Source organism: Haliotis rufescens, unplaced genomic scaffold (genome assembly GCF_023055435.1).
Source record: "Haliotis rufescens isolate VD_foot unplaced genomic scaffold, xgHalRufe1.0.p SCAF_66, whole genome shotgun sequence".
NCBI lineage: Eukaryota > Metazoa > Mollusca > Gastropoda > Lepetellida > Haliotidae > Haliotis > Haliotis rufescens.
This window is the reverse complement of record NW_025964357.1, coordinates 1,888,253-2,031,668: the sequence shown is the minus strand read 5'-3', so window position 1 is coordinate 2,031,668 and position 143,416 is coordinate 1,888,253. Positions and strand designations below refer to the sequence as shown.

At 40.9% G+C, this 143,416-nt stretch overlaps 2 protein-coding genes across 3 annotated transcripts; one reads left to right on the top strand and one right to left on the bottom strand.

Moving 5' to 3' along the window:
• Nucleotides 1–73,131: 73,131 nt before the first annotated feature.
• LOC124113710 (maternal embryonic leucine zipper kinase-like) lies at nucleotides 73,132–114,705 on the bottom strand. 2 transcript variants are annotated; one of them, XM_048387117.1, is made up of 17 exons: nucleotides 114,570–114,705; nucleotides 108,376–108,507; nucleotides 106,933–107,018; nucleotides 105,063–105,179; nucleotides 100,915–101,058; nucleotides 99,934–100,002; nucleotides 98,875–98,967; nucleotides 94,910–95,008; nucleotides 91,952–92,119; nucleotides 90,441–90,524; nucleotides 87,903–88,022; nucleotides 86,035–86,479; nucleotides 81,659–81,791; nucleotides 81,263–81,425; nucleotides 80,836–80,939; nucleotides 79,898–80,079; nucleotides 73,132–76,116 (listed from the first exon to the last, which is right to left on the bottom strand). In XM_048387117.1, the coding sequence occupies exons 2-16, from the start codon at nucleotides 108,434–108,436 to the stop codon at nucleotides 79,902–79,904; spliced, it is 2,064 nt and encodes a 687-aa protein (XP_048243074.1). In that variant the 5' UTR covers nucleotides 108,437–108,507; nucleotides 114,570–114,705; the 3' UTR covers nucleotides 73,132–76,116; nucleotides 79,898–79,901. The 2 variants fall into 2 exon arrangements, with proteins under 2 accessions (XP_048243074.1, XP_048243075.1); XM_048387118.1 differs by having other exon boundaries at nucleotides 86,143–86,479.
• Nucleotides 114,706–114,863: 158 nt separating this feature from the next.
• LOC124113709 (peptidyl-prolyl cis-trans isomerase G-like) lies at nucleotides 114,864–135,436 on the top strand. The gene is made up of 6 exons (XM_046474197.2): nucleotides 114,864–114,908; nucleotides 119,007–119,057; nucleotides 120,291–120,386; nucleotides 127,956–128,577; nucleotides 129,126–131,117; nucleotides 133,744–135,436. The coding sequence occupies exons 1-6, from the start codon at nucleotides 114,891–114,893 to the stop codon at nucleotides 133,848–133,850; spliced, it is 2,886 nt and encodes a 961-aa protein (XP_046330153.1). The 5' UTR covers nucleotides 114,864–114,890; the 3' UTR covers nucleotides 133,851–135,436.
• The last annotated feature ends 7,980 nt before the right edge of the window (nucleotides 135,437–143,416 follow it).

The window sequence follows — 143,416 nt, the reverse complement described above, 5'->3', positions numbered from 1 at the left end:
TTTCAACAGTCTGCGTCATAACAATGTGTATGTGATTCTTTTTGTCAAATGCATGTCACACAAAAAAACATTACATATTAACTAATTAAATTGACAAATGCCTGCCCCGCACGTGACACATTCGCCTTCGAGGACGTGATATATAAAGTCACTTCATCTCACACGAGCTTGTCGATTACGCCTGTCTAAAATTATTTAATAATATCTGAAAATGTTAGATTTTCAATTCAATGCAATGCTTAAAACGTTGACAGTCTACAGTAAAATAATCAATGTTTAAAAAGCCTTGACAGGGAGAAAATAACGCTAACATAATTTAGATCGATCGCTCATGTCATTCGATTGTTTAGCTGTTTTAGCGAAGCTCATTTTTTTCTATTCTGACAAATCATACAGGGTACAAATATGTAGCCTCATCGCGGTCCCGTGCAATATGTTGCACAACTACGACATCGGTAATTACAGTTGCTATTTCAGGAAGTCAATAATATTATTTTTAAAATTGCTATGTGCACATACCTTCCGTGTTCAACGTTTCTCTCTCTTTTTTCAATTATCATGTTACATTTAAATCAGATATATTTGTGTCATAGACTCTGAAGGACGTAGGTTTTAAATAAACCAGTTGTTCATTACTCAGCCATCAATGTCTATTTCAATACCGCAGTTGTCAATAACAAAAAGGCGCATTTCAATATGGTAATCTAGGAGTTAGCGAAGCAAGCTGATGCACCTGACGGGCCATACCTATCACATGTAAGCTCCATTAACAGCTACAATTCCTACATAAACATTTACGTTTTGCTTGGGCGCTGAAATAAGAAAGCTCGATGGCTGTAAGTTTAGCTACTGCTTTGTTCACGAAGTCGCTATGACTAACAACACTGACGCCGCCATCCCCAACAGAAGTCAATCATTTGTGTTGACACGGCCAGTGTACACAATAATACTTATGACAACTACGTACTATCTTAAACGATATCGTTTTTATTGGATGCAAGTTGTCACAGTGATAAACTAACTGTACGTCAGGTGTATTATTTTGTGTACACTATGAAGGGAATTGTATCAATATGAGATCGCATTATTTTCATGCGAGAATGTATTTGATGCTTCTCCATTGGGAGATATGATGTTGGTATTAATGTATATGACGTTTAGTAATAGCTGCATTTACTAACGTGCATGTGCTGCTCGATCGGCTCATACAAGGATCACAGAGTGGGTAGTCCACTGTAAAGGCTCTTCCGGTGCTGATAACACGCTTCCACTACTGTTATTACACACCACCCATTCTTCTTTACACATTGTACATTGGTAGTTGTAATTTAAGGACATGGAAGCTCGGGAACCGATTTGATTATACAGTGTCAGCGACATGGAACTATGTAGTGACTGTCCATGGGACATCCAATACCCGTATACTGCTCGACGACCTCCTGTAAACCTACAAACACATCAATGGTGTATTGGTCCACGCGTTCCTACTCTAGACGTTATGTAGATTCAGGGAAAACACGTGCATTACAAATTGTTTGTTTCCCTTTGATCCGTTCAGGCAGAGCGGAACTGATGAAATATGAAAATGAAAAGAACAAAGCAATATTGACCCTGTGTTTAGTACATGCTATTATGGAAAGCGTCAAGTTTGATTTTTTCTTCTAAATCCTCGATTTTTCTACGAGTTGCTTGAATATATATTTACAACCCAGCTGAAATAGTAATTACTGTGTATGCTGAAGATGCAAGAACTTGAAAATGACATCGACTGTACGTGCCTTTATTAATCTGCTTTGTTGTAGCAGGCTCCTGCCGTGGTGTCATCGCCGCAGAAACACGTGTCTTCAATAACGCGGGTGTATTGAAAACACTTTGTTGACATGTAAATCAGTGGATCATGCATGACGACCTCAGTGGTATCAATGTTTTATGTAAACCTCTGCAGCGGAAGAAATTTCCGTAAAATAGCAATATACCCGACATCACAAGTGGCATGTACACTTCTGAAATAGATACCATTGAGTGATTGACACATGATGCTGATATAGACACGACTGGACCGCAGTTAACATAATCTGCGTTATAAATACGACAGTTAACCGACGAGTAAAGAGTCGTGTTATAAGAAATACCTCTATTCAAACTCCCCCTCAAACTCCATTAGAACACGATTTAGCTTGTGGCGGACCGTTTTATCTACCTATTAAATTCTTTGTTTCAGAATAGTGAAATGCAATGCTACAATAAACATTGTTTGAGATTGGCAATATAAGATCTGACAACAGTTGACAATGTATTGCTTCATTGCTGCATTGCCATGATAATCTTTTATTGAAATGGTATTTGACGTAAACAGTTTTTTACAAGATACACGTATTTTCATATTATGTTAAATTCTCACTCTGTATTTTTTTACATTCTTGAACTTAGTAAACACATATTTTTCGAAAATAACTGAAAATAAGTTAAAATATATTTTCTTGCATACCTTTTAGAAACGTATGCTTTTTGACATTCATGTTGCATTGAATGTTCTGAATGTATGCCCGATATCATGACTTAAGTTAAAGACATAAGCAATGCCTGCGACAAATGCAATATAGGGTGGAGTCACTTACACATTGAACTATTTATTGTCAAGACATTGCTTTTATTCTTTAGTCAATGTTTATATCAAGAAAATTAAAGGGAAAAACAAAGACCAAATGATTATATTATAGGTGTTATGCTTAAATTCTTCATCAGTTAAGCATTCCGAATGATTTCATTTTTCGTGACAGAGTTGCATGAACAAACAAGAGGACAGAGTTGCATGAACACATAAGAGAGAAAGTCAACCAGATCAAATCGAGAAACACGAAATTGTCGTAGGGATTTTACATACGCTTCCGTCACTAAAGTGCGACTCGAGCGTTGTTTTCTTAATCAGCAGCGGAGAACAGATAGTTTAAGCAGTGCTCCACACAGTCTCATGCCGTTAGACACCAGGCGAATGTCGCAAATGTGCAAATGTTTTCACTTCTTTTATTGAAGCACGCAAACGTTTGAGAAAGTGTTGATCAGTAACAGCCCGGCCAGACGAGGCAAGGAGGCTGAGTCGACCCTGAACGGGAGCAAGCTACACGGTCGACTTGGGTAGTTGGTTATCAGATTAGATTATAAGACTAATTCGCATATAATTCTTTTCTTTATTATGTTGATTGTGTTTATTGTTGATACTAATTGATACACATCATTTCAGAAGTTCAGCCACTATAGTTTATTAAGTTTTGACAATTTGAGTGTTGGTGGTTGTGAAGGTCTTCGGGGATACATCTGTACACATCAACAAACACATTGCACGACGTTAGTCTTCGGTATACACAAATCAACACTCTGCACGACGTTAGTCTTCGGTATACACAAATCCACACTCTGCACGACGTTAGTCTTCGGTATACACAAATCAACACTCTGCACGACGTTAGTCTTCGGTATACATCAATCCACACTCTGCACGACGTTAGTCTTCGGTATACATCAATCCACACTCTGCACGACGTAAGTCTTCGGTATACATCAATCCACACTCTGCACGACGTTAGTCTTCGGTATACATCAATCCACACTCTGCACGACGTTAGTCTTCGGTATACATTAATCCACACTCTGCATGACGTAAGTCTTCGGTATACATCAATCCACACTCTGCACGACGTAAGTCTTCGGTATACATCAATCCACACTCTGCATGACGTAAGTCTTCGGTATACATCAATCCACAATCTGCATGACGCTTGTCGTCAGTGATGCGCATTTACATTGTAAGATTGTTGATCGCAAGATGTTATGTTGTTCATATTGCTGTATGTTTATGGAAAGGTGCTCGAATATTCAGACACAGTACTCGATCAGATCTAAGGAGAGAATTTAAACGGGTTGGCAACTTTGTAAATTGCCATGGAGGTGACACGATGATGTCCATACATGTTATCGGTCAATGTATTATAAAATCACGTAACGTAGAAACGTAACGCGTGTTCATTTTTGTCAGAATCGTGGTATCAAATTCCCAGGCGAGCTGAACTGATGTACTCTGTGGACAATTAAAATGCTGAAAAAACATCGGGGAGCGTGTAGTTTTATGCGTTTTACAAAAAAAATCAGAAGTATACAAAATTAAGGTTTTCTTCTTCAAATTGACAATAATCTGCCTTCTGTGTCATTTGATATTCTTTATGTGAATCAATGACTCGTGAAATTGATAATAATCCATTTTCCTGGGAGGAAATATACAAAATCAATCAAGAATTGTTTTATAACTTACTAATGCTGAAGCGCTGGGATCTGAAGGGCGAAGCATGGCACGGATGATTAACATTGAATTATCGTTTAAGCTTACTGCAAATCAATTTAAAGAAATAACAATTACAATTACAACGTTGCAACATAATCGCTACTGTATCATCCTAACGATTACTTTGAAGAACGAACAAATAATATAAACACATTTGGTTTTCAGTAGAAGCGACGCGTGACGTATGTACATCTTAGACGGATACTTAACTTGGCAAATTGCTGCAACCTTTCCTACAAGCTAGCATAAAACACAACAAATGGGCTTTTTGCCGTTAACTGTCATCTTTGACGGAAAAAATACAGATCATTGACAGTGCAAAATTTCGGGGGTTCTAGAAGTTGAATTGTTTGACGAATGCTTTCATATAACAAAAATCACATATGATAGGTGGATCGTTTAACTTGTCGGTGACGTCTCCAAGTTCTATCTATGTGTGCTGGAGAAGTGTTGTCGTTTACACCATTGCCTCACTACCAGCAACAGGGCGATGTGTGTTGGAGAAGTGTTGTGGTTTACATCATTGCCTCACTACCTGCAAAAGGGCTATGTGTGTTGGTGAAGTGTGTGGTTTACACCATTGCCTCACTACCAGCAACAGGGCGATGTGTGTTGCAGAAGTGTTGTGGTTTACACCATTGCCTCACAACCAGCAACAGAGCGATGTGTGCTGGAGAAGTGTTGTGGTTTACACCATTGCCTCACTACCAGCAACAGGGCGATGTGTGTTGGAGAAATGTTGTGGTTTACACCATTGGCTCACTACCAGCAACAGAGCGATGTGTGCTGGAGAAGTGTTGTGGTTTACATCATTGCCTCACTACCTGCAAAAGGGCTATGTGTGTTGGTGAAGTGTTGTGGTTTACACCATTGCCTCACTACCAGCAACAGGGCGATGTGTGTTGGAGAAGTGTTGTGGTTTACACCATTGCCTCACAACCAGCAACAGGGCGATGTGTGCTGGAGAAGTGTTGTGGTTTACACCATTGCCTCACTACCAGCAACAGAGCGATGTGTGTTGGAGAAGTGTTGTGGTTTACATCATTGCCTCATTACCTGCAAAAGGGCTATGTGTGTTGGTGAAGTGTGTGGTTTACACCATTGCCTCACTACCAGCAACAGGGCGATGTGTGTTGGAGAAGTGTTGTGGTTTACACCATTGCCTCACTACCAGCAACAGAGCGATGTGTGCTGGAGAAGTGTTGTGGTTTACACCATTGCCTCACAACCAGCAACAGAGCGATGTGTGCTGGAGAAGTGTTGTGGTTTACATCATTGCCTCACTACCAGCAACAGAGCGATATGTGTTGGAGAAGTGTTGTGGTTTACACCATTGCCTCACTACCAGCAACAGGGCGATGTGTGTTGGAGAAGTGTTGTGGTTTACACCATTGCCTCACTACTAGCAACAGAGCGATGTGTGCTGGAGAAGTGTTGTGATTTACACCATTGCCTCACAGCCAGCAACAGGGCGATGTGATGTGTGCTGGAGAAGTGTTGTGGTTTGCACCATTGCCTCACTACCAGCAGCAGGGCGATGTGTGCTGGAGAAGTGTTGTGGTTTACACCATTGCATCACTACCAGCATCAGAGCGATGTGTGCTGGAGAAGTGTTGTGGTTTACACCATTGCCTCACAACCAGCAACAGAGCGATGTGTGCTGGAGAAGTGTTGTGGTTTACACCATTGCCTCACTACCAGCAACAGAGCGATGTGTGCTGGAGAAGTGTTGTGGTTTACACCATTGCCTCACTACCAGCAACAGAGCGATATGTGCTGGAAAAGTGTTGTGATTTACACCATTGCCTCACAACCAGCAACAGGGCGATGTGATGTGTGCTGGAGAAGTGTTGTGGTTTGCACCATTGCCTCACTACCAGCAACAGGGCGATGTGATGTGTGCTGGAGAAGTGTTGTGATTTACACCATTGCCTCACTACCAGCAGCAGGGCGATGTGTGCTGGAGAAGTGTTGTGGTTTACACCATTGCCTCACTACCAGCAACAGAGCGATGTGTGCTTGAGAAGTGTTGTGATTTACACCATTGCCTCACAACCAGCAACAGGGCGATGCGATGTGTGCTGGAGAAGTGTTGTGGTTTACACCATTGCCTCACTACCAACAGCAGGGCGATGTGTGCTGGAGAAGTGTTGTGGTTTACATCATTGCCTCACTACCAGCAACAGAGCGATGTGTGCTGGAGAAGTGTTGTGATTTACACCATTGCCTCACAACCAGCAACAGAGCGATGCGATGTGTGCTGGAGAAGTGTTGTGGTTTACACCATTGCCTCACTACCAGCAACAGAGCGATGTGTGCTGGAGAAGTGTTGTGGTTTACACCATGACCTCACAACCAGCAACAGGGCGATGTGATGTGTGCTGGAGAAGTGTTGTGGTTTGCACCATTGCCTCACTACCAGCAGCAGAGCGATGTGTGCTGGAGAAGTGTTGTGGTTTACACCATTGCCTCACTACCAGCAACAGAGCGATGTGTGCTGGAGAAGTGTTGTGATTTACACCATTGCCTCACAACCAGCAACAGGGCGATGCGATGTGTGCTGGAGAAGTGTTGTGGTTTACACCATTGCCTCACTACCAGCAGCAGGGCGATGTGTGCTGGAGAAGTGTTGTGGTTTACACCATTGCCTCACTACCAGCAACAGAGCGATGTGTGTTGGTGAAGTGTTGTGTTTTACAACCTTGTACCGTACATTGTAAAGAACCTTGTACCGTGCATTATAAAGAACCTTGTACCGTGCATAGTAAAGAACCTTGTACCATGCATTATAAAGATCCTTGTACCGTGCATTATAAAGAACCTTGTACCGTGCATTATAAAGAACCTTGTACCGTGCATTATAAAGAATTTTGTACCGTTCATAGTAAAGAACCTTGTACCGTACATTGTAAAGAACCTTGTACCGTGCATAGTAAAGAACCTTGTACCGTACATTGTAAAGAACCTTGTACCGTACATTATAAAGAACCTTGTACCGTGCTTTATAAAGAACCTTGTACCGTGCATTGTAAAGAACCTTGTACCGTGCATTAGAAAGAATTTTGTACCGTGCATTGTAAAGAAACTTGTACCGTGCATTGTAAAGAACCTTGTACCGTGCATTCTAAAGAACCTTGTACCGTGCATTGTAAAGAAACTTGTACCGTGCATTGTAAAGAACCTTGTACCGTGCATTGTAAAGATCAGCTGTCGACGCAGCTTGTTCCACGTGCAAACTCTGCAGAGAAACAAAGTTTACATGAATCACGGAAAGACGACTCACACAGTTTAAAAAACAGACACCAAAGATATTTGGTTTATTTTTCAAAATATTATCCACAAATGAATGTGTTGTCAAAGGAATACATTACAAGTTAAAGAACATACCTGCGAGGCTCAGTTACGCGCACGTTCTCCTTAACATAAACAATGTGTAGCAGGGTGTGGCGTCATCCCCCAGATGACATCCCTACCTTGTCACATTGCTGACGGGGTTAACCTCTTTGGTCATGTGGACAAGGGCTCCGATCAGAAGCCCAATGGTTTGAATTCCCACACTGGGATACAAGCGCATTTCGTAATTAACGTAAAGAAATGTTGTCTAGCATGTGTTGGAACATTTGAATTGGATGTCACCAAGGTAGGTGTACCCGTGAAGACCCGGGTCTTCAGCAACCCATGCCTTGTCGCAAGGGGCAAATATGCTTGTCGTAAGAGGCCTAACGGGATCGGGTGGCTAGGCTCGCTGACTTGGTTGATGCATGTCATCGTATCCCTATTGCGTTGATCGATGCTCATGATATTAATCACTGTATTGTCTGGTCCAGACTCGATTATTTACAGACGGCCGTCATATAGCTGGGATATTGCTGAGTGCGGCGTTAAACAACAACCAAACAAACAAACAAACAACAAACTCAATGTATATGATATTTTTCGTAGAGATAAACCCGCCTCATACGTGCAGCACGCTTCTGCACTAACCACCACAGGCGGTATATCTGTAGAGTTCTGCACTGAGAGTTACAGGTGGTATATCAGTTGTCTTCAGCACTGACAGTCACAGGCGATATGTCCGTAGCCCTCTGCACTAACCCAAACAGGCGGTATATCAGTAGCCCTCTGCACTAACCCAAACAGGCGGTATATCAGTAGCCCTCTGCACTAACCCAAACAGGCGGTATATCAGTAGCCCTTTGCACTAACCTCAACGGGCGGTATATCAGTAGCCCTCTCTACTGACAGTCACAGGCGATGTGTCCGTAGCCCTCTGCACTAACCCCAACAGGCGGCATACTAGTAGCTCTCTGCACTAACCCCAACTGGCGGTATATTAGTAGCCCTCTGCACTAACCCCAACAGGCGTTATATCAGTAGTCCTCTGCACTAACCTCAACAGGCGTTATATCAGTAGCCCTTTGCACTATCCTCAACAGGCGGTATATCAGTAGTCCTCTGCACTAACCTCAACAGGCGGTATATCAGTAGCCCTCTGCACTAACCCCAACAGGCGGTATATCAGTAGCCCTCTGCACTAACCCAAACAGGCGGTATATCAGTAGTGTTCTGCACTAACCTCAACAGGCGGTACACCAGTAGCCCTCTCTACTGACATTCACAGACAGGCGGTATGTCAGTAGCCCTCTGCACTGATAGTCACAGGCGATATGTCCGTAGCCCTCTGCACTAATTCCAACAATCGGTATATCATTAGCCCTCTGCACTAACCCCAACAATCGATATATCAGTAGTCCTCTGCACTAACCCCAACAGGCGGTATATCAATAGTCCTCTGCACTAACCTCAACGGGCGGTATATCAGTAGCCCTCTGCACTAGCCCCAACAGGCGCTATATCAGTAGCCCTCTGCACTGACAGTCACAGGCGATATGTCCGTAGCCCTCTGCACTATCCTCAACAGGCGGTATATCAGTAGCTCTCTGCACTAGCCCCAACAGGCGCTATATCAGTAGCCCTCTGCACTGACAGTCACAGGCGATATGTCCGTAGCCCTCTGCACTACCCCAACAGGCGGTATATCAATAGTCCTCTGCACTAACCCCAACAGGCGTATATCAGTAGCCCTCTGCACTAACCCCAACAGGCGGTATATCAGTAGCCCTCTGCACTGACAGTCACAGGCGATATGTCCGTAGCCCTCTGCACTACCCCAACAGGCGGTATATCAATAGTCCTCTGCACTAACCCCAACAGGCGTATATCAGTAGCCCTCTGCACTAACCCCAACAGGCGGTATATCAGTAGCCCTCTGCACTAACCCCAACAGGCGGTATATCAGTGGCCCTCTGCACTAACCCCAACAGGCGGTATATCAGTAGCCCTCTGCACTAGCCCCAACAGGGGGTATATCAGTAGCCCTCTGCACTAACCCCAACAGGCGGTATATCAGTGGCCCTCTGCACTAACCCCAACAGGTGGTATATCAGTAGCCCTCTGCACTAGCCCCAACAGGGGCTATATCAGTAGCCCTCTGCACTAACCCCAACAGGCGGTATATCAGTAGCTCTCTGCACTAGCCCCAACAGGCGCTATATCAGCAGCCCTCTGCACTGACAGTCACAGGCGATATGTCCGTAGCCCTCTGCACTAACCCCAACAGGCGGTATGTCAGTGGCCCTTTGCACTAACCCCAACAGGCGGTATATCAGTAGCCCTCTGCACTAGCCCCAACAGGGGGTATATCAGTAGCCCTCTGCACTAACCCCAACAGGCGGTATATCAGTGGCCCTCTGCACTAACCCCAACAGGCGGTATGTCAGTGGCCCTTTGCACTGACTGTCACAGGCGGTATATCAGTAGCCATTTGCACTAACCCCAACAGGCGGTATGTCAGTAGCCCTCTGCATTTACAGCCACATGCGGTATATCAGTAGCCTTCTGCACTAAAAGTCACATGCGGTATATCAGTAGCCCTTTGCAATAACAGTCTCGGGCGGTCGATCAGTAGCCCTCTGCATTAGCAGTCACTCCAAGGAGCGGGTTCCACACACATAAAGGCGATGCTTTGCCCCGACATGCAACGAGGAATGCTGACAAAGGTTTTCCCCCGTTATGTCCATTTAGTTACAATCAGCCAGGTTCACATGAATTTCCCGTTACATCTATATAATGAAGTAGACACCAGACATGCGAAACTACAAAAACGATTCACGAGTAATTCAGATATGAAAATATTTCATTTTAACCCTTAGATCAAGAGTATCTCTGACAAATTGTTACATAAATCCTAATGTTATCAAATAGATGTGTTACGCATGTGTCAGATTACCTTATCATGCGTTGTGGAACATTAATGAGTTGGAGCCACTACATCAAATGATGATTCACATTTGACCACAAAATACTCAATTACTAAAGGGATATTACAAACAAGAACATCAACTTGAGTGCAAAGATTATTTTGATAAAACAGTCGGAGTAAACGTGACGGTCAAATATAATTGTTGCTCCCTAAAGAGTTAAAGAGTCCCCTACAGTATAAACTCCCTGTGCTAGCACTATACTTCCCGGAGTTACCTCACTCACCCACTCATCCAATCTACTCACATTTTCTATCTATCACGGTACTGGTTCATCGGGAGACAGTGACCAACTCATCAAACTGACATTACAACTGAATTTAGACCCGATGTCAATTTTACTGTCAGTTGAATACAAAGCGAATCTCTCAAACACCAGCCACAGTTGTAAGTCCAGACAAATTTCCCGACCTCTTACACACAAGGGTCTCCGCGAGCAGTTTACTATGAAATCATGTGTTTTATAAACGCCAGCCTGCAGCGTCTTATATGTCGTATTAAAATCCAAAGACATAAATTGTCACGGGATAGTTCTCCGTCAATGGCGCACGACCTTGTTCCCGATGGTGACCAAAGCGAGGTCTTTGAAGCCAGAAGCTGCACATCCACCATCCACGGAACTTCCAAATGGCCGGCCGTGTTACGTCATAGGGGGTTCCGTGTCGCCCGCCATTTTCTAGTCGCTGAGCGCTTTATACCGACTCATCACGAACTGAACCGTGTCTCTTAATTCAATTTTCCCTCTCTGACGTCGACTGGAATTGATTTCTGATGTCGAAAAGCAGCCGTTATTTGAACATTTCCAACATTACATGTCCACGAGGAATCCGCGGGACCCAGCCTCCCACTTTGATGTTTCCGAATACGCCGCTACACAATTACATCAACTATATTAATAATGGTGCCTGTGGACTCGGAGGCTGTAAAACCGGTGTAAAATACATGTTGCGATATTTTGTTTACATTTATGGGGTCAGTTGGGCACAAGGATCGTAGACAGCGGCTCGTTATCGCACGAGAACTTGGTACGGCACACGTGGAAAGCTAGTGTGAAAACTTCCATGAAGTATTAATATTGTTAATACATTAAGTCCTGAGTAATCGAATCACCATCTAGTCCCATCATAGGCCCCTTGTCCCGCAACAATGCCGGCCGACAGCCAGAGACCACGCGGCTCTATGATTTACAACTGTTGTGCAGGAGATGCGCATGTTTAACATGGAAGCGTTTTGCATATCACAACATAACTAAAGAGACGTTTTTTTCAATAACGTAAAACTAAAACAAACAGCTTGCACATGTTCCTTGTACTGACGGAACAAAAAGATTTTAGCAGTATACAGCGGAAACAAATATACTGATGTGTTCAACGTCATTAGATTGGTGCACAAGATGCCGAGAAATGACATTGTTTGGTGTGTCGTTACATTGGTGCACAAAATGTCGAGAAATGACACTGTTTGATGTGTCGTTACATTGGTACACAAAATGCCGAGAAATGACATTGTTTGGTGTGTCGTTACATTGGTACACAAGATGTCGAGAAATGACACTGTTTGATGTGTCGTTACATTGGTGCACAAGATGAGGAGAAATGACATCGTTAGGTGAGTCATTACATTGGTACACAAGATGCCGAGAAATGACATTGTTTGGTGTGTCGTTACATTGGTGCACAAGATCCCTAGAAATGACATTGTTTGTCCTGTCGTTACATTGGTACACAAGATGCCGAGAAATGACATTGTTTGGTGTGTCGTTACATTGGTGCACAAGATCCCGAGAAATGACATTGTTTGTCCTGTCGTTACATTGGTACACAAGATGCCGAGAAATGACATTGTTTGGTGCGTCATTACTTTGGTGCACAAGATGCCGAGAAATGACATTGTTTGGTGTGTCGTTACATTGGTGCACAAGATGCCGAGAAATGACATTGTTTGGTGTGTCGTTACATTGGTACACAAGATGCCGAGAAATGACATTGTTTGGTGCGTCATTACTTTGGTGCACAAGGTGCCGAGAAATGACATTGTTTGGTGTGTCGTTACATTGGTGCACAAGATTTCGAGAAATGACACTGTTTGGTGTGTCGTTACATTGGTGCACAAGATGTCGAGAAATGACATCGTTAGGTGTGTCATTACATTGGTACACAAGATGCCGAGAAAGGACATTGTTTGGTGTGTCGTTACGTTGGTGCACAAGATGCCGAGAAATGACATTGTTTGTCCTGTCGTTACATTGGTACACAAGATGCCGAGAAATGACATTTTTTGGTGCGTCATTACTTTGGTGCACAAGGTGCCGAGAAATGACATTGTTTGGTGTGTCGTTACATTGGTGCACAAGATTTCGAGAAATGACACTGTTTGGTGTGTCGTTACATTGGTACACAAGATGCCGAGAAATGACATTGTTTGGTGTGTCGTTACATTGGTACACAAGATGCCGAGAAATGACATTGTTTGGTGTTTCGTTACATTGGTGCACAAGATGTCGAGAAATGACATAGTTTGGTGTGTCGTTACATTGGTGCACTAGACGCGAAAAATGTCATTATTTGGTCTGTCATTACATTGGTGCACAAGATGTCGAGAAATGACATTGTTTGGTGTGTCGTTTTATTGGTCTGTCATTACATTGGTGCACAAGATGTCGAGAAATGACATTGTTTGGTGTGTCGTTACATTGATGCACAAGATGAGGAGAAATGACATTGTTTGGTGTGTCATTACATTGCTGCACAAGATGCCGAGAAATGACATTGTTTGATGTCTCGTTACATTGGTACACAAGATGAGGAGAAATGACATTGTTTGGTGTGTCGTTACACTGGTGCACAAGATGCCGAGAAATGACATTGTTTGGTGTTTCGTTACATTGGTGCACAAGATATCGAGAAATGACATTGTTTGATGTGTCGTTACATTGGTGCTTTAGACGCGAAAAATGTCGTTATTTGGTCTGTCATTACATTGGTGCACAAGATGTCGAGAAATGACATTGTTTGGTGTGTCGTTACATTGGTACACAAGATGCCGAGAAATGACTTTGTTTGGTGTGTCGTTACATTGGTGCACAAGATTTCGAGAAATGACATTGTTTGGTGTGTCGTTACATTGGTGCACAAGATGCCGATAAATGACATTGTTTGTCCTGTCGTTACATTGGTGCACAAGATTTCGAGAAATGACATTGTTTGGTGTGTCGTTACATTGGTGCACAAGATGCCGAGAAATGACATTCTTTGGTGTGTCGTTACATTGGTGCACAAGATGTCGAGAAATGACATTGTTTGGTGTGTCGTTACATTGGTGCACTAGACGCGAAAAATGTCGTTATTTGGTCTGTCATTACATTGGTGCAGAAGATGTCGAGAAATGACATTGTTTGGTGTTTCGTTACATTGGTGCACAAGATATCGAGAAATGACATTGTTTGATGTGTCGTTACATTGGTGCTTTAGACGCGAAAAATGTCGTTATTTGGTCTGTCATTACATTGGTGCACAAGATGTCGAGAAATGACATTGTTTGGTGTGTCGTTACATTGGTACACAAGATGCCGAGAAATGACTTTGTTTGGTGTGTCGTTACATTGGTGCACAAGATTTCGAGAAATGACATTGTTTGGTGTGTCGTTACATTGGTGCACAAGATGCCGATAAATGACATTGTTTGTCCTGTCGTTACATTGGTGCACAAGATTTCGAGAAATGACATTGTTTGGTGTGTCGTTACATTGGTGCACAAGATGCCGAGAAATGACATTCTTTGGTGTGTCGTTACATTGGTGCACAAGATGTCGAGAAATGACATTGTTTGGTGTGTCGTTACATTGGTGCACTAGACGCGAAAAATGTCGTTATTTGGTCTGTCATTACATTGGTGCAGAAGATGTCGAGAAATGACATTGTTTGGTGTGTCGTTACATTGGTACACAAGATGCCGAGAAATGACATTGTTTGGTGTGTCATTACATTGGTGCACAAGATGCCGAGAAATGACATTGTTTGGTGTGTCGTTACATTGGTGCACAAGATGACGAGAAATGACATTGTTTGGTGTGTCGTTACATTGGTGCACTAGACACGAAACATGTCATTATTTGGTGTGTCGTTACATTGGTACACAAGGTGCCGAGAAATGACATTGTTTGTCCTGTCATTAGATTAGTGCACAAGATGCCGAGAAAGGACATTGTTTGTCCTGTCGTTACATTGATGCACAAGATGACGAGAAATGACATTGTTTGGTGTGTCGTTACATTGGTGCACAAGGTACCGAAATATGACATTGTTTTGTGTTTCATTACATTGGTGCACAAGATGTCGAGAAATGACATCGTTAGGTGAGTCATTACATTGGTACACAAGATGCCGAGAAATGACATTGTTTGGTGTGTCGTTACATTGGTGCACAAGATGCCGAGAAATGACATTGTTTGTCCTGTCGTTACATTGGTACACAAGATGCCGAGAAATGACATTGTTTGGTGTGTCGTTACATTGGTGCACAAGATCCCTAGAAATGACATTGTTTGTCCTGTCGTTACATTGGTACACAAGATGCCGAGAAATGACATTGTTTGGTGCGTCATTACTTTGGTGCACAAGGTGCCGATAAATGACATTGTTTGGTGTGTCGTTACATTGGTGCACAAGATGCCGAGAAATGACATTGTTTGGTGTGTCGTTACATTGGTACACAAGATGCCGAGAAATGACATTGTTTGGTGCGTCATTACTTTGGTGCACAAGGTGCCGAGAAATGACATTGTTTGGTGTGTCGTTACATTGGTACACAAGATGCCGAGAAATGACATTGTTTGGTGTTTCGTTACATTGGTGCACAAGATGTCGAGAAATGACATTGTTTGGTGTGTCGTTACATTGGTGCACTAGACGCGAAAAATGTCATTATTTGGTCTGTCATTACATTGGTGCACAAGATGTCGAGAAATGACATTGTTTGGTGTGTCGTTTCATTGGTCTGTCATTACATTGGTGCACAAGATGTCGAGAAATGACATTGTTTGGTGTGTCGTTACATTGATGCACAAGATGAGGAGAAATGACATTGTTTGGTGTGTCATTACATTGGTGCACAAGATGCCGAGAAATGACATTGTTTGATGTCTCGTTACATTGGTACACAAGATGAGGAGAAATGACATTGTTTGGTGTGTCGTTACACTGGTGCACAAGATGCTGAGAAATGACATTGTTTGGTGTGTCGTTACATTGGTGCACAAGATATCGAGAAATGACATTGTTTGATGTGTCGTTACATTGGTGCTTTAGACGCGAAAAATGTCGTTATTTGGTCTGTCATTACATTGGTGCAGAAGATGTCGAGAAATGACATTGTTTGGTGTGTCGTTACATTGGTACACAAGATGCCGAGAAATGACATTGTTTGGTGTGTCGTTACATTGGTGCACAAGATTTCGAGAAATGACATTGTTTGGTGTGTCGTTACATTGGTGCACAAGATGCCGATAAATGACATTGTTTGTCCTGTCGTTACATTGGTGCACAAGATTTCGAGAAATGACATTGTTTGGTGTGTCGTTACATTGGTGCAGAAGATGCCGAGAAATGACATTGTTTGGTGTGTCGTTACATTGGTGCACAAGATGCCGAGAAATGACATTGTTTGGTGTGTCGTTACATTGGTACACAAGATGCCGAGAAATGACATTGTTTGGTGCGTCATTACTTTGGTGCACTAGGTGCCGAGAAATGACATTGTTTGGTGTGTCGTTACATTGGTGCACAAGGTGTCGAGAAATGACACTGTTTGGTGTGTCGTTACATTGGTGCACAAGATGTCGAGAAATGACATCGTTAGGTGTGTCATTACATTGGTACACAAGATGCCGAGAAATGACATTGTTTGGTGTGTCGTTACGTTGGTGCACAAGATGCCGAGAAATGACATTGTTTGTCCTGTCGTTACATTGGTACACAAGATGCTGAGAAATGACATTTTTTGGTGCGTCATTACTTTGGTGCACAAGGTGCCGAGAAATGACATTGTTTGGTGTGTCGTTACATTGGTGCACAAGATTTCGAGAAATGACACTGTTTGGTGTGTCGTTACATTGGTACACAAGATGCCGAGAAATAACATTGTTTGGTGTGTCGTTACATTGGTACACAAGATGCCGAGAAATGACATTGTTTGTTGTTTCGTTACATTGGTGCACAAGATGTCGAGAAATGACATAGTTTGGTGTGTCGTTACATTGGTGCACAAGATATCGAGAAATGACATTGTTTGATGTGTCGTTACATTGCTGCTTTAGACGCGAAAAATGTCGTTATTTGGTCTGTCATTACATTGGTGCAGAAGATGTCGAGAAATGACATTGTTTGGTGTGTCGTTACATTGGTGCACAAGATTTCGAGAAATGACATTGTTTGGTGTGTCGTTACATTGGTGCACAAGATGCCGATAAATGACATTGTTTGTCCTGTCGTTACATTGGTGCACAAGATGACGAGAAATGACATTGTTTGGTGTGTCGTTACATTGGTGCACTAGACGCGAAACATGTCATTATTTGGTGTGTCGTTACATTGGTACACAAGGTGCCGAGAAATGACATTGTTTGTCCTGTCATTAGATTAGTGCACAAGATGCCGAGAAAGGACATTGTTTGTCCTGTCGTTACATTGATGCACAAGATGACGAGAAATGACATTGTTTGGTGTGTCGTTACATTGGTGCACAAGGTACCGAAATATGACATTGTTTGGTGTTTCATTACATTGGTGCACAATATATCGAGAAATGACATTGTTTGACCTGTCATTACATTGGTACACAAGGTGCCGAGAAATGACATTGTTTGTTGTGTCATTACTTTGGTACACAAGATGCCGAGAAATGACACTGTTTGGTGTGTCGTTACATTGGTACACAAGATGCCGAGAAATGACATTGTTTGGTGTGTCGTTACATTGGTACACAAGATGCCGAGAAATGACATTGTTTGGTGTGTCGTTACACTGGTGCACAAGATGCCGAGAAATGACATTGTTTGGTGTGTCGTTACATTGGTACACAAGATGCCGAGAAATGACATTGTTTGGTGTGTCATTACTTTGGTACACAAGATGACGAGAAATGACATTGTTTGATGTGTCGTTACATTGGTACACAAGATGCCGAGAAATGACATTGTTTGGTGTGTCATTACTTTGGTACACAAGATGCCGAGAAATGACATTGTTTGGTGTGTCATTACATTGGTGCACAAGGTGCCGAGAAATGACATTGTTTGGTGTGTCGTTACATTGATGCACAAGATGCCGAGAAATGACATTGTTTGGTGTGTCATTACATTGGTGCACAAGGTGCCGAGAAATGACATTGTTTGGTGTGTCATTACATTGGTGCACAAGGTGCCGAGAAATGACATTGTTTGGTGTGTCGTTACATTGGTACACAAGATGCCGAGAAATGACATTGTTTGGTGTGTCATTACATTGGTGCACAAGGTGCCGAGAAATGACATTGTTTGGTGTGTCGTTACATTGGTGCACAAGATATCGAGAAATGACATTGTTTGGTGTGTCATTACATTGGTGCACAAGGTGCCGAGAAATGACATTGTTTGATGTGTCATTAGATTGATGCACAAGGTGCCGAGAAATGACATTGTTTGGTCTGTCATTAGATTGGTGCACAATATATCGAGAAATGACATTGTTTGGTGTGTCGTTACATTGGTGCACAAGGTGCCGAGAAATGACATTGTTTGGTGTGTCATTACATTGGTGCACAAGATGTCGAGAAATGACATTGTTTGGTGTGTCGTTACATTGGTGCACAAGGTGCCGAGAAATGACATTGTTTGGTGTGTCGTTACATTGGTGCACAATATGCCGAGAAATGACATTGTTTGTCCTGTTGTTACATTGATGCACAATATGCCGAGAAATGACATTGTTTAGCCTGTTGTTACATTGATGCACAATATGCCGAGAAATGACATTGTTTGTCCTGTTGTTACATTGATGCACAATATGCCGAGAAATGACATTGTTTAGCCTGTTGTTACATTGATGCACAATATGCCGAGAAATGACATTGTTTAGCCTGTTGTTACATTGATGCACAATATACCGAGAAATGACATTGTTTGTCCTGTTGTTACATTGATGCACAATATGCCGAGAAATGACATTGTTTAGCCTGTTGTTACATTGATGCACAATATGCCGAGAAATGACATTGTTTGGTGTGTCATTAGATTGGTGCACAATATATCGAGAAATGACATTGTTTGGCCTGTCATTGCATGGGCTCACAATATACAAGATGCTGCGAAATGTCTTTTTTTTATGCGTCATTGCGTTGCCAAAAAGCTAACAGTCATCTTCGGGAAAGCTACGGAATCTCCCAACTATTTTCGGCAGATGTTTCTTGTTCTGTCCACTAGTACCGACCATTGCAATATCAAATGATCCCATGCTATCCTTGTTAAAACTATATGACTTTGTAAAGTGCACGGAATTCTTAAATTCAGTAAGGTGCGTGAGTAGGGTTTTACGCCACTTTCATCACTATTCACAATCAATAGTCATGATGACGGAGGACACTGGAGAGAAGGCATCATCCACTGGTCCACCCCAGTTCAAAGTAACAATGACGAGTAGAATTGACGAGTATCAAAGTAGCAAACAATCAGCATTGGCAATACGACTAACGTACAGCACCGACCACACACAGACATGCATTTCATGTCATGAGAATTGGATTGCAAATTAAACTTGACAAATGTTCGTACTGAACTCCGTATGTGTCTGTTAGCAACCATTTTCCGATTATCTCTTCCATGTGTTCCTATCTACTTGGGGTTCTTGCTTCTGATACGGATCGTGTAGTTTTGACACGGAGAAAGTACAAGTCATCAATTCCAAGTTAATCCGGGAAAATTTAACAACATTAACCCTTAAACTTCTACAAATAATCGCAGATATAAATCAGACTTTTTTCTAAGCATCTGTCAATGAACAAAATGCAGTTTATTCACGTGGAAGTGAAATTGCCAGTTAATTACCTTCACCTAAAGAACCTCGTTTGGTTTAAGTCCCCGATCACCACATAATAACGTCCGTCCTTTGTAAGAGGGTAGGTAAATTATAACTCGGACCAAGTCCATTGTGTGACAAATATTGGCCTCTTCCAACCACAGTCAAATGACCTATCCCGCTGGGCTAATACCTCATAAACCATCTTAAGCTCTCTATAGCTGTATTGCTAATTCTTCAATCAGAATTAGAGCCGCATTGTCATATAGGTGTCTTATAATCACCCGCCTTCACCTACAAACGGGTATCTGGGACTGAGAATAGGGGCGCACCTGTCATGGCGGATCAACTCCGAGCAAGGCTACCCTCTTCGCAGTGATGTATTTCTGACCACTAAAGAAAATTACGAGAGTCAAGCGATATGTCAATCTGAATGGTCGGCAGTTCAGCGGGATTTAAAGCACTATTAATCTAGTGAGAGTACGGGCAGGGTTGGGGATTACCAGGCCCTTGCACTCCCTGTTCAGACCCAAGGGGAGCACGTTTGACGGGCTTGGAAGGGCAAATGTTGATAGAGTTACGATTGTAATTTGCCGATCAAAAGATACTCAATTTTGAAAAGCGGGTCTGAAAACGGAGGGTAGGAGAGTTAATGGTTTGGGGTAGTGTAGTGGTCGTATTGTCGACCAGATATGATTAACTCAGACTCAGGCTTAATTAAGGTTCGCTCCTCGTTGTAATTGGATATTGAACTTGGGAGACGGGAAGACATTATCCCGTCCCGGTTTGTGCGGCCTTATGCCGACTTCCCCAAATCTCAGACAAAACTATTCAATGCTGAGTGCATAATCCACAGAAATGAGCAACCGAGTTGGTTAGGTGTTGTGTTTTGTGGAACCTTAGATACATCGCAATGAACCCGTATTCGTCCTACCTGCGCTGACATGGCGATGGAGACGTCTAAATTGCAGTGGTCAATGTAGTAATAGAGGTAGCCGAGTGGCTCTAGGTATGTAATAGTTTTTACCGACTTACTTACAAACACGTGTATTCATGTATTCCTATAGAACCTATTCTAGTATAAACAAAATTTGGAAAAGAACACGAATCACTGTTATCTTTTTGGATATCTGTTTATCTCCATTTTCGCTTGTTTCAGTTTTCGTATTTATTTTTTCTGATTCCTTTTGTAAGCATTTTGGCTTGGATATTTACACGCCTTTATCTCATTTCATTTGTGTGTGTTGGGTAAAGTGTGAGTGGTATAGTTAAGTAAGAGTGGAGGCCGGGTGTGGATGGTAAATATACATTCCTTAGTATTGCTATTGGTATTGACCATATTGGTAACGATTGGGCACAGTGTGTGAGTGAGAATGGTTTACGCCGCTTTTAGCAATATTCCCTCAATTCCACGGCGGGGGACACCAGCTTTGTGCACTGTAGCATCGTTGAGGATCATTAACGTCAACAATGGTCATAGTATTGTTTAGAGTGAAATATGCAGTATATACACATACTGATTATATTGTATATACATTACCATCTCTCGGCGTATTGTGCGAGCATTTCTTAAATCTTCCACAGGAAGTAGACCCACCTTCATTATAATTCAGCCTGTCGTAACAAACCAAACCACTGGGAATATATCTGTAATATTTGGAGCCCTGCTTCATTTGCTGCTTGTCTAGATAAACGTATAAGCTCATGTCACATTTTTATTTTCAAATTATGGTAATTAAATCACTAGATACATCAGTTTCGTTTGAAAAAGATCTTGCTATGATGCTGGATAATTAGCCTATAATATTACCGGTGCATGTGGTGTTGTGCTAGCTATAGTGATGCTAGTGGTGTTGTGCTAGCTATAGTGATGCTAGTGGTGTTGTGCTAGCTATAGTGATGCTAGTGGTGTTGTGCTAGCTATAGTGATGCTAGTGGTGTTGTGCTAGCTATAGTGATGCTAGTGGTGTTGTGCTAGCTATAGTGATGCTAGTGGTGTTGTGCTAGCTATAGTGATGCTAGTGGTGTTGTGCTAGCTATAGTGATGCTAGTGGTGTAGCAGTTGTTCCGCCAGGGTAGAAACACACATCCACCCCGGGCCAACATGACAAAAAAAATGCCGGAGTCAACTTCCCCGCCCCTCATAACACTCAGTTGATGACGTCAGCGTGTGTCGCACCCAGCCGGCACTAATATATCTTCGTCGACACGCATGCGTAAACATGCGTTCAGTGTCAGTTAAGAGCACATTTTCTGCGTGAAGGGCGCATGATTCCGACGTCTCGTGCCGTGCACGTGTGGCAGTAATTCGGGTATTATGTTTTTACTCTCTCCTTGCCATGTGGACGAAAGAATAGCTCTCAGCTATTATACGAAACTAAATGTACCACTTTGATCGCTCGCCACTATTGTTTATTTGTGTCGTCTGTTCGCCGCACGTGCTGACGTAAACAAAGGTTATTGTCACGTGACCAGGTCGCGGATCTCTGCGACATATGTGAACGGGAGGCTTGTGACCATTTGACATTTTGCGTTCACTTGTTAATTTCGTTATTATGCGGTCGTTTCAAAGGGTTGTGCTTTTGAAAATATTTTTCACCTTTACAGTCGTGTGTCTAGTTTTGACTGCCAATTGAAATTAAATGTTGGGAAAATGAGTCCATTAATGTCATTTGCTGATAATTGACCCAAGCCTTTGAATCTTCAGTACGGTGTGTGTGTGTGTGTGTGTGTGTGTGTGTGTGTGTGTGTGTGTGTGTGTGTGTGCATGAATACCCCACTCAGACACAGTGTACTGACTCCGAGCCGACCAGTCCTTGTTTTAGCCCTTACCGAGCGCCAGCCAGAGTAAAAAAAATACCATTTATAAACGTCTTTTGGTATGACGCGGCTGGGAATCGACCCCTCCGGGCGGACGCTCTACCACTAGACCACGGAGGCGATCCATATGGTTAGGACCTGCTGACTAATTCAAACGCGTCATCTATGGCGAAAATAAATAGGTCATTGTATAAAGGCAGCTAATCAGCCTGGAAACATGTACGCCCAGAAATGTCCAAAAACGTATTAAAATGGCTCCTTTTATGTCATGATATTTGTCACAGACAATATCATAGTACAATGAACCAACACGTTTGTCCCAGGATAGATGTTCAACTGGAAGGTACAAATGCACTTCATGTTAGGTAGCAAACGGTCAATCCTTGAATGTTTCTAATCACCATTATCAAGAATGACGTCAGAATCAATATTGATAAATCTCTCTGTGCCAGGCGATGTAGCACATCATTAGCGGCGCAGCAACGTGGTCGAAACAACATTGGCGTAAGTAAATTTAAACATTTAGGAGGAAGGGGCGCTGTCATTTTGTCATTAGTCGTCACGGTGGGGTGTTTGAACAATAAACGTACAAACACTTGCGCTAATCTCACGAAGCGCGGTGTATTTAGCTTAATAGACCATGGAATATTGCGCGCCCGATAATCTATGATTTCGGTAAGGGGTCAGCCAAAACAACATCGATCCCGGGGTATATTCTGGTGGCAATTATCGTTAAGTGTGCTGTTTTTTCCAGGTTAGCCATTATAGCCAGTGTTCAATTGCGCTGCAAATGATGAGGAAGACTGAGGCAAGGTTCCGCAACGGAGAAATTTGGGGGATCTTTGACCCAGAAAAATCGATGCGGTAAAGTTTGCCTGTCTGGCCTAACAGTCGAAGGTATATCGCTAATAATGGCAAGTGCGTCCGCGCACGACTGGGATAATTAAATGTTTACGGAATTTGAAAATGCGTGCTGAAAGGTATCCCTTTACTTTATATGAAATTAGGTTGGTAAATTTATGCCGTAACAATTACGACCTGGCAACGAAGACACAACGACACATCAGTTAAAACTATTACAACTAACATCCTCATCCTAAATGTTAGTGCCAACACCATCAACATCTGCTAACCATACATACACAACGGGCTATCGTAAGAAAGTGAACTCAAATCTACGGCTCAGTGCTTCAATACTTCTTAAAAAATTCACTTTTTAAACCGAACATGTTTCAATCGAACCCCCTGTAGCCCTTATCGATACTTACCGTAATTTACCCTCCCTCACATCTTGAGCTTAGGTAATACTTAATTTCTTAAGAAAACAAAATAACAGTGTTTACAAACATTTCATACTCTGAAAAGGTGTCATTACATGACTCGGTGGAATTAATGCATCCACACACCTATATTGTAGATATGTAACGCTCAATGTATTGAAATATTATTTATTCAATAACCCGATAACTGCACTTTCTGTGTCCCTGTGTTGGTCATTGACTATTATTGACGAAATGTTTTTAATGATAAACACAAATTGATTCAATATCAACATTATTGTACGTTTGTATGGAATGGCTCACGCTATCATGTTTGTGTGTTTGTTGTTTAACGCCGCACTCAGCAATATTCCAGCTTTAGGACGGCGGTCTGTAAATAATCGAGTCTGGACCAGATAATACAGTGATTGATATCATGAGCATCCGTCTACGCAACTGGGATACGATGACATGCATGAACCAAGTCGGTGAGCCTAACCACCCGATTCCGTTAGTCGCCTCTTACGACAAGCATAATCGCCCGTTACGGCAAACATGGGTTTCTGAAGACCTATTCTACCCCGGATGTTCACGGTCATTTGAATCACTGTTTATCATTGCAGTATTGGTGTAATGTGTATATATAGACGGGGAGGACACACAGCAGTTGCTTCATTCTAACCCAGACGTAGTGGCGGGCATTCTACGTATTTCATATTGTGCAACACTAGTGAATTACACTAAGTGATCCACAAAGCTTCCATCGTATCTACCTGTGTCAAGAAAGGCTAATATCTTTGTACACTTTCAAAGCGTATCTCAATTCGACCATTGCAGATATTCATGCCTGCTCCTTTCAATCATAGCCAACAGTGTGCGGATTAGAATTAAGTTTAGAAGTTTATAAATAAATAATCATACGAAGTGCAAATGATATATTTTGAGTTACCTGGGTATTTAGCAGACTGTCGGGAACAGTGGCATTATTGGTGATGCAGGGGGAAATAACATCGTATCACATACTCACTCAGGTTGATTTGGAGTGTTACGAGGGAGTGATGTCCACGATGCGCCCCCTGTCTCCTGATCCTTCAACGTATGTATTGTACGTGTAAGGTAAAGTGTCAGGGATATAGCAATCTGTGTTGTTCGTGTCACGTGTAGATGCTTGGCCTGTAACAGCGTGGGCACATCACTGTCACACAGGTTGAATCATGGTGTTATTGAGAATATGTGTTTAATGTGAAGTATAAAGTAACCCTTTTGATTGACAGACAGATTATAAAATGTTGTTGTTATAGCAATGAAACCACTACAAGACAACCGTTGAGAGATAGTATTACATATATATATATATATATATATATATATATATATATATATACTAATACAACTTAAATCTGGTGCTATGTTTAATGGTCTGTGGTGTCGTATTTAAGTTGTAGTGGAAAACCGGAAACGGCATGGCGTTAAAACGTAATATCTCAAATTGAAAAAATATCAGAGCATGTACAAATATCATTTAATACTCAGATTTCGAGCTATCTCCCCAGATCATCATTCCAGGGCTCTATTGGTGTTCGGAGACGTCACCCGGGGCAGCCGCCATTTCTGTAGGGACCAGTCATTTTTACGAAAGAGACATTTTACCCACGAATGTCATCAAATTGTTCTGCCGATGATGAATTCTCCCATTCTCAGAAGACAGATTACCAAATCAATTTTGTTCGAAGTTTAGGGTCAGGGGAAACGTAGATCTAGCGAAAGTGATTAATTCGCCTGGCCTTTCTAAAATTCTCGTCAAATGAAAAATTACCAGGGACGTTCTCCCGAGGGATGGTGCCTGTGCTATCGCGGCGTCGTGATTTGTTTTCTCTGTCAGATAAAATAATGAGATTTTTAGTTCGGTTTTCAATGTTGGAAGGCCAGGAAATAAATGAGATGGAAAGCTATGACCGCTTCACAGCAAGCGACGCAAAAACTGCCAGCATTTTGATCTGTCGATGATTTACTGGTCGGCGGCGACAGTTCGGCATAGAGCATTGCGCAGAGTTTGCGGTAGATCACGTGATATCAAGTTACACACAAACTTCACGATATCAGATAAAGAGCACAACTTTCCACAACGACAGATTCTAAAGTAAAGCATTCTTAGACAAAATTTTGAAATATTAAAATATATAAATATAAAAATCGCATTTATAGTAAACTGTAATTTATAATATAAAACGTCAGTCATTTACGCTATTGAACCTCTGCGTCAAATAGCATGATGCATTGCGATCATCACAAACATCAAACTATTGGCATAATAAATCTACTGATCAGAATATTTGTAATGTTTTCGCAGTTGATTTTATTTGACTTTACTAAGTATTAGAGTGAGTTGTGTTTAACGCTTTGGTCAGTATTTCAGTAATGCCACGGCATTTCAACTTAATGAGAGGAAAGACCGCAGTGAAGCAGGTCTTAGCAGTGCCGTACCCAGCCGATGCGCCCCCCCCCCCCCCCCCTTTTTTTTCATATAGCTAACAGTATTATTTGAATCATAAAAATACAAGTTGGTACTTGTACAAATATCCCCCCATCCCCCCCCCCCCCCCCTCCCCCCCCCCCCGTCAAAAAAAGTTAACTATGGCCTTGCTTAGGCGTTTGAAACTTTGCTGACACACCCAAGGGTAGATGTACCAGGAGAACAGATAACTGCTATCGGGAGTTACACCATCTGCACGTGTACACACTCACACACCTTTCATGTCATTGCAAAATGACAAAGTTGTATTTTCTAAACAGAAATTCAATATAATTCATTTGTAAATGACTGTGCCGCTAAAGGTTCAAGCCTCACTGACGCACTCTACCCGCCTAAGCTGAAGGTCTTTGGAAAAATGATAATTGTTAACTCGAAGCACATTTCCAATGAATATGACTGCGCTCATCTTTTCATTTCTCTATAATTTCATAGTTTAAAAACTGACATTGGCTTATATACTTGTAGAACAAACACCAAGCAAACATTCCGATCTTATGAACGTTGGGTATATCCACAGTCATTCCATTATTAACAACTTTCTGGCATGTATCTTCAGAGTCAATCTGTTTTATTTGGTCTTTATATCCAAACATTACCAAAAAACATCAAACATTATCAAACAATATCAAATTCTATGCAGCATGATCAAAGACGCCCTGACGAGATGCAGCTACACCGTTTAGGGGCAACCGGTTCAGGACAATTTAGTTACGTCTAATGTTCTCCATTAAGACCGTCTTTTCACAAAAATGATAATACAGACATATATAAAACTTGAATGCTGCCTTACTTATCCCGACGTATGTTTGAGGCGAGCGTCATATAAAACCATTTGCAAGATGTTGCATCAAATGTGATATCCCTTCCTTTCCTCCCTGTCTCGTCGCGGAAAATGTATCTAGGACAAAATGGTATTTGATGGCTTTTTCATGAGTCTGTAATCGAACGGACAACGTTGGTGCATTTATGAGGATTAAAACAAATTTTAACGCTTGACGTAGCCCCAGCAATCGATGTATTGCTCAACAGGTGTTCCGTGAAGAAAAAGGGCTTCATTTAATTGACCCGATGCAATGCCTCGCTAACTCACAATACCTATCACACAAATGTCTATGCGAAATTCGAGTACTTGTCGATGTTACAGTAATTGTTTTTCCATTTATTCCTACCAAATACCATCACTCTCATAATTCGTGCACGTCGACAAAGTAATGCTCCCGGACTGTTAAAATTCCATCACTTCATTGAACTTGTGTAACTCCCAGGGTGGGTATTTTGCGTCTCTATTGTCAAAGGGCGATAACTGGAAGTGTTAAGATTAATACTGCAGGTGTATTTAAGTCGGTAAACCTCCTGTCTGTTTTTTTTGTCTGGAAATATAATCGCAAATCGTCATTATAAGTACGTGTTTCCTGGCGACTCTAAGTGAAAGTGGATTGTCGTCTCAATTAATCAATATGTCAACAAGTGACTGCTGTAGACAATCATTATCACCAATAGTAAAGAAAAGTGCTTAATTAACCAAGCATTGTCTGGCCATATTATCAGTTCTTTTTCATGTTGGTTCAGGTATTATTAGTTCCACATAAAGTGACCCCAATTGTCCCGAGTTTAATAAATGTCTCAGAAGCACATCTCAATGTGTTGTCATTTTTATGCTATTGTCTCACTAATACACCAGTCCGCATCGTGGTGTAGTGGATAGCGCTTCTGCTCAGTGGGTGGAAGGTCAGTGGTTCAATCCCTTGGCCGCATCACACCAAAAGACGCTAAAAGATGCCACTTGATGCCATTCTTAGAACCGGGTTCTATTCTCCACATGGGTACAATATTTGAAGCCCATTTCTGCTGTCCCTCGCGGTGAAATTGCTGGGATATTGCTGACAGTGGCGTAAAAATATACTCACTCACCCAAAGTGAGTTTATCTGCATATGAACTCCATAATAAACGTATGGGTAACCAAATACATAACCAAAAACGTTACAATACAGTAAAACATGAGACCCATGGCACCGGTGTATGTGCACGTTCTGCATGTGAAGCATTGTGAATACACTCACATATACTGACGGAACAAAAAGTAACTGTGCTGCATATACAGTGGTGTATATGTTATGTTGTTGAAGATAACAACTCAATATTTAGTCATTCGTCTGATCAATGGTAACAGGAGACAGAGACACGCCCTAGCAGAGGGGTGGTGTAACAACTCATTTAACTATGTCAACGTCGAGCGTGACCATCATTTGCGTTGATGCAGGCGAGGCAGCGGTGGCGCATGAAGACACCAGATGATTGAAAATAGCCTGGGAGAAGTTGTTCCAAATGTCAAGCAACGATTGTCCCAACTGAGCTAGCGTTACTGGCTAGATCTGTCGTAGTCCAGTCGTAGGCGTCGACCTATCTCATTCCAGGCATGTTCTAAAAGGGAAAGCTCTACAGAAACAGCCGACAATAACAGCAAAGCAATTTTAGGCTGCCTCAAAACGTTTTGGCGGGTATTATCTTGCTGTAACGTGACGTTATGTCCCTGCATTTGCACAAGTGGTAGATCGTGATCTCGAGCGATATCGTCCCGGTAGCGTACGCTATATAAATTCCCATTGATCATGATCAGTTGTGTTCTCCTACGAGTTGTGGTGCCATCCCATACCATTACACTTCCACCCCCAAATGACGTTGAGTAACGCAAGCGTCGCTAAAACGTTCTCTTGGACGCATGTACACCCTTGCGCGACCATCCGGGCTGATGAAACTGGACCCGTCTGTGAACAGCATACTGTCCCAGTCTTAGATTCTGAAACTCCGGTGCTGTCTACACCAACCTGGGCGTGTCTGGGGTTCAGCCACTAGTTGGTCTACACTCAATAATTGTCCGAACTGTTAATGTGTCAGTTTGGTATCGATTCCGTAGATGCACCAACCAAATATGGTTGTCTTATTGACGTGACGTCATTATATGTATTGAAAAATGCATTATTTAATTTCAGAATAAATATATTTTTATTGAACTTTATGTGAAGCACAGTTATTTTTATTTGGGAGATTGATGGATCGCAGCAAAAAAACAGAAGACGCTACAACAGCCGAAACATGATCTACAGGCCGAGTGGGCTAACATTCCCAAACGTGTGACCCATCCATGTTATGATGCTAATAAGGAAAACGTGTGATATTGAGGTCTCTTTGACCTTCGCCTTTGTAACTGACACATGTCCACTGTTGTCCTGTTTCCAAAATGAAAGGGTTTAGATGGGCAATAAATATTACTTCTCACACCACAAACCTGGATACTAGTTCTTTTTTATGACTATAGATGTTTTAAATTCGTAACCAGATTCACTATATCCGTATATCTGCATAAACATGTCTTCAAATAGTAGCTACGTCGCTATATAAGTGCAATAATCTTGAACGCGACGTTAAACCCCATTTCAGGCCACCTTAAATAGTAGCTACATTCACTCTTTCCGTGTCTGCATAAAATGTATTCAAATAGTAGCTACATTCACTCTTTCCGTGTCTGCATAAAATGTATTCAAATAGTAGCTACATTCACTCGTTTTATGTATCTGAAAAAAAAAACATGTCTTCAATTAGTAGCTACATTCACTATCTGCATATCTGTTGTATACGTCTTCAATTAGTAGCTTACATACACAATTAGTATATGTGCCGTGCATGTCTTCAATTAGTAGCTTACATTCACTATCAGTATATCTGTTGTACACGTCTTGAATTAGTAGTTTACATTCAATATCAGTATATCTGTTGTACATGTCTTCAATTAGTAGTTTACATTCACTATCAGTATATCTATTGTACACGTCTTCAATTAGTAGCTTACATTCACTATCAGTATATCTATTGTACACGTCTTCAATTAGTAGTTTACATTCACTATCAGTATATCTATTGTACACGTCTTCAATTAGTAGCTTACATTCACTATCAGTATATCTATTGTACACGTCTTCAATTAGTAGCTTACATTCACTATCAGTATATCTATTGTACACGTCTTCAATTAGTAGTTTACATTCACTATCAGTTTATCTGTTGTACACGTCTTTAATTAGTATCTTACATACACAATCAGTATATCTATTGTACACGTCTTCAATTAGTACCTTACATTCACTATCAGTATATCTGTTGTACACGTCTTCAATTAGTAGCTTACATTCACTATCAGTATATCTATTGTACACGCTTTGAATTAGTAGTTTACATTCAATATCAGTATATCTATTGTACACGTCTTCAATTAGTAGCTTACATTCACTATCAGTATATCTATTGTACACGTCTTCAATTAGTAGCTTACATTCACTATCAGTATATCTATTGTACAAGTCTTCAATTAGTAGCTTACATTCACTATCAGTTTATCTGTTGTACACGTCTTTAATTAGTATCTTACATACACAATCAGTATATCTATTGTACACGTCTTCAATTAGTAGCTTACATTCACTATCAGTATATCTATTGTACACGTCTTCAATTAGTAGCTTACATTCACTATCAGTATATCTATTGTAAACGCTTTGAATTAGTAGTTTACATTCAATATCAGTATATCTATTGTACACGTCTTCAATTAGTAGCTTACATTCACTATCAGTATATCTATTGTACACGTCTTCAATTAGAAGCTTACATTCACTATCAGTATATCTATTGTACACGTCTTCAATTAGTAGCTTACATTCACTATCAGTATATCTATTGTACACGTCTTCAATTAGTAGCTTACATTCACTATCAGTATATCTATTGGACACGTCTTCAATTAGTAGCTTACATTCACTATCAGTATATCTATTGTACACGTCTTCAATTAGTAGCTTACATTCACTATCAGTATATCTATTGTACACGTCTTCAATTAGTAGCTTACATTCACTATCAGTATATCTATTGTACACGTCTTCAATTAGTAGTTTACATTCACTATCAGTATATCTATTGTACACGTCTTCAATTAGTAGCTTACATTCACTATCAGTATATCTATTGTACACGTCTTCAATTAGTAGCTTACATTCACTATCAGTATATCTATTGTACACGTCTTCAATTAGTAGCTTACATTCACTATCAGTATATCTATTGTACACGTCTTCAATTAGTAGCTTACATTCACTATCAGTATATCTATTGTACACGTCTTCAATTAGTAGCTTACATTCACTATCAGTATATCTATTGTACACGTCTTCAATAAGTAGCTTACATTCACTATCAGTTTATCTATTGTACACGTCTTCAATTAGTAGCTTACATTCACTATCAGTATATCTATTGTACACGTCTTCAATTAGTAGCTTACATTCACTATCAGTATATCTATTGTACACGTCTTCAATTAGTAGCTTACATTCACTATCAGTATATCTATTGTACACGTCTTCAATTAGTAGCTTACATTCACTATCAGTATATCTATTGTACACGTCTTCAATTAGTAGCTTACATTCACTATCAGTATATCTATTGTACACGTCTTCAATTAGTAGCTTACATTCACTATCAGTATATCTATTGTACACGTCTTCAATTAGTAGCTTACATTCACTATCAGTATATCTATTGTACACGTCTTCAATTAGTAGCTTACATTCACTATCAGTATATCTATTGTACACGTCTTCAATTAGTAGCTTACATTCACTATCAGTATATCTATTGTACACGTCTTCAATTAGTAGCTTACATTCACTGTATCGGGCTGGGGGTAATGGGTGGAAGAATAATCAGTTGAGTATTGTGGTATTACTCAGTATTTGCTGAGGTAAATCAAAGCCCACATATTAATGACCGTTACTCAAGTCTTAGCGTTGTATAAATCTTCCCAATACAGAGCATCTAAAACTGGCAGGAAATTGATTATGGTTTGTGCTGTGTGTGTGTTTAGCATTGGCGTTATCTTTAATGTAATCGGAAATGTTTTCTTATAACATGTGCAAAAATGCACGAGCATTGAAAAAAGCCAACATGTCAGAGGGAATCGAGAATTTCATATTTCACCTCCGTTCATGACAAACGAGAAGCAGATGAGCAATACATTGAAGAAATAAATTAGTTTGTAGCAACTCGTAAAAAAACCTGTTTTATATTTTTGTAAACATTTATTGTAACATAAGGAATATTTGATTCCGACATTTGTGTGTTTTGTCAACAGGTGCGTGAATGACATTTGCCCGAAAGTCTTCTCCATGTTTTATCTCCTGTTTTCTAGAGGTGTTTGGTGTGCTCGGGGCTACTGGTCACATGAATCCGACCTTAAATTTCAATTAGTTTACTTTGTTGACTTCTTATGATTACAATCTATACATTAACGTATCATTTGCAATGTTCGACAACGTAAATAATTCTGTGAATAGGGAACGTGGAATATTCGTGTTTTTTATTTCACACAAAACATCTGAAGCCCAATTTACTGAGCAGTCAGTTCTTCTAATTATACCAGGAAAACACGCCAACTGCCTAAACATTCGTGACTGAAAGTGAATTAAGTCATCAAACTTAACATATAAATCACAACGTCAAAGCCAAAGAAAATAATTTGAAAAAAAACCTATCTGAAAATGAAGAAATTTGCCCTAACTTTCCTGGATGACCTGTAAGGAGCTGGTGTAACAAGCCATGCGTGTCTTCCTCCCCATTTATCGCTTTCAATCGATAGTGCGCTCCCCTCGACGACCGGAGTCGCATTATCAGCAGTCAAGAAAGCTGAAACCATCCTCTCACATTTGTCGGGAATAAATCAAACTCAAAACCCCCGAATCCGTCGTTCCAACTATTGTAGACATTTCCCAGGATAGGTGTCGCTTATCAAGGGCAGATAACTTGTAATTTGTGATTCTTGTGATTAATGGCCAACTTTTTTCTGTTTCATGGAATTGATGTTACATCAAAGTTCGTGTGGAGTTTTTGTCAGAATTATGTGATAATGTGTTTGATTAAATTAGATAGACTTGGGATCAGACGTAATAACCCGTACAGAATAACAATCGTGATTAATATGCATGCACACTTAATCAAACCCATGCATTCTAGTGAGATTTAAGACAGCGGCTTCTGTACACGTACATGGAAGACATTGGTTGATGAACCTATTTAAATTTCAAAACAAACAGCTTCATTTATTCCCTCGCCACAATTAGTTTGATATCTCTGAAGCAAAACACATTTGAACATCCAAACAACAAAGAGCAAGTTGAAGTCTTGCAGTTTTAAACAATTTATGCGGTTCTGTTAAATGTAGCACATCTCAAACAGTACCAGGCCATTACCCCGACACTGCTAGACAACAGCCTACACATTCAGGATTCAGTCACAGTGTGTAGCGCCTGCTGACAGCCAACTCTTATATACTCATTATAATGATCAGTCTGAAAAAGTAGATTCCTTAATGATGATGTACTAAAATGAATATATTAATAGTCCTGACCCTGACTTAAAGGAATCTGTCAAATTTCGGATTATTTGAATAAGACATAAGAGATAAGTTTGTTCTATTTCTAAAGTTACCTTAAAGTAAGTTGTATTTCGTGATGCATGCATACACGTGTTTCCTTCCACACTGTGTGCTGTTGTAGATGCGATGCAGCATTCACGATGGGAACAACACATATCTGTGTAGGTTTGTTTATGATCTATATCAACATTACGTCTCTTCATGATCTATATCAACATTACGTGTGTTTATGATCTATATCAACATTACGTCTCTTTATGATCTATATCAACATTACGTGTGTTTATGATCTATATCAACATTACATCTGTTTATAATCTAAATCAACATTACATCTGTTTATCATCTACATCAACATTGAGTCTGTTTATGATCTATATCAACATCACATCTGTTTATGATCTGGGTCAACATTATATTTGTTTATAATCTATATCAATATTACGTCTCTTTATGATCTATATCAACATTATATTTTTTTATAATCTAAATCAATATTACGTCTCTTTATGATCTATATCAACATTATATTTGTTTATAATCTATATCAACATTACATCTGTTTATTATCTATATCAACATTACATCTGTTTATGATCTGTGTCAACATTATATTTGTTTATAATCTATATCAATATTACATCTGTTTATGATCTATATCAACATTACATCTGTTTATTATCTACATCAACATTACGTCTCTTTATGATCTATATCAACATTGAGTCTGTTTATGATCTATATCAACATTACATCTGTTTATGATCTGTGTCAACATTATATTTGTTTATAATCTATATCAATATTACGTCTCTTTATGATCTATATCAACGTTATATTAGTTTATAATCTATATCAATATTACGTCTCTTTATGATCTATATAAACATTATATTTGTTTATAATCTATATCAACATTACATCTGTTTATGATCTATATCAACATTACATCTGTTTATTATCTACATCAACATTACGTCTCTTTATGATCTATATCAACATTGAGTCTGTTTATGATCTATATCAACATTACATCTGTTTATGATCTGTGTCAACATTATATTTGTTTATAATCTATATCAATATTACGTCTCTTTATGATCTATATCAACGTTATATTTGTTTATAATCTATATCAATATTACGTCTCTTTATGATCTATATAAACATTATATTTGTTTATAATCTATATCAACATTACATCTGTTTATGATCTATATCAACATTACATCTGTTTATGATCTGTATCAACATTATATTTGTTTCTAATCTATATCAATATTACGTCTCTTTATGATCTATTTCAACATTATATTTGTTTATAATCTAAATCAATATTACGTCTCCTTATGATCTATATCAACATTGAGTCTGTTTATAATCTATATCAACATTACATCTGTTTATGATCTGTGTCAACAATACATCTGTTTATGATCTGTGTCAACATTACATCTGTTTATGATCAATACAAACATTGGGTCTGTTTATGATCTATATCAACATTGGGTCTGTTTATTATATATATCAACATTACATCTGTTTATTATCTATATCAACATTACGTCTCCTTATGATCTGTATCAACATTGAGTCTGTTTATGATCTATATCAACAATACGTCTCTTTATGATCTGTATCAACATTGAGTCTGTTTATGATCTGTATCAACATTACATCTTTTTATGATCTGTATCAACATTACATCTTTTTATGATCTATATCAACATTGGGTCTGTTTATGATCTATATCAACATTATATTTGTTTGTGATCTATATCAACATTGGGTCTGTTTATTATCTATATCAACATTTTATTTGTTTGTGATCTATATCAACATTGGGTCTGTTTATTATCTATATCAACATTACGTCTCCTTATGATCTATATCAACATTGAGTCTGTTTATGATCTATATCAACATTATATTTGTTTATGATCTATATCAAAATCGCCTCTGTTTATGATCTATACCAACATTGTGCCTGTTTATCATCTATATCAACATTACGTCTCTTTATTATCTATATCAACATTACGTTTGTTTATTATCTATATCAACATTACGTCTCTTTATTATCTATATCAACATTATATTTGTTTATGATCTATATCGACATTGATTATGTTTATTACCTATATCAACATGACGTCTCTTTATTATCTATATTGACTTGTGGTAGAGCGTCCGCCCGGAGAGCGGAAGGTCCGAGGTTCGATCCCGGCCGCGTCATACAAAAAGACGTTAAAAGATTGTACTTGTTGTTACCCTGTCTGGCGCTCGGCATTATCTATATAAACATTTTATTTGTTTATGAACTATATCAACATTGAGTCTGTTTATTATCTATATCAACATTGGGTCTGTTTATGATCTATATCAACATTACGTCTCTTTATTATCTATATCAACATTATGTTTGTTTATGATCTATATCAACACTGCATCTCTTTATGATCCACATGAACATTACGTCTGTTTATTATCTATATCCACATTACTTCTCTTTATTATCAATAGGAATATTATATTTGCTTATGATCTATATCAAAATCGCGTCTGTTTATGATCTATATCAACATTGTGCCTGTTTATCATCTATATCAACATTACGTCTCTTTATTATCTGTATCAACATTACGTTTGTTTATGATCTATATCAACATTACGTCTCTTTATTATCTATATCAACATTATATTTGTTTATGATCTATATCAACATTGAGTCTGTTTATTATCTATATCAACATTACATTTGTTTATGATCTATACAAACATTGAATCTGTTTATGATCTATATCAACATTATATTTGTTTATGATCTATATCAATATTACTTTTGTTTCTGATTTATATCAAAATCGCGTCTGTTTATGATCTATATCAACATTAGGTCTCTTTATTATCTATATCAACATTAAATTTGTTTATGATCTATATCAACATCACGTCTCTTTATTATCTATATCAAGTGAGTGAGTGAGTTTGGTTTAACGCCGCTTTTAACAGTATTCCAGTCATATCACGGCGTGTCAGCTTAATGTGAGAGGAAAGCCCGAAGTGATGCAGGTCTCAGACGTTTACCACTTCGGTGAAACCCACGCGCACGGGTATGGTGCTGACACACCTAGAAACATAATCGGGGCGAACCGGGATTCGAACCCACAATCATAGGTTTCTGGCGTGCCGAAGGGACGCAACTCTGCACAGCGAATCGCGGCGCCTTAGACGACTGGGCCGCCCGTGCCCCCCATCTATATCAACATTATATTTGTTTATGATCTATATCAACACTGCATCTCTTTATGATCCACATGAAGATTACGACTGTCTATTATCTATATCAACATTACTTCTCTTTATTATCAATATGAACATTATATTTGTTTATGATCTATATCAAAATCGCGTCTGTTTATGATCTATATCAGCATTGCGTCTGTTTATCTTCTATATCAACATTACATCTGTTTATGATCTGTGTCAACAATACATCTGTTTATGATCTGTGTCAACATTACATCTGTTTATGATCAATACAAACATTGGGTCTGTTTATGATCTATATCAACATTGGGTCTGTTTATTATATATATCAACATTACATCTGTTTATTATCTATATCAACATTACGTCTCCTTATGATCTGTATCAACATTGAGTCTGTTTATGATCTATATCAACAATACGTCTCTTTATGATCTGTATCAACATTGAGTCTGTTTATGATCTGTATCAACATTACATCTTTTTATGATCTGTATCAACATTACATCTTTTTATGATCTATATCAACATTGGGTCTGTTTATGATCTATATCAACATTATATTTGTTTGTGATCTATATCAACATTGGGTCTGTTTATTATCTATATCAACATTTTATTTGTTTGTGATCTATATCAACATTGGGTCTGTTTATTATCTATATCAACATTACGTCTCCTTATGATCTATATCAACATTGAGTCTGTTTATGATCTATATCAACATTATATTTGTTTATGATCTATATCAAAATCGCCTCTGTTTATGATCTATACCAACATTGTGCCTGTTTATCATCTATATCAACATTACGTCTCTTTATTATCTATATCAACATTACGTTTGTTTATTATCTATATCAACATTACGTCTCTTTATTATCTATATCAACATTATATTTGTTTATGATCTATATCGACATTGATTATGTTTATTACCTATATCCACATGAAGATTACGACTGTCTATTATCTATATCAACATTACTTCTCTTTATTATCAATATGAACATTATATTTGTTTATGATCTATATCAAAATCGCGTCTGTTTATGATCTATATCAGCATTGCGTCTGTTTATCTTCTATATCAACATGACGTCTCTTTATTATCTATATCAACATTATATATGTTTATGATCTATATCAACATTAAGTCTGTTTATTATCTATATTAACATTGCGTCTCTTTATTATCTATATCAACATTATATTTGTTTATGATCTATATCAACACTGCATCTCTTTATGATCCATATCAAAAGTGAGTCTGTTTATTATCTATATCAACATTACGTCTGTTTATGATCTATATCAACATTATACTTGTTTATGATCTATATCAAAAGTGAGTCTGTTTATTATCTATATCAACATTACGTCTGTTTATCATCTATATCAACATCGCGTCTGTTTATTATCTATATAAAAACTGCGTCTGTATATAATATTAGGATATTATGAGACAGTGTGTAGAACTACAACACAAGGCCTCGGTGAATGCTCTGTCCCAACCTGAACATCTAGCATCACTTTTGGCCCCATGTACATGTGTGCATGATGTATCTTGCAATGAACAACCTAGGCTGGCTACATCCGACTATCACAGAGCGTGGCACATCTGCCGGGCATGCGCAAACGCCGATCCACAATGAATCCATATGCCGTTGCGACTGTGACAAGTTCGAACCCACGTCAAAATTAGTCTCAAATATTAGTCTTTGTGTCAGGAATCATTCCAATACATATTTTTGCATAAACAGATATAAACAAGCACCCGAAACATGTGACGGTTTTTCAAAGTGTAAAAGTAAATGTGTAGAGTGTAAATCTGATTATTTCAATGTGTCCAAGGGGAACAACTGGAGTATCGAGGGTTGAAGCAGTGTCGGTGCCGAACAACTAGATCTGCAGCACGAAGCTTGGGAGAAAATTATGTGCCAGAAGCCACGCGAGTGTAACCCTACATTTACTGTCATGTTTAACAACAAACCACAGCTCTAATATGTAATTAACTTGTTTAAGTCACCTGTTCCAAAATGTTAAACAAATGTAATTATACACGGTATCTGAAAACGAGCACAACCAGTAGGGTATTGTTTTGTTTGCGGAGGAAGCGGAACAGGAGGGGGGACTTGTTGTGTGTGTGTGTGGGGGTGGTGGTGGGTGGTGGGGGTGGTGGGTGGGGGGTGGGGGGTGGTTGGGTGTGTGTGTGTGTGTGGCTACGATGTAATCAGGTGCATCCATGCCAACATCCCCCCCCCCCCCCCCCCCCTTCCATCCCTCACATCCCTTACGTTTACTGGCAATATGGGAGGTTGGAAGTTTGAAGGTGACAGATCTTTATAGACTGGATATCTGAAATCTCAATTTAATCGGACCAGACGTTGTGTTCTACAAACGAGGAAGATAACAGCGAGTTAGTCATGCTGTCGGAAGACAAAAGATCATGCTTGTCTGCACATGATATCCTGCTGCTTGTCTATACATGAGATCCTGCCTGTCTATACATGAGATCCTGCCTGTCTATACATCAGATCCTGCCTGTCTATACATCAGATCCTGCCTGTCTATACATCAGATCCTGCCCGTCTACTCATAAGATCCAGCATGTCTATACATGAGATTCTGACTGTCTATACATGAGACCCTGCCTTTCTGCACATGAGATCCTGCCTGTCTACACATGAGACCCTGCCTGTCTACACATGAGATCTTGCCTGTCTACACATGAGATCCTGCCTGTCTACAAATGAGATCCTGCCTGACTACACATGAGATCCTGCCTGTCTACAAATGAGATCCTGCCTGACTACACATGAGATCCTGCCCGTCTACACATGAGATCCTGCCTGTCTACACATGAGACCCTGTCTGTCTACACATGAGATCCTGCACGTCTACACATGAGATCCTGCCTGTCTACACATGAGACCCTGCCTGTCTACACATCAGATCCTGCCTGTCTACACATGAGATCCTGCCTGTCTACACATGAGATCCTGCCTGTCTATACATCAGATCCTGCCTGTCTACACGTGAGATCCAGCCTGTCTATACATCAGATCCTGTCTGTCTATACATCAGATCATGTCTGTCTATACATGAGATCCTCCTTGTCTACACATGAGATCCTGTCTGTCTATACATCAGATCCTGCCTGTCTATACATCAGATCCTGCCTGTCTATACATCAGATCCTGCCTGTCTATACATCAGATCCTGCCTGTCTATACATCAGATCCTGCCCGTCTACTCATAAGATCCAGCATGTCTATACATGAGATTCTGACTGTCTATACATGAGACCCTGCCTTTCTGCACATGAGATCCTGCCTGTCTATACATGAGATCCTGACTGTCTATACATGAGATTCTGACTGTCGATACATGAGATCCTGACCGTCGATGCATGAGATCCTGCCTATCTATACATGGGATCCTCCCTGTCTACACATGAGATCCTGCCTGCCTACACGTGAGATCCTGCGTGTCTATGCATGAAATCCTGAATGTCTATACATCAGATCCTGCCTGTCTATACATGAGATCTTGCCTGTCTACACATAAGACCCTGCCTGTCTACACATGAGACCCTGCCTGTCTACACATGAGATCTTGCCTGTCTACACATAAGACCCTGCCTGTCTACACATGAGACCCTGCCTGTCTACACATGAGATCTTGCCTGTCTACACATGAGATCCTGCCTGTCTACAAATGAGATCCTGCCTGACTACACATGAGATCCTGCCCGTCTACACATGAGATCCTGCCTGTCTACACATGAGACCCTGCCTGTCTACACATGAGATCTTGCCTGTCTACACATGAGATCCTGCCTGTCTACAAATGAGATCCTGCCTGACTACACATGAGATCCTGCCTGTCTACAAATGAGATCCTGCCTGACTACACATGAGATCCTGCCCGTCTACACATGAGATCCTGCCTGTCTACACATGAGACCCTGTCTGTCTACACATGAGATCCTGCACGTCTACACATGAGATCCTGCCTGTCTACACATGAGACCCTGCCTGTCTACACATCAGATCCTGCCTGTCTACACATGAGATCCTGCCTGTCTATACATCAGATCCTGCCTGTCTACACGTGAGATCCAGCCTGTCTATACATCAGATCCTGCCTGTCTATACATCAGATCCTGTCTGTCTATACATCAGATCATGTCTGTCTATACATGAGATCCTCCTTGTCTACACATGAGATCCTGTCTGTCTATACATCAGATCCTGCCTGTCTATACATCAGATCCTGCTTGTCTATACATCAAATCCTGTCTGTCTATACATCAGATCCTGCCTGTCTGTACATCAGATCATGTCTGTCATACATCAGATCCTGTCTGTCTATACATCAGATCCTGCCTGTCTATACATCAGATCCATCCTCTCTATACATAAGATCCTGCCTGTCTATACGTCAGATCCTGCGTTTTGATACACGAGATCCATTCTGTCTACACATGATATCCTGCCTGTCTATACATGAGATTCTGACTATCGATACACGAGATCCTGCCCGCCGATGCATGAGATCCTGCCTATCTATACATGGTATACTCCCTGTCTATACATGAGATCCTGCCTTACTATACCTTACGATGCAGGAGATCCTGCCTTGCTACACATGAGATTATGCATGTTTATGCATGAGATCCTGCCTGTCCTGATTTGTTGCTTGGGAGAAATCTTTCTTGTTTGTAAATGTTAAATTACACCCATGACGTTTTTTACACGTGAACACAAAGCAATATACTTTTCCCCACGTGTGTATTTATGCCCTATACGCAAAACTAACTGTAATTGTCTGCATGTAGATAGAGCTCAAATTAACATTATTTGTGGTACCAACTGGCGTGAAAATGAAAACAATAAGCATTGCATAATTGTCACAAGGACTTAATAGATTTAATATTTAATCAACAACCGCCATACAGGTGAATGTGGTCACTGATGCAACACTGTATATATCTGCAGCACAAGGTGTTGATATTATGTATGGATGTAAATTTATGTAAGTATGCGTGTAGAGCATACATAGGATATAAACGCATAAATACATACATATAAACATATAAGCATATGTTACACATACTGAACATACTTAAATAGTGTGTGAAACTGTGATAGAGGATGGCACCTTTGCCTGTCACTTTTATTATCTCTTTGTACATTCAGACAATAAAATATGCTTAAACAACCAAGTCAGAGGACTTGCTACATGTTTAATGTATTGTCTATTTAAAATGTCTATTAAAAATACCAAGTTACTACTTATTATAAGTTAGGGGTAATACAAATGCAATATGAAATAATTATAAAACAACAGTTAGGAATATATCACACTCTTTTAGTAGATTCACTTAAATATCACAAGTGAGGCATTACTCCTCCTCCCTTATCGAATAGAGCAGTGATTAAAGGTAATGTATACTGGGAAGCAATGAACTATCTCAGATCTATATAGAAGAGCAGTTATTAATCTCATTGTCCACTGAAGAGCAGTGATTAATCTCATTGTCTACTAAAGGGCAATGATTAACCTCGTTGTCAAAAGAAAAGCCGTAGTTAACCCCCGTGTATACAGAAGAGCAGTGATTAACCTCAGTATCTGCAGAACAGTAGTGAGTAACCTGAGTATCTGCAGAACAGTAGTGATTAACCTCAGTATCTGCAGAACAGTAGTGAGTAACCCGAGCATCTGCAGAACAGTAGTGATTAACCTCAGTATCTGCAGAACAGTAGTGATTTACCTCAGTATCTGCAGAACAGTAGTGAGTAACCTGAGTATATGCAGAACAGTAGTGAGTAACCTGAGTATCTGCAGAACAGTAGTGAGTAACCCCAGTATCTCCAGAACAGTAGTGAGTAACCTGAGTATATGCAGAACAGTAGTGAGTAACCCGAGTATCTGCAGAACAGTAGTGATTAACCTCAGTATCTGCAGAACAGTAGTGAGTAGCCTCAGTATCTGCAGAACAGTAGTGAGTAACCCCAGTATCTGCAGAACAGTAGTGAGTAACCCGAGTATCTGCAGAACGGTAGTGAGTAACCTGAGTATCTGCAGAACAGTAGTGATTAACCTCAGTATCTGCAGAACAGTAGTGAGTAACCTGAGTATCTGCAGAACAGTAGTGAGTAACCTGAGTATCTGCAGAAAAGGAAGTGAGTAACCAAAGTATCTGCAGAACAGTAGTGAGTAACCTGAGTATCTGCAGAACAGTAGTGAGTAACCCCAGTATCTGCAGAACAGTAGTGAGTAACCCGAGTATCTACAGAACGGCAGTGAGTAACCTGAGTATCTGCAGAACAGTAGTGATTAACCTCAGTATCTGCAGAACAGTAGTGAGTAACCTGAGTATCTGCAGAACAGTAGTGATTAACCCCAGTATCTCCAGAACAGTAGTGAGTAACCTGAGTATATGCAGAACAGTAGTGAGTAACCCGAGTATCTTCAGAACAGTAGTGATTAACCTCAGTATCTGCAGAACAGTAGTGAGTAACCTGAGTATCTGCAGAACAGTAGTGAGTAACCCCAGTATCTGCAGAACAGTAGTGAGTAACCCGAGTATCTACAGAACGGTAGTGAGTAACCTGAGTATCTGCAGAACAGTAGTGATTAACCTCAGTATCTGCAGAACAGTAGTGATTAACCTCAGTATCTGCAGAACAGTAGTGAGTAACCTGAGTATCTGCAGAACAGTAGTGAGTAACCAAAGTATCTGCAGAACAGTAGTGAGTAACCTGAGTATCTGCAGAACAGAAGTGATTGACCTGAGTATCTGCAGAACAGTAGTGAGTAACCTGAGTATCTGCAGAACAGCAGTGATTAACCTCAGTATCTGCAGAACAGTAGTGAGTAACCCCAGTATCTGCAGAACAGTAGTGAGTAACCCGAGTATCTGCAGAACAGTAGTGAGTAACCTGAGTATCTGCAGAACAGTAGTGATTAACCTCAGTATCTGCAGAACAGTAGTGAGTAACCCGAGTATCTGCAGAACAGTAGTGATTAACCTCAGTATCTGCAGAACAGTAGTGAGTAACCTGAGTATCTGCAGAACAGTAGTGAGTAACCTGAGTATCTGCAGAACAGTAGTGAGTAACCTGAGTATCTGCAGAACAGTAGTGATTAACCTGAGTATCTGCAGAACAGTAGTGAGTAACCAAAGTATCTGCAGAACAGTAGTGAGTAACCTGAGTATCTGCAGAACAGAAGTGATTGACCTGAGTATCTGCAGAACAGTAGTGAGTAACCTGAGTATCTGCAGAACAGTAGTGATTAACCTCAGTATCTGCAGAACAGTAGTGAGTAACCCCAGTATCTGCAGAACAGTAGTGAGTAACCCGAGTATCTGCAGAACAGTAGTGAGTAACCCCAGTATCTGCAGAACAGTAGTGATTAACCTCAGTATCTGCAGAACAGTAGTGAGTAACCCGAGTATCTGCAGAACAGTAGTGATTAACCTCAGTATCTGCAGAACAGTAGTGAGTAACCTGAGTATCTGCAGAACAGTAGTGAGTAACCTGAGTATCTGCAGAACAGTAGTGAGTAACCTGAGTATCTGCAGAACAGTAGTGATTAACCTGAGTATCTGCAGAACAGTAGTGAGTAACCTGAGTATCTGAAGAACAGTAGTGATTAACCTCAGTATCTGAAGAACAGTAGTGAGTAACCTGAGTATCTGCAGAACAGTAGTGAGTAACCCCAGTATCTACAGAACAGTAGTGATTTACCTCAGTATCTGCAGAACAGTAGTGAGTAACCCGAGTATATGCAGAACAGTAGTGATTAACCTCAGTATCTGCAGAACAGTAGTGAGTAACCCGAGTATCTGCAGAACAGTAGTGAGTAACCCGAGTATCTGCAGAACAGTAGTGAGTAACCCCAGTATCTGCAGAACAGTAGTAAGTAACCTGAGTATCTGCAGAACAGTAGTGATTAACCTCAGTATCTGCAGAACAGTAGTGAGTAACCTGAGTATATGCAGAACAGTAGTGAGTAACCCGAGTATCTGCAGAACAGTAGTGAGTAACCTGAGTATCTGCAGAACAGTAGTGAGTAACCTCAGTATCTGCAGAACAGTAGTGATTTACCTCAGTATCTGCAGAACAGTAGTGAGTAACCCGAGTATCTGCAGAACAGTAGTGAGTAACCTCAGTATCTGCAGAACAGTAGTGAGTAACCCGAGTATCTGCAGAACAGTAGTGAGTAACCCGAGTATCTTCAGAACAGTAGTGAGTAACCCCAGTATCTGCAGAACAGAAGTGATTAACCTCAGTATCTGCAGAACAGTAGTGATTAACCTCAGTATCTGCAGAACAGTAGTGATTAACCCCAGTATCTGCAGAACAGTAGTGATTAACCTCAGTATCTGCAGAACAGTAGTGATTAACCTCAGTATCTGCAGAACAATGATTAACGTCAGTGTCTTAAGTGACAGAGTCTTTAATAGTTCGAGTATTTACATGAAAGTGTCCTCTTTCTACTTGTCTACACTCAAGTGAAACGTAAATTTGAAAGATAAACTAATACACATACCCGCATCAAATGGGATTCAACTTTAAAAAGGTGCTAACAAATTTGACGGATTGTAATCTTTTTCTTCATTGTATACGTAATTCTGCTAGATTTATGCTTTTGGGAAAAATACTTATACAATAATATTCATCTTCGATGTCCCACTGGTATGGTACATCCTTTTACTCATGGTCACTCGATATCGCGATGACAGCGTTATCCCAGACGTGTTACCATGGTGATGTCAGTGGTCGTAGAGAAACAGGTATTGTCATGCAGTATCGGGGACCAGTGCCATTTACCTGGGGAGGAAAGCTACAGCTTATTATTTCAACCCACACCTTAATGCACTTGTTTGACATTTACCCAGGAGATCCGATACAGCCAGGCTAATTATCAACTGAGAGTGGCTACACGTGATGACCGACTTCATGATGCATCGCTTGTGATCAGTGGTCGATAGCAGTTGAGTATCACATCTACATGATCGCCTAACAGCTGCAGGGTGTCACTGACAAAAGCATCTGACAGGAACTTGACAGCCTACAATAACCTCATTGCAGCTCTCAGGCCGCCCGGCCTTATCTCTATTCAAAATTACTAATGATTAATTTGAATGTAGTTTTCACCATATAGAGATTGGTATCAATCTCAATGGGCAGCGTCAGATCTGGAATATATTCACTGTGAGCAGTGGGCCGGAAATGTACATGATATTTACATGCAATAAACATGATCTCTGCTTGCTGTGACAAAATGTTCTAACAACTGTTCCTCAGTTGAGGCTTTTTAAATGCCACACTGTTTTGTGATCTAAATTGATGAACGTTTGTCGATAACTGGTAAATGAATAAAACTATTTGAAAGGGGTTATTAATTGCTTGTGTCAGGTGTTCACCTTAGATGCACTGATAACGTCTGGTTGTCATAGAAAATGAAACTCTCTACTACATATGTTTATACAGACCTTGTCCAACAATATATGACCAACACACCATGTCAGAACCAAATCATATTAAAGCGCAAGTAGTTTATTAAATAATTGGCAGGTATAGATAACTGGATAACTGGATAACAAATACGGCAAATAAATACTTTGTCTTCAGGATTAGTAAATCCTATCTGAAAATAGTTTTATGTGAGGTGAGGACCACGGTCATGCTTTGTAGACGTCCATCGTCTCCTCATGGACCATACACATGCCTTGTATACGTCCATCAAGCCTTCTCATGGACCATAGTCATGCTTTGTAGACGTACACCGTCTCCTCATGGACCATAGTCATGCTTTTTAACCGTCCATCGTTTCCTCATGGACCATAGTCATGCTTTGTAGACGTCCATCGTCTCCTCATGGACCATAGTCATGCCTTGTAGACGTCCATCGTCTTCTCATGGACCATAGACATGCTTTGTAGATGTCCATCGTCTCCTCATGGACCATAGTCATGCCTTGTAGACGTACACCGTCTCCTCATGGACCATAGTCCTGCCATGAATACGTCCATCAAGCCTTCTCATGGACCATGGTCATGCCTTGTAGACGTCCATCAAGCCTTCTCATGGACCATAGTCATGCTTTGTAGACGTCCATCGTCTTCTCATGGACCATAGTCATGCTTTGTAGACGTACATCGTCTTCTCATGGACCATAGTCATGCCTTGTATACGTCCATCAAGCCTTCTCATGGACCATAGTCATGCCTTGTATACGTCCATCAAGCCTTCTCATGGACCATAGCCGTGCCTTGTATACGTCCATTAAGCCTTCTCATGGACCATAGCCATGCCTTTTATACGTCCATCAAGCCTTCTCAAGGACCACAGTCATGCCTTGTATACGTCAATCAAGCCTTCTCATGGATCATAGTCATGCCCTGTATACGTCCATCAAGCCTTCTCATGGACCATAGTCATGCCTTGTATACGTCCATTAGGCCTTTCATGGACCATAGTCATGCCTTGTAGACGTCCATCGTCTTCTTATGGACCATAGTCATGTTTTGTAGACGTCCATCGTCTCCTCATGGATCATAGTCATGCCATGTATACGTCCATCAAGCCTTCTCATGGACCATAGTCATACTTTGTAGACGTCCATCGTCTTCTTGTGGATCATAGTCATGCCTTGTAGACGTCCATCGTCTTCTCGTGGATCATAGTCATGCCTTGTAGACGTCCATCATCTCCTCATGGACCACAGTCATACTTTGTAGACGTCCATCGTCTTCACGTGGATCATAGTCATGCCTTGTAGACGTCCATCGTCTCCTCATGGATCACAGTCATGCCTTGTAGACGTCCATCGTCTCCACATGGATCATAGTCATGCTTTGTAGACGTCCATCGTCTCCTCATGGACCATAGTCATGCCTTCTAGCGGTCCATCGTCTCCTCATGCGTCTTAGTCATGCCTTGTAGACGTCCATCGTCTCATCATGCGTCATAGTCATGCTTTGTAGACGTCCATCGTCTCTTCATGGGTCATAGTCATGCTTTGTAGGCGTCCATCGTCTCCTCATGGGTCATAGTCATGCCTTGTAGACGTCCGGCGTCTACCTCATGGGTCATAATCATGCCTTGTAGACGTCCATCGTCTCCTCATGGATCATAGTCATGCAGTGTAGACGTCCATCAAGTCTTCTTGTGGATCATAGTCATGCCTTGTAGACGTCCATCGTCTTCTCGGGGATCATAGTCATGTTTTGTAGACGTCCATCATCTCCTCATGGACCACAGTCATGCTTTGTAGACGTCCATCGTCTTCACGTGGATCATAGTCATGCTTTGTAGACGTCCATCGTCTCCTCATGGATCACAGTCATGCCTTGTAGACGTCCATCGTCTCCACATGGATCATAGTCAAGCTTTGTAGACGTCCATCGTCTCCTCATGGACCATAGTCATGCCTTCTAGCGGTCCATCGTCTCCTCATGGGTCATAGTCATGCCTTGTAGACGTCCATCGTCTCCTCATGCGTCATAGTTATGCTTTGTAGACGTCCATCGTCTCTTCATAGGTCATAGTCATGCTTTGTAGGCGTCCATCGTCTCCTCATGGGTCATAGTCACGCTTGTAGACGTCCGGCGTCTACCTCATGGGTCATAGTCATGCAGTGTAGACGTCCATCAAGCCTTCTCATGGATCATAGTCATGCTTTGTAGAAGCCCATCGTCTTCTCATGGACCACGGTCATGCCATGTAGACGTCCATCAAGCCTTCTCATGGATCATAGTCATCCTTGTAGAAGCCTATCGTCTCCTCATGGATCATAGTCATGCTTTGAAGGCGTCCATCAAGCCTTCTCATGGACCATAGTCATGCCTTGTAGACGTCCATCAAGCCTTCTCATGGACCATAGTCATGCTTTGTATACGTCCATCAAGGCTTCTCATGGACCATAGTCGTGCCTTCTATACGTCCATCAAGCCTTCTCATGGACCATAGTCATGCCTTGTAGACGTCCATCAACCTCTCATGGACCATAGTAATGCCTTGTATACGTCCATCAAGCCTTCTCATGGATCATAGTCATGCCTTGTAGACGCCCATCGACTCCTCATGGACCATGGTCATGCCTTGTAGACGTCCATCAAGCCTTCTCATGGATCATAGTCATGCTTTGTAGACGTCCATCGTCTTCTCATGGACCATAGTCATGCTTTGTAGACGTACATCGTCTTCTCATGGACCATAGTCATGCCTTGTATACGTCCATCAAGCCTTCTCATGGACCATAGTCATGCCTTGTATACGTCCATCAAGCCTTCTCATGGACCATAGTCGTGCCTTGTAGACGTCCATCAAGCCTTCTCATGGACCATAGCCATGCCTTTTATACGTCCATCAAGCCTTCTCAAGGACCACAGTCATGCCTTGTATACGTCAATCAAGCCTTCTCATGGATCAGTCATGCCCTGTATACGTCCATCAAGCCTTCTCATGGACCATAGTCATGCCTTGTATACGTCCATTAGGCCTTTCATGGACCATAGTCATGCCTTGTAGACGTCCATCGTCTTCTTATGGACCATAGTCATGTTTTGTAGACGTCCATCGTCTCCTCATGGATCATAGTCATGCCATGTATACGTTCATCAAGCCTTCTCATGGACCATAGTCATACTTTATAGACGTCCATCGTCTTCTTGTGGATCATAGTCATGCCTTGTAGACGTCAATCGTCTTCTCGTGGATCATAGTCATGCCTTGTAGACGTCCATCATCTCCCCATGGACCACAGTCATACTTTGTAGACGTTCATCGTCTTCACGTGGATCATAGTAATGCCTTGTAGACGTCCGTCGTCTCCTCATGGATCACAGTCATGCTTTGTAGACGTCCATCGTCTCCACATGGATCATAGTCATGCTTTGTAGACGTCCATCGTCTCCTCATGGACCATAGTCATGCCTTCTAGCGGTCCATCGTCTCCTCATGCGTCATAGTCATGCTTTGTAGACGTGCATCGTCTCTTCATGGGTCATAGTCATGCTTTGTAGGCGTCCATCGTCTCCTCATGGGTCATGGTCATGCCTTGTAGACGTCCGGCGTCTACCTCATGGGTCATAATCATGCCTTGTAGACGTCCATCGTCTCCTCATGGATCATAGTCATGCAGTGTAGACGTCCATCAAGTCTTCTTGTGGATCATAGTCATGCTTTGTAGACGTCCATCGTCTCCTCATGGACCACAGTCATGCTTTGTAGACGTCCATCGTCTTCACGTGGATCATAGTCATGCTTTGTAGACGTCCATCGTCTCCTCATGGATCACAGTCATGCCTTGTAGACGTCCATCGTCTCCACATGGATCATAGTCAAGCTTTGTAGACGTCCATCGTCTCCTCATGGACCATAGTCGTGCCTTCTAGCGGTCCATCGTCTCCTCATGGGTCATAGTCATGCCTTGTAGACGCCCATCGTCTCCTCATGCGTCATAGTCATGCTTTGTAGACGTCCTTCGTCTCTTCATGGGTCATAGTCATGCTTTGTAGGCGTCCATCGTCTCCTCATGGGTCATAGTCACGCTTGTAGACGTCCGGCGTCTACCTCATGGGTCATAGTCATGCAGTGTAGACGTCCATCAAGCCTTCTCATGGATCATAGTCATGCTTTGTTGAAGCCCATCGTCTTCTCATGGACCACGGTCATGCCATGTAGACGTCCATCAAGCCTCCTCATTGATCATAGTCATGCTTTGTAGAAGCCCATCGTCTCCTCATGGACCATAGTCATGCCTTCTAGCGGTCCATCGTCTCCTCATGCGTCATAGTCATGCTTTGTAGACGTGCATCGTCTCTTCATGGGTCATAGTCATGCTTTGTAGGCGTCCATCGTCTCCTCATGGGTCATAGTCATGCCTTGTAGACGTCCGGCGTCTACCTCATGGGTCATAATCATGCCTTGTAGACGTCCATCGTCTCCTCATGGATCATAGTCATGCAGTGTAGACGTCCATCAAGTCTTCTTGTGGATCATAGTCATGCCTTGTAGACGTCCATCGTCTTCTCGGGGATCATAGTCATGCTTTGTAGACGTCCATCATCTCCTCATGGACCACAGTCATGCTTTGTAGACGTCCATCGTCTTCACGTGGATCATAGTCATGCTTTGTAGACGTCCATCGTCTCTTCATGGGTCATAGTCATGCTTTGTAGGCGTCCACCGTCTCCTCATGGGTCATAGTCATGCCTTGTAGACGTCCGGCGTCTACCTCATGGGTCATAATCATGCCTTGTAGACGTCCATCGCCTCCTCATGGACCATAGTCATGCCTTCTACCGGTCCATCGTCTCCTCATGGGTCATAGTCATGCCTTGTAGACGTCCATCGTCTCCTCATGGGTAATAGTCATGCTTTGTAGACGTCCATCGTGTCCTCATGGGTCTTAGTCATGCCTTGTAGACGTCCATTGTCTCCTCATGGGTCATAGTCATGCTTTGTACACGTCCATCGTCTCCTCATGGACCATAGTCATGCCTTGTAGCGGTCCATTGTCTCCTCATGGGTCATAGTCATGCCTTGTAGACGTCCATCGTCTCCTCATGCGTCATAGTCATGCTTTGTAGACGTCAATCGTCTCCCCATGGGTCATAGTCATGCTTTGTAGACATCCATCGTCTCTTCATGGGTCATAGTCATGCTTTGTAGGCGTCCATCGTCTCCTCATGGATCATAGTCATGCTTTGTAGACGTCCATCGTCTCCTCATGGATCATAGTCATGCTTTGTAGACGTCCATCAAGCCTTCTCATGAACCATAGTCATGCCTTGTAGACGTCCATCGGCTTGTCATGGACCGTAGTCATGCCTTGTAGACGTCCATCGTCTTCTCATGGATCATAGTCATGCTTTGTAGACGTCCATCAAGCCTTCTCATGGACCATAGTCATGCCTTGTATACGTCCATCAAGCCTTCACATGGACCATAATCATGCCTTGTAGAGGTCCATCAAGCCTTCTCATCGACCATAGTAATGCCTTGTATACGTCCATCAAGCCTTTTCATGGACCATAGCCATGCCTTGTATACGTCCATCGAGCCTTCTCATGGACCACAGTCATGCCTTGTATACGTCCATCAGGCCTTCTCATGGATCATAGTCATGCCTTGTAGACGTCCAACATCTCCTCATGGACCACAGACTGGCCTTGTAGACGTCCATCGTGTTCTCGTGGATGATAGTCATGCCTTGTAGACGTCCATCGTCTCCACATGGATCATAGTCATGCTTTGTAGACGTCCATCGTCTCCTCATGGATCATAGTCATGCTTTGTAGACGTCCATCGTCTCTTCATGGACCATAGTCATGCCTTCTAGCGGTCCATCGTCTCCTCATGAATCATAGTCATGCTTTGTAGAAGTCCATCAAGCCTTCTTATGGACGATAGTCATGCTTTGTAGACGTCCATCGGCTTCTCATGGACCATAGTCATGCTTTGTAGACGTCCATCGTCTTCTAATGGACCACGGTCATGCCTTGTAGACGTCCATCAAGCCTTCTCATGGACCATAGACATGCTTTGTAGATGTCCATCGTCTCCTCGTGGACCATAGTCATGCTTTGTAGACGTCCATCGTCTCCTCATGGATCATAGTCATGCTTTGTAGACGTCCATCAAGCCTTCTCATGGACCATAGTCATGCCTTGTAGACGTCCATCAAGCCTTCTCATGGACCATAGTCATGCTTTGTAGACGTCCATCGTCTCCTCATGGATCATAGTCATGCTTTGTAGACGTCCATCAAGCCTTCTCATGGACCATAGTCGTGCCTTGTAGACGTCCACCAAGCCTTCTCATGGACCATAGTCATGCCTTGTATACGTCCATCAAGCCTTCACATGGACCATAGTCATGCCTTGTAGACGTCCATCAAGCCTTCTCATGGACCATAGTAATGCCTTGTATACGTCCATCAAGCCTTCTCATGGACCATAGCCATGTCTTGTATACGTCCATCAAGCCTTCTCATGGACCACAGTCATGCCTTGTATACGTCCATCAGGCCTTCTCATGGATCATAGTCATGCCTTGTAGACGTCCAACATCTCCTCATGGACCACAGACTGGCCCTGTAGACGTCCATCGTGTTCTCGTGGATGATAGTCATGCCTTGTAGACGTCCATCGTCTCCACATGGATCATAGTCATGCTTTGTAGACGTCCATCGTCTCCTCATGGATCATAGTCATGCTTTGTAGACGTCCATCGTCTCCTCATGGACCATAGTCATGCCTTCTAGCGGTCCATCGTCTCCTCATGAATCATAGTCATGCTTTGTAGAAGTCCATCAAGCCTTCTTATGGACGATAGTCATGCTTTGTAGCCGTCCATCGGCTTCTCATGGACCATAGTCATGCTTTGTAGACGTCCATCGTCTTCTAATGGACCACGGTCATGCCTTGTAGACGTCCATCAAGCCTTCTCATGGACCATAGACATGCTTTGTAGATGTCCATCGTCTCCTCGTGGACCATAGTCATGCTTTGTAGACGTCCATCGTCTCCTCATGGATCATAGTCATGCTTTGTAGACGTCCATCAAGCCTTCTCATGGACCAAAGTCATGCCTTGTAGACGTCCATCGGCTTGTCATGGACCATAGTCATGCTTTGTAGACGTCCATCGTCTCCTCATGGATCATAGTCATGCTTTGTAGACGTCCATCAAGCCTTCTCATGGACCATAGTCGTGCCATGTAGACGTCCACCAAGCCTTCTCATGGACCATAGTCATGCCTTGTATACGTCCATCAAGCCTTCACATGGACCACAGTCATGCCTTGTAGACGTCCATCAAGTCTTCTCATGGACCATAGTAATGCCTTGTATACGTCCATCAAGCCTTCTCATGGACCATAGCCATGTCTTGTATACGTCCATCAAGCCTTCTCATGGACCACAGTCATGCCTTGTATACGTCCATCAAGCCTTATCATGGATCATAGTCATGACTTGTAGACGTCCAACATCTCCTCATGGACCACAGTCATGCCTTGTAGACGTCCATCGTGTTCTCGTGGATGATAGTCATGCCTTGTAGACGTCCATCGTCTCCTCATGGACCATAGTCATGCCTTCTAGCGGTCCATCGTCTCCTCATGGGTCATAGTCATGCCTTGTAGCGGTCCAGCGTCTCCTCATGGGTCATAGTCATGCTTTGTAGACGTCAATCGTCTCCTCATGGGTCATAGTCATGTCTTGTAGACGTTCATCAAGTAACTGTTTAAGGGCCAAACAAACGCAAGGATAAGTTGAAACTGGTGAAAACAGTCCACTCTCACGTTTGTATACCTGCTATTTGATACTTCCATCAGGTGATCAGGTGGTAATACCTGTCAAGATATAAAATCTTTCAGAAACAATTCATTAAATTCAAACCACCTAAAACGCCCTCATATCCTCAAAAACCGTAGACACAATAATGACGATAGTGTTACCTGGTTGTGCATTGCTTCCAGATTTTGCATAGGGAACAGCACTTGGAGCTTAGAGAATATAGGGCTTGTTGGGTGCGGTTACCCTTCGTTTTCGCCTGGCCAGGCTCCTCCCCAGCGCGTGACACCTTCGGTACACTCTCGGTAGCATATAGAGACCTCCGCGAACCCGATATCGGAGTGAGGAGCAAGTCGCCGGGCGAGACCTTGCTCAATGTTACAGCTTTCATAAAGCTCGGAGTTCCGACGTGATATTTTCTGAATCGCATTTGTCTTTAGTCTTTATTTTCGCATTTTATAAAGTTAAATCAATCTACATATATGACAAAGTGCAAATCCATAAGTGTTTCTCATAGTTTTTTTACATTTAAAATCACGTGGACGAGCGGTTGTGTGTGTTTTTTTATAGATTCTACAAGGAAATACATATGATAAAATATGTTGTAGTATATTTGTATAAAGAGTATAGATGATATTTGTCCAGCAAAAGTAGTTGTATTTTGTTTTGTTTTAAAAACAACACCTAGATTATCTAATTATTGCAAGAAAAATCTTTGATAACAAGTGATTAAAAATTGTCCGTTGCAAAATTTCATTCTTTAAAAACAGGTGATTAACGGCATAGATTTTTTTCCATTAAATATAGCAATTTAAGGAAATTTTGACAGCAAAACATAAGCACAGATTTTCGTATCGTATTTTTTAGATTGACGATTTCAAAAATGAAATTAAAAAAATGGTTTCGCATGCTCGTTTGGGTTTAAAATGTCGTCAAAAAGTAGCATATTTTGAACGTTGCCAAAAATTCACTTTCCAATATTTTTTCGCAGAAAAAGGTTAACTGAAGGAGATTTACTGATCAATATAAAATAGACATATATTTTCACCACAATAATCTTTCAATTTTGCATTCAATGGACGACTTTAAAATAATGATTGGTATTGGTCATTTACCAAAGTATGTATACTTGAGATCATTCAGACAATAAAATCTTTGCAAAGGTTAGGGTCACCGGACAAATAAATGCTCCTCAGCAATGCTGTCAGACAAGCCAGACGTCGGGAATAGGTTTAATACATTTACAATGTAAATTCGTAAATTCGCAATTCACTCCTCAGCAAGATTTAAATAAAAACAGACAAATCAGTTAAATATCTCTACTTAATTGAAAAGGATAGAAAAGGACTAAATTATATGTATGTTCATGTTAACTTGTGACGTGTTCCATGAGTCAACATAACCTGAGAATTCCTAAATTATCTCCCTTTGTGAACGTAAATTGATGTCACTTCAAATCTTGAAAACAATTATGGATCTCGATAGATAAACAAAAATAATTACCTCATCTAAAAATACAAATAGCTTGATTTTGCATTTGAGTACTTTGTTTATTCGTGAAATATATTGGATATATAAATAACAAAACAAACTTAAAAAGCTTACAGACCTGTGAAAATCCAGGTTGGAATAGGAACCCGTGAAAGCTGCATGAGGCTTCTGACGGGATCGGGTGGTCATGCTCGCTGAGTTGGTTGATGGACGTCATTGAATCCCAATGGCGCAGATCGATGATCTTGATGTCATCACAGGATTTTCTGGTACAGACTCGAATATATACAGACATAGAGCTGGAATATTGCTAAGTGCGGCGTTAAACAATAAACAAACAACATAATATCGGCACATTAAACAGCATTGATGCCTGCCTCGTACGCCTCATTTGAAGAGAAAATCGTGAAGTACCTCTTGGCACATTATTTCAATTCTAGTAGCTATAGTGTGGTGACAAAACACTACATGATTATAACATTGATTGGATTTGAAAAATGTCTTTGCATGGCACCCGAATGAAATTTGTGTTCGGGTAGTCATGGCATCTTTCATAATAAGAACAAAACGTCTACATGTAGGACATATGTAGGATTGTACAGAATGTCACTCAAATAGACGCGTGTTAAACAATGTGACCTGACAATGTGATCATGAATTCCGTGTCACTTCTCTATATTGTTCTTCTTGTCGGCGGCTGGGAAATCCCCGTGACGTCATTGGGAAACGCCCAGCTTTTTCCATCTCTAACACAAATGAGTTCTCTGTCAGAGTTACGATAGCTTTCGTATCGTTGTGCGATCTGCGGCAGGTTTAAGATAATAGATAATGTATCGTAACTTAAACTTAAGCTAGCTTATCTTTGAACGTAAATTGTTAAGATTAATCTAAGCAAAGATCGTTTCAAAAATCTAGATCCAGGGATGTGTATACTTGTACCTGTGTGGGGGTGGGGGTGGGGGTGGGGGAGTAGGCAGTGTGGTGTAAAGGCCGATGTAAGTTATGTTGGTTGGATGGAAAGTATTATTTAAATACTACCGTTTACGCTGATATTTTTTAGATTGTTGCCCGGATTATATTAGCCGAGTTTGAAATTGCGTGTTAGGTGTCTTGATATACCTGCCTCTTTGGTTTACGTGATCTGTGTTAGTTGGAACACTGGAGTAGGACGCCTTCCATGAAGACATCTATGTAAGCCAGTGGAGACAGTTGCCTGTGTTTTGTGTAGCTGGCTCAAAAGACAGAAGATTGTACAATTTTGTACTTTTCTGAGACAATGGAGAGGTGAGATTGATGCGCGATATATACAGCCATGGTGCCAGGAATACAAGTTCACAAGTTCACACGGTGCTCCACACGGACACTCCATTAAAATGAATATTTTATCATCTAAGAAAGCATTTAAATAGAAATATTATTATACAGTGTTTCCTATGTGTAATGATATTTAACTATTTAGTTCCCGAGTACATTGAACCAGGTATCTCATGTTGATAAGAAAATGAATGATTTTTCAATAGAAATGAATTAGAATGAACTTGATGGAGATAAACAACCAAGAGAGACAGTAGATTACAAGGGACGGTAATGTTCTCTCACCGTAGCGTTGTCCAGTCAGCCCTAGCTGGAATGATATTCCGTCAGGGCTCTTACCGATAACATGATTAGTTCTAATTTTATATCCAGAATTAAAGTCTTTGCAATATTTACCACGGGAAATTGAGTGTTATCATTATTGAATAGTCAGTGGTCTATTTCATGAACGGGCGTCATACAAAGAGATGTTCTAATCACTATTCCATCTACGTTTAATGAGAAAATTTCGCCTTTTGATAACAGCTGTTATCAGCTATATTTTACGTTACATTAACTCACGCTGGGAAATTGTACGCGCGATAAGGAGGGGTTAAGATAATCGTGCGTCGATGCCAAATGTTTTTTAAACAAGCGATGAGTGGGAGATAAAGTAGTATGCTACAAGCATTGTTTTAATTTAAAATCGAATATATAATGTTATGACATTTCAGTAGATAATTACCGTGGGAACGTGCTGATTTCTGCTTGTCTACCCATAAATATACGCTGATCCAGTGATTAAAGCGGAATGCGGGCTATATATTCAAATGCTACAAGTAAATCTTCAATACGATTCACGAGAAAAGACTAATATTTATTTAATAAACACCTCCGTGTTAAACTAGAGTAGAAACAAATCATATTAAACCATCGATGCCACAGATCAGTATTAAAAAGAAGCTATATGAAAAGTACGACTCTACACATATAATTAGTATTGAATAATAAAATAACATAACCTTGTCCATAAGAAATCTCCACTGAAAGGAGAGTTCAATGCACGATCCCGACTATATAAGCATGTGTTTCGTGTGTCACGTGATGCCACCAGGTGTCCGCGAAAACCCGTTTCCTGCCCCACCGCCGGCACACACACACACACACACACTCACACACACTCACACACACACACACACACACACACACACACACACACACACACACCTCCCCCCGCCCCTCTTTCGATTATCCATATAATCATCATTTGAAACATCACAATGTTAACATTTATGCCTAAGATTTGGGAACATACAAAACATGTGTACGAAAATAGTCGTGTATATTTGTAAATAACACAACAAGAAAATCAGATTACTTTGTTAAATATAAGTTAGTGTCCGCATAATGAGACAGGAGAGACGCAAGAAGTCTCAGTATATTTTGCGATTTGGTGGATTTGACGTATTATAAAAGAGAAAGTCGTTATTGTTCTTTTATCATTAACAGGGAGTAAAACAAGCTGGGACAAGAGTTTCAAACTGCAAACACAAAGTACGTTTACGTGGGTCTGGCGTTACCGTCTCTGTGCACACAACACGTGCTGGAAGGAACAGGAAGCTTCAGGTATTTTAGGATTTCGGAAATGGATGAAATGATCTATGTTTTCTTACGAAAGGCGACTGCTGATTGACAGGTGAGACCAAAACGACTGAGAGTAGTATATTTCGGGGCAGCGACGGCCAGGGGTCATTACATGTTCGCGGGGCAACTCTCCCCTGGGAAGCAGGGGTTAAAAGACATTCTCAGATAAAACAACCTCTTGTATGTTAAATGGCGTTTGAAGTTTGATTTGGCGAATCGTTTGATAGGTTTTAAATGACTTTGGGCTTTGTATGATTTATTTGAAAGCATTGCCACTTTTTGACACGTGTCAGAACGTTAATGTGTGGTTTGTTTTCTGAAGATTGACAGACGGTCTCTTTCAATACCACGTGATCGCTAGAAATCGTTCTGAACTTCCGGCAATGTGGCCGATTCGTTGACTGTGCAGACGGCGAATCGTTTTATCGTCACAAATTCCGCCCCACAAGATTGGGCTTGATGTTGCGTAATAAAACTCGCCAACTGTCAAAACATTCTCCTGGGTATTTAAATGAATTTTTCTTTGTAATTTGCGTAGGTTTTTGCGGGGGAATTACCTGGGTGCTGTTATATCAATTTTAAATGTTTTAATAACATAAAAAGCCGTGTGCTTTAACCTAGATCGCTAGTAAAACATAGCCTTCACGTGGCTGATTATACAGCATATGTTCTTCGCTAGATGAAAAAATAATAAAATAAAAACTTTAGTGAATCTTCTTATATTCAGCTTTCTGATGTTTTTGACAGCTATTTAACTGTAATCAAAATTTTTTCCCTCATTATATACCTAATATCGTCGCGTGCTAAATGTTTTTCGGGCCAAGTTTAATTTGAAAATACAACAGACTTATAAAACATAATAACAGACGCAGTGTTTTAATGCGCCGTAAAATCAAGCAGTAACGAACTCTTGAATAAACTAAGAAAGTAAAAAACGTGAAAATCTAATCTGAATAGCAGCTACAGAACTCGGCATTATTACAACACAATGTCTACCCCGTCTAGACACACGCAGGCCATGTTTACAGTCATTAACTTACAAAATTTCAATCTGTTTTTATCCTCACTATGGCCGAGTTGTGACACGAGACCGTATTGCAAATCATTCAATGATAAAATGCTGTCCTAGGTTTAGAGGAGTATTGACAGAGAAGTCATGGACTCTAGCACCGCTACAGTCCAGCAACTTCGTTACAAATGCAGATTCCAGCTCACAGTTTCACTTTGTCTTCCTTTTCTATCACGCGTGTATCAGGTTTGTGACATCCTGTATCACAGGAAGTTTATGTTAAATAATTGGATAAGTAATAAATAAATAGATGGTGTCAGCAATGTATCAAACGCGTGTGAGTGAGAGATTTGTAATGTGGTAGGCCGGCCATTAACAGTATGTGAGTGTTGATGTCGGAGGATAACACCGGTATTTTAAAGGCCTTTCAATGTTAGGAAACAGAGGATAGCACCGGTATTTTAAAGGTCTTTCAATGTTAGGAAACGGAGGGTAGCACCGGTATTGTAAAGGTCTTTCAATGTTAGGAAACGGAGGGTAGCACCGGTATTTTAAAGGCCTTTCAATGTTAGGAAACGGAGGGTAGCACCAGTATTTTAAAGGTCTATCAAAGTTAGGAGACGGAGGATAGCACCGGTATTTTAAAGGTATGTCAATGTTAGGAAACGGAGGATAGCACCGGTATTTTAAAGGTCTTTCAATGTTAGGAAACGGAGGGTAGCACCGGTATTTTAAAGGTCTATCAAAGTTAGGAGACGAAGGATAGCACCGGTATTTTAAAGGTATGTCAATGTTAGGAAACGGAGGATAGCACCGGTATTTTAAAGGTCTTTCAATTTTAGGAAACGGAGGGTAGCACCGGTATTTTAAAGGTCTGTCAATGTTAGGAAACGGAGGGTAGCACCGGTATTTTAAAGGTATGTCAATGTTAGGAAACGGAGGATAGCACCGGTATTTTTAAGGTCTTTCAATGTTAGGAAACGGAGGGTAGCACCGGTATTTTAAAGGTCTATCAAAGTTAGGAGACGAAGGATAGCACCGGTATTTTAAAGGTATGTCAATGTTAGGAAACGGAGGATATCACCGGTATTTTAAAGGTCTTTCAATTTTAGGAAACGGAGGGTAGCACCGGTATTTTAAAGGTCTGTCAATGTTAGGAAACGGAGGGTAGCACCGGTATTGTAAAGGTCTTTCAATGTTAGGAAACGGAGGGTAGCACCGGTATTTTAAAGGTCTTTCAATGTTAGGAAACGGAGGGTTGCACCGGTATTTTAAAGGTCTATCAAAGTTAGGAGACGGAGGATAGCACCGGTATTTTAAAGGTCTGTCAATGTTAGGAGACGGAGGATAGCACCGGTATTTTAAAGGTCTATCAATGTTAGGAAACGGAGGATTGCACCGGTATTTTAAAGGTCTATAAATGTTAGGAAACAGAGAATAGCACCGGTATTTTAAAGGCCTTTCAATGTTAGGAAACGGAGGATAGCACCGGTATTTTAAAGGTCTTTCAATGTTAGGAAACGGAGGATAGCACCGGTATTTTAAAGGTCTATCAATGTTAGGAGACGCAGGGTAGCACCGGTATTTTAAAGGTCTATCATAGTTAGGAGACGCAGGGTAGCGCCGGTATTTTAAAGGTCTATCAATGTTAGGAAACGGAGGATAGCACAGGTATTTTAAAGGTCTATCAATGTTAGGAGACGGAGGATAGCAACGGTATTTTAAAAGTCTATCAATGTTAGGAGACGGAGGATAGCACCGGTATTTTAAAGGTCTATCAATGTTAGGAGACGGAGGATAGCAACGGTATTTTAAAAGTCTATCAATGTTAGGAGACGGGGTAGCAACGGTATTTTAAAAGTCTATCAATGTTAAGAAACGGAAACGGAGGATAGCACCGGTATTTTAAAGGTCTATCAATGTAAGGAGACGGAGGATAGCAACGGTATTTTAAAGGTCTATCAATGTTAGGAGACGGAGGATAGCACCGGTATTTTAAAGGTCTATCAATGTTAGGAAACAGAGGATAGCAACGGTATTTTAAAGGTCTATCAATGTTAGGAAACGGAGGATAGCACCGGTATTTTAAAGGTCTATCAATGTTAGGAGACGGAGGATAGCAACGGTATTTTAAAGGTCTAGCAATGTTAGGAGACGGGGGATAGCACCGGTATTTTAAAGGTCTAGCAATGTTAAGAAACGGAGGATAGCACCGGTATTTTAAAGGTCTATCAATGTTAGGAAACGGAGGATAGCACCGGTATTTTAAAGGTCTATCAATGTTAGGAAACGGAGGATAGCAACGGTATTTTAAAGGTCTATCAATGTTAGGAGACGGAGAATAGCAACGGTATTTTAAAGGTCTATCAATGTTAGGAGACGGGGGGTAGCACCGGTATTTTAAAGGTCTTTCAATGTTAGGAAACGGAGGATAGCACCGGTATTTTAAAGGTCTATCAAAGTTAGGAGACGGAGGATAGCACCGGTATTTTAAAGGTCTGTCAATGTTAGGAAACGGAGGATTGCACCGGTATTTTAAAGGTCTATAAATGTTAGGAAACAGAGGATAGCACCGGTATTTTAAAGGCCTTTCAATGTTAGGAAACGGAGGATAGCACCGGTATTTTAAAGGTCTATCAATGTTAGGAGACGGAGGGTAGCGCCGGTATTTTAAAGGTCTATCAATGTTAGGAGACGCAGGGTAGCACCGGTATTTTAAAGGTCTATCAAAGTTAGGAGACGGAGGATAGCACCGGTATTTTAAAGGTCTGTCAATGTTAGGAGACGGAGGATAGCACCGGTATTTTAAAGGTCTATCAATGTTAGGAAACGGAGGAAAGCACCGGTATTTTAAAGGTCTATAAATGTTAGGAAACAGAGGATAGCACCGGTATTTTAAAGGCCTTTCAATGTTAGGAAACGGAGGATAGCACCGGTATTTTAAAGGTCTATCAATGTTAGGAGACGCAGGGTAGCACCGGTATTTTAAAGGTCTATCAATGTTAGGAGACGCAGGGTAGCGCCGGTATTTTAAAAGTCTATCAATGTTAGGAGACGGAGGAAAGCACCGGTATTTTAAAGGTCTATCAATGTTAGGAGACGGAGGATAGCAACGGTATTTTAAAAGTCTATCAATGTTAGGAGACGGGGTAGCAACGGTATTTTAAAAGTCTATCAATGTTAAGAAACGGAAACGGAGGATAGCACCGGTATTTTAAAGGTCTATCAATGTAAGGAGACGGAGGATAGCACCGGTATTTTAAAGGTCTATCAATGTTAGGAGACGGAGGATAGCACCGGTATTTTAAAGTTCTATCAATGTTAGGAAACAGAGGATAGCACCGGTGTTTTAAAGGTCTATCAATGTTAGGAAACGGAGGATAGCACCGGTATTTTAAAGGTCTATCAATGTTAGGAGACGGAGGATAGCAACGGTATTTTAAAGGTCTATCAATGTTAGGAGAATGGGGATAGCAACGGTATTTTAAATGTCTATCAATGTTAAGAAACGGAGGATAGCACCGGTATTTTAAAGGTCTATCAATGTTAGGAAACGGAGGATAGCACCGGTATTTTAAAGGTCTATCAATGTTAGGAAACGGAGGATAGCAACGGTATTTTAAAGGTCTATCAATGTTAGGAGACGGAGAATAGCAACGGTATTTTAAAGGTCTATCAATGTTAGGAGACGGAGGGTAGCACCGGTATTTTAAAGGTCTTTCCATGTTAGGAAACGGAGGATAGCACCGGTATTTTAAAGGTCTATCAAAGTTAGGAGACGGAGGATAGCACCGGTATTTTAAAGGTCTGTCAATGTTAGGAAACGGAGGATAGCACCGGTATTTTAAAGGTCTATCAATGTTAGGAAACGGAGGATTGCACCGGTATTTTAAAGGTCTATAAATGTTAGGAAACAGAGGATAGCACCGGCATTTTAAAGGCCTTTCAATGTTAGGAAACGGAGGATAGCACCGGTATTTTAAAGGTCTATCAATGTTAGGAAACGGAGGATTGCACCGGTATTTTAAAGGTCTATAAATGTTAGGAAACAGAGGATAGCACCGGCATTTTAAAGGCCTTTCAATGTTAGGAAACGGAGGATAGCACCGGTATTTTAAAGGTCTATCAATGTTAGGAGACGGAGGGTAGCGCCGGTATTTTAAAGGTCTATCAATGTTAGGAGACGCAGGGTAGCACCGGTATTTTAAAGGTCTACCAATGTTAGGAGACGCAGGGTAGCGCCGGTATTTTAAAAGTCTATCAATGTTAGGAAACGGAGGATAGCACCGGTATTTTAAAGGTCTATCAATGTTAGGAGACGGAGGATAGCAACGGTATTTTAAAAGTCTATCAATGTTAAGAAACGGAAACGGAGGATAGCACCGGTATTTTAAAGGTCTATCAATGTAAGGAGACGGAGGATAGCACCGGTATTTTAAAGGTCTATCAATGTTAGGAGACGGAGGATAGCACCGGTATTTTAAAGGTCTATCAATGTTAGGAGACGGAGGATAGCACCGGTATTTTAAAGTTCTATCAATGTTAGGAAACGGAGGATAGCACCGGTATTTTAAAGGTCTATCAATGTTGGGAAACGGAGGATAGCACCGGGTATTGTAAAGGTCTATCAATGTTATGAATGGGGATCGCGGTCCTTGGGGTCGAGGTTCAGAATGTGGCATCTAAACTAATAATTTGTTATTTGAAATAAGGAACAAAACGTGAATAGATGGATCGAATGAGTAGCAATAAAACCCAAGTACGTGAATAGATGGATCCACTGAGTAGCAACAAAACCCAAGTACGTGAATAGATGGATCTACTGAGTAGCAACAAAACCGAGGTACGTGAATAGACGGATCCAATGAGTAGCAATGAAACCCAGGTACGTGAATAGATGGATCTACTGAGTAACAACAAAACCCAAGTACGTGAAAAGATGGATCCACTGAGTAACAATAAAACCCAAGAACGTGAATAGATGGATCCACTGAGTAACAACGAAACCGAGGTACGTGTATAGATGGATCCACTGAGTAGCAACAAAACCCAGGTACGTGAATAGATGGATCCACTGAGTAACAACAAAACCCAAGTACGTGAATAGATGGATCCACTGAGTAGCAACAAAACCGAGGTACGTGAATAGACGGATCCAATGAGTAGTAATAAAACCCAAGTACGTTTATGCTCACATAGATATAGAAACAGTCGCCCTATGATATACTCTCTATACTGGGGGAGTTTGTGTCCGTCAGACGGGAAGATGTAGAAACAGCCGCTCTATGATATACTCTCTATACTGGGGGAGTTTGTGTCCGTCAGACGGGAAGATATAGAAACAGTCGCTCTATGATATACTCTCTATACTGGGGGAATTTGTGTCTGTCAGATGGGAAGATATAGAAACACTCGCTCTATGATATACTCTCTTTACTGGGGGAGTTTGTGTCCGTCAGACGGGAAGATATAGAAACAGTCGCTCTATGATATACTCTCTATACTGGGGGAGTTTGTGTCCGTCAGACGGGAAGATATAGAAACAGCCGCTCTATGATATACTCTCTATACTGGGGGAGTTTGTGTCCGTCAGACGGGAAGATATAGAAACAGTCGCTCTATGATATACTCTCTATACTGGGGGAATTTGTGTCTGTCAGACGGGAAGATATAGAAACAGTCGCTCTATGATATACTCTCTTTACTGGGGGAGTTTGTGTCCGTCAGACGGGAAGATATAGAAACAGTCGCTCTATGATATACTCTCTATACTGGGGGAGTTTGTGTCCGTCAGATGGGAAGGTATAGAAACAGTCGCTCTATGATATTCTCTCTATACTTGGGGAGTTTGTGTCCGTCAGACGGGAAGATATAGAAACAGTCGCTCTATGATATACTCTCTATACTGGGGGAGCTTGTGTCCGTCAGACGGGAAGATATAGAAACAGTCGCTCTATGATATACTCTCTATACTGGGGGAGTTTGTGTCCGTCAGACGGGAAGATATAGAAACAGTCGCTCTATGATATACTCTCTGTACTGGGGGAGTTTGTGTCCGTCAGACGGGAAGATATAGAAACAGTCGCTCTATGATATACTCTCTATACTGGGGGAGTTTGTGTCCGTCAGACGGGAAGATATAGAAGCACTAACAGGAACCGATTAACAAACCGAAAAGTAATATTTTAACTGTCAATCTTCCCTGACAAGATCTCGCGGAAGGTACCGATGTTAACCGAGTGGTGTAAGTCGATGTGCGCATTCGGTGAAATGCCAACAGTGAGAGGACATGTCACGACATATTATCTTGTCCGTCAGTACACACAACACGTGGCCTCTGATCGTCTTGGCTGGTCAATGAGTTGTTAGATCGGCTCGTTAGATCGGCTTGTAGTGTCTTCTTCACTGAACACTGAAGCGCACTCTGCAAACTTAATAATCCTCCTCCTACAACATAAGTTGGGCCGTGTTACACATATCCGGCATCGTATGCCATTACTGCCAACATATTTATGTCACTCATTCACGAGATGAGTTAATTTTGAAACCGGGGCAAGATTGTAAGGATAGGCTAATGGTTATATACTCATGTACATGGAGAAGCTGGCTCCGGGTGGGACAACATGACATGAGTTATGCATTGCGAGAAGTAATGATAATGTAGAAAGGTGGGAATTCCGTGAACATTTAGGCGTCTTATTACACAAAGCATATAGACTTAACACAAATTCATCCAAACCATGAACTTCAACATATAAATTCAAACCACAACGCCAGAATGTAAGACAGTTGTGATGTATTGAGGCCACGTGGTGCCACATGGTCCTATCCATAGAGAGTCCTTGGATGGGTGACCTCGTCTCGGCAGCTTGACTCCTGAGAGTTTCTTGGGTTTCGGTCCCGCCCCACAGTGAAGCACATGTAACACAGGTGGTGTCTGCTTGGGCAAGGGAGTTTGTTTGAAATATGCCTCTGTTCACCCAGCAGTGGATGGGTACCAGGTAGGATGATGTTGGCGTTAACCTTAAAGGCCGCTTGGACTGTATATTTCACAGGGAGCTGAGAATGCAATTTGAGTGCACAATGATCCTTTGACCTGGGTAATAATGCGCATTGAGCATGATATTCAGCATAGGAAAAAGCCATACAAATGCTATTGCAACATGTTGTTGTTGTTGTTGTTGTTATACAAACTGGAACTGTCGCAACTTGAAGCAGGGAAATTAGCAACAGGACACGTTTACACAAAGCAGTCTTACCTTATGGCTATCTAAACTCCCTTAACTTCTTTCAGTGACATTTAGAAGTTGGTGTGATGAAGAAAGTTCTATGGATGAACAACTCAAGCTTGATAAAGGTGTTAGGATCTACACCGAAACGTCGCACTAATTGTAATAAAGAAGTTGTTCATCCATAGAACTTGTCTTTCTTCTTTAAACTCCCTTACTTTAACATTGGATTATATAATAGTCGTAGAACTAAGGTCGCTTTGTGCATGTGGGACCAGGTCGTCAAATCGAGAAAGTTTTTTATTCTTAAACTGGCTGCCAAATGCTCATAGCAATGTATGAAATCAACAATCAAAGTCATCCACTAGCTAATACTACAATATATTACAATATGTTTATTTTACAATGATTACAAAACTGGAACAAACTATTAATTTCAGGGATAGATAGCTTTCACGTTAACGGACCTTCTGTTCCTTGATATTATGATAAGATCGTTGGAACAAGATCGTATGCGCACTTCATGTAGAAAATGACATGCTTGTGTCAAAGTAATGCAGATTGCTGCAACTTTCAACTTGCTTTTACATACATACCTTTACATATACAATATTATATTACTTACATGGCATGTGTTTTGCCTGGTGACCATGTATTGATGTTGGGAGGGGAACCAGGAAGTGATGCACTGTTTGTCCTATCCTTTTGACTTTATCAGTAAAATATGTTTAAAATAATATAGGCAAATGTATAAAGGCACAGGCAGCTGACATCGTTACGCATGTTAAATAGGAACAAATACCAGCTGCACACACTATTCTTCTATCGGAGTTTGGTGTGGATAACAGTACATTCTATGACGCCTTGCGTTATGAAGGAAGCGTATCTTCATTAGAATGCGGTGAATTGCAGATGCTACTGAGGGATGGGAAGTATCCTGTGACCCAATGTACAAGAATGTTTTGTCCGGGGGTAGAATAGGTCTTCAGCAACCCATGGAAGACTATGCTCATCGTAAGAGGCGACAAACGGGATCGGCTGGTCAAGCTCGCTGACTTAGTTGATGCATGTCATCGTATCCCAATTGCTTGGATCGATGCTCATGACATCAATCACTGGATTGTCTGGTCCAGATTCGATTATCTACAGACCGCCGTCATATAGCTGGAATATTGCTGGGTGCGGCGTTAAACAACAAATAAAATGTTGTTAACGTGTTTCCGTAGTTTTAAGATTATCTTTCACATTATTGTCAACATTGTCTGAAGAAAACGGTTTAGACTAATAGTTTCGTTGTTGTAGATGGATTTTTTAAGATGTAGTTTTGTGTCTTTTTATCGTTGCTCCAAATTCAAATCGTTTACTGGGTGCAAACAGGTTCTCTCCGCCCCACAAGCGACCGACTGAACATCCCAGAGGGGCGAGGGAGAGAGTATGTCTGAATGTCACAGAGCAACTGTGCCCAAAGAGGGCCACAATCTGTGGTGAAAAAGCGAACACTAATTAACAATCGTTTCCCCGAGTCCTTGATAACGGAATGCTTCATAATCTGTTCGGCGTGACGTCATCTATTGTTTTAGAATATATTTGCTGTACAAAGTGACTATGTGTATTTATAACACCCATGTACCGCTTGATAGCGGTATGAGTGTAATGGCGTTATGTCCCATCAATTAGATAATGGATCTATTTTACTGTTTGTTTAACGCCACACTCAGCAATATTCCAGCTATATGACGGCGATCTGTAAATAATCGAGTCTGGACCAGACAATTCAGTGATTAAGATCATGAGCATCGATCCACGCAATTGGGATACAATGACATGTATCAACCAAGTCTATTTCAACAGAGGTCATCCTTGCGATGAGTATTCTGTTCGCACGCTTGATCTCAGGTGTATCGGGAAAAAGCGACTATTATCAGGTCTAAAATGAACATATATAATTGATACTCCAGTGAAAATAACACTTGCCGGTGCTTTCAGGCTGCCTCAGTGACGCCACGAGGGACTCCACCTGAGCTCCATCAGCAACTCTTCAAATGAACAGCATCACTATCTATGGGGACACAAGACAAAACACGTATATCATCGCGTCCGATCAAAACTCTTTCTGCATTTTGTGAAAACAAATATCGAATGGTCGGTCCTTTACCTTATGAAAATCTCTGAAGAAATCACCATTTTCCCAATCACTATTATTTGTTTTGGACGCTGGTGCACGGTTGCCAGTATGAGGCCTTGCTTCAACCTCAAGCCAGTGACCCCTAGTAGAGTTACAATTCAGTTAACAGTCATGAGACTGTATGCACGTGCAGTAGCCTACCAGCGGGGGCAGTGTCTGGTCTGCCTCCAAAACCATAGAGTATAAATTAAGAAAGGAATCCAACTCAAGTCTAGAATCATTTGGTAAGTCTAGTTTGCCTCAGCTTTGAAATTAAGCATTGTTCTGGGCTCCATTTTGATTTGATTTTGCATTTTGTAGATATATATAATTATAAATAAGATAACTTTATTTCTTGGACGAAATGTTAGTCTAGACAGTCCGGTATAGATGCTGTGCTAGTCCAGGTGAGTGACTTGCCTTCAGACGTCGCCCATCAGTAAACATGCGCCAGTGTCCTGGGTAATGAACTCTTTGTCATTGTCAATCTACTGTCATAATACATAATCTACCTACAATGTACAGACCGTAGAGTCCACAAAATGTTCACGCATTGAATGAATGAGTTGGATGTTCTGCCGCGTTTCGCAATATTTCAGCAATATCAAAGCGGGGACACCAGAAATGGGTTAGATACGTTGTACCCATGTGGGGTAGGGCTGTCGAACCACTAGGCCTTCCGACTCAGCACCCCACTTTTAAATTTGAAGGTGCTTGATTTTGAAGATGGTCACATGAAGTGTTCAGTGTATGTATGTACGAATGCCAGGTCCTCCGCGCCCAGCTCAGTCATTCAGTCTCACGCATATCAAATACCCAAGTCGCTCTATTTAGTTCATCTATAATGTATATTATCTATGTAGATAGGCAAAAATAAAGCATCGCAGAACAGAATATTTTCAGCATTTTACATCATTCAAATATTTTAAATGCTATTGTGATTTGTTGATAATGAAAAACTAAATTGTTAATGGTCGTATAAAACAGTGAGAGCTTTTATGAAAATTACTGAAAACTAAAAAGTAGTATGTTTAGTATGTGTGACAAGAATTTGTACCCTCGTTTGAGTGAGAATGTGTGCCTTACAGCAGTGTATACGTATACGTATCAGTATTATAATTATGTTAAACAATCGCATATGAACCAACTGATTCACACCGATAGATGCCTACCTTGTGACATCACTACATATAATGTCATATTAAGCCAACATGGGCGTGAAGAGTAGGGTCCCTTTAGTTAGGCCAGAATCCAATGACCGTGTGTACGATCCTAGATACGTCTTGATTATGGTTCTTGGTTTTTCAGCACTATATTCGTACTTAAACATGCATAATCTTTTTACGGCTTTTCTAACACATTAACCTAAATAGGCCGTGATAAAACACAGTGTTGTGGATAAACCGAAATCACCATTGTTTATGTGTTTCAAATATTAACATTTGTTTCTTGGTGTCTCTAGGTGCCAGTGCAGTATCGGGCGGTTATGGAGTCCTACCATTTTCTTAAACCCACAGACATGTACGTTTAGAGATTAAGCAAACTTATAATTCAAAATATATAAAGCAAAATTCAACTTCCAGACACTATCATATGCATGTGAGCGGAAGATTAGAATGATGCACACGTTTGTACAAGCTACAGTGTATTCATGTTCATGTCATTATTTCACAATTATTCTTGGAAATATACTGGCATTGGTGTGTTCCAAAAACCTCTAAGATTGTTGTAACATTTTAAAAAAAGGTTATCTAGTTACAAAACCTTATTGAAAATGTAATGTCAAACATATCCGTTGGAAGCTGTTTTTGCATCAGGGTTTCAGTCCAACGTAAAATATACTCTGCAAAAAAGAAACGCAAAAGTAGGACAAACGTACATATCTGACAGTGTTGCCGACATCCATACAAAATTAATTCCAAAAATGAGTTGGTCATTAAATGTTCTGCATGACCTGGGATCGATTGGTGTGTAAAGAATAATGTACTGCTGACATTTTGTGGAAAAATCGCAAAAACACAACCACGGGAGAGCCTGGCACCGAAACACACCACGTGCAACATCACTTGCTCGGCTGTGATAACGTTGGGTTTTTTATTTGCGTGCCATCATAATCTTACAGCAAGTGAACAGTGAAAACATGACACGACGGATGGAAGCCCAACGCAATGTCATCGGCCGACTGCAAAAAGATGAATCATCTTCAGCCATTGCCAGGTTTTTCCACTTGGCACCAAGCACATAAAGAGACAAAGACCGTGGCACCCTTACGAGACCCATGAGACCTCCCAGATCAGGTCGACCACGTATCACCACAAGAGCACAGGAAAGATCCATACGGCTACGTCACTTACGTGAAAAAAACACCTCGGCCCTCTCTACAACTACGGCAATACCAGGATTGCGTAGACTATCAGCCCAGACAATAAGGAACCGTTTAAGCGCTGAAGGTGCAAGCGCTGGACGACCAGTTCGAGGCGTCATTTTGACGAACCTGCGTCGTCGGCTGCGTGTCAAGGTCACAGAGTATGGCAACAACTGCGATGGAAACAAGTTTGGTGTATGCTTTGCCGTGCCGATGGTAGACGTCGTGCTTACAGGCGTCGCGGAGAACGTTATGTACGAAACTACATACAGGAAGTGGACAGATTTGGTGGTGGTAGTGTGATAACATGGGCAGCTATCGCCTACATTGGTACAACAGACTTGGTGCAAGGGAATTTAACGGCACAACGTTATACGGATGAGAGTCATCGGTCACACGTCCTTCCCATGATGCAACAAGCGAACGTCACACGGCAAGACTGACAACAGCCGTTTTCAAGAACCACACCATCCAAGTCCTGCCACGAGCCTCAAGATCTCCAAATTTAAACACAATCGAACATTTATGGGATGCACTGGATCAACGACTGCGAGCACGTCAGCAACAACAACAGAACCTGACAGTTAGCACAAACACTGCAGGTAGAGTGAGTGAACATTCCCCAAGTCACAATTCGAGATCTGATTGCTACCATGTGACCACAATGCCAGTCAGTTTTGGACTCTAATGGAAGCCATACAAGATATTGAGAACAGATGGCCTTCACCTTGAAAATCTACTGTTACATGTGTGTCATCCTGGGTCAATATATGACAATTGAACAATCGATTACCATCTGTTGATTTATGATATAAGAAAATATAATCTAAATATCACTGTTGCGTTTCTCTCTTTGCAGAGTATATGTAGGGTCAATATGTAGTAAATCAATATTTGAACCGCCCCCTCAGACTACAATCTTCATATGCATGGATTAACAAACATACAAAAAAACATTTTGACCATGGAAGTAAACATGTACTGTGTTACATGTATAAAGTTGCAACCTACACAATAGTACACATGGTCATGTGGAGAGTAAATGACTAACAGATCAGTTCTTACCAGCAGAACCGAAATAAATAGTTAGACTAGGTAGTAGACGTGTAGCCAGGTTTACATCTACCCCAATGATACGGGCGTTCAAGGCAGGCATCAATGCTGTTTAATGTGCAGCTGTTTTCAGTTGTTTGGTTTGTTGTTTAACGCCCCACCCTGCTTTATTCCGGCTATATGATGGTGGTCTGTAAATAACCGAGTCTGGATCAGAAAATCCAGTGATTGACAAGATGACATGCATCAACCAAGTCGGCAAGCCTGACCACCCGTTCTCGTTAATCGCCTCTTAAGACAAGCACAGCTACCTTTAACGGCAGGCATGGGTTGCTGAAGCCCTATTCTAACCACGATATTATGTAAGATGGCGGCTTTGAGTGCAAATTGTTATTAATTGGAGAGAGCAGTCTCAACACACTTCATATGGCGGGAACATTCCATAAAACAAACCTACCAGGCCAGTCAAATAACAGGCAATACAATTCGGACAATATTCTATGGTTTATTTCATATAAGTGTATAGATAGCACCTCAAGGTGGTCACAGTGACTATACAACTGCTATGTACAGTGAAAACAGAGCAATAGACAGACAGACAGACAGACAGACAGACAGTTGTATATACAGGAATTCGACTTGGGGCACACCGACATAAATCTGACATTGCAAAATGCACATATATTTGCAGACAGCATTTGTAAAAACGTTTGAAAGAATTGCCAAGATTGGTAACTTTCTTAAAATGACGAAAAATGTCAGTAACATACATATTCCTGAGTATGCATCACATTTTATCTATATGTGCTCTTTCAACATATATGCCTTCAGTAATTCAATAATATTCAGGAAAATTGTTTCTTCTTAACCATAAGGGAGCCCATGTCATTGTTTCCAAATATTACAAGATACATCTATTTCTGAGGAGCTTGATCGTGGGAGAACATCTCCCTAACTTTGTTGACTTTTTGTATCTGGTGGTCATGTATTTCACAGTTGTAATACGTCAGCATAAGCAGAGTTTTGCAAAAATGGCTGTTAGGTCACTAAAATGCTTATAGTACTGGTAATATTAACAAACACAAGACATTTCAACATAAAAATGAAACTGAATTTTCTTTTTGAAATGTGAACCTGTTGATCACTTCACCAATACATTTGAAATAACTTTAAAAGAAATTGATTTTGTGTGTTCTACAACTGACAATCTTCAGATTTTTAGTATCTAAAAATATATCATCATTGCATGTGCTTACCCATAGAGATATAGTTCTCAGTGATCCGAGTTACTCACCTCAACAACTAAACAATCTAAACTGATAACAAAAGTGTTATCTGGAACAAATGTACCAGTTAAGATAAATGAAGTGTCAACCCTTGGTGAAACTTTTACCTGCAGAAAATTGATATCTGCTTTGCATGTTAAATGGTTTTGTTTTGCTGTACTCAATTAAAAAAGCATTCATTCATGAATATTGATTTTGCTGGCATGTGTTTTCCCTACAGTGAGAGTGCCGCGGCGCCTGCTGGGGGTGATCACCACACTCACCTACAACCTGCCAATACAACTGTAGTCACTAGAAGCGTTTGGGTGGGAGTTACATGTTGTGGGGCAACTCCATTATTAAATTAATAATTCTTCAATATGATACAAATCTTTCTATAATACACCCGAATTAAAATATCATAAGGCTTACTAAGGTGGAGTTTCACTACATCTGAAGACTGTGTCTGCACTGAACCCTGCAGCTGATAACGAAGCTGGCATCATAAAACTGTAATAGTGTTACATTTGACTGCTCAGGGCTGTAGATAGCACTTAATCAAAAGGTACCTGTTACACATCAGTTTTATTACATTCAAACAGAATATCACAGATACTCAGCCAGAGAAATCTTTCAAAGACAATACCAGAAAGAATTAGCCTTATAGTGCTGAAAATATAGAACAGAAATCCAGCAGTTGTGGAGTGAATAGAGGAATATAAAACAAGAACGGCTGCCAAGCCTTACATTACGAGAAATACAAAATAAAGGAAATACGACTATAATATTACTTTAGTGAATTTTTCAAGATACATTTGAGTAGAACCAGATCCAGAGGTTTTAATTTATTCAAAGTCCGCATTACTTAAAAAACTTTTCTTGTTGTGTATTGAGGGAAGGGAAGCAACTCTGTCAGTCATGAACAGTATTTGAAGTAGAATTTTTATGTACATGTTGCAAATAACAAGAAACATGTGTTGACCTACAGTAGGGACTGGCATAAAAGGGAGATGTGATGTTTTAGATACCCTGAGTACAATACAGTAAACGTTTATAACAAACAGGCAGATATAACGAACTGTTTTCTTTGTCTAGTCCACATGCTATTATATATATATAATGTATATATGCGCTCATAACGAAGTTCATTTATACTAAATTTAAAGGTCCCTTTGAGTTAGCTATAACCGAAGTTTACTGTATGTACGTATTGCTACATATTTGTCAGTGACTTTAATATCTGTGTATACCTCCCATTAAAATATACAGCATAAAATGAGCAGATCACAATGTGCCCAGCTAAAATAACAGAATCTAAAACAGTCATATAAACAGGATAAATGCAGCCATAAAAACATCAGAGATTAAAATAACTGACACACAGCACATGATTTAAAGGACGTGAGGCAAGCCCTCTAACTTAAGGCAATCAAGTCCTTTACACAGATATATGTACATCACTAACAATATCACCTGGACACCCTCGCACAAGGCTATTCCAGCTCAAAGACCAACTCCTATTCCTTAACAGTCTGGCTGGCTGTGTGCGTGTGAATCTTGCAGTGCGAATGTCTCAGGAGGAATTATCTGCAACCATCACTATTGCAAGTAGGGCTACATGTTTATACCAAATACAAATCTGTTGTTTCATCTCCCTAGTGTCAGACAGGCCATGTGTTCTTCACCTAATGAGCAGAGGTCAGCCGGTTGACCCAGGTGATATCCGGTAGATGTCCAAAACAGGTGAAGGGGCCCAAGTCAACTGTTGCATGTCAGGGATGGCTGCAATATGGCCCAGAGGATCCAATTTGTATTTTATGAAAACTTCACTCAATAAAATCTTGTGACTTCCTTTTTGCGATGTTTGCAAACATAGCTAGCGTCTGCTAGCCTCCACTTGCCAGACATGACTGCAGTCCTAACATTGTAGATGCTCACTGTGATGCAGATAAAATACCCGACAAATCAAGAATCAGGAGAGAAAAATGTTCTTTTTTTTCTCACCATCATGGCACTGATCGAGATTATGTTTCTAAAATAGCACAAATTTACATTTTAGTCACAATATATATCACATCACCATCACATAATCCAGGATGGGTGTATTTCAATACCATCACATAATCAAGGATGGGTGTAGTTTCGGAATGAAGCACTCTTACAATCTACACAGCATAAACTGTGGCTTTCTTTGGAGGACTTTCAAAACCTGTAAACGTAAACAAGTCTTTATAGTCATCCATATCCATGAAAATACTAAAAAGTTTTTCAAATCTGTGTATGTAGTGTTAAGATTAACTGACATATCACTACATTAACAATTATCCGATACATCTGTCTAAAAAATTGTATATGAAACATAAGTTCCTTTTGAGTTTGGAATACATTTCTACATCTCTTCTTGAAAATGATTTAGTGATAGACAAAGAACAATTTGAAAATAGGAGCGAGGACAGTAATTGCTAATTATAGCAGAGATCTCAAGGACAAGGGATGTAATGACTCTCCAAATAAAACACATCTTTTCTAAAGAAACTTGACTTAGGTAATTTCTGTTTTAGCAGTTCAATGATAAGTATTTTGCAAATACATTTCATGCTTTGTGAGTAAGATGTACTCTATACGACAACAGAAATCTCAGTTGCTCAACTCAAGTAGGAACTACATATACATGTGTAGCAGAAGAAAATCAAAGAATGTAAACGTTTCAGCTCAAACACTTAGGAAACGTTTTGGACAGCTATCAGATGTAAGATTATCTTGGGTTCTGTTGTGTAATCACAGCTCAGCAGATGTAAGAATATCTTCGGTTCTGTGACCTTATCACAGCTTACAGATGTAAGAATATCTTCAGTTCTGTTACCTTATCACAGCTGTTAGATGTAAGAATATCTTCGGTTCTGTTACCTTATCACAGCTATTAGATGTAAGAATATCTTCAGTTCTGTTACCTTATCACAGCTATTAGATGTAAGAATATCTTCAGTTCTGTTACCTTATAACAGCTATTAGATGTAAGAATATCTTTGGTTCTGTGACCTTATCACAGCTTACAGATGTAAGAATATCTTCAGTTCTGTTACCTTATCACAGCTTACAGATGTAAGAATATCTTCAGTTCTGTTACCTTATCACAGCTTACAGATGTAAGAATATCTTCAGTTCTGTGACCTTATCACAGCTTACAGATGTAAGAATATCTTCAGTTCTGTTACATTATCACAGCTTACAGATGTAAGAATATCTTCAGTTCTGTTACCTTATCACAGCTATTAGATGTAAGAATATCTTCAGTTCTGTTACCTTATCACAGCTTACAGATGTAAGAATATCTTCAGTTCTGTTACCTTATCACAGCTATTAGATGTAAGAATATCTTCAGTTCTGTTACCTTATCACAGCTATTAGATGTAAGAATATCTTCGGTTCTGTGACCTTATCACAGCTATTAGATGTAAGAATATCTTCAGTTCTGTTACCTTATAACAGCTATTAGATGTAAGAATATCTTCGGTTCTGTTACCTTATAACAGCTTACAGATGTAAGAATATCTTCAGTTCTGTTACCTTATCACAGCTATTAGATGTAAGAATATCTTCAGTTCTGTGACCTTATCACAGCTATTAGATGTAAGAATATCTTCAGTTCTGTGACCTTATCACAGCTATTAGATGTAAGATTATCTTCGGTTCTGTGACCTTATCACAGCTATTAGATGTAAGAATATCTTCGGTTCTGTGACCTTATCACAGCTATTAGATGTAAGAATATCTTCAGTTCTGTTACCTTATAACAGCTATTAGATGTAAGAATATCTTCGGTTCTGTTACCTTATAACAGCTTACAGATGTAAGAATATCTTCAGTTCTGTTACCTTATAACAGCTATTAGATGTAAGAATATCTTCAGTTCTGTTACCATATCACAGCTATTAGATGTAAGAATATCTTCAGTTCTGTTACCTTATCACAGCTATTAGATGTAAGAATATCTTCAGTTCTGTTACCTTATCACAGCTTACAGATGTAAGAATATCTTCAGTTCTGTTACCTTATAACAGCTATAAGATGTAAGAATATCTTCGGTTCTGTGACCTTATCACAGCTATTAGATGTAAGAATATCTTCAGTTCTGTTACCTTATCACAGCTATTAGATGTAAGAATATCTTCAGTTCTGTTACCTTATCACAGTTTACAGATGTAAGAATATCTTCAGTTCTGTTACCTTATCACAGCTATTAGATGTAAGAATATCTTCAGTTCTGTGACCTTATCACAGCTATTAGATGTAAGAATATCTTCAGTTCTGTTACCTTATCACAGCTATTAGATGTAAGAATATCTTCGGTTCTGTTACCTTTTAACAGCTTACAGATGTAAGAATATCTTCAGTTCTGTTACCTTATCACAGCTATTAGATGTAAGAATATCTTCAGTTCTGTTACCTTATCACAGCTATTAGATGTAAGAATATCTTCGGTTCTGTGACCTTATAACAGCTTACAGATGTAAGAATATCTTCAGTTCTGTTACCTTATCACAGCTATTAGATGTAAGAATATCTTCGGTTCTGTTACCTTATAACAGCTTACAGATGTAAGAATATCTTCAGTTCTGTTACCATATCACAGCTATTAGATGTAAGAATATCTTCGGTTCTGTGACCTTATCACAGCTTACAGATGTAAGAATATCTTCAGTTCTGTTACCTTATAACAGCTATTAGATGTAAGAATATCTTCGGTTCTGTTACCTTATAACAGCTTACAGATGTAAGAATATCTTCAGTTCTGTTACCTTATCACAGCTATTAGATGTAAGAATATCTTCGGTTCTGTGACCTTATAACAGCTTACAGATGTAAGAATATCTTCAGTTCTGTTACCTTATAACAGCTATTAGATGTAAGACTATCTTTGGTTCTGTTACTTTATCACAGCTTAGCAGATGTAAGAATATCTTCAGTTCTGTTACCTTATAACAGCTATAAGATGTAAGAATATCTTCGGTTCTGTGACCTTATCACAGCTATTAGATGTAAGAATATCTTCAGTTCTGTTACCTTATCACAGCTATTAGATGTAAGAATATCTTCAGTTCTGTTACCTTATCACAGTTTACAGATGTAAGAATATCTTCAGTTCTGTTACCTTATCACAGCTATTAGATGTAAGAATATCTTCAGTTCTGTGACCTTATCACAGCTATTAGATGTAAGAATATCTTCAGTTCTGTTACCTTATCACAGCTATTAGATGTAAGAATATCTTCGGTTCTGTTACCTTTTAACAGCTTACAGATGTAAGAATATCTTCAGTTCTGTTACCTTATCACAGCTATTAGATGTAAGAATATCTTCAGTTCTGTTACCTTATCACAGCTATTAGATGTAAGAATATCTTCGGTTCTGTGACCTTATAACAGCTTACAGATGTAAGAATATCTTCAGTTCTGTTACCTTATCACAGCTATTAGATGTAAGAATATCTTCGGTTCTGTTACCTTATAACAGCTTACAGATGTAAGAATATCTTCAGTTCTGTTACCATATCACAGCTATTAGATGTAAGAATATCTTCGGTTCTGTGACCTTATCACAGCTTACAGATGTAAGAATATCTTCAGTTCTGTTACCTTATAACAGCTATTAGATGTAAGAATATCTTCGGTTCTGTTACCTTATAACAGCTTACAGATGTAAGAATATCTTCAGTTCTGTTACCTTATCACAGCTATTAGATGTAAGAATATCTTCGGTTCTGTGACCTTATAACAGCTTACAGATGTAAGAATATCTTCAGTTCTGTTACCTTATAACAGCTATTAGATGTAAGACTATCTTTGGTTCTGTTACTTTATCACAGCTTAGCAGATGTAAGAATATCTTCAGTTCTGTTACCTTATCACAGCTATTAGATGTAAGACTATCTTCAGTTCTGTTACCTTATCACAGCTTAGCAGATGTAAGAATATCTTCAGTTCTGTTACCTTATCACAGCTTAGCAGATGTAAGAATATCTTCACAGAGCTTCTTGTAATGCCAGACATCACCCTTGACTCGCTTGCGACACACTCCGATGTATGGTGACTTGGGCATGGCACACACCTCCATGTCAAAGGCTAGTCTCACTCGACCCCAGTCATCCATCACAGTACACCGCAGTGCGTAGCTGCAATACAGACACCAAACACATTGTACAGGCTGCAAACATTGACATAACTACTAAAGAATAACTACTACATAAACCAAGGCTAGCTGCCACAAACCCCAAACGCAGCCCATCCCAACTAGAGGTGCAAGGACTCATTAATATTCCTCTGCATTGTGCTGCCAGCATGGCACTACAATAACCAGCATGTACTGACACCAGCCATGATACATGGGTGTAGTGACAATCTATGTGATACCCACAATATGAAGTCCTGCTTCTGCACATGTGCTGTGTGGTCTATATTGTGAGGTGAGGTGAAATGGGGTTTAATGTCCTGTTCAAGATTATTGCAGTTATATAGCGACATACATGTATGTGTTTGGTTGCTTGTACTAGCCTCGACTAATACCAGTTTTATTGAACTGACCCACTGAGATACCATGCCACAGTTTAACATGGACACATTATGCTGACTACATACTGACCAGTCCTTGATTTATCCACTAAATGCGAAACACCAGACAGGGTAACAACAAGCACCATCTTTTAATCTGCTTTGGTATGACATGTCCTGGGGATCATACCACTGACCTTCCACTCTCCAGGCAGATACTACCCACTAGAGATTTCTATTGTTAAACCTAGTTGTCTATTAGTACTATTACTGCGTGGGACTCCCAGCATCACTCATACAGAATATGTTCCGTCTTAAGACCTGTGCAGCAGGCAGTACATTCATGAGGCTAGATTCTACAGAATAACGTGGGGACTGACTCGCTCTGCTTGTAGGGGATGCACTTCTCCTCTATGATGGCTCTCAGTCTCTTCAGCACATAGTCAGGATTGAACTGACATGTTCGGAACACGTTGTGGAGTGCCTGCAACAATTCCATAGAATGATAAGACAGGGAAACAGCCGTTAGATGATCTTGTTCTCTGCAGCTTATCATAAATATAAAGTCATATACAACACAGATACTGGGCACTTTTTAAAATTTTGTATCTAGGTAAGACGGTTAGACATAATGCTTGGGCCAGATTGGATGAATTCCATTTCAGGGTCAGAAAATCTGCTTGTGTATTCAATTGTGCAATTACCTTTCAAAGTTTTTCTTAACAGAACCGATATCAAATTCCTTAGTGTGAAAACAATACAAAATCATTCTTTATTTTATGAGGAAATACAAACTAGATACAATACCTTCACTTTCCTGGGCCCATCTGCAGTACTGCCCCGTTGTTTCTTTGGTGTGAGCATGTTGAAGACCTTCTCCAGACTGCCGAACATGGACTTTTTGGACTTGTGTGCACTACTGGGGGTAGACATGCCAGCCTTATATAGGCCCTCATCCACTGATGCCGCTCTGGGGGAATAGAGGGAGGTCCATACATCACACATACTGGGCATACACATGGGGCCTGTCTCACAACAGTTGTCTCCCCTATGACATCAAGAAATGTACTTAAAACTTTACACTGAATTTTTAAGCAATAAAATAATTTGCACTGCACAGTTGGTTGCTAAGAGAACCTTATAAACTTTGTTGTTGAATTACTGAGAACTACAGGTGAGTTGAGGCGGCCTTGCTGCACTCACTTCTTGGATGCACTGATGGGAGTGTGTATTCCGGTGTCCACCGTTATGTTGTTCAGCTGGGAGTCATAGGACCGGGATGGGGATAGTGTTGTGTTCATGTAGGAGTTGTCAATAGGCTTGAGTGGTGTACACACTGAAAGTAGACAGCTGCATCAACAACAGAGACCTAACAGAAGGGCTGGAATCAGGCAAGGCGAGATCAGCCCTTCCTTACCTGGAACCTGGTACAGCACAGGGGTGAAAATAATGCCTGCCTGAACGAAGTGACTGGCACACTTAATAAAATGTGAAATTTAATAAAGATTTATTCAAAGAACAGATTTAAAGAAAGAGATCATTCAAAACATAATTAGATACTTAATGTTAACTCATCATTGTGACTGTATTTCTAGCACTATATCATGAAGATTGCTGTTTGAAACGAAACAGTTTGAACATTAATGTTAAAACAAAACATGTATCATTTAACAGGCCCCCATCACCTTGATATCACATCTAATCTGGTCTATAAACAAAACTGAAAAAACAAACAAAATATTTTCAGATATGCGACTAGGGCAGAGAAGTTGCATTGCAGACAGCAGACTAGCAAAGGGGTTTCCAATATTTAGTAAGTTATTAGTTAAACAAGGAACATGAAAGTGTGACAAATCCAATGAAAGCAAGGTAACTAAAGCTTAATAGCTGTCTACTGATACATGACAACATGCAGCTCTATATGTGATGTACCGTATTTTCTTGAGTATAGTGCACACTTTTTTTCAAAAAACACAGCTGTGTAGAAGGGGGTGTGCATTATACACGAATTAATGAGTTTTGATGTTTTTTCCCCCATGGAAAGACATTACCGCGAGCACTTAACACCGGAAATACCATGTCAACAAATCCATACTGAAGTACGCAAATTAGTCATGTAATTACACTGTCTGGCTATAAAAAGTGTTCTTTGTATATCTGGACTTATGTTTGTAACTTATTTTATTAATTTTATTCAAAATTCCTTTTAATATTGTTTTAATTAATTTTGGTGAAATCGTGTGAAGCGATCGGAAGATCCCACAACTCACCGTTATTAACAGCAACCACGGTCAGATTACCGCTATTGAAGCCTTGAAACAAACTTTAGTTGACAGAGAATGGATACATATATCATAAATGCCATACTGTGATTCTTTAAAAGTCATTTTTGTTTTTGTTGGACGATTCTATGTCAACACATAATTCTCGCGATCGCGCAATCACGTGCATGGGAGCCTTGTCGGTGACTTGTCAGACTGGTTCCATGTAAAAAATAATACCCGGCAATAGCAATCAGCTGCTTGGCTTAGAGTTATTATTATTTTAAATATATTTAGTAAAAGCTGCATCTAAATTAACAAGATATTAGAATATATTATTCCTGATAAAAAAATAGTTTCAGATACAATTTTTGCCGATTCTTGCATTAAAATCCTGTAAAGTTATATCATTGGGTGTGTCTTGACCGAATCACCGGTAGATTCCAAGAAAACGTGTGTACAGCTGATTGCTGTGTCCGGCGAGAAAATACACAAGGTAATCTTAATCCCTGGAAATAAAACAATGCCTAGCAGAACAAAAAAATACAACTTAAACGGTAAATCAACATGTCTGGTGATTTTTTGTCAAAATTTCGAATTTGTACTGACCAAGTTTCTCATCACCTGTTCGTTTGCCGGACTTTGCTAAAGGGGTCCGATGTAATTCTTTTTCTGCGCTTGGTATTTAATTTTTTTCCCCAAAAAATATTGAATCGGCTAGAGGGGGGTGCGCATTATACATGGGTGCGCACTATACTCAAGAAAATACGGTACATGCATCAATTGGCAGTCACTGTAGGTGCAGCAGCTTTGCAACACTAGGAGTGGCAAAAATAGGAGTTTCACAGGAGTTTGTTAATCTTGGAATACAGTACTAGTAAAATCCTAGAAATTTTTTTTTATATTTGTATACTTATCCCGCATTACTCCTTAATGCATTTACTGCTTGTTCTCGACAGAGAAAGCTGTGTGAGGTCTTGCTGAAGAAGAAGTTGTTTAAACTAGCTGAGTGGCTAACCCTATCACACAGCTCCCTTGTGACCATGGAGGTGGGGACATCACTGATCAGCACATTACTGCTAAAAACAGAGCATCTGAAGACATCGTGGGAAGGCAGCTCTGCGATGGTTGGGCCACTTTAGACGAAGTAATGCAGGATAAGTATACAAATATAAAAAATATCTAGGGTTTTAGTAGATTTTTAAAACTTATCCCGCATACTCCTTAATGCAACTTCACGGACGGAGGAGGGCATACTTTCAGATGTGATACTGATAAACTCTCCATTGACTCCAACCAAGCAGCAACAGTGATGTCCGGTATCGAGTGACAATTCCTGTCAGCGGGAAGGGGAGAGTCAGGTGTTTGTGATGTCCAGGTATCATTGCAGTAATAGAAACTAAACAGCTTTTAAAGTCTAGAAAGTGTCATACAGAGCCAAAGCATGCAGTATGTAACCTTCTAGTCTGGGGTGACACGCACCAGAGAGAGGGCAAAAGGTCTGCTCCACACATGTTCAAGCATTAGTGGCGTCATGGGGCGGTGACCTGCTGGGCAACCACCAAAGGGCCGAAACTGTGGACACCTTCCACATCTTCTAAGTCGACATCTCGCAGGTAGTGGCTGGTGAAGACTGTGTCCAAGCACCATAAGCAGCGTTCCATGGAGCAATTACTGTAAAGGGCCATGGTAGAGGAGACCGCCTGGATCTCATTTGGGTTCTTGGAGAATCCAGTTCCGTGATAGAGCAAAGCGACAAGGCGTTCACGTTGCTGCTGACTTCTACCTGCGACGTGATTCTTCATTCGGGTAGCTGTGACGTTGTCCTTGACAGTTCTTGGATCGTCAAAAGAAGCATTGCAGAGCACACACGGAACATAGAAGTTCCTGTTCATCTTCCACCCCCACTATCGAAGATAGGGGTGGGATGATGAAGGATCTATCTTGGTGTCCAGGGAGATGATTCTTGGCTATGGCTAAGTCTCAGCACAGCCCAAGATGAACAGCTCCATGCACTCTGCGCTCAAATCTCAGACGGGTGATGTCGAGAGCGTGTAGTTTGCTCACTCGTGCCGCTGTTGCCAGAGTCAAGAGGAAGACTGTCTTAACTTGGCTTTCCAGACAAAAGTGGCATAAAAGTGCTTGGATTTCCGGATTCTTTGTCATCTTTTGATTTTCCAGAACTGCCAAGACAGATAGGTTGTGATGGTGCTGCCCTTCAGATGACGCATGTGGCGCAGGAACAGAAGAAATTCAGACAAGAATTGGGGTCGACTTGGCCGTTGAAGAGGCAGGTGGAAGACCAGGGTTGACGTAGTATATCCCTCTTGAACACTCCGAGTCCCACTCAGTGAACGCCAGGTAACTGAGTCAACGGGTGTTGGTGATCTCCACAAACGCTGCACGCATGTGAGCTAGCTCTCATGTGGTTGATCAATCGCTGTGTCCTTTTTATCCATGTCTGGGTCTGGTGATGGAGCTACAACAGGTGATCTGAGAAGCTGGCTGAGGCCTAGGTGGGAGTCGACATCTGAGAGGGAACAGTCATAGGCTGAGTCGGAGTAGTAATCTCTATGGCGCTGGACTGGAGAGCGGCTCCAGGAACAGCGTCTGTGGAACGGGATGACTTGCTCCCACTGTGTCTGGATAAAGGAGCAAGCGAAACACCAGCACTTTAATAACAAAAATATCAGCAAGGGTACGATCACAAGGAATAATAGTGTCGCAAGACATGCAAAGGATCCAAGTGGATTAGAGCTGACTCAAACAGGTGTCCACTATATGGGTGACAAGAGTAATGTGCTGATCAGTGACGTCACCCCTTCCATGTCACACGGGAGCTGTGTGATAGGGTTAGCCACTCAACCAGTTGGAACAACTTCTTCTTCAGCATGACCTCGCACAGCTCTTTCTCTGTCAAGTACAAGCAGTAAGTGTATTAAGGAGTAATGCAGGATAAGTATAAAAATAATTAAAATATGCACAATGATTATTAAAGCAGAAGATTCTTTACTTGAAGAAATCCTCACAAAGTCTACTTATCATCCGTCCGACACAGTAATATTTACACCGGCCAGATGAGATTGTTTCTGCTTCACAAGATGCTTTGATGAAAAACTGGTATATTAAAGCATTTTGCATAAGCTTTTAGATATGAATGTTTTGATTGGTTTGTTACGTTTATGTATAACAAAAGTGCATACAAGCAGGCCACCATTGTTGTTGTGTAGGTTATAAGCAGTGAGGGAGTGGGACATGCTCACTACAAAGTGACAGAATGCACCACGGATGACCACCAATTGATAAATACATTTGTACCTTTAAACAGAGCAGCACAGTCATACTGATGTTTCTTCTGATTGTGTGGAGCTGATTTAGGTGCTGTCATAATCAGTGGCTCCTTGGAGCCTGCTAGGGGTGACTTACTGCTGTCATCCAGGGATGCTATGTGCAACTGTTTGGACATGAGGGGAGATCGTGGCTTGGCTGCAACATTCTTTAACACAGCATTTGCAGTTGGGGTCTTCTGATGTTTGACACGAGGAGAGTTTGGAATTTGTGGGATGAGGAAGTTTTCCTTGTCTTCTTTATCACCACTGTCTGAAAACGGAAGCCTCTCTCGGGCTCGCCCTTTGACTCTTTCTTTGGCGTGTTGTTGACAGTTGTATGCATTTTGTCTGCTTTCTTCTGTCTTCTCCTTCGGGGTGATGATGAATGGAGAGTGGTTGACATCACTCTCATCCTCAGAGCTGTATGTGTATGCCTGCAACAAGGAGGATATACATATGATCTCTATACATCATCGTGGAACCCAGTGTCTGGAACTGGGATATGTCAAATCCCTCATAGAGTCAAACTTAAAGTCCAGTCATGGCTTATAGTCATCACTGCTTTGACCCATATGTGTTAAATTCTCATTGCCTCAAACTTAATTTAAAGTCGCACAAGTTAAAAACTTACCCTGAAAAGATGTATCATGACATTATAAGTCACATGCTCACATGACAATCATGACAAATGCATGTTTTAACATCTCAAGAGGCTAAAAAAAAAAGTCTTGGGTTCTCAGGCACCACAGCATCATCACAAAGTCTGCTGCATGTTTCATTTTTATTTCCATTTTCAAAAAATAAAACAAATCCTTTAATATTCTGCATCTCGAACACACGACCCCCGCAGTGAAAATGCTACAATACTTAAAAAAGACACCATCCAATATAGTGTGCAGTTACTTCCCTTCACCTGCTCACTGCTGAACTGCACATATCATTATGGTCATGGCAGCAATAGGAGTTTGTATGCTTGTTTTGCCGTTTGCAAATTTGGTTAATGAAAACATGAAATTTATGATGAAACATTACCAAATTCAAGGACACTGTGAACTGTATGCCAGACAATGTTTCATACACAGAGATTATGATTACATGTGTATTTTGTCTCATAAAGTAAGCCAGAAATAGCAATCAGCTGTTCACACATTTTCTCCCCGATCTATGTTTGATTTAGTTTAAAAAATATTTAATCTAATGACCATTATCATAACTGAAATAACTGAAATTAATAGAAAGACAGAAGACTTTGTATCTATATCGACTAATGTCAGTTTCAAGGCAAGGAAATTAATCTACACAAAATTGAATCAAAATTTTAGAGGAAAGTAACATAATGGATTACAAACATATCCAGAGTTATCAAAAACGTAAATCACATAAATCGCAACAGATAAGAAAATAAAAAATTATCCAAATTTCCATCACCTTCAGTTAGATTATGTACTTTATAATGATCATTCCTCTGACCTTCAACATTTTCTATATCTCCCAGAAGCTACTACTTGTTATGCATAAAAATCACAGGAGTACTAGTTGTTGCTGTTTTAGTTGTTCTTTGTTGTTTAATGCTGCACTCAGCAATATTCCAGCTATATGGAGATCTTTAAATAATCAGGTCTGGACCAGACAATCTAGTGATTGATATCATGAGCACACATCTGAGATACGATGACATGCATCAACCAAGTCAGCAAGCCTGACCACAATGTCACGTTAGTCACTTCTTACGACAAGCATAGTCGCCTTTTACAGCAAGCAAGGGTTGCTGAAGACCTATTCTACCCCGAATCTTCATGGGTACAGTAGTTTTTACTGAACCGTTGTAGCACTGTTATACACTGTATGTGGGGCTACCTTCTTGGGGGCAGGTGTGGTGGAGGAGATGGTGGGCTTCTGGAGGAGGCGGACAGGGCGGCCACGCATCTTCTTCTCCAGCAACAGGAAGTAGGTGGCCGTCAAGTAGTCGTACTTCCACTGGGGGACAAAACACACAGATGGAGGAAATACTATAGGGGAGAGCCACCAGTAGCATCACACTCATTATCACTACCAACCAATGCAAAAAGGAACTGAATGGTGCTGTCACATAATGAAACTTATAGAAGACACTGTATGTGGCAGTGGGTGTAGGGAGGACACTGTATGTGGCAGGGGGTGTAGGGAGGACACTGTATGTGGCAGTGGGTGGGTGAAGGGGGGACACTGTATGTGGCATGGGGTGTAGGGAGGACACTGTATGTGGCAGTCGGTGTAGGGAGGACACTGTATGTGGCAGTGGGTGTAGGGAGGACACTCTATGTGGCAGTGGGTGGGTGTAGGGAGGACACTGTATGTGGCAGTCGGTGTAGGGAGGACACTGTATGTGGCAGTGGGTGTAGGGAGGACACTGTATGTGGCAGTGGGTGGGTGTAGGGAGGACACTGTATGTGGCATGGGGTGTAGAGAGGACACTGTATGTGGCAGTGGGTGTAGGGAGGACACTGTATGTGGCAGTGGGTGGGTGTAGGGAGGACACTGTATGTGGCATGGGGTGTAGGGAGGACACTGTATGTGGCTGTGGGTGTAGGGAGGACACTGTATGTGGCAGTCGGTGTAGGGAGGACACTGTATGTGACAGTGGGTGGGTGTAGGGAGGACACTGTATGTAGCAGTGGGTGTAGGGAAGACACTGTATGTGGCAGTGGGTGGGTGTAGGGAGGACACTGTATGTGGCAGTGGGTGTAGGGAGGACACTGTATGTGGCAGTGGGTGGGTGTAGGGAGGACACTGTATGTGGCAGTCGGTGTAGGGAGGACACTGTATTTGGCAGTGGGTGTAGGGAGGACACTGTATGTGGCAGTGGGTGTAGGGAGAACACTGTATGTGGCTGTCGGTGTAGGGAGGACACTGTATGTGGCAGTGGGTGTAGGGAGGACACTGTATGTGGCTGTCGGTGTAGGGAGGACACTGTATGTGGCAGTGGGTGTAGGGAGAACACTGTATGTGGCAGTGGGTGGGTGCAGGGAGGACACTGTATGTGGCAGTGGGTGTAGGGAGGACACTGTATGTGGCAGTCGGTGTAGGGAGGACACTGTATGTGGCAGTGGGTGGGTGTAGGGAGGACACTGTATGTGGCAGTGGGTGTAGGGAGGACACTGTATGTGGCAGTGGGTGTAGGGAGGACACTGTATGTGGCAGTGGGTGTAGGGAGGACACTGTATGTGGCAGTGGGTGGGTGTAGGAGGCCATTGTATGTGCCAGGGGGTGTAGGGAGGACACTGTATGTGGCAGTGGGTGTAGGGAGGACACTGTATGTGGCAGTGGGTGTAGGGAGGACACTGTATGTGGCAGTGGGTGTAGGGAGGACACTGTTTGTGGCAGTGGGTGGGTGTAGGGAGGACACTGTTTGTGGCAGTGGGTGGGTGTAGGGAGGACACTGTATGTGACAGTGGGTGGGTGTAGGGAGGACACTGTATGTGGCAGTGGGTGTAGGGAGGACACTGTATGTAGCAGTGGGTGAAGGGAGGACACTGTATGTGGCAGTGGGTGTAGGGAGGACACTGTATGTGGCAGTGGGTGTAGGGAGGACACTGTATGTGGCAGTGGGTGGGTGTAGGGAGGACACTGTATGTGGCAGTGGGTGTAGGGAGGACACTGTATGTGGCAGTGGGTGGGTGTAGAGAGGACACTGTATGTGGCAGTCGGTGTAGGGAGGACACTGTATGTGGCAGTCGGTGTAGGGAGGACACTGTATGTGGCAGTGGGTGTAGGGAGGACACTGTATGTGGCAGTGGGTGTAGGGAGGACACTGTATGTGGCAGTGGGTGCAGGGAGGACACTGTATGTGGCAGTGGGTGTAGGGAGGACACTGTATGTGGCATGGGGTGTAGGGGGGACAATGTATGTGGCAGTCGGTGTAGGGAGGACACTGTATGTGGCAGTGGGTGGGTGTAGGGAGGACACTGTATGTGGCAGTGGGTGGGTGTAGGGAGGACACTGTATGTGGCAGTGGGTGGGTGTAGGGAGGACACTGTATGTGGCAGTCGGTGTAGGGAGGACACTGTATGTGGCAGTCGGTGTAGGGAGGACACTGTATGTGGCAGTGGGTAGGTGTAGGGAGGACACTGTATGTGGCAGTGGGTGTAGGGAGGACACTGTAAGTGGCAGTGGGTGTAGGGGGGACACTGTGTGTAGCAGTGGGTGTAGGGGGTACACTGTATGTGGCAGTGGGTGGGTGTAGGGAGGACACTGTATGTAGCAGTGGGTGTAGGGAGGACACTGTATGTGGCAGTGGGTGGGTGTGGGGAGGACACTGTATGTGGCAGTGGGTGGGTGTAGGGAGGACACTGTATGTGGCAGTGGGTGTAGGGGGTACACTGTATGTGGCAGTGGGTGGGTGTAGGGAGGACTTACCTGTAACACCTGTGTCTCCATCTCCATCTTACATTTCCCATAGTGCACAGCTAGTTCTGTTATACAGTCATCGTCCAATGTCCGCTGATGAATTAAAAATATTTCGCAATGATAGATATGCTCTAATTATCACATTTCACAGAGACATTTTCTTAAAATGCAATACAAAGACAGGCAAGAGTATTCAATATATTTTGGATATTATTGGATGCTGAGAATTAACAGCAATCAATAATCATGCCTATTTTTAAGGAATGCAGTTCCAAACAGAGAACAAGTTTAGTAAACTTTGGTGAAGTAAACTGAAGGCTAACCTTCCTCACCCCTGGCCCTGTTCGACAGATGTTGAAGCCTGCCTTGTACTGGGTGTTCTACAGATGTTGAAGCCTACCTTGTACTGGGTGTTCTACAGATGTAGAAGCCTGCTTTGTACTGGGTGTTCTACAGATGTTGAAGCCTACCTTGTACTGGGTGTTCTACAGATGTTGAAGCCTACCTTGTACTGGGTGTGCTACAGATGTTGAAGCCTACGTTATACTAGGTGTTCTACAGATGTTGAAGCCTACCTTGTACTGGGTGTTCTACAGATGTTGAAGCCTACCTTGTACTGGGTGTGCTACAGATGTTGAAGGCTACCTTATACTGGGTGTTCTACAGATGTTGAAGCCTGCCTTGTACTGGGTGTTCTACAGATGTTGAAGCCTACCTTGTACTGGGTGTTCTACAGATGTTGAAGCCTACCTTATACTGGGTGTTCTACAGATGTTGAAGCCTACCTTATACTGGGTGTTCTACAGATGTTGAAGCCTGCCTTGTACTGGGTGTTCTACAGATGTTGAAGCCTACCTTATACTGGGTGTTCTACAGATGTTGAAGCCTATCTTATACTGGGTGTTCTACAGATGTTGAAGCCTACCTTATACTGGGTGTTCTACAGATGTTGAAGCCTACCTTGTACTGGGTGTTCTACAGATGTTGAAGCCTACCTTATACTGGGTGTTCTACAGATGTTGAAGCCTACCTTGTACTGGGTGTTCTACAGATGTTGAAGCCTACCTTATACTGGGTGTTCTACAGATGTTGAAGCCTACCTTGTACTGGGTGTTCTACAGATGTTAAAGCCTACCTTATACTGGGTGTTCTACAGATGTTAAAGCCTACCTTATACTGGGTGTTCTACAGATGTTGAAGCCTACCTTATACTGGGTGCTCTACAGATGTTGAAGCCTATCTTATACTGGGTGTTCTACAGATGTTGAAGCCTACCTTATACTGGGTGTTCTACAGATGTTGAAGCCTACCTTATACTGGGTGTTCTACAGATGTTGAAGCCTACCTTGTACTGGGTGTTCTACAGATGTTGAAGCCTACCTTATACTGGGTGTTCTACAGATGTTAAAGCCTACCTTATACTGGGTGTTCTACAGATGTTGAAGCCTACCTTATACTGGGTGTTCTACAGATGTTGAAGCCTACTTTATACTGGATGTTCTACAGATGTTGAAGCCTACCTTGTACTTGGTGTTCCACTCTACGGGGATGTTGAAGCCCTTGGTCATCCAGGGGTGGTGAAGGAGCTGCTGCACGGTGATGCGCCGCTTCGGGTCCACGCGCAGCATCTGGCTGATGAGGTCCGCAGAGTCCAAGGACAGCCAGTCAGGCACGTCATATTTGCCGCTCTGTTTGCAGTGACACATGGCACATCTCATGAACATCTGATGTAGCTAGTTTGGATGTGTTAAAGTTCAGGGGAGCAGAAATAACATGCAAATATCACTTGATAGCGTTTCTGATACTGGTAGTTTGACAGAACCCATGACTTGTTCATTGGATGACAGACCCATGAGAAATACCTTTTCTTCTGTACAAAATATGTAAAGGTTAAGATTTTACACTCGATTCTGTTTATTACTGTCATGAGTATGAAGACAATAGTGAGAACAGGTGTCAAACTCATTTGGGGGGTCCAAACACAGAAAGGTTTATCACTTTTCAAGGAGAAAACTTTTTTCTCATTCAACCAAATACAGAACAACCAACGGAATTAATTCAACAGATTTAGAGCTTCAAGTTAGTTCCATAAGCAAACTTTTTTTCTGTACAAAGAGTTACAGTAGCTTATTTATTGCGACACATTGGCAATGTGCTCAGTTTAACATGCATTTCTCATTAACCTATTGAAAACAAATTTATCAGCTAAGGACAAGGGCTTCTTTGGTTATTGGTCATCACTGGAATTTCTCGTTCTGCTTCCAATATCAAACTAAATGATGGTATGCACTAGGGCTCGGACGAGTCCAAATTTACTACCCGGTACCCACCCTACTATTACCCGACCCTATCCGGGTACACGCTGTAGGTCTCAAGAGATAGGTACAAATGTCCGGTTGGGAATACAATGTAATTTGACCGTAGCCCTGGCAAAATGTATTTAGATACTCATAGAAAACGATCTGGTCATGCATACATGGAAGGTGACTAAGTTTTATCTCTATTCAAACATATAAAGCCAGAAGGAATGGGTGCATAGTCAGAAAGAAATTCGAACATTAGTCACTTATAGTGTAACTGTTGAAGTTCTAGATAATTTTTGCCATTAAACAATATATCACATGATTAACCACGGGTACGGGTAGTCCTGTGGGTATCCAGGGCCTACTCAGCCCCTGACCTGAGTACCCGAGTTAACTGTCCCAGCCCTAGTATGCACAATATGACTTAACTATGCTGGAGAGAAACCCAGTTTACTCCTGTGCATTTCACAAGGAACGCTGCTGTCCAAACGGATCTTGTTTAGTAATAAAACTGTCAACAGCTCATCAGCAGTCACCAGCCCATGGTCAGCACACATGCTAATGTCCACTGTCCACAAGTCTCACCTTACTATAAACAAAGAGCTGAACTCTAGCTTCATGATGCTGATTACCCTTGCTCCAAGTCTGTACTGAATGATACATCAATGGATTCATTGATCTGACTGTCAGTCTCCATGCACCCTTAACATGTTTTAAAATGATTTAACACCTTCAAAATCTTGATTCACCCATACATATCCAACACTTTATTTAAACAAAGTGTTTACTTGCAATGCCCCAGCATCAACATCCACGTTTAGCTAAATGATATTGATATGATAGACCTTCCTGATACTCTGACCTATTTTATCATTATACTGACCAGCCTGCAATGAACAACGACCTAATTTACCTCTTAGATTGCTTCAATGCAAGGAGTACTTCTACCAAGATGAAATGTTTTATCACAGTAACTATCATTGATAAATAAACACTTTTTTTATAGATAGATAGATAGATAGATAGATAGTTTCATACAGTGAAGTGAGTAGTGTTTTTCATCATCAATAGTGTTCCTCATAATAAAGCAGCTGACATAAGAAGAGCTTGCCACTAACGTGGCTATATCCCCCGCCCCTGTTGCAGAATTTATGACATAATTAAATCTAAACAAACCCTAACCTTTTTTAACCGAGGAGGAACTTGTTATGGAAATCAGTATTCACTAAGAAATATCAGTATATAAAGTTATTAGTATATAACTGTCTGTAAATATATATGTGTGTTGGCGTGTGTGAGTAAGTGTGTGTGCGCGTGTATATTTTCTTCTCCATGATTTTTGCTTTCTTTGAACCTATTTTATACAAGTGAGAATTTCATTTGCAGTTACTGGTTTATTAAGTAGTTTGTCAGCTCATGAGGATCAGCATAAAAGAGTCCTTCTGAGAAGAAGTTCTAAGTTTATACACTTGTGTTTAGGTTCCTGTTTTGATTGAGCTTCCAGCTCTGTTTCTTATTGAAATATTGTTTACGTTATTGACCTCTTGATATTATCCTCCATACTACGTTAGGTATGGGAATATATACATGTAAAGTGAAACTTGAGTTGTTGTTAGATTACATGCTTAAATTAATTGTTGCAGCAATAATAGATTATGAATGTTTGCATTATATAATTAAATTACCGTTGACCTCTGCATGATGCTATATATTTCCTACAACTTTAACTGTCAACCTTGGAGAGCTGCTCACACAAGTCACATGCAGTGAACCTGATGTGGCCAGCTGGTGTGGTCATCAGGTCAGAATACACTCCTACTGTAATGGGCTGAGATAGGCACTGGATGTCAGCACGTCAGAGTTATGCTGTTGGGGAGACAAGACTTGGCTATCACATTACGTGATTTGGCCTCTTTCTCTGCGAAATGCACAGGAGTAAGTTGTAACATTGGTGAATCAAGTGAGCAACAGAGAAATTAGGTCAATAGTTATTTTCGGTAAATATTTTGAAGGAAAATTTGTTTCACATTAATTATAGCACTTTCAAGGTTTAATACAATCCCAATATTTCCTAGCATTTTTCTCCCAGAGTGGTAAATGAAGCAATTATTTTTAACAGGGTGAAATTCAAGCATATTTTAAGTTTCTGCAAACCAAGTGGGAATGATGTACTACCTGTATTTTTCTGTACAATGTAGGTATCTTGTCATCATCGAAGGGCAGGAAGCCACACAGCAGTGCGTACAGAAGCACACCCATACTCCACAGGTCCGCCTGGAGGGTACATTCACACTCTTCAAAGTCATGTCAGTCTTCAAACACTAAAACTTATCTTGCAGTGGATGATACCTTGGTATGGTTGTTGTTTAACCCAGCACTCAGTATATTCAAACTATATGACATTGAGTCTGGACCAGACAAGCTCATGATTGAGAAAATGAGCAACACTTCACACTGTCGTGTACAATCAGATGCTCAATTACAGAGCCTGCCCACATTAAGTCAATTCATCTTTGTTTGTTTTTGTTTTTTTGTTGTTTAACGCTGCACTCTGCAATATTCAAGCTATTTGACTGCGATTTGTAAATAATCGAGTCTTGATTAGACAATCCATTGATTGACAGCATGAGCATGAATATGGTGACATGCAGCAAGCAAGTCAGCGAGCCTGACCATCCGATCACTTTAGTCGTCTCTTATGACAAGCATGGGTTGCTGAAGACATATTTAAAACCGGATCTTCACGGGTCTCGCTTCATATGACAAACACATGTTGCTGGGCACCACTACCAATCTGGAATCCCCACAATAACCTAGTATATATATGATATTGGTATACTTAACCTGACACAACAGTGCAAATGTCCTATCTTCAATCCTTTAAACCCAAACTAAAATGTGTCTCTCCACTAGGGGGAACTCTCCACAAGGTCACCCACTATAGTTACCTCCCTTAGCCCACTTTTCATCACATCGAAAACTACAGGAAGCTTCAGACAGATAAAGGTCAGGTGGGCCTGAGAGGTGGTGCATCACTTTTCATCACATCGAAAACTACAGGAAGCTTCAGACAGATAAAGGTCAGGTGGGCCTGAGAGGTGGTGCATCACTTTTCATCACATCGAAAACTACAGGAAACTTCAGACAGATAAAGATCAGGTGGGCCTGAGAGGTGGTGCATCACTTTTCATCACATCGAAAACTACAGGAAACTTCAGACAGATAAAGGTCAGGTGGGCCTGAGAGGTGGTGCATCACTTTTCATCACATCGAAAACTACAGGAAACTTCAGACAGATAAAGGTCAGGTGGGCCTGAGAGGTGGTGCATCACTTTTCATCACATCGAAAACTACAGGAAACTTCAGACAGATAAAGGTCAGGTGGGCCTGAGAGGTGGTGCATCAGGATAATTATACCAATATCATAAATATTCTAATTTATTGAAATTATTTCTTATCCTGATTGCAACTTGACTAATCCTATAACCTGTAGCTTCCTTACTCTTACATCCAAGGCTTTGTAGTTGAGGACCAGTACAGATTACTATACGACGAGCCCTGGAGGAACACAACTTCAAGTTGAAGCATATAAACTAGAACCCAACAATCACTTAGAATATTTATTGCCACATAATCGAAATACCTGGTAACACCCAGTGGGGGGATTATAAAGACGATCTGTGGGCTTAATACAGAAGCATTGCTTAGAGCTGAGTGTACAATAATTATAAACCTATTCATTGGGATCTCTATTAAGTAAGAGAGTTCTTTCTATAGGCATTAAAACCTATTGTGAGGTTTTACTTTGAAAGTAAAACCTATTAAGAGGTTTTACTTTGAAAGTAAAACCTATTATGGACGCTAATGACTAACTTTCAAATTTCATCCATTCCAAATCGATAAGAAAAGTCATCGCTTTCTTCATTGAATGAAGACTGCGTAACAAAATGAAAGTCGTCGTCGTCGTCGTCGTCGCTCATCTTTCCACATCAGAGTCTCTGGTGAAAGGACAGCAAGGTTTCAAAACACGTGCTTTTAAACAAGTGCTTATCAATGCTGCACAATTTGCACGTGCAGTAACTGCTAGCCGTTACGTTACAACTACCTCTATGTAACAGTTGGATTGTTTAAAGTTGAAAATCTTGTAAAGCAAAAAACACCTTTAAAATTGCGAGTTTTCGTTTTGAAAAGTTTAAAAGAAGTGGAATATTGCAACACAAACATTTAGAAACCGAAGATTTCACTTTCATTTAAAAGTAAGTATTTTAGTTGTGTTTTGTTGTTGACACATCCAAGGGCTCTTGAACGCCTGGCAAGTCAGCGAATTTCATGTGCAAGTTATGATATAACGTCTTCAAGGAAGCGCTATAATGAAGCGCCTCATTTATAGATGCTCGTTATAACATTTAATCAATTTAGACGGTTTATAAGTATGGAAAAACTCTTTGCCTCGGTTTTGGTAGACAGAGTATGCCCTGAGGGTTGGGAAAAACCGCGGGGGCTTTGCCCCCTTGGTTTTTCCCTCTCCCCAGGGCATGCTCTGTCTACCAAAACCTCGTAAGCGTGTTTTCTCCAATCCATAATCAACAATATACTGATGTGCCTACTTTGTGATTGAATGGATGGGTTATCTTTCCCAACAAAGAAACCAGAATTGACCTGGAGCTATAATAGTCCTGGGAACCAAAGTCAACTGTAAGGTGCGATCACAAGCAGACTAATGATCTGAGTTGAAGTTTCTGTAGAATTCTGACATGAAGACCTTCCCACGAGATGGTGATGCCTTGAATGTGACGGGTTCTGGCCTTCAACGGCACTATCAAAAAACTGATAACACTGAAACATTGTGTTCAGTAGGTGACACAAGTGAGTTGATCCCATCTTGTTGATGAAGTGTCTCACTGTGGAGTTGTCTGGAGATCAGAACTGATCAAAAAGCATTTTCAACATTGAATTGCTGTTAACTGAAGACCTTCAAGTTGTGAATCTTGCACATGTTGTTGGAAATCTTCTAGGGTACAAAGAGAAATCCTGGAGTAAAACCCTGGCTTAAGCTGATACCATGGGATTTCTTTTACAGCCTGCTTTTGAAGGAGAATCTGAATGTTATCGTTCAACAAAACACCTTTGAAACACACTTCTTCTGGGTGCAGACTTCCAAGGCGTGCTTCACAGAACAGAGTACAGGGTTGTTCGAATAATTTTGTCACGTGGAGTCTTCCAAATGGGCCAGTCCAATCAAAACCGAAAGAGAACCACAAACATGCATCAATATGTTGGACCTGCTGACAATACTGGAACTGATACTTTAAAGTAGTCCATTACCTTGATGATTGCTGTGAGATAAGAACTCACATGAGAGAGTAGCTTGAGACCTCTGCGCAAATCACTGTTTATTGCCATGAGCACCTTCTTGTCCACAGTAAGCCTCCCAGAACCCGCTCTCAATTTATGGGTATCTTTAGCTTGTGAAGACATTTTAAAGGTGAGCCAATTACCCAGTAGCGTATATTATGAGCCACTGATTATCTAACCTACCCTTCCAGGGAAGAGAGTCTGCAAGTTGTAAAAGCATACCTGACAGTGGTAAAGTCATTCATGGAGTAGGCTCTGTCTCTTGTATGTTGAATGTGATTGTTCTAGATTTTCTTTGGGCCAGGTGAGGTATGCCCAAAATGTCCACCAGAATGAGGCATTATTGTATGTATGTAATAACCTTCCAATGAAAGAAACGTTCAACACAAATGTAATCCAGAAGAACCAATATTGAGCCCGATACAAATGGCCAGCTCGCAAACCATGTGATGTTAGGAAATATGAGAGGCACGAGGGAAGATAACTCTAGTTCGTGACCGGGTGGAGAGACACATTCTGGTTCTGTTAATGGAACGACGATAGGACATATGCACTAACTACAAGCATAATTAAATTAATGTGAAATCAAAGACAAAAGTGATTTATGACTGATTTTAGCTTCTCAATGAATGTTAACACCAAATATCTATTGTGTTCAAAGCAAGGTTATGTGGTGAGTGACCAACATTCACATACCAAGCAGAGATTAACAACCAATGCAACTTGTCATGGCAAATGAATGGACAAAATAACTTAAGGGTTTCATATTCTTTCTTTCACCTTACCTCAGCCCCAAGGTATTCCTTGCCAGATATGAGCTCCGGTGCAGCGTACGCGGGGCTCCCACAACATGTGTACAGGTGGCGCTCCATCCCACCCTGCGTTGGTTGGGAACAGTTAAAAAAAGGTACTTATACATTTCATCAGATTCATACAACTGCAGACAAATATATTCCCCAGACCATATGATGTTATATTTTCAACCACTGAAAGTAGACAGTATGGAGTGAAGCACTCCTAAAATATAATAAAAATCTATGTCAAGTAGACTTAGAATCTTCTGGTCAAATTTGAATTCCACAAGTTTTTGGGGGTTTTGGGGTTTTTTTTTAGATATTTTTATTTCAATTCAGTAGACATAAATGTAACATTGGTACATGAGGTATATATGTGTAGCAATTCATAGAATCTTAAAACATGCTCAGATATGGGTATGTACATATATTGATTGACTGAGAAATCATAATAAGTAGGCTGATAATACCTTCCATTTTCTGTCGAATCTCTTAATACAACTATTTTTCATTGCGATGAAGAATTCCACAAGTTCAATGCTAGTTTCTCTTACCAGGATCTTCAGCAATTCATTGTACAAAGATCCCAAGCATCTGAAGTTTTCTTGGATGCCATTATTACAGCATAGGCAATTCATAAAATGTTTTCCAAGTTTATTGCCAGCTACCAGATATAAGATTCGGATCTCAGAACTATAAGGCATCGTAAATAATGTTTTAAGGTGTCAGGTATGGTATAGTATGCAGTAATATAGATTATTCCTGAATGATATTGAAAGTATACTCCTAAAAAAGAAAAAAAAAGAAATGCATAACATGATTTTGGGAGTGGGAAATAATACATTTACTGCACATCAAACTCTTGATGAGTGACGACATTGCAAACAGGACAAAATTGGACGTCCAATATGAAGAAATTACATGGAAAATAACTTGGGTCATGAGAAGTTGTGTGTCCACCACAGCAACCGCCTATTAATGCATGACTCAAATTTCAAAATCTTACCCCTCGATGCAAAGGAAATACTGTATATGGCATCAGCAACTTACCTTTGGTTTAGCACACAGGCCAAAATCAATCAGTTTTAGGTTTTGATCCTCATCAAGCAGCAAGTTTTCCTAGTAAACAAAATGGTACTACAATATTAGTATGGTGTAGCAACTAACAGCACTATCATGACTATAGATGCATTTCAATTGTCCATGATCCGATGGCAATATCATGATGACAATTCAAATTATGATCAGCGTTACTGGAAATTGATAGTAATAACACACTAGATTATTGATAGTTAATTGATAGGTAGACATGACAGACAGAAACACAAATCAAGAAATGACCATTCATTTAATACATGAAATAGGCCCTGTTGGAAGATTAGTTTAGTTTAGGAAATTCATATTATTTTATGTTTTTCTCATCTCCAACCTAAATCGGCAAGAGAGCGGATGGTCAAAAAATAAAATGAATTTATTTTGTTTAAAGACTGTTTCACTAATTGTGTAACTTACTTTATGACACTTTAAAGTTTAAAACATTTGGTACCAGTCTTTAAATTAATTTATGACAGAGATAGTTGGAATAAATTTTTATGATTGTATCTGAAGAAAGATTGAGCTGACCTGTTTTTTTTATGAATGTGCAATGGTAGTATTTCCTTTTTATCACATCGGGGCACAATTTTTCACAGTTTTATTATTTCACGTCGGAATGAAAGGTCAGGGCAGGCAGGAGATGGAAAACTACTTGTACCAGTCCACTAGTCTTGAATAATTTTATAGTTCTAGTCCCCTGAGATACCATGCCACAGTTTAACATGAAACCTCCACTCAGACACAGTATACTGACTCCAAGCAGGCAGGGTAACAACAAGTACCACCTTTAAACATCTTTTGGTATGACACGGCCGTGAATCGAACCTCTGACCTTCCACTTTCTGGGTGGATGCTCTACAACTAGACCACGGAGGTGGTCACTATTGCAAAAGTGTCACAAGGATGATTGTAACCAATGAGACACAAGTAACATACAGGTTTGAGGTCCCGGTGTGCATAGCCTTGATAGTGGATGTAAGCCACTGCAGAGACAATCTGTCGGAAGAAGATGCGAGCTTCATCCTCATCCAGCCTGTCCTTGGACACAATGTAGTCAAACAACTCTCCCTCTGGGCAGTACTGGAACAGATATGGTAAACATCCTCCAATGCCAAGTTCATATGTTTATCACAAGTTATATGACCTAAGCAGACATACTTCAAGTTTACAAAGATACCCAGCTGATCACATAAAAAATATACTGTCTCGAAAATGTTGGAAAATTGCTAACTGGCATGAAACATTCTTGTGTTGCCTCCCAAGGAACACCTTCTCCCCTACTTCCTCCTGTAGAACTCATTTCACTCCCTCATGAATATATCCCACTTCACCCCACCCAACAGAACACTTCCTCTCCCCCTCATGAATATATCCTACTTCACCCCACCCAACAGAACACTTCCTCTCCCCCTCATGTATATATCCCACTTCACCCCACCCAACAGAACACTTCCTCTCCCCCTCATGAATATATCCTACTTCACCCCACCCAACAGAACACTTCCTCTCCCCCTCATGTATATATCCTACTTCACCCCACCCAACAGAACACTTCCTCTCCCCCTCATGTATATATCCCACTTCACCCCACCCAACAGAACACTTCCTCTCCCCCTCATGAATATATCCCACTTCACCCCACCCAACAGAACACTTCCTCTCCCCCTCATGTATATATCCCACTTCACCCCACCCAACAGAACACTTCCTCTCCCCCTCATGTATATATCCCACTTCACCCCACCCAACAGAACACTTCCTCTCCCCCTCATGAATATATCCCACTTCACCCCACCCAACAGAACACTTCCTCTCCCCCTCATGTATATATCCCACTTCACCCCACCCAACAGAACACTTCCTCTCCCCCTCATGAATATATCCCACTTCACCCCACCCAACAGAACACTTCCTCTCCCCCTCATGAATATATCCCACTTCACCCCACCCAACAGAACACTTCCTCTCCCCCTCATGAATATATCCCACTTCACCCCACCCAACAGAACACTTCCTCTCCCCCTCATGTATATATCCCACTTCACCCCACCCAACAGAACACTTCCTCTCCCCCTCATGTATATATCCCACTTCACCCCACCCAACAGAACACTTCCTCTCCCCCTCATGAATATATCCCACTTCACCCCACCCAACAGAACACTTCCTCTCCACATCATGTATATATCCCACTTCACCCCACCCAAGGGAACACTTCCTCTCCACATCATGAATATATCCCACTTCACCCCACCCAACAGAACACTTCCTCTCCCCCTCATGTATATATCCCACTTCACCCCACCCAACAGAACACTTCCTTTCCCCCTCATGTATATATCCCACTTCACCCCACCCAACAGAACACTTCCTCTCCCCCTCATGAATATATCCCACTTCACCCCACCCAACAGAACACTTCCTTTCCCCCTCATGAATATATCCCACTTCACCCCACCCAACAGAACACTTCCTCTCCCCCTCATGAATATATCCCACTTCACCCCACCCAACAGAACACTTCCTCTCCCCCTCATGAATATATCCCACTTCACCCCACCCAACAGAACACTTCCTCTCCCCCTCATGTATATATCCTACTTCACCCCACCCAACAGAACACTTCCTCTCCCCCTCATGAATATATCCCACTTCACCCCACCCTACAGAACATTTCCTCTCCCCCTCATGAATATATCCCACTTCACCCCACCCAACAGAACACTTCCTTTCCCCCTCATGTATATATCCTACTTCACCCCACCCAACAGAACACTTCCTCTCCCCCTCATGAATATATCCCACTTCACCCCACCCAACAGAACACTTCCTTTCCCCCTCATGTATATATCCCAATTCATCCCACCCAAAGGAACACACTCCATCCCACCCAAGGGAACATTTCCTCTCCACATCATGTATATATCCCACTTCCCCCTACCCAACAGAACACTTCCTTTCCCCCTCATGTATATATCCCAATTCATCCCACCCAAAGGAACACACTCAGTCCCACCCAAGGGAACATTTCCTCTCCACATCATGTATATATCCCACTTCCCCCTACCCAACAGAACACTTCCTCTCCCCCTCATGTATATATCCTACTTCAACCAAACCAAGGGAACACTGCCTCTCCACATCATGTATATATCCCACTCCATCCCACCCAAAAGAACCCTTCATCTCCCGCTCATGTATATATCCCAATTCATCCCACCCAAAGGAACACTTCCTCTCCCGCTCATGTATATATCCCAATTCATCCCACCCAAAGGAACACACTCCATCCCGCCCAAGGGAACATTTCCTCTCCACATCATGTATATATCCCACTTCATCCCACCCAAAGGAACACTTCCTCTCCACAACATATGTATATCCCACTTCATAAGGGCCAAAGGAACACTTCCTCTCCCGCTCATGTATATATCCCAATTCATCCCACCCAAAGGAACACTTCCTCTCCCTCTCATGTATATTTCCCACTCCATCCCACCCAAAGGAACACTTCCTCTCCCGCTCATGTATATTTCCCACTTCATCCCACCCAAAGGAACACTTCCTCTCCCCCTCATGTATATATCCCACTCCATCCCACCCAAGGGAACATTTCCCCTCCACATCATGTATATATCCCACCCAAAGGAACACTTCCTCTCCAACATGTATATATCCCACCCAAAAGGAACACTTCCTCTCCCCCTCATATATATATCCCACTTCATCCCGGCCAAAGGAACACACCCCTCCCCTACATGTATATATCCCACCCAAAGGGACATTTTTTCTCCCCATTATGTATAAATCCAAAATCACCAAATCTCCCCTATTCTTCTTGCAGATCACACGTCACCTCCCCTAGGACACACCTTGTCCCCTACCCTTGCTGCACATCCCACGTCACCTCCCCCAAGGACACACCTTCTCCCCTACCCTTGCTGCACATCCCACGTCACCTCCCCCAGGACACACCTTGTCCCCTACCCTTGCTGCACATCCCATGTCACCTCCCCCAGGACACACCTTCTCCCCTACCCTTCCTGCAGATCCCACGTCACCTCCCCCAGGACACACGTCCCCTACCCTTGCTGCACATCCCATGTCACCTCCCCCAGGACACACCTTCTCCCCTACCCTTCCTGCAGATCCCACATCACCTCTCCCAGGACACACGTCCCCTACCCTTCCTGCAGATCCCACGTCACCTCCCCCAGGACACACCTTCTCCCCTACCCTTGCTGCAGATCCCACGTCACCTCCCCCAGGACACACCTTCTCACCTTCCCTTGCTGCACATCCCACGTCACCTCCCCCAGGACACACCTTCTCCCCTACCCTTGCTGCAGATCCCACATCACCTCCCCCAGGACACACCTTCTCCCCTACCCTTGCTGCACATCCCACATCACCTCTCCCAGGACACACGTCCCCTACCCTTCCAATACATCCCACGTCACCTCCCCCAGGACACACCTTGTCCCCTACCCTTGCTGCACATCCAACGTCACCTCCCCCAAGGACACACCTTCTCCCCTACCCTTGCTGCACATCCCACATCACCTCCCCCAGGACACACCTCCCCTACCCTTGCTGCAGATCCCATGTCACCTCCTCCAGGACACACCTTCTCCCCTACCCTTGCTGCAGATCCCACATCACCTCCCCCAGGACACACCTTCTCCCCTACCCTTGCTGCACATCCCACATCACCTCCCCCAGGACACACCTTCTCCCCTACCCTTGCTGCACATCCCACATCACCTCCCCCAGGACACACCTCCCCTACCCTTGCTGCACATCCCATGTCACCTCCTCCAGGACACACCTTCTCCCCTACCCTTGCTGCAGATCCCACATCACCTCCCCCAGGACACACCTTCTCCCCTACCCTTGCTGCAGATCCCACATCACCTCCCCCAGGACACACCTTCTCCCCTACCCTTGCTGCACATCCCATGTCACCTCACCCAGGACACACCTTCTCCCCTACCCTTGCTGCAGATCCCCCCCACACACACAAACGCAGACACAGACGCAGACGCAGACGCAGACACACGCCACCCTTCTGTGTCAGCTGTTACCTCGAGTATCATGTAGAACCTGTCCTCAGTCTCCACCACTTGGAACAGCTTACAGATATGCTGGTGGCACAGCTCCTTCATGGCAGCTATCTCTGTCTTAACTCTGGGCAGGTCCTCCTGTGATCATAAATTTACTCTTATCAAGTTTGGGTCTTCAAACCTTTACTTCAAAAGCCACACCTTCAAATCTCTGACACATCTGAAACAAGTGCATTTCTCTCTTGGTATACACATCTGAATCAGGGATAGGAGGTCATGAAATCTAACAAGCACAAAGTGCAACTGACAATATCTTGTGTTGACAAAAGAATAGGGGTGACTATTGGTCTGGAAATCACTACTGCGATAACTATTGATATTGAAAGAAACTATTGCATTAACTATTGATATTGCAAGCAACTATTGCAATAAATATCAATAGCTTTCAGTGTATCATTTTAGATGGATTTTAGAGTTGAATTAAACCTTGGAACTGAAGTTTCCTTTGAATGTGATAACCATAACAACAAATAAAAAGTAAAGTTTAAGATATGACTGATTTTTCTTTTCTTTACCCTCATAATTTAAGAAAAAGAAACTTCCACATTACCACTCATGATCACTTTCGATTTATCGTGACCCCCCTACAAAAGAATGTAAAAAGGCCAAATCAACCTAAAAGCTGACATCTGCTTGGCTAAAAAAAATAATACATCTTTTTCTTTTGCTGTGTGGTCAACAAGTTTACTCTGGGTTCACCTGACGGGATCTCCTACCAAGGAATTGTCAGGTCTTGAGTTAAACATCTGTGTTTAATGAAATGAGAAGACTGAGTCAGATAGTATTTATTAAATGCAGAATATATCAAAGTCTGTTCAATGCATTTTATATAAATATTCTTAATATTCCCAACACTCAACATAATCAAAAGGGCCAAGGCTTTGAAACTATCACATCAAGGCCTAAACATGTACATGTATAAGGAAAGGTGTGACTCCTTTGTAAATACTCAAACTTCTTAACTTAGTTATTCTCAAGGAGAGTTTATTGTTTTATAGCGGAACATAATAACAGGGCTGCAGACAATGTTTTGAGCCACTGAGTATTTACTCACATGTTATCATTCACATTGGGGATTAATCATGTTAACAGTTTTCTTTGGGTATTCAATATATTCAATAACACTCTCATGGGACCAGTCTATTGGGTGTTGTTAACCAATGAATAGATGTTTTTGAAGATACTTCTATGCTGTTTAAGGTAACTTCCAATTTGCATATGTTAATGTGCTGTACCAAGTGAGTGACAAACCCCTTAACATGTGTTTGCTTGTTTTTTGTTTGTTTTTTGTTTAACGCCGCACTCAGCAATATTCCAGCTATATGACAGCAGTCTGTAAATAACTGAGTCTGGGCCAGACTATCCAGTGACTGAAATCACACGCATCGATCCACACAATTGGGATACAAGGACATGCATCAACCAAGTCACCAAGCCTGACCACCCAAACCCGTTAGTTGCCTCTTACGACAAGCATAGTTGCCCTTTACAGCAAGCATTGGTTACTGAAGACCTATTCTAGCTTGGATCTTCACATGTTACCTCTAACAGTGATACATGTTTAATTTACAATAATTGAGATGTTGCAACTGTTAAGACACGTTTAGCAAACTGACAAAGCTACATTAGATAATTACAAATAATGATGTTATGTGGTCTTGAGTTTACAAATTTCTTCATGCATATTTGTGCACAAGCAACTTAAAATTAGTTGGATTCTTGTGTTTTCTGTTAGCATATTTTACACAAATACACAGCTGTCTGGAACCTTGCAACATATAGATAGATATTCAGTAAACAAATAAATTAAGCTTCACAAAGTAAATCTAACCCCAAGAGCCTTCTTGTCCATGATCTTGACTGCAACCTTCTCCCCAGTGAGGGCATGATAGGCCAGCTTCACCTTGGCAAACCCACCTGGCAAATACAAACATCTCCGTGTGTCAGGCACATGGAAGATACATACATGTATAACACAGACATCTGACATTGTTAGGCAGATACCTGGTCTGGAAGCAACACCAGATTTTAAGGCATATGCAAATTTCAATGCTGCGCTCAAATTTCTGGGTGTTTTAGGGTTAATTCAAGACGCGAAAAAAAGGGTAACTCTTCTTCAAAGAGATGTAATTCTTTATTGGCACCTTTGTCTTGACATTTCAGTGATGCCATATCACCAAACACCTTGTGATCACATGGTGTATTTTCAAAATGGGGGCAGTATTACGAGTGCTTGAAAACTTTCAGACACATTTTCTCGGTTAAATGCAATAGTGAGTGAGTGAGTTGGGTTTAACTCTGCTTTTAACAGTGTTCCAGTTATATCACGGCGTGTCAGCTTAATGTGGGAGGAAAGCCTGAAGTGATGCAGGTCTGAGATGTTTACCACTTCAGTGAAACCCATGAGCACAGGTATGGTGCTGACAAACCTAGAAACATAATCGGGGTGAACTGGGATTCAAACCCACAATCACAGGACCTGGCGTGCCCAAGGGAAGCAACTCTGCACAGCGAATTGCAGCACCTGAGACGACTGGGCCACCCTTGCCCCGGTTAAATGCAATAAACTGCAAAAGTGCAAAAATGGAAAGTGTCCTACATTCATCTCTTGCATTAAAACTTCTCTAATTTCAAAAATGGATTGTACCTCAAAGTAAGAATATGACAGCTGGTGACCAAATTGACTAGCAAGGTAATGTTTTGACTGGCTTATCTGGTTCCACTGATGTCACATTGCAATGAATTGTACACTAAACTTAGTGACAACAAAGCTTTGTGGTATTCTGTTGATATACATCTTGTTACATGATGATTATGTTCCAAGCCTATGGCAAATCATAATGATACAAGAGTGTAGAGGTCAATGTGACAAACGCCCAGTAATTTGAGTGCGGCACTGAAGTTTATGTACACCTTGAAATCTGGTATTGCATCCGGACCTGGATACACATATAGTACAGATTTGCACAGCCGTAGAGAGTGGCTGGAAATTGAATTCAATCAATGTCAATAAGTAGGGTAAAACATACACTCAGGTTTTTGGGATGTGGTCACATGAGCAAAACTTCACACATGGCAACTCAATCAGTAAGAAGTCCATGTGATGACATATATGGGAAATGTCTGTAATTCTACATGTCCTGTGAATGCCTTAATCATTATGAATAAGCATTTTGACACTGTGGGTGGAACATTAACTTCTTGAGACTTTAGATCATGAAAATGAATGTCTAATGTTGAAAGTAAAGTGTTTTCATCTACTCAAATTACTCACCAGAACCAATGGTTTCACGCAGGTGGTAGAAGCCCTTCAGCTCCGGATACTGGGACGACATCTTACCTCCTCGGATGGACTTATGGACTTAGTTGCTCAATTCAGTGTTGATGTATTCAGTGAGTGGTGGGGCTGAAAAATCAGCATGTTGCACTCAGTAACATTTACATTACAGCAGTGGTCTGCTATGGTCTGTTTGTGAGACCTGGGGAACCTATTAAATAAATAGGAGGGTAAATGTTGACCAGTGTGACCTATAAAAGCATTGTTCATGTTCTGAAGCCTAATACATTTAGCATAATTAGTAGATGTGGATTTCATAGTTTGTTTGAAAGATAAACCTGGTGATTGAAGAACGTAAATTGAAAATTTGATAGAGCTACATTCTTGTTTTCACCAAAAATATATTTCTGTGACAAGGGCACATTATCTGTACAGATTAGTAAAATCTAAATATTTGTTTACATTTGTATACTTATACTGCATTACTCCTTAATGCAAATTTATCAACTTATCCTGCATAACTCCTTCAGGGGTCCAGATAAAGTACATGTATCTGTATCGTCGTATATACGGATAAATAATGCACGATACGGTGGGGGATTATTTAGAAAACATATCAGATATGCATCATAGCATACATGTACAGTCTAACATTCATTTGCAGACATATTTATCAAAAATTACATCCTGATTTCAAGTAGCGTATTTTCCTAAGTATAGTGACTACTTTTTCCAAATAAACATAGCTGTGTGAAGGGGGTGCACATTATACTCGTTATGAGTTTTGATGCCTTTTCCCCAACACAAAGACATTACCAAGGGCATGTAACACCAGAAAATACACAAATTGATCATGTAATTACACTGACTGGTTACAAAAATTGTCATTTTCATTGTATACCTTGACCTATGTTTCTAACCTATTTTAATAATTTTATTCAAAGTTTCATTCATAATTGTTTTCATTAATTTTGGCGAAATCGTATGTGAAGTGATCGGTAGATCGCACAACTCACCATGATTTACAGCAACCATGGTGAGATAAGCGTTATAACCATGATTTACAGCAACCATGGTGAGATAACCATTATTGACATCTTGAAATGAACTTTAGTTGACAGAAAATGGATACATATATCATAAATTTCTTTGAATCGTTAAGAGTCATATTTGTTGTAGTTTGACTGTTATATGTCAAGATAGAGTTTTCGCAAGCGCTAGCATGGGAGCTTCAACATGACTGTTTATATTGTTATTAATTTGTTAATATCTGGTAATACAGTCTGCTGTTAGTACTACACTTATGGTTATTATCATTTAAAATATATCATAAAGTGGCAACTAGAATACGAGTAACACAATATTGAAATATATTATTCCTGATAAAATAATAGTAACAGGTACAATTCGTAAGGTGACTGCATCAAACTTCTTATATTATTGAGTAAATTTTGACAGAATCACTGGTAGATTGTGAGAAAACATATGTATTGTAAACTGATTGCTGTCCCCAGATTTATTTAAGGGAAAATACACACGGTAATCTAATTCTCTACATATAAAACAATGCCTAGTAGAACAAGACAATCTAAACGGTAAATCATCATGTCTAGTGATGTTTTATCTCAAATTTCAAATATGTAGTAACCAAGTTTGTTATCACTTGTTTGTTTGCCTGACTTTGCTGAAGGGATACATTGTAACAAATTTCTGCTCATAATTCTAAAAAACAATTTCCTAGAGGGGTGTGCATTTTATAATAGATATACATGTAAAACAAAAAAAAGTATTGTTTATTGGCCTGTTTACACGACTGTAGCAATGCTTTGGTGCATATCTAAAACGAAATACAAGATGAGTACATTAAGTTCCATTCAGTACTCTGAGTGTACTCTTTAGTTTTGCCAGGACTCCTATATTGAAATAATGAGGAGTACGAACTGTTAATGCTGAAAACTTATCTGGAGCCCTGCTCCTGAATGCATTTACTGTTGGGTTTTTTTACAGAAAGACAAGTTCTGAGAGGTCCAGCTGTAAAAGAAAGTTGTCAAAGCCTAAAATGTGGTAGTACTCTCACACAGCCGCCAAGTGACCCGGAAGTGGTGACGTCACATAAGAGCACATTACTGCTTTAGGACGTAACATCTGAAGACTTCGTGGGGAGGTAGCACTGCGATGGGAGGGCACTTAGAGAAAGTAATGCAGGATAAGCATACAAACGTAAACGTAACAGCAGCCTGGAATGTGTTGAACGAGAAAATGAGGTCAAGACAGTCCACCAGTCGAAAAGAATGGAATGTTTGATTCCGAAGACACCTCACCACTGTGATGTTGTCTGGATATAGTCCACTTGTCTTGGTAGAGAATGGCTTGCCAATACGCGACAGCCAGAATAAGAGCTAACTCCAGATTTGTGCTGTGCCAGTGGCCCTGTTCTTCTAACCACAACCCTGAGGTAGCTGCCAGATGGGCTCCCCACCCATATGGAGGCACTGACGAACAGATATAGTGGGGTTGAGCGAGGTCAAGGAGACGCTGCTGAAGACATTTGACGCCACTGTCCACCATTGGCGATGATGCCGGTAAGCCAGGAGGAAGATGGACGCCGATGGATAGTGGCCCCTGATGAAGGGGGCGAGGAACTGCTGGATAGGTTGCAGCTGGACACGTCCCATGGAATTCAGGTTCTGCGTTGAGCTGAGTAAGCCCAACAACATTTGCCACTGGCAGAGTGTCTGGGCTTGTGGAAGAACTGGGAGTAAGTGGTGGAGGATACCTGGGTACCTGTAAGAAGTCCTGTTTGGTGGGCTTGGTGATCTGTGTGAAAAGCCACGGGGACGTGGAAATTCCAAATGGTAGGACCGCCCACTGATAATGCTACCATTTAAGTAGAACCTGTCGCTGGTGTGGATGGGCACATGAAGATACGCATCTTGGATATCAAGGCTGATTGGGGCAGCGTTGGCGTTGATTCTGGTCCTTGAGCAGCCTCAATGTGGTGATCATGAAGTACGGAGTTAGTCCGGATAGTATCGATTGAAGATGGCTAGATTGTGGATCATGTTGAGTTTGTCTGACCCCTTCTTAAGGACCAGAAATACGAGGGAGTAAAATCCTGGGTGTCTGACCGGGTCAGGAACAATCTTGATGGCCTCCTGGAGTAGCAGAATGTTTATGTTGTCGCACAGAAGTTGGCGCTGATGGTGGGTATAACCATCTGCCAGGGGTGATGATATCAGGGGAGTATCCTTTGTGTTGGTACCCCTGGCAGTGGATGTTGGTGACACACGGTACCTCTAGTATGGTCCAATTCTTCCCAAACCTGCCGAGTCTCCCAGCTACGGCCGAGTTGGTGCCTGGAACAACTGGGGATGGGAGGACCCAGTCGTTGACGATCAAGGGTTCATCATGATCGGCACCCTTGCCTGGGAGTCCATCAAGTATATATATATATACTCTTCAAAAAAAGAAACTTGACATAGATGTAAAACCACTTTTTGCCAAATATCTAAAATAATTACATTAAATGAGAACCAAATAAGTCAAATGGAAAGATGATGTGTCTATAATTCGCAAAAACACATGCAAAGCACATAAACATAGCGTTTGGTGATCAATTTTACAGCTTCATCCAAACGCAACCGCCTGTAAAAAACGTGCAGCACAGGATCCTGCATTTAGGCATGCAGGCCCCCCTGCTGAATGGGTATAAAAATCCACAACGGCTGTTCATACAGTCCTTATAACAGCAGTAGAGGCGGTGACAGAATGCCAAGACTGAATGCAGCTCAAAGGAACAACACCATTGAGAGATTACAAGCTGGAGCAACTCAACAAGAAGTGGCCAGGCACTTTGGCGTATCCAGACAGACAATCTCCGCACTGTGGACCCGATACAACAACAACAACAGAGTTGACGACAGACCAAGGTCAGGAAGACCAAGGGTGACACCCCAAGCACAAGATCGATACATCCGGCTGCGACACCTCCGAGACCGCACTACCAGCCACGTCTACAACCACACAGATCCCTGGGGTACACAGAATATCAGATCAAACGGTACGCAACAGACTGAGGGAGGCTGGACTTTTTGCACGAAGACCTGTTCGACGTCATGTATTGACCCCACGTCATCTGGCGGACCGTCTGCTTTGGTGCCAACAGAGGATTAGATGGGCACGTGCAAGGTGGAGAAATGTACTGTTTACTGACGAGTCCCGTTTCCTACTCACACATGCTGATGGGCGCGCACGTGTCTACAGACGTCGGGGTGAACGTTACGCCCCCAACTGTGTGCAGCAGGTTGTCCCATTTGGCGGCGGGAGTGTCATGGTATGGGCCGGAATTCATCACGGTGGTAGGACGCCTCTCGTGCATGTGGCAGGTGCATTGACAGGTGTGCGTTACAGAGACTTGATCCTACAGCCTTACGTTCTTCCTCACGTCAACATTCATGGCGGACAGTTCCAGCAGGACAACGCTCGACCGCATATTGCACGTGTTTGTCAGGACTTCTTACACCACAACAACATCCAGACATTACTTTGGCCAGCCTGGTCACCAGATTTGTCCCCGATTGAGCATCTGTGGGACGAACTGGATCGAAGCGTTCGCAGAAGGAATCCACCGCCCCAAACACTTCCGGCACTTCTTGATGCACTTCAGCATGAATGACAGCATATCCAACAGCGTGTTATTGACAACATGATTGCATCTATGGGTTGTTTGCGTCAAGCGGTGATTGATGCACGTGGTGGGCACAACCTATACTGACATTTTCTGTACCCCTGTGACATTAACTCTGTCGTGTACGTGTGTCTGTCTAGGTTACACGATTAATGTTTTGAACATTGTGTACATTGATCTTCAAACAGTGTTTCAATTATGGTTTCTGTGTCCTATTTTGAAACAATTGCATTATACTACATTTTGAAAGTCAGTGTCAAGTTTCTTTTTTGAAGAGTATATATATATATACACATGTACCAATATTGCCAATTCCCTCTTATAGCGCACACATGATACAATATGCGGGGGTGTCACGTGACTTATTCATGCGAAAATTAAATTCAAACGTGATGATGCGCATTCAGTTCTGTCATTGCTTACTATCTGTATGTCATTTATTATCCAAAATAAGTCTTAAACATATTTGAGCTGTTTTACCAAAAATGCATAACCTGTATATATATCACAAAAAGGACAAAAATGTGCAGATTCAATTTGGGGAACATGGGTTTACGTCAGTTTGCAGTCGATAAATTGATAACAGCTTTTCATATTAATTTTGATGAATAAAAAAATTTGAGTGCAATACCCGAGATACTATAAAATGCAATTTGTATAACTAAAGTGGTGCATATAAATGACATGCTATAAAGATGAGCGATAACTGATACAGCTATTAGTCAGATTCCCTGTGGTAGTGTTATAACAGAAATCTACAGAAACGTATTCCATGGACAGAAATATGGGCATTTGCTCATAGTTGTAAAAAAACAAAGTTATTCGTACAGTCAACTTTGTACACGGATTATGTCAGAAAATAACATGAAAAAAAATACTGATAAACTGTCAGTGAAACTGAGTATGGCGGAAATGTCAAGAAACTGGACTACAGGTATACTATACATTTAATATTTATTTTAGTAAGTAGGAAATAAATAGTAATTTTACAAATATTTCATATATATCTCTCCTTTCTGCCGGCAGCCAACGTAACAAGAATGTTTCTGCGGATAACAGACTGCGTCCCCGCCGAAGGAAATAATATATGCTACAACACAACATAATAAAGAATGTAAATCAAGCATATATACTTCCACATAAATCGTTCTTGTTATTCAAAATAGAGGTCCTGTTTTCGCCCGAGAAATCAGTGACGTTTTGCTGAGGTGCCGTTCTAGCCTGCACCCCCGTAGGTTCATTATTTTCTAGCTGGAGTGTTACTAAATACTAACATTGCATAATTGAACTTCAATATATATTTATTATAATCTGTATGTAACAACATCTGGACTTAGTGTTTTTACTTATGGTATGTATAGAATTTGATGACAACTATGCTAGTGAGTAGATTTAGTGTGAAATAATATCGATCAAAAGTCAACCATTGTGAATTTGAAAACTCCACCTTGTCTTTATCACTAGGGTACATAAAATGCATTTGATCATATTTACTATATCTCACCAGACATTAGTTTCTTAAATTCAGTTAGAGACACAGTCCATCCAACGTGTTTCTTGTCGCAGAGATGTTGACTGCAACCGTGGTGTTTGCCTTGCCAAGACGAGCACTTGTTGTTTCAAATTTGGCTCGTGAATAAGACTGACCAATCATTTTACTTCATATTGATGAGTGCGGATTCTTTTACTACATGATTAAAAGTGAACAGGGATAATAATTTTTATTTTGAACATACGAAGTATAATCTGTTAATTTGTCGAGTGATATGATTTTATATGAAACAATTCTTTTTTTAACATTGGCTGCGAACCTTTAATCGTCAAAATGGCGTCGGATGAAGAGGTACTCATGTTTCATGGTGTCAAACTTTGCCACACTCCTCTTTATCTATGAAAGCTTTTTCATGTTTTCTAAAGACATTATTACCATCACATTTTGCAAGTATCATGGGTTGCAGCGCAGTGTTCACTGGATCCCATATTTGAATGTTTCTGACATTGTGTTTACACTATCTGCATCTCAGAGCAGAGCAAACTGCTTCCCGCGTACTCGTCGTGTTTGTAACTATCCAACGCGTTACAGTACCCAAAAGCATTGGCAAAAAAAACTATTTGCTCATCATTTAGTGTTACTAGATGTTTTCATTGCATGATCTTCATGTCATTCGAATCACAAGATTTTTCTGTTTGTACTGAGTTGTACACACAGGTGAACTATCTTTTAGTTTTCAACACGTGATTTGCGACACGAGGATCACTACATGACCCATAAGGTCCTCCACTTAACAAAAATACGAATGACTGCCGCCCATAATATATATTATAATATATTAATATATATAATTAAAATGATTGAGCAGAGTGCCTACATACATAACCTTTCGAGGGGGGATACAGGCGGAAGTCTTTCTAAACATAGGGTGCAGGCTAAAACGGCACCTCAGCAAAACGTCACCGATTTCTCTGGCGAAAACGGCACCGCATTTGGCGAAAACGGCTACTATGTGACAGGCGAGAACGGCACCTCTATTTACCAGGAGGATATTCTCTTGGCCTCACAAAAAATGTCCTGGACAGTAGGGGGCTAATTTCAACTGTAAACTTGTTTAAACATTTCACTACTATTAGTGTTTGTAAGAGACGATGTGAGTTTAGTTTCATTTATTTTACTTCAAGGCATGTTATGTTTTCACAATAAGTTGAGTTGCGTATAGGCTAAGTTGGATTAAAGTTGGAGTAGAGGCTCAATTCTAATGTAAGCTAGTTGTAACATTTCACAATCATTGGTGTTTGCAAGCGACCATGTTAGTTTAATATCATTTATTTTATCAAGGTTAAAAAAACATAAGGTGCCGTTTTCGCCAGGCAATAGTAGCCGTTTTCGCCTGAGGCGAGGTGACGTTTTCGCCAATAGGTGCCGTTTTCGCCAGGTGACGTTTTGCTGAGGTGCCGTTTTAGCTATAACCCCTAAACATACATAGGAATAATGCCAATAAATAGCAGCCAAGACTGTTCCCAGTAGTATCTATTCCAGATTTATTAATAATATATTTGCATCCACACCACGACCTTGCCATAATGTACAGGAATCGTAGTCCCCAAAACACAACCCTTTAAATATGTGTGCTTATATTTTTGATTATGCAACTCCCTATGTACTTGGAATCATCTAAAGGGTACAGAATCTGTTAGAAAAACAAACTGTGACAGGTTGTAGTTCTTTTTTAGTGACAAGTCAATGTTAAAATCGTTTATAGTTAGCAGCACAGAAATATGATTACCTCAGCTATCCCCTGCTCTGTTTCACCGAAGTCACGCTCCAGTCACCAAGTGCATTTATTGACCCAGTGCATTCTGCATCCTCAAAAAAATTACTTATCATAGATCAGTGATATATATATATTGAAGTTTATTAATAAATCTAGAAACAAATAAGTATATCAGTCACTAGTTCTAAGCCTAACGAACAGAACCACCATTGTGAAAGTGTTTTTAATTTTATTTTTACACTTAATCTCCCTGTTTTTCAATACACTTCTCATATCAATAGTGAAGCTTTTCAATTCCAGTCAGGAAGAAGTTTCCGAAACCACCTTGAAAAACCCATTCACGACAGCTTTGAGGACATCATTGTCATCATAGCGCTCTCCACCAAGGTGTCTTCAGTTTAGGAAGCAGGTGGAAATCACTTACTGCCAGGTCTGGCGAGTGAGGAAGCTCTTCGAACCCACATTGTCGCAAACACCTTTTGCAAGTCCAGAGGTGTGAGAAGGAGTACAACTCCAGCAGTCAGCATTCCTTGCCACTTTTCTTTGATAGAATCTCTCAGAGCCAAATCAGCATAGTAGGCACAGATAATCGTCTTTTGACTGTCTAAGTAATCAACAAGGATCACACCTTATGCATCCCAGAATACACTCAATACAGTGGCCATAACTGTCTTCACTGATCTTGAAGACTTAAATTTCTTTGGTGGAATGGTGCCTTTCCATGGATTGACGTTTTGACTCGGGATCATTGTGGTTGACTCATGTTTCATCAGCCGTTACTAATCTCTTTTTGAATTTGACATAATCCTCCTCACTCAGCTCTGAATTTTCTCTGGCAGTGTCAGTTCTTTTTTCCTTAAGATCAGAATTAAGAAACTTTAGCACCACACGAGCAGATGTCTTATTCATCTGTAAATGTTCATGAATAATAGTTTCAATGGATCCATGGCTTAGACTTGTGTCTTCATCAAGGCTTGTTCTCCCGGCATTAAACACATCTGGCCAACATTTAACAGTGGATTAGCCAGGAACCTATTTCCATACACTTGTGACATGCGGTCATGAATTTCTTTGGGAGTACTTTTCTCTTAGTCAAAAACTTGATGACTGCCCGGTACTCGTTCTTTTCCATTTCTGTGTCCATTTGGACCCCTATCACATTCAACTGTTTGTCACTAATATACAAAAGGCCTCAACAGACCAAATACACTTGCAATGAACTACTCAAACAATGTACTACATTGACTACTTCACTTTCTTATGCACTTAGTTGAAGGTTAGTCAGGCTTAGAACTTGGACCAGCCCTCATATGAAGAACATCATGAGTACTGTGTTAAACAGCCATCTAGATCATTGCATAACATTTATTTGGGTACAATCACAAAATTGTTTCAGTGCAAGCTTGGGAGATAACTAGAAGTCAGGAAGTGTACATACTTCAGCTACTCTAGTTAAGACTGTAGAGACAGGTTAGTTAGATACAAGAACGTGTCAGGATTACATAGTCCATTGTTTCAGCTTTACTAGTTGTTGTTGGAACAGATACAAGAAATGTACCTCATGTACATATTTGTTTACAACAAAGTCTTCTTTTGACTCATATTAGCACCCCTTAAAAGTCCTTAGATTTAGCAACCATGGTGTTTGCCTTGTCAAGACAGTCACTGGTTTCAAAGTTGTCTCATGAACAAGATTGACAAATCATTTTACACCATATTAATGAGTGCGGATTATTTATATGCAAAGACCACTCTCCCAGCACCTCTTAAACTATCTATTCAATTAATTAGAATAAGTTTTTCATTTTTGTGTTTCAATTTTTGAATTCTTCACGTTTAGATTAACATGCCATGAAATGTTGAACAAACTCATGGAAAATACCCTAAAACATGACAATTTACTATCATTACCATATTTATCCATTGTTTACAATAGTTGTACAATTCTACGTGCAGACATCCAAAAGTCCTTTGGAGAGTTAGGGATGCTTTCACCCAAACTGGAAACGTTAAGGCCTGCATGATTAAGGGCTTTCTTCCCACATCAAGCTTCATTCTGTGATATGACTAGAATAAGTTCAAAGCAGTGTAAACCCAACTCACACACTGTCTCTGATTTCAGAATTAGCACTTTTGTTCTGGTCACGTGATAGGCAAATTGGCTTGTGACAGTGGTATATGTCATTACTTGCAGAATGTGCACAATGTGCACCAGACCACCCAGCCCAACTCAGTCACCTCTTGTGACCAGCTTTATGTTTTCTGGTGACCCAGGTCCTCATTGTGTTTATTTATGCAATAAAAAAATGCTGTTGGGACATACCAAATATAGTTGCAAGAGTTCCAATAATCTACAGTTAGACTATCATGCAAGATTACAGGGATACATTCAAGTGTTGAAGCAGCATAAACTCGGGGAGTAAATCAGCAGAAACACAATTCTGGATAGAAATTATTGGTTATGTGTGTAATCTCTTATCTGTTTATCATCTGAAAAATAATGTGTGTTTTTTATTGCAAATGCATATTATTAATAATTTACACACAAAGATCATGATTTTCAAATTTTCTTCTTGGTTCTGTCTTCCACATCTTCCTCAAGTCTGTAGTTCACTCTGAATGTCTTTGTATTGTTTGTTATTACACAGTAACATTGTTTTGTTTATTTTCAGGATGAAGAATTGGCAGCATTGAGATTTGCTGCACTTGCTTCTATGAAAAATGTAAGTTATGCTCCCATTATTAAATTACAGTAAATCCTTGATTATCAAGCTTTTGTTTTATCTTCTATACATTATGATGTACATAGCCTCTAGTGTACGCAATAACTGCCTGCCCGATGTGCCCGCCTACCTATGGCTGGTAACCTTTCTGTTGTACTGCATGAAATTTTTGTCTACCTGCCCGACTCTGGCAGATAATTTTAAGTCAATAAGTTTTATTATAACTCCTCATAGATTCTCAAGTAATTTAGCTTTTTTTCAGCTGAATCAAGATCCGATTTGTTTCTTAGTTTTAGCATTTTTTTCAATATTTATGATGTTTGAATGTGGGCAGATAACTTTGAAGATAGGCAGGCTACATTTATGATCACAAGCCCAACTTTCTTTTTGGGTTTTAAAATAATTTCATATACTGCATACCCTGGAACCATTCATCACCAAAGCTTGTTGCAGAGGTGATGTCACTATCTCCATCTCCTGCATCACTATACTAGCACAGAATTTCTGTCGCCGATGTGTTTGAACTCAGCAACCAATCCAAATGATTGGAATGAACCTCTAGCTGAAAGAGATGTTTTCTTTAGTATTAAGACAGATGGAGGGACGTCCTCATGCTACCAGAAGTTAACAGTTGTATTTGAGACGGTACACAGTAACATGAGTCGAGTACTTGTGATATGATATACGTCCCTATACCAGTGCCTGTAACCAGTATTGTGTAATTTGATTGGATGATTATTTTTTAGTGTTGTGTCATTCATGAACTCAAGACAAACCTTTGGTGGTGAATTTATCGTTATGGAATGGAGATATGATACGCTGGAATATTGAGCATGAATACGATAAATGTTAATCACTAATTGTGTTCACTAGACGTACAAAAACTTTGAGTTTACGATCCCAAAACGTGGCTCTTAGCATCATTTTTAGTACATTTTTGTGTTATCATATGGTATTTTATTAGCTGATTTTACTAGACCAAACAAAATTTGACTCAGGCTTCAGACTAGTGGCTACAGTGTAAGGTGTATTAATGTTTATACACAGTTATATTGAACTGAGGAAGATGTAGTGATGCTACCAAAGTTGATCATGGTCTAATCTTATAACTAACATTTACTTTTAAGTTTTGTCCAAAATCGTTGCATTATTTAGTAAAACTAGTGGACATAACAATAGTATAGACTGTCAGCATGTCTCTCATCTAGTTCCTGCTTCCTGCTATGTTGACAGAAGCAGAAGCCTGTGGTGGAAGAAGATGAAGATCTGAAAGCCCTGAAAGAAGCAGCTCTGAGGACCCTTGAGAAAACTCTAGTCAATCCACATGTGGTAATAGGTTTTGTTGAAAAATTATGAAGGGATTTAGTTGATATTTCATGTGAGAGTGTATTGTATTAACTGTTGTACAAGATGCAATGTTATTCAATGTATATTGCATTATTGAGTATACTGGTAGCATTAGTAATTTGTCCTTTTTGTGCCACAACTTGTTCATATCTCACTCAACATGTTATCTGATGTCTGTGCAAAATCTTTGAAACCTTTTGGCTTATAGAACTGAAATAATAATCACAGAGCTTCACTGAAATTCTCATAGCAATTATTTTGAAGAATCATTAGGTCAAAACCTGATCTAGTGTTCATTACCGCTGCCAGCAGCAATGCCCTCTTTCTAATACAGTACTAATTTTCTAATAGTAATTCAGTGCTGTAGTGCTTCATTTATTTCCCAGTTTTAACCTTTGGTGGTTTTGTTTTAAGTTTGATGTATAAATTAATGTTAATAATAAGATTTATATTTTTTGCTTATCCTGCATTACTCCTTAATGCATTCACTGCTTACCTTATGACGACAAGAAGACGATGGTCTTGGTGAAGAAATAATGATGTTGTTGATTCCAAGTCCCACTTTTATAAGGACCATCGTCGCTGTCATGTGATTTTGATGACAAGTCACCTTCTTCACATCACTGCCTGTCGCGCTACAGCAAGGACGTGTCCCAGCGGAGCTCTTCAAATTGGATTAATTTAGACCTTCAGTTTAGGGCTATCATTCTAAAATTGATCTGCAATGGGAGATGTATTCCTTTCATATTACTTTTACCATCTTTGTGTAGTTTTATGTGGATTATTAGGCGTAAAAGGACTCTGTCTTTTTTCCCACCACGTGCTTGTTGTTGACCACCATTTTGAATTGTTACAGTTGTTTGCCTGCCAAAGTAGTCAAATTGTTTACAAATCTCAGCTTACATGTGTATAACATATTCATTTTTTAACTTATCCTGCATTACTCTGTATTGCATTTACTGCTGTCTTTGACAGAGAGACGAACTGTGTGAGATCCAGCTGCTGAAGAAAGTTGTCCCAACCAGCCCAGGAGGCAGCGCCCTCTCACAGTCGGCACGTGACCCGGAAGTCATGACGTCACACAAAAAGACATAACTGCTTTGTCACCTCCACGGACGGACGTACTTTGTATCCCTTGTGGAAATTAAAGCTTATTATTTGTTTTTTATATTTTGCGTGTTTCTACATTCATTATATGCTGCTACATTGTTACCTGTTATGGGCCGTGACCTTAGGGTCTTCCCATTCGTAAATTGTAACGTTTATCGCTCGTCTGTGGCTCACGTCACAGTAATTTACGGGCGCAATGTTGTTCCCGCCATTTTGTTTTCTTTCCCGCCATTTTGGCCATTCACCACGTGGCCACGTAATGTCGTGCTCTGCGTTTTGAATTCTCTCTTTGGCTTGGGTAATACATTACATTTATGTATGTTGTTTTGGTGTGCTTAAAGCCTTGCCTTTTCGCTACCTCTCAGCGTAATTGTTTCTTCTCATAAACTTCAATATAATACGAAGTTTATGAGTTACATTATGTCTCCCGTACTCTGTGGTTTTGCCACATGGTTACGTGTTTGCTTAAGGCTTTGCCTTTTCGCTCCCTTTTAGCGTACTTGTTTATCTCATAAACTTTAATAAAATATACTGTTTTTGAGTTACTTTATGCTTCCCATACTTTGTGATTGGCCACACATTATGCTTCCCGCACTTTGTGGCTTTGCCACATAGTTATGTTTTGCTTAAATTCCAGATTTTCTGCCTCGCTGCACTTGTTGCCGCGGGAACAAATCTGGTCGGGGCCGCCCCTTTCTGCCGTGATTGTACGACGCCCTGTACTTTCACAAGGCAGTGCCGATGTTGCAGTCATTCGTCGCTGTGATCCTTCAGCTCATGCGAGTATCCAGGACACACCTCGCTCAACGTGCTCGTGGACCCCCACCTACGTTGACGGCAGCAGCGCTCAGCGGAGCTTCACGGCGGCTCCCAACGTAGAGTCTGCCTCCCATGGCACGACATACGACCGTTCACGGTCTCCTACTCCACTGGCGGCTCCAGCGCTCCCAACGTAGAGTCTGCCTCCCATGGCACGACATACGACCGTTCATGGTCTCCTACTCCACCGGCGGCTCCAGCACTCCCAACGTAGAGTCTGCCTCCCCTGGCACGACATACGACCGTTCACGGTCTCCAACACCGTCAACGCTGATGTCTCCGGCGCCCCCGGCGCCTCCGATGTCTCGGCGCTCCCGGCGCCTCTGATGACGCGGCGCTCCCGGCGCCTCCAATGACTCGGCGCCTCTGATGACGCGGCGCCTCTGATGACTCGGCGCTCCCGGCGCCTCTGATGACGGCGCCGCTGATGTCTCGGCGCTCAACAAGCTTCATGACTTTTTCATGACAAGCTGATGACTCGGCGCTCCCGGCGCCGCAGATGTCTAGGCGCCTCTGATGTCTCCGCGCTCCGGCGCCTCCGCATCCTCTGATGTCTTTGGTGCTCAACAAGCTTCAGATCAACAAGCTTTATCAAGCTCAGATCAACGAGCCGACCATCCGATCTTCTACTGCGGCTTAAGGGGCACCATCGGCAATTGAAGTGTTGGACAGTCACGACTAGGAACTCCCGCCCCCAGCCATCCCAATTGTCGACTACCCCGTAAGCGGTTGACTGAATCAGTTCTGGAAGAACTGGAGCATCCTCAAGGAAGATTACGTACTCAACGTACTACGTCACGGTTATCATCAAGGTGTACAGGTACTTCCACTGTTGACCACAGCTCCACCGCCTTGGAATTATCCAAGAAAGCAACATCTGCTCTTAAAAGCCAACATGGACACACTGTTGGTAAACGAAGCGGTAGAGATTGTATGCACCCCAGCTTCCTGGTACCCAAGAAGGATGAAAATGATTCACAATCTCTCCGTGTTCAACGAACGTTACCTGAAGCATCCACCTTACTTCCGCCTCACCAGGTTGAGACTGCTCAGAACCAGACTAAAGGCATTTGATTCCTTGATCAGTCCTGACCTGTGGGATCCCTATCTGCATATACCTATCCATCCCTCTGACCGCAGGTTCCTCAGATTCCAGTTCAATGGGGTTCACTTCCAGTGGGCAGTGCTCCCATGTGGCATTTTGGTAGCCCGGTGGCTGTTTACACGAGTAATGAAGCCTATAAACATGAATATACCTGAGGAGCATTTGGTTCTAGTTGTACATAGACGACTGTCTCCTGTGTCATCAACACACGCCAACGTTAGTACGCCACCGGGAATTCACCAGACAGCTACTATATCAACTGAGATGGGTAATCAACGAGGTTATGTCAGAGTTAACTCCATCGTATTGGGTCCAGTTCATCGGAGGCCTGTTCTAGACAGATCAGGATCTCCTATCAGTACCAAGGGACAGATGGCACAAAATCCTACACCTCTTGTCACCTGCACTACACCAACCATGCAAGCTTCGCCAATGGCAGGTGTTGCTTGGGTAACTCGCCTCGGCACAGGACTTAACCAGCAGAGGCTGCTTACAACTGCGCCCAATTATAAAAATTCTGAACCCTTACATCAGGCGTCAGGATCCACTCAAGGCCATCACTCTAGCTCAATTGGTGGACGGTAGAGTCGAATGCCTTAGGAGGGGTCTTTTTATCCAGGTTATGCCTGAGTCTACACCTGTTCGTAGACACATCCCTTCAGGAAAAGGGTACTCACCTGCAAGGCCAGACAGCCACAGGGCTATGGTCCGGCGCTCATCAAAAGTGGCACACAAACAACTTTGGGAGTTGAAGCGTTAATTCTGGCCATATACCATCGGCAGAATCAGCTACAATCTATCCAACTCGCAATATCCACAGACAACAGCACTGTGGTGTGGTGCCTGTGCAATCAGGGAACAAGACACTCCCACTCCCTGCTTCAACAGACATTCAGGGTTTTCAATCTAGTGTATCGTCTGAAACTACAATTAATTGTTCAGCACATCCCCGGATGTCGAAACATACTGGCCTGATGCATTACCTCGTCCAGACAGGGTGGCTTCCACCAAGTGGAAACTTCACACAGAAGTATTCCATTTACTGCTTCAGAAGTTTGGGTAACCAAACATTGACCTGTTTGCTACTTGCCAAAACCACCATTTCATGACATATGTCTCCCCGTTACCGGATCCGCAGGCATGGGCAGTGGACGGGTTCAGCATCCCTTGGGAAGGGCTAAAAGCATACGCTCTGCCAAGGAAGTTCTACTTCCCAAGGTGATACAAAAGATCAAGGAGACAGGGAATCTTGCTCTGCCTTTAGTCACGCCCTGGTGGCCGGCGAGAGGGTGGTTCGTCAAGCTCAGAAATCTAGAGTGGTCCAACCTACTCATCCACCCTTACAGCAAATTGCCTCATCCAATGCCAGACAGGTTTTGTCTGCATGCTTGGTTTGTCTTTAAGAGGACCGCCTCCGTGGTCTAGTGGTAGAGCGTCTGCCAGAGAGCGGAAGGTCCTGGGTTCGATCCCCGGCCGCGTCATACCAAAAGACGTTTAAAGATGGTACTTGTTGTTACCCTGTCTGGCGCGTGGCATTAAGGGGCTAAAACAAGGACTGGTCGGCTCGGAGTCAGTATACTGTGTCTGAGTGGATTATTCATGTTCAACTGCGGCATGGTATCTCAGTGAGCTAGCACTATAAATCGGCATCAGTCCGGACTAGTACAAGCAGCCACACAAACACACACAAGTACATGCACATCGCTATATAAGTGCAATAATCTTGGACGCGACGTTAAACCCCATTTCACCTCACCTAGTCTTTAAAAGGCGTTAAGTGTGAAGGGCTATTCGGCACAGGCAGCAAAATCTATAGCTCTAGCTTATCATCCCTCTACCAGAGGCAAAAAATCAAGACCCTACTACTGCGTCACCACAATTCCTAGCCGAATACCTCCTACGTTTGCGTACCCAAAGACACTTGAAAGGTAGCACCATTACTACGTATTTGGTTGCGCTTAACTCAGTGTTGGCCATTCCGGAAAAACACAAGATGACTAAGGTCCCGGATCTTCAGGCCCTACTACGCTCATTCAGGCTTGAGGATCAGAAGGCTAAGTTCAGCCCACCTGCTTGGGGCTTGAACGTGGTACTTTGAGGTTTGCAAGGGCCCCTCTTCGAGCCCCTCTATGCATCCGCATTTTTGACCTCACCAAGAAAACAATATTTCTCTTGGCTTTAGCCACGACGGCACGGGTGAGCAAGCTACATGCGATCAACATCACTGAGGCCTGCTTTGAGCATGGGACACATGGAGCGTTACATCTCGGGTTGTGCTGGGATTTTATAGCAAAAAATCAACTACCAGGCCAACCCGATCGTTCCTTCACCATCCCACCAATATCAACTATTGTGGGAGCCAAAGATGAGAGTGAACTTCTCCTGTGTCCGGTGCGAGCACTTCGAGTTTTCATCTGCCGTTCCAAGACTAGCTGACCGCCTCCGTGGTCTAGTGATAGAGCGTCCGCCCGGAGAGCGGAAGGTCCGGGGTTCGATCCCCGACCGCGTCATACCAAAAGACATTAAAATATGGTACTTGTTGTTACCCTGTCTGGCGCGCGGCATTAAGGGGCTAAAACAAGGACTGGTCGGCTCCGAGTCAGTATACTGTGTCTGAGTGGGGTATTCATGTTAAACTGCGGCATGGTATCTCAGTGAGCTAGCACTATAAATCGGCATCAGTCCGGACTAGTACAAGCAGCCACACAAACACACACACGTACATGCACGTCGCTATATAAGTGCAATAATCTTGGACGCGACGTTAAACCCCATTTCACCTCATCTCACCTCCAATACTAGCTGTGGTTTGAGGAAGCGGTTATTTATGCCCGACCAAAATTAGTCGCACCACCATATCCCTAAGTTTTGGCCCTCTGGTTGTAGCCCAGCAGGTTGCCAACCCCCAACGCAAATAATGAATTCGCACTATACAGAGCCAGTCTACTTCCCTGTGCAAGTCACTGAGATTCGGCCAGTGGAAGACAATCTTTTTTGTCAGACCTCTGCTCTATGACATAGTAAGAAAAGAACTAGCTGACTAGCTATTATTTTTTTATTACTAAATATATAAAGGGAACTACTCTTTAATTCCTATGTTCGATCTTTTTGATATTTGAACAACCCTACCGTAATTGCGTTTTTCTGAACGGTTTATGGACCAACTTGTCGTGTTTTCAGGTTGTGATTTATTGAGATTTCTGTATTTCTCAAGGTTTACCCACCACCAAACCGTCCGAAACAGATGCATAAAGGAGTAATGCAGGATAAGTAAAAAAATTAGTAAAATCTAAAGATTTTTTAAATTTGTATACTTATCCTGCATTAACACATTTAAGGACCCACCCATCGCAGACTTGCCTCCCCACTTTGGCTACAGAAACCTCAAAAGTATGTTTTTTAAGCTCAGGCGACAGGCAGTGATGTGAAGAAGGTGACCTTACATGTCATCAAGGTCACATGACAGCAGTGATGGTACATATAAGATTGTGACTTGGAATGGACTTATTTCTTCACCCCTGACCATCGCTGTTGGGCTGTCTTCTTGTTGTTGTAAGGTCATCTTCCTGAGGCAAGGGTGTTGACTGACTATAAAAGTCCAGTTTCCACCCTTGCCGAACTAGGCTTGAATTTCTGGGCTCGATCGTAATGCCACCAGTGGTTATTATGAAGTTGTGTCTCTTCTAAGCATCTCCTATTGACCAACCAAATTCCACCTCTCATAACACTTGCATTTGCTTCAAACATAATGGCATCACCCAGTCAAGACGATCGGTTCAATAATCAAGATCTATATTGTTATAAAACGGGTCTTACATCGCAAAGTGCATCAAATCACATGATCACGTTGATATAAAAAACACATGCTTTGCATGCACATGCTTTGGACATCCTGCAATCGACCGAAATCTGCACGACGTTTACAAACCGGATTTCGATTTCGTTACACGATTTTGATAGGACTATGCATAGACTCGTTAGTCCAGCCAAAATGTAACTCCATAATACCAGCCTATTTCGGCAAGGGTGGAAACTGGACTTGTAAAGTCAGTTCACCCCTTGCCACGAGAAGATGTTGTAAGGTAAGCAGTGAATGCATAAAGGAGTAATGCAGAATAAGTATACAAATGTAAAAAATATTAGATAAAGTTGTTTGTATAACATATCTTGAGGGTACAGGTGGCCCACTTATCTGTGCAAAGCTGTGTCCCTTGACATGCCAGAAACCTATGATCATGGGAGTCCCAAATTGCCATGATTACATTTCCTGGTTTGTCAGCACCATACCACATGCTCGTATGGTAATCATCTAAGGTCTGTATCACTTTGGATTTTCTTTCTGACACGCCAAGATGTAACTGAAATACTGTTCAAAGTGGCTTAAGGAACAAACAAAACTCACATACACCTTGATGACCTACTTGTTCTGTCATTTTATGTGCTCTCTGTTTCCAATAAATTGCTTTTTAGAATTCTAGGGTTAATTGGTATTGTTTCATGACCTATTTGTCTTGCAGACCTCTTGTATCCCGCCCCCGACATCCATCTCAGCCCCAACCCACCTACAGCCAGTCCAGTGCCACTCGCCAAACTACTACAGCAGCCAGCCACCTGCCCAGTATGTACACAACCAGTATTCACAGCCGCCATCAAACTACCAACAAGTACACAATGTCCAGTCCACTGACTTCTACCACCAGCACAATCATCACCCTTCCTACGGTAGAGGCCAGGCATCCAGAGTGCATCCTTCTCGAAGCAGGGCCCATAGAAGAAATGTTGCTAGGGGTGGTGTTTCTAGTATTGCTTCCATGACTAATGTCAACAGAAGTAATACTCCCCCGGGGACTGCTTCTAGACACAGCGGTGCTGCATCTAGAGCATCTGTATCCAGAGGGAATGCAAGTCATGGAAATGCCCCGAGAGGATTACCACCTCGTGGTACTAACTTGATTGTTATTAGCCCCATGCCAATGCAGGGGGAAGCATCACTTAGTGAGAGCAGATCTGTTGATCACACACTCAAAGCCTTGCCAAAAGTTGAAACGTCGAAGCCAATGCTGCTGCGCCCACAGGACAAGTGGTGCTCAGGGACATCTGACAGTAACAGCATGACAGCCAGTCCATCTAGACCAAAGGGTATGCAGACATTTTGGTGTTGCCCTTTGCCACAGCAATATGAGATAGGTTCTGTCTGTCTATTACCTTACTAATGCTTTGAAATAAGTGTAGATTACCCAAGCAATTCTGATCCTAATTTAACCATGTTATCTTGTTTTTATCAAGGTTACAGGTAGTGTTAATTAAGTATCGTTTTTGACCCTTACTAACCATGTGTTTAGTTGTGAATGAATGTATCTGTCTATGACTACTAATTTTGAATACATGAAGTCACCTGATATGAGTTTACAGTAGCAGTCATCACTTTGAATATGGTAGCATGTTACCATAGTCTAACTGAGTTAGACTATGGTAACATGCTACCATATTCAAAGTGATGACTGCTACTGTTATTTACAAATAGGGACCTATAGCATTGAGAGAATTTTCTCATACTACTACAAATAATATACAGGACCAAAGCAGTTTAATTGTTATTTCACTCAGTGTTTCACAAAAAGAGTATTTTTTTTATTTCTAGCATGAGCTCCTTTTCACAATATTTCACATGTTTGTCTATATTTCAGCTTCAGGGAAGTTCAGCAGATTTGATACAAGCAGCAGTGAAAGTGAAGAGGAGTCTGATGAAAACGAAGAAGAGAGAATAGCTCCTCTCAGTAAGTCCTCTGACAAAGAAAATGAATCTGATCGGAACAAGAGTGACACTGAAATAGACAATGATAAGTCCTCAGACTCAGACAGTGACAGCAGCTTATGTGATTATGAAAGTGACAAGTCCAAAGACAAAGAGAGTGCCAGTGATGACAGTGCCAGTGATGAAAGTGACACTAAAGGCCAGTCTGAAAATGAAAGAAAAGATGACCTTAAGTCTGACAGTGATGTAAATCTTAAATCTGAGACTGAAGAGGAAAAACATGAAAGACTTGAGACTGATAGATTACTTGAGGAAACTATGGATCGCAGACAGGTCCTAAGCACCAGCTCAGAGAAGGAAGATGAGTCTCCTGTGAAGTGGACCACTAAAAACATCCTTGAGGCTGTGACTAGTGTGGAGCCGCAAACAACTTGCTTTGATCTCTCACAGAAACTGGCACATCACAGAGCTAAAATGAAGGAGGAAAATGGTAATGACAAGGTTGCAGGGGATCTATCAGAAAAACTGACAAACCGCCGTAATCGACCACAAGATGGGGATCTACTAAACTCTCCCACAGTCTCTGTAGCATCAAAAGAGTATGAAAATAGTAATATTCAGAAAGTGGTGGAAGATGTTGAAGAAGTGTCCAAGACAAATATGTCAGCAAATGAACTTAAACGGTTAGAAGCAAGGAAGAGAAAATTTGAAGGTTCTCCTGTGTCTGGGATCAGTGAAGTGAAAAAGACAATTTCATTGAAGGGAATTGTGCCACGATCTAAGAAGAGACAAAAGGAACATCACAAATCTAGATCTGTGTCTCCTGTGCCTAAACGTTACTCAAAAGATTTTGAAAGGTATGAGAAGAGGAAGGCTTCGAAAACGCGAAGGAAAAGTGGTTCCAAAGAAAATCATGAAGTGAAGCCACAAAAAGAAGACTTACAGGGAAAAGACAGATCTGATTGTAAGACTAGGTCCAGAGACAAAAGTGACAGCAAGTTTGTGGAAAGTAAGAAGATAGAAGTTACTGCCGATGAATCAGATGACTCGAGATCTGATGTCGATGCTCAGATTAGTGACAGTGAAAGTGATGGTGGAGAAGGCAGGGCATGGAGGAAAAGAGAAAATAAAAACAGGATAGGTGTGAACAGAGACAGAAGCCGACCAGTCCGAGACACACTCGAACGATTTGATAGAAGACGAGATCATCATGGCAGCCCATCAACTCAGCACGACCGAATTGCTGATAGAAGACGTCAATTTAGGGACCCTCGAAAAGATGTTGTTCCATCCAAACATAGAAGAGGTGGTGGAAGGCAGCGTAGCGTTGAACTTTTGGGTGAAAGTGAGAGTGATTCTGATGGACCAAGACTGCCCAGCAGTATTGTGATGCCTAACAGTAAACAAAACACAGACCACTGGAAAAGTAAGTCTTCAAGGTTAAAAGAGAGTAATAACTCTGACAATGAAGACTCTGATTCAGAATTACCCCTCCTTAAGAAATCACATTCTGATTCTATTAACAGACGAATAATTTCTTCTGATGTTGGGAGAAGAAAACAAAACAGACGTTCCAGAAAGGTAACAACTGCGTTTGATGACTGCAATACAGTAACTATAAAGACAAATTCCACTAAGGAACATTCCGAAAGAAAAGCCAAGTTTGAGTCTAGAGATAGAAACTCTTTAAGTGTGACAGTTGACTCTGATAAAGACGTTCCATCTCGATCTCGTGCATCTGTCCATGACCGTTTAGGTCGGCAGCTTCATCACTCCGACTCAGAATCAGTTAAGTTGAAAGTCAGCCATGGAAGCGGTGATGTCAAACAGAAGAATGCTGAAGATGGGAAGAATGTTCTTGATGATCTCGAGTCCAAAGAAAGGAAGCAAGTGTCTCCAGAAGAAGTGACAGAAGATTCTCCACGTATGTTTATGTCCTTTGAGATTAGAGTGTCCTGGATTTTTGCCAAGTTTTCGAAACATGCGAACAAGTTAAAGTACCATGAGCATGATTAACTGTTATTGTTCATGTAACTTGAACTTGTTTGATTGGATAATTGTCTTGCTGAACTAGGAAGTTTTGTTTCTGTACACAGTGTGTTTATGTTAATCATGTTGGTGGTATATTCATACTGAATAGGAATGTTTGGAAACTTGAGTGAAAAATAAGGCAATAAAGTGGATGACAGATTCATCTATAAGTATGAAAATAATGCTAACTGAGTGGCAATCCCATGCTTGGATTAACAGTGCATCCGACACACAATGTAGGGTAGTAATAAGCAAAGTGACAGAAAGATCTGTATCAAGTGTTGAGATCAAGAGACAGTGGTAGAAGCTAACATTTTAAGTCCACTTGTCCTTGTAATGATAACATATAACAAAACCCTCAAAAATGGCAAATTTCTACTAGTCATTTTGATTCCTTAACTATTGGGCAGTTTGGCAAGGACTACAGGACTAATGCAAATTTCTAACTCTGTGAGAATGATATTTTTTGTTGTATTATTTTGTTTTACTATGTCCTAGACCATGTGAACGCTGGGATGCAAATTGAATTTATTGGGATTGTGTTAAATCATGTCTCCAAACATTACTTACAGAATATGTTCATGGAATAAAAGGTTGTGTGAGGATGTCTCCAATTGTGATTAAGATCCTAATTTCAGCCCTATTCATGCTCAATGTCAGGCATTTTATTAGAATAAAGGGAAGTAACTCTTCACACTCTAGTTGCAGGCTATCCAAATATGAACTAGAAAAAAAATATAAGGTTTGTAATACATTGAATTTTGTGAGTGTTTAATGTCATGTACTTTCCATTGTGAAACACTGTCTTAAAATCAACATGTTGAATATTATTGCTGGTGGAATGAATTGAAAAACTTAACTTAAAATGTAATTCCTGCTGTTGCCTTTAGAGTGGTTGTGTGAAACAAGTCTGGATTTAATTATGTTTATTTGTTAAAATCTTATTCTGCTTATTTGACACATGGATCAGCCAATGGATCAGTAGTTTGATAGAATAATGTTTCATTTCTCAGCTTGTTTCTTGGGTAAATATCAGTAGAATTGTATGACAGCTGTCACATGAATGTTTATAGTGCAATGTTGTTACTGTGTAATGTGCGAAACTATGGTGTAAAATTCAATGTTGGTATGTTAAGCCTCATGAAATGTTCATTCAGTTTTGTGACTACATAGGCAAAGGTTGTCTATTCTATGATCTTCCATACATCACATGTTCCTTTTTCACAAGTTAAAGTGCAATCCATAGTTTCATAAGTTAATGTTAAGTTGTCTCTTAAGCATAATCAGATCTTTTCATTTTTATAGTTGACGAAATTTAGTTGTGTTCATATATTGTGTACTTATTGATGATATTGATTGTCACTGATTTAACAAGTAGTGGCAGTATAATCACTGATGGAAAAAAGGCTTGACAACCTTCTACACATGTTGGATTGTCCTGTGCCAGAGCAGCAACAGTCAGAAGAAGTGATACACATCACGTAGCCTCAGTATTCAATTATGCTAGAGCTATGTTGCTGCTCAGTGATGCTCAGGGTTGTATGCATGTTGTGTTTGTCATTTCTAAGTGTAGTCACTGGGCATGCAATGGTTGAGGACATTGGCATTGGTTCTTTTGAACAATTATGTTTCAGTCATTAAGTCATTATGTTTTTAGCGGGGCCATGGTTGGCCCAATCATCTAAGGTGCCGCAATTCACTGTGCAGAGTTGCATCACTTGGTCTCGCCAGAAACTTATGATTTTGGGTTTGAATCCCGGTTCTCCCCAACTGTGTTTTTAGGTTTGTCAGCACCGTACCCATGATCATGGGTTTCAACAAAGCAGTAAATGTCTGAGACCTGCATCACTTCGGGCTTTCCTCCCACATTAAGCTGACACGCCATGATATAGCTGGAATACTGTTAAAAGCGGCGTTAAACTCAACTCACTCACTAACTCACTTTGTTTTTATCAAAGTGTCAAGGTTTGGAACTTATGACAAACCTATCAGTACATATGAGTGCATGTCCAAAGAGGTTTGCCCATCTGAGGCAGAGTTTGTGACAGATGCCCTTCTCTGTGTTGACAGTGTTTGTCATAGGATTGCTTGCTTACTGTAAATCAGGAACAGGCACTATATCACTAAAAAAAACCACACTGTGTGGACCGTCCCAGGGCGGCACAAGTCTCACTTACATGGCAGCATTTGAGGAGACAGTTTTGGTTATTCTATGTATGTTCCACTCGTTTGACATAGTATTTGTTTATGTGATGTTTTTGTCATGTTCATGCTGTCCTACTCTGGAATGACTTCTGCAAGCGGATACTGTTTACATACTTATAATAGTTTTGGAATTGTTGATGAAATGGATCTGTTGTTTTATTCAAGGTGAACTTGTGTTGGCTTATGCTAATATTGACCATTTTGATAAAGATTTTCAGCATTAGTATTGTGCATACAGTCATATGAGTCTTTATTGAAACATGTCGAGGATTATGATGTAATGCCTACATGCTAAATGGTTTACATTCTTGTAGAAGCAGATGATGAGCTAGAGCGACGCATCCGGAGAATCAAGGAGAAGAACGCAGCTATCCTGAAGCGACAAGAGGAAGTCCGACAGGATAAAGAAAGATATGGCTAGATACAGAGTGATACTGCTAGATACAGAGTGATAGGTCAGAATGATGAGGGTTGATTATGTGATAGGTTCTGGTTGCATGGATAGAGAATTCGGAGAAGAGTGAGGCGTGTATATAAAAATGATGCGGATGATCAGTAGAAATATTGGTAGAATGGACACAATGGGAGAGTGTGTGGCATGATAGAAATGACACCAGTCTATACACAAAGGTCTTTTCATTGCAATATACAAACAATGCATAAACAATGCTACCTCTAAGCCTCTTATGGAGGGTAATTAAATTTAACAAAATATTAGTAAATAGTCTTATGCTGAAACAAATGATTCAATTCCTGGAGTACGAAAAAATAAAATTGGAAAACGTGTTTTTTTTATATGTTTTGCCACATTTATCTAAAGGATTAAATAAAAAAAAAGATTAAATGAAGGAAAATTGCTGCTTTGAATGTTACTTATGAATGGTCAATGTGTTACTAACCTTTCCATTGTGATCTACTTTATCGCTGGAATTTGATTGACTGATTGAATAGAGTGTGGCATATCTGACATCTGCCATCTTCTCTACTGGATTTGCTGACTGCAAAACTAGGGAAAAGTTCAAGTAAAAAACTTCCTGGATAATACTTTGGAAGAATCAAAAGGAATATTTTTTACATTCACCATTTGCCACTTACCAATCTCAATTAAAATGAGATCTTAGTTCTCGCTACCGCTTAACAAACATCTAGGACATCCCATTACGGGTCACGTCAGACCAACCTTGCGCGATGTTTGACCGACCAATTGAATGACCAATCAGAAGGCAGCTTTCTCCAGCTTTACGGCACTAATTTCAAATTGGCGACTACGCTTTGAAACATATTTTGACAAATTCTCAATTACAAATTTGAAACCTGAACAAAAGAACATTCTGGAATGGCTAATAGATAGTCTAGATTGTATGGTTTCAGTCGTTAAACCCATAACTATCATTCGGATTACCCAGTGTTAAAGTTTTCGAGGTTGCATGATTAGAAATCACTTTCCGACTGTCACTTTCATAATCTGGTAAATGACACTCTGATTGGTCGGATGAAAGGTCGTTCTGACGTGACCCCAAATGGGATGTCTCCAGATCTTTGTTTAGCGGTAGAGAGAACTAAGGTCTGATTTGAATGAGATTGGCCACTTGCTTTATGGTATGTTATGTTTGGCATGTTGACACAGGCACAGGAAATACATACATGATAGTTACTGGTGGCAGTGTGCTGGTATGTCAGTAATTGTGCTGTAATAGTATCTGTGGAAAATGTTCATTATTACTTTAATCTGTCCATGTGTGAATGATAGTTTTGAATAGTAATCTAAGTGTGTTTGTTTTCATTCATGTCGTTTACTATTTATCCAATAAACCTGAACAAATGTTCAGCAACCTAAGAAAATTATTTTCATCCAATGCTGTTGATTCACCTATAAGTCCTATTGATCTGTTTCATGTAAATAACTTAAATAATGTTGGTCATGTCAAGTGCTCCTATATGCTCAGTAACTGTTAGATGAAACAGGATGCACCTGTACAGATGCTGACTAATAAAAATATCATTTTATAAACTATTTGGTGATTATTCCCAGTTCAAGATGATATGGTTTGATATACACTCAAGATGTATTCATTCATATTGTACACTAGGTCTTCAGGAACCCATGCTTGCCATAAAAGGCTACTATGTTTGTCGTAAGAGAGGACTATCTGGATCAGGTGGTCAGGCTCACTGACTTGGTTGATGCATGTCAGTGTATCCCAATTTCATGGATTGAAGTTCATGATGTCAATCACCGGATTGTTTGGTCCAGACTCGATTATTTACAGACCACCGTCATATAGCTGGAATATTGCTGAGTGAGGCGTTAAACAACAAACAAACAAATTAAGATTAAGACCTTGATTATCCAGTGTATTATATATACTGCAAAAAAGGAAATGCAAAAGTAGTAAAATTGTAAGTATCTGATGATGTTGCCGATATCCATACAAAATTGATACCATAAATGAATTTGTCATTCTGCATGGATTGGGATTGATTTATGTGGAAAATATGAGGCACTGCAGAAATTTGGGGAAAATCACAAAAACAAAAACCACAAGACAGCCTGGTGCTAAAACACAACATGACATGCACGTGCAACATCACTCGTTGGGCTAACAAAATGCAGGTTTTTTATTTGCATGCCATCACAATCATACAGCAAGTGAACAGTGAAAACATGCAACTACTGATGGAAGCCCAACGCAACAATGCCATCGGCAGACTGCATACAGGCGAATCATCTTCGGCCGTAGTCAGTTTTTTCCAAGTTGCACCAAGCACCATTACAAGACTGGAACCGTTATCAGACACACAGGACAACACGTGACTTTCCCAGATACAGTCGACCATACGGCTACGTCACTTACGTGAAAGAACCACCACTACGGCAATACACGGAGTGCGGTGGTGGGGGGGTGTCAAATAACATTATTCATTTCTTATTCAAGTCAACTTTCTCAAGGAAAAATGTTTTCTATAAAAAAAATCCATAATCAGTAGTGTGGATAATAGTCTTCCACTGCCCAGTGCACTTACCCATATGTAAGGCGGAGAACCTCATTACTTTCCTTGTTAGTTTAAGGAAACATCTGAAACAAAATGGTGATTATTTCTGGCACACCTTGGTAGTTTGACAGTTATAGATACAAGGTATCTCACTCTTGGTTCATTAAGGTTTGATAACAATAAATTAATTGGTGACGTGGGAAGAATGGCGGCTCCCTGTCCACCACCGTCTTCAGACTGCACAACAGAGTGCGTGGAACACAAGGCCCCCGGGGATCTGCACATGACCTGTTGGAAGTGTAGAGATCACGTCCATGGATGGTTTAGGATGCCAGTTGATCCAGTGATTGGTGTCATTAGCATCGACCCAAGCAATTGGGACACGATAACATGCATCAAGCACGTCATCGAGCCTGACCACCCGATCCCGTTATTCGCCTCTTATGACAAGCATGGGTTGCTGAAGGCCTATTCTACCCTGGATCTTTACGGGTATTCTTCAATGAAAAACTATGTAAAATTTGGGAGGTGATTACTGCTGAAAGGTTCCCGCTTTATACCACAAACCTGGCAGCTAATGCGCACAAAAGACAGACAGTTAGCCACAGATAAAGGATGTCGGGGACCTCCAAAGAGGAGATATAGTCCATCCGGAAAGGAAGCTTTTCAGACCTCAACGTGGAATGATAGATCCCAACACCCGATCACTGAAGAAACAAGGGACAACCCTGGACAGTTTCAGCAGAGGCATAAAACAGGAGGCAGGACTGGCTCTAGGGGAAGAGGAGAGCATCGTGCCAGGCTACACAAAATTATAACCATACCCTATCGGACTGGCTTTGTTAATAGTATTAGATTCTCGACTACCAGACTTTGAACAAGGAATATCTCGTCCGTCCGTCCGCCCAAGTTCCAGATGGAATCTGTAAGGAAGCTACGAATCACTCTCAGGATGGGACACTTGTTAATAAGCTTCATATTCCCATTCATCCTGTATGCCTGAAGTACCTTCATTTTGCAGCGTTATGACAGCGTTATGAATTCCAAGTACTTCCAGTCGGCATATCAAGAGCTCCTTGGTTGTCCGCTAGGATCACAGCCCCGAAGGTTTGCGCTTGTACATCTGGTCAGACCTCACAGATAAAGAGGAAATATTAACAGCGGACGAGGACGAGCAGAGAATAAGATGTTTTTATCCAGTTGTTATCACATCTTGGGTTTCACATCCCACCAAGTTCGAGATTAAACCAGTACAGGATATTTTGTACATCTGAGCCAGATTCCAGCTTCACAAAGGTCAAACATGAACCAGTGACGAAACATTTCCATGGTCATAAGAAAAGGAGAAATGGAAATTTGATGTTGATATGGATAAAATAAAGGTAGTCGTGTTCACGAAGGGAAATATACTTTCGGCGAATGAAAAATGGTCTTTCGGTGGAAAACAATTAGCACTGTCACATCCTATAAATACCTCGGGGTTTCATTCTCAATCCGGGAATCTGCGTACTGGTAATGTAGCAACGCAGGCAAAGATAACAATTAACGTCTACATTGTTTTATTGTGAAATACAAATTAACGCCTGCCTTGTTTGATTGTGGTATACAAATTAACGCCTGCATTGTTTAATTGTGGTATACAAATTAACGCCTGTCTTGTTTTATTGTGTTAACAATTAACGTCTACATTGTTTTATTGTGAAATACAAATTAACGCCTGCCTTGTTTAATTGTGGCATACAAATTAACGCCTGCATTGTTTATTGTGTTAACAATTAACGTCTACATTGTTTTATTGTGAAATACAAATTAACGCCTGCCTTGTTTAATTGTGGCATACAAATTAACGCCTGCATTGTTTATTGTGTTAACAATTAACGTCTACATTGTTTAATTGTGAGAGTCAAATTAACGCCTGCCTTGTTTAATTGTGGTATACAAATTAACGCATGTATTGTTTAATTGTGTTAACAATTAACGTCTACATTGTTTAATTGTGAAATACAAATTAACGCCTTCCTTGTTTAATTGTGGTTTACAAATTAAGGCCTGCATTGTTTGATTGTGGTAAACAAATTAACGCCTACATTGTTTAATTGTGGTAAAGAATTTAACGCCTGCATGGTTTAATTGTGAAATACAAATCAATGCCTGTGTTGTCTAATTGTGGTATACAAATTAACGCCTGCATTGTTTAATTGTGTTAACAATTAACGTCTACGTTGTTTTATTGTTGTATACAAATCAATGCCTGTATTGTTTAATTGTGGTATACAAATTAACGCCTTCCTTGTTTAATTGTGTTATACAAATTAACGCCTGCATTGTTTGATTGTGGTATAAAAATTAACGCCTTCCTTGTTTAATTGTGTAAACAATTGACGTCTACATTGTTTTATTGTGAAATACAAATCAATGCCTGTGTTGTTTTGTTGTGGTATACAAATCAACTCCTGCATTGTTTATTGTGTTAACAATTAACGTCTACATTGTTTAATTGTTGTAAATAAATTAACACCTGATTTTTTTAAATGTGGCAAAGACATTAACGCCCGCCTTGTTTAATTGTGGAATATGAATTAACGGTTGCTTTGTTTAAATGTGGTAAACAAATTAATTGCCTGTGTTGTTTAATTGTGGAATACAAATTTACGCCTACATTGTTTAATTGTGGTAACCACCACCGTCTGCTAGGTTGATGTTCATGTATACGTATAATAGTTGTACATGTTCATTAGCTAACTAACAGTATGTGTTTATAACGACTTACATCAATCTTGTCTTGCGTACAGGACTGTCAAGTTGCTCTGTCGTAACCCCCTTGGAACTCGCCATCGTATGTCGTTCATGAATGTAGCCGATACTCAGCTTCTGTTTTTATTCTAAATTGTAAATATGTGAATAGATTCTCTTTTAACTCCGCACGGAGTGGCCCGTGCATGTATTTTATTATGTAACAGTGTTGTAATGAATTGGAGTGAGACTGTTTGTCTGTCTGTCAGTATGTCAGTATGTAGAAACCCACTCGGGCACTAGTGACGGATTAAGTAACTGTGTGGATACATGTCCAGTTTCCATCAGCTGTCACCATACAGCAATAAGGGGACAGGCAAAGTATGTCAAATAATAATGTACGACTTGTGTGTTTAAGAGAAATGTTATGATAGTTCGAGTAAAGAATATATATTAAATAATAAAGTAGTCCTTAACTATATTGTGAAATATGTTGCTTTCTAACAATGTTAAAACGTTAAAGTAGGTAGCACGAACGAAATATCGCCCGGTTCAGCCATTCTTGTTACTTTTGGTTTAAACATATTTATTTTCACAAAAGTGTGAAAATGGATTGGTAAACAAGCGAAGCGCTTATGTTAATACCGCTCCATTACACATAGGACATATTACAATGAATACATAAATGAAGGTTAGATGTAACAAATAAATTGTACATGCCAAGCTAGATGTGTATATATAATAAATCTATTTGCAGTTTATTTTAAACAATCATTTAACTGAAAATCTGCCAGTTTTTAATATAAGGTGTTGAATAGAATTTAATATTAGCATTTGCTCTTCCTTACTCAAATCCGAATTTCCGCATAGCACTGTTTGTTAAGAATAACCATGTTGATAAAAATACTTTTAATTTCGAAGAGCATAGTAATTTGTACACACACAAAAAGAAGTGTAGAGCATCTTCGGTATGATATCCACAGGAACAAGTTTTTGTATCAAAGATATGTTTATTATACGGATCTGCGTTAAGATCGCTGCAGCCAAACCTCAGGCGACTGTGAATAATTTGGCATAATCTGCTTCCATAATTTAAATCCCAGTGTATACATTATCTTCCTTTACGTGAAGCACATTCTGAAATTGTGTAACGGTCTATGTCCCCGTTAGGTTTTCTGGTAACATATTCCAAAGTTGTGTGTTGTAGCTGGTATAAATGAATCTGCATAAGCTTTTTTTTTCACTTCACTGTTTGAAGATTAGTTTTATCCCTTAAGTCATAATTTGTGTTTTCCGAAACTGTATTAGGAATAAGCCTACAAAGATATTCCGGGGATAAATGGTTATTCATTTTGTAAAACATTACCAGTTTTAAATTGTATCTTCTGTCTTTTAATGACCTACAATTTGTTTCATTGTAAATCTTCTGATGACTCGTACCCCGGACAGCGCCACATATGGTTCTAAGAGCATCTAAGTGTAATTTTTCCAATAAGTTAGCGTGTTCATTAGTACAGTTGTCCCAAATATGACAACAAATAATAAAAAATTGGTAAAATAAAGGATTTGTACATGGTTTCTAAGGTAGTTCGGGATAGACGATATTTATAACTCCTTAAACAGTTAACCAGAGGACAACATTTCCTTACAATATCATCAATGTGCATTTTCCATGTACAATTACTTTGTAAAGTCATACCTAAGTGCGTATGACTTTGTACATCGTTGATTTCTGTACCATTCATATATAAGTTAGGTTTGCGACTAGGGTTTACTTTACGGGTAAATTGAATAGATTAAGTTTTTTCGGGACTAAATTTAACTTTACTTTTATACAGCCTCGTGAATTGTTATAAACGCATAAACGCATTTTCATTTAACTGTATGAATTAAAAAATCTTAAATGATTAGTGTAACAGTTTTAATTAAGATAGGCTTAAACTTTTTTAAATGGTCAACTGCAAGAACTGCATGCACACATATATTTATCACTGGAAACTGGTTAAGCCCTCCTTTATAATACTGACATGCATGAACAAAATGTGCTGGAAAGAATACGCACCATGCTAAGCTAGCAAGTACACATGTTAGATTTTATAACCAATATTGTATCCCATCGTCGATTACGCAGTGGAAATGGGTAACTTAAGAAATTTCAAAGGCGCATTCTATTTCTGAGCCAGGGCTTAGAAACACTGGAATGTCCACAGTCCCGTTTGGGGTTTCACTCTCAGGCATATAGAAATTGCATAAATGTGTATTTCTTTCTATTCATACTTTAAAAAATGGTGTCGTGAATTTTGAAAAGGCTAGTGGGGTCGCATAGTGCTCTATCTAACGTTCAATGGGTCTTGCCATCTATGCACAAGGAATTCCACGCCTTTCAGTCGCACGCTATTTACATACGTTCTACGGAGAGCTGCTTTCGCCATAACGCCGATTTTATTTGATCGCATGTTTGATTTATACTATACGCCAGAGGCGGATTGTTTGGCCATTAGAAACCGTCCGGTTTGAGAGTTGTGCAGCATATAATTGTTTCAGGGAGACAAAATCTGATTTATTGCTATTTGTGTAAGTGACAGTGAGGCACAGGAGCCCGCTTTCATTAACAGTTGTTGCTACATGTATATGCACCTGACCGTATGTACTTGTTAGTGAACAATATCTCGCATGGTATGAGGCATCCTCCATTATCCAGTATGTAATAACTCCAGGCTATTATGACAGTGTTGACAAACATGGAATGGATCTATATATAATACATTGACTTTTCCAGTAGCCAAGCAGCCTTCTATATATGGCTTCACTCATTCAGAATTATATGTAACCTTATGTTGTTTTATCGAATTGAAAAATAGGATAATATTTGATCGCTCAAATAAATGGCCATCATTACATGTTATCAAGATGTAATGTTAGCTCATGTATAGATAGACCCTGTTGACACAACGCATGCAGGATGCAGGATCACTCCTCTGCCACAGTATACAGGACAACTATGTACTGAACACCGACCACAACTGGTGGTCATGTCGCGATCTGGCCGATTTGGAAAGAGTTGTAAGTAAACAACATGTGTATGTTAGAAAACTGAATGAGTAATAACAAATAAATAACTGTATATGTAACAGTCATGAAACAATGCCCATCCCAACCGGCTTTATCATTGAAGAGAAACAGAAACAAAATTGCCGTGTGCATCTGTTACTTGAGTCTAGGAATACATAATATTATATGATGCATATGTTGAGGTGTTTATAACGTTATGTGTGTAGCCGTAGAGAATGGGTGGATGGATGTCCTTCGGTATGTCCAGACATATTATACCTACTCGATCCAGTTCTGTTCCGTTCCTCTGATAACTGTATTGTTGTATGACACTCAACAGCACCTTGTATATGATGTAGACTGACATTTAGTCCCTGAAATAAACTTATCTCATTTAAAAATATATATCCACAAAACAAAAAAGAGTAAAATCTAAACGGAGTCCAGAAAAATCCTTAATTTCAGGAGCTGAGGCAATCTAGACTTGCCAAATCAGTCTAGACTTGAGTTCGAGTCCTTTTTTAGAAAGACGAATGATCCTGCCGATATAGCGCTTAAAGACTATGCCGATTAAATACGCATGCAATTTTAATGAAGGTACATGTGTCGCACAATTCACACCAGTGTCTTTGAAACCGAGCGTGTCAGTCGTTTTTATCTCCTAAATGTGCATCAACAAACTGAATGCTGGTGTATTTAGGATGGACTATGTGGCAGTCTGGGTGTACTTATCCATGGACTTGTGTCGAGTTTATGGCGTAACTTTGGTGCCGTGTGTCAGGATACTGACAAGTCCCAACAGCGTTAATGAGGCTTTCCTTTGTCACCTAATAGTGTTTGATGTCCACAAGGGGCTGCACCATGCAAGAGTATGGAGGCACTTTTACACATCTCGACAGTAGGGTCGCCATATATACGATGTGCGATGCGGTACATACAGCCTCAACGCTTGATATGGTATAGAGAGATAAACATTTTCAAAGGAAATAAAATTACACATTTAGTATATAGTTATGAGCGGTTTCATAAAACCGTTGCTTCAGAACAATTTATGTTCATGCCATTTTGCACGTCACCCATAATTTTGTATATAATGCGCTTTTGGTATCGATACATATGACCTACCGGTGCCGTACTCTTTTCGTTCACAGGATACCGCGATGCACCGAACATTCGGTGAATCGTTACACACGCGTCTCCATACACACT

Bases quoted from the DNA above. Each gene is read 5' to 3' on its own strand.
- LOC124113710 (XM_048387117.1), bottom strand. From the start codon at position 108,436: ATGTCGTCCCAGTATCCGGAGCTGAAGGGCTTCTACCACCTGCGTGAA. The intron at 98,968-99,933 runs GTAAGTTGCTGA...CAACCAACGCAG, and splicing joins GCCTGTGTGCTAAACCAAAG to GGTGGGATGGAGCGCCACCT. The intron at 88,023-90,440 runs GTAAGTCCTCCC...TTTGTCCCCCAG, and splicing joins TGGAGACACAGGTGTTACAG to TGGAAGTACGACTACTTGAC.
- LOC124113709 (XM_046474197.2), top strand. The intron at 119,058-120,290 runs GTAAGTTATGCT...CTATGTTGACAG, and splicing joins CACTTGCTTCTATGAAAAAT to AAGCAGAAGCCTGTGGTGGA. The intron at 131,118-133,743 runs GTATGTTTATGT...ACATTCTTGTAG, and splicing joins AGTGACAGAAGATTCTCCAC to AAGCAGATGATGAGCTAGAG.